Genomic DNA, 144179 nt, shown 5'->3' with positions numbered 1-144179 from the left:
TTTCGGTTAAAAAGTACATACTTTTTTTTGTTGTTGTTGAAAATGTGGCTGATGGTTCCTCTAGATCAGACTCTATTCCTCATCTGGGATCAGAGCCTCTGAAACTGCATTGATTTGGATCTTCAACCGTTGGTTCCCATTGAAGTCCATTATGTGCAGAAAAATCCTGGAATGTTTTCCTCAAAAAACTTAATTTCTGTTTGACTGAAGAAAGACATAAACATCTTGGATGAGATGGGACGAGGAAATTATCAGGAAATGTTCATTTTGAAGTGAACTCATCCTCAGTTTGGGACACTGATTTACAGTAACTGATTAATTACGCACAATAGCTCATCTGATCGCATGTTCGAGAGACTTTAGTTGCGATGTCTTGTTCAGGGTTTATACAACGAGTCTCTCTCTTCTCTCTGACTGTGTTTCTGCTCTTCTAAAGGAAATCGCCAAACACTTTTCCCGTGAGGAGGACGGGTATGATGTGGTGATCGAGGCCATAGACACCATGACGGGAGTCGCCTGGTACATCAACGACATGAAGAGGAAACACGAGCATGCAGTGAGGCTTCAGGTGTGGACTAAAGATCATTATACAGGACAAACACCTTTCCCAAAAACATTCTTTTATTTCAGCTAGTTTGCCAATGCAACATTTCTCATTTTTATTTAGTTTAACTTGATGTATTAAAGAGGCTATATGCGTTTTTCTGAAATTTAAACTCGCGACTGACACCTGTGGCCAAAAAACAGAACTGCTCTTATTTTCTGCTCGCTCTCGCAGCGGTGGTGACGTCACATCCGCAGACAGCGCGGGAAAAAACGACCCGCCAGAAAATAGGAAAAATAGGATCCAGGCTTATAGGTGCACCCACTGTGAGCGGACAAGGTGTCAGTATGCTCATCAGGAGATGTTTGAGTCATAAATGGTAAAATACAAAGGCTATTGTTACGTTTATTTTGGGGAAAAAGTTGCATATAGCCCCTTTAAAATAACTTAGAAACTTAGTAAGATAAATAAATAAATATATATATATATATATATATATATATATATATATATATATATATATATATATATATATATATATATATATATATATATATATATATATATATATATATATATATATATATATATATATATATATATACATATATATATATATACATATACATATATATATATATACATATACATATATATATATATACATATTTAATATTAAAATTAAATATATTGATTTATTTTTCATTTAGTTTAACCTGATGTACTCAAATAACTATGTAGTAAGTGTTTTATTTTGATTATTAGATTTTTCTAAATTATTTATTTTAATTGTTTATTCATTTTAGTAAGTGTTTTATTTTGTATTTTATATATATATATATATATATATATATATATATATATATATATATATATATATATATATATATATATATATATATATAAAACTTAAAATAAAATGTATATTGATTTATTTTTCATTTAGTTTAACTTGATGTACTAAAATAACTAAAACTGAAATATAAATTTATAAAAACTTGTAGATGAATTGCAGGGATTACATTTTTAAGTAAGTGTTTTATTTTGATAACTTTATTTTTATATATATATATATATATATATATATATATATATATATATATATATATATATATAAATGTATTTATTTTTTGTTTAGTTTAACTTGGCTAAATAAAATAATTAAAACTGAAATAAAAATTAATAAAAAGTATTGTATATTAATTGCAGGTAATCAAAATGTAATTGATTTTTTTTTTTAAATGACTTTACATTTTTTATTTATTTTTAGTACGTTTTCTATGTTATATATTAGTTTAACCTGATGTACTCAAATAACTAAAACTAAAATAAAAATGTATAAAAACTATTAAAAAAAATATTTAAAAAGTGTCAAAAACACAACAAAATTACAAAAACTTGAACTAAAATTCAAATGAAAACAGAAAACATAAAAAACAAATTCAAAATATGAATAAACCTGTAGTAGTGTGTCAGTAGTATGAGCTGTCCCGTGTGTTTGTGCTCTTCTGCAGTATCAGTGGAGTCAGAGAGGAGTAATGTTACCTCAGTGGTATTTTATTATAAACTCTCGTGTCGCATTAACGGACGGAATATGACTCTATTCAGTGGACAATGTTAATGAGTGTCATGCAAACACATGATCATACTGTGATGAATTCTCAAATGAAGCCATGACTCATGAGGCTGATGAATGGATCTGGGTTGGAGATCACTGATGATGTGTGCTTTGATCAGGACACTCACCCTCAGCTCACTCCACAGAGCTCATAGTCAGGGGAAAACATTCAGCTGCACCCCATTGTGGTGATCGAAATTCTTCTATTCTACTCTATTCTGTTCTACTCTGCTCTATTCTACTGTACTGTACTCTACTTTATTCTATTATATTCTTCTCTGCTATATTTTACTCTACTTTATTCTATTGTCCTCTGCTATATTTTACTCTACTTTATTCCATTATGTTCTACTCTGCTCTATTCTGTTATACTGTACTCTATTCTACTCTACTTTACTCTATTATACTCTACTTTATTTTACTTTATTCTATTCTATTGTATTTTACTCTACTTTATTCTATTCTACTTTGCTATATTCTACTCTACTTTTTTCTATTCTACTCTGCTATATTTTACTCTACTTTATTCTGTTCTACTGTACTCTATTCTATTGTACTCTACTCTACTTTATTCTATTCTACTCTTCTTTATAATACTTTATTATTTTCTACTCTATTCTATTGTACTTTACTCTACTTCATTATATTCTATTCTGTTCTACTCTGCTCTATTCTGTTATTCTGTCGCTACTTTATTCTGTTCTGTTATACTCTATTCTATCTGTTCTACTCTATTGTACTCTGTTCTGTTCTACTCTACTTTACTCAACTCTACTGTTCTACTCTACTCTGTTTTACTCTACTCAACTCAACTCAGCTCTACTCTACTCTGTTCTACTCTACTGTTTTACTGTACTCAACTCTACTCTACTCTGTTCTACTCTACAGTTTTACTGTACAGTTTTACTGTACTCAACTCAACTCTACTCTGTTCTACTCTACAGTTTTACTGTACTCAACTCTACTCTACTCTGTTCTACTCTACAGTTTTACTGTACTGTTTTACTGTACTCAACTCTACTCTGCTCTACTCAACTCAGCTCTACTCTACTCTGTTCTACTCTACTGTTTTACTGTACTCAACTCTACTCTACTCTGTTCTACTCCTCTATGCTTTACTCTACTGTTTTACTGTACTCAACTCTACTCTGCTCTACTCAACTCAGCTCTACTCTACTTTGTTCTACTCTACTGTTTTACTGTACTCAACTCTACTCTGCTCTACTCAACTCAGCTCTACTCTACTCTGTTTTACTCTACTCAACTCAGCTCTACTCTACTCTGTTCTACTCTACTGTTTAACTGTACTCAACTCTACTCTGCTCTACTCAACTCAGCTCTACTCTACTCTGTTCTACTCTACTGTTTAACTGTACTCAACTCTACTCTGCTCTACTCAACTCAGCTCTACTCTACTCTGTTCTACTCTACTATGCTTTACTCTACTGTTTTACTGTACTCAACTCAACTCTACTCTGCTCTACTCAACTCAGCTCTACTCTACTTTGTTCTACTCTACTGTTTTACTGTACTCAACTCTACTCTGCTCTACTCAACTCAGCTCTACTCTACTCTGTTCTACTCTACTCTGTTCTACTCTACTGTTTAACTGTACTCAACTCTACTCTACTCTGTTCTACTCTACTCTGTTCTACTCTACTGTTTAACTGTACTCAACTCTACTCTACTCTGTTCTACTCTACTCTGTTCTACTCTACTGTTTTACTGTACTCAACTCTACTCTGCTCTACTCAACTCAGCTCTACTCTACTCTGTTCTACTCTACTGTTTTACTGTACTCAACTCTACTCTGCTCTACTCAACTCAGCTCTACTCTACTCTGTTCTACTCTACAGTTTTACTGTACTCAACTCTACTCTACTCTGTTCTACTCTACTATGCTTTACTCTACTGTTGTACTCTACTCAGCTCTACTCTACTCTGTTCTACTCTACAGTTTTACTGTACTCAACTCTACTCTACTCTGTTCTACTCTACTATGCTTTACTCTACTGTTTTACTGTACTCAACTCTACTCTGTTCTACTCAACTCAGCTCTACTCTACTCTGTTCTACTCTACAGTTTTACTGTACTCAACTCTACTCTACTCTGTTCTACTCTACAGTTTTACTGTACTCAGCTCTACTCTACTCTGTTCTACTCTACAGTTTTACTGTACTCAACTCTACTCTACTCTGTTATTCTCTACTCTACTCTGTTCTACTCTACTATGCTTTACTCTACTGTTTTACTGTACTCTACTCTACTCTGTTCTACTCTACTCTACTCTGTTCTACTCTACTGTTGTACTCTACTCAACTCTACTCTACTGTGTTGTGTGTGCAGGAGATCCAGTCTCTGCTCATCAACTGGAAGGGTCCGGATCTGACCACTTACGGTGAGCTGGTTCTGGAGGGGACGTTTCCTGTCCACCGTGCCAAGAATGAGAGAACCCTCTTCCTGTTTGACAAGATGCTGCTCATCACCAAGAAAAGAGGGGAACATTACGTCTACAAGACTCATATCTCGGTATATGACATTATACATTATCTAGACCAGGGATTATCTCTTCTTTTTGTCAGCTTGAACTCGTTTGACCTAAATATTTACTTTAAAAAAATCTAAACAAGACACTTACTAAAAAGATGACATTAATTATTTATTTTCATTTGTATTGTATTTTTATTTTGATTGTTTTAATTTTAAAATGATTTATTTTCATTATATTATGCATTCTAGTAAGTGTTTTATTTTGATTTAATTATTTTCATTTTGTATTATGTTAGTCTTTTTAGTGTTTTATTAAAAAAAAAAAATGTTTAGATTTGTATTGTCTTTTATTATTTATTTTCATTTTGTGCATTTTTATTGTTTTACTTTGTTTTTTTAAGTGCAAGTGTTTTATTTTCAAATGTATTTATGTATTTTAATTTTACATTTTTATTATTTTATTCATTTTTTCGTAAGTGGTTTATTTTTATTATAAAATTATTGATTTCTTTTGTTTTTACATTTGTATTGTTTTATTAATTTTGTGTTTTATTTTTTTATTTTTAAATTATTATTTATTTTCATTTTACATCATTACTTTATTTATTCTTGCTGTTTTATTTAAAATTAAAATTGATTTATTTCATTTTAAATTATTTTATGTATTTTTAGTAAGTGTTTTATTTTTATTGGGGTTTTTTTAATGATTGATTTCTTTTGTTTTTACATTTTTATTGTTTTATTAATTTTTTGTGTTTTATTTTTTATTTTTAAATGATTATTTTCATTTTACATCATTATTTTATTTATTCTTGCTGTTTTATTTAAAATTTAAATAGATTTATTTTCATTTTAAATTATTTTATTTATTTTTAGCAAGTGTTTTATTTTTATACATTGTTGTATTTTTACATTTTGAATTATTTCATAAACTTTTAGTAAGTGTTTATTTATTTATTTTTAGTTTGTTCTTTTATGATTTTAATGAATAGATGTTTATCCTCACACGGTTCCCATTGCATATTGGGTTTTATAAAAAAAATAAGCTTTGGTTGAGCTTTGAACAGAGCCATTAGAAAACCGCAGATTTTAGTAACTCTTCTTTTATCATATTGCTGCTGCTGTTTTATGTTAAATCTGTCTGATGTATTGAATATTTCATGTATAACGTTCTGAAGCTGAAAACCCTGTTTTGTTTGTGTTCAGTGTTCCACACTAATGCTGATAGAAAGTGCCAAAGATTCGCTTCGGTTCAGTGTGATGCATTACAAGCACCCGAAGCAGCCGCACACAGTTCAGGTGTGTATGAGCCCGCAAAACACACACACACACACACACGCCTGGTTGTGTTTGCTCTAATCATGTTGACGTTTTCACAGGCCAGAACCGCGGAAGAGAAGAAACTCTGGGCTCATCACATAAAGAGACTGATTCTGGAGAACCATCACGCGGTCATCCCGCAGAAAGTACGTCCCAACAGATCGTGGGGGTTTATCTGAATCAAGGTTATTTTCCTAAACGAAAACTGAAACTTTTGGTCAAAAAACATTTTCGTAAACTGAAATAAAATTTAAACATCATAATAAATGAAAAACGAAACGAAACTAACAACTCTTACTGAAAAACTAACTGAAATAAAGATCATAGTTTGACTCTTAAAGGTGAAGACCCAACTTTATGCATGTTTTGTAAGATTCCCTTCTTTTGTTGGACTGTCCTGGGTTAAAACAAGAATGCTCTTTTATCAAGTTATTTCACTTAAGGACTTATTTAGTAAGATTATGCATGAAAAGGTTTTAATTTAATTAATTAATTTTAAAAATCTTGTATAATATGACTTGTTGTGTTTGTTTGCTTGGTATTTATATGATATTTGTATTTTTGTAATTGAATTTTTGCCATGAATATAGCCTTAGATGCTGACATGGCATTAAATAAAACAATCTGTATTCCATTATTTTATTTTTATTATTAAGATGTCTGCACAAGAGTTAACTCTAATCTGTGCAAACATTAAACTTTGCTGAAATGATAAATCTTGATTTGGTCTTTACACTGCGTTCTGGTAACTCTGCTAAACTATAATTACTAAAACTGAAACGAAATATATAAGAACTAAATAGAAATGTGTTTACAAAATAAAAACTAAACTAAAACTAGCAAAACAATTTATAAAACTAAACTGAAATTTGTAGCAAAATTCAAAACGATAATAAAATAAAAACTAATTTAAAAATGCTTGATCTGAATCCGCTGTTGTATTAAACTCTTTGCGATTCCTTTCAGGCCAAAGACGCCATCCTGGACATGGACTCCACATGTAAGCGGACTTTCAAACACTTTGTTTTTGACATTTGATGCTCAAACTCAATGGGTTGAATCTTCTTCTCAGGTCGGGTGAAGTACCGTTACAGCCCAGACCGGCTGAAGAAAGCGGCGTCCTGTCAGACGGACGAGTTCTCCGCAGACTCACTGAAGGAACGGAGACGTTCTGGTGAGTCCGGCTTCATGTAGAAATGAAAGCTCAAACGCAGAACTAGGTTGTAATTGTTTAAAGTCAGCGTGAAATGGAAGTTACGCTGGTCTTTTCTGCCCTATTGTGCCGTATATCCGAGTGAAACGCTTCTCAAACAAGAGCAAATGTAGGGCGGGGCTTGATTTTGATTGATTGGATGGTTGTGGTTTGCTATTGGCTGATCTCATGTGAGTGACAGGTGGCCCCGCCCTCATCATCAGAGAAGAGATGAGGGGACGATATATAAAGATTATGAAGAAACGGATAAATCATTTATACTATAAACTCTGCAATATTCTATAAGAAAATAAGACTGGTCAGTTTTGATGGTGGCTCATCTTACCCTCTGTTATCTTTCACAGAACCGGCCAATCGAACCGCAGGAAGCACTAGAGGTAACGCTTTCTCTGTTGTTGTTGTGATGCACAAAAGTTTGAGACCTCATTGAAACTCTGGAAACCTTCATCTAGAAATAAGCTCAACGGTTTGCCATTTTTGACAAATGTAAAACAACACAATTATGACCAAACGAAATATGTCGTATAGTGCGATATTTCTTGAAAATTAATCAAATGTAAGTAGATGAGTGTCACTCGCTATGTTTTCATCTATAATTGTGGATTCAACTCAACATTGGAAGATATGGCATCAACCATTAGTGAATCTCAATCATCACTTCCTGAGGAACTGGCTCAACATATCAGTGATGATGTCAGTCACTGCCATCGGGCTCTTTCTCCCTCCATCATTAATGAGTTGTGTCTCAGAGCAGCAGCTTTCTATTCTACTCTATTCTAATGTAGTCTACTGTACTTTATTCTTTTCTACTGTACTCTATTCTATTCTACTCTACTGTACTCTATTCTACTCTACTGTACTCTATGACACTCTACTGTACTCTATGACACTCTACTGTACTCTATGACACTCTACTGTACTCTACTCTACTCTACTGTACTCTATTCTACTCTACTTTACTTTATTCTACTCTATTCTAATGTAGTCTACTGTACTTTATTCTTTTCTACTGTACTCTATTCTAATTTAGTCAACTGTACTTTTTTCTTTTCTACTGTACTCTATTCTAATTTAGTCAACTGTACTGTACTCTATTCTACTCTACTGTACTCTATTCTACTCTACTGTACTTTATTCTACTCTATTCTAATGTAGTCTACTGTACTTTTTTCTTTTCTACTGTACTCTATTCTAAATTAGTCAACTGTACTGTACTTTATTCTACTCTACTGTTCTGTATTCTATTCTATTCTACTGTATTCTATTCTACTGCACTCTACTGTTCTTTATTCTATTATACTCTACTGTACTTTATTCTACTCTACTGTACTTTATTTTATTCTACTCTACTGTACTTTATTCTACTCTACTGTACTTTATTCTACTCTACTGTACTTTATTCTACTCTACTGTACTTTATTCTACTATTCTACTCTACTGTACTTTATTCTACTCTACTGTACTTTATGCTACTATTCTACTGCATTGTTCTTTATTCTACTCTACTGTACTTTATTCTTTTCTACTGTACTCTATTCTAATTTAGTCTAATGTACTGTACTTAATTCTATTCTACTGTACTTTATTCTACTCTATTCTATTCTACTGTTCTCTATTCTACTATACTCTATTCTACTCTTCTGTACTCTATTCTATTCTCCTGCACTCTACTGTACTTTATTCTATTCTACTCTACTGTACTTTATTCTACTATTCTACTGTACTGTTCTTTATTCTACTCTACTGTACTTTATTGTATTCTACTGTACTCTATTGTGCTCTATTCTATTCTACTTCTTTATTGTATTCTACTGTACTCTATTGTGCTCTATTCTACTATTCTACTGTACTATACTTTATTCTACTCTACTGTACTCTATTCTGCTCTATTCTATTCTACTGTACTTTATTCTAATCTACTGTACTTTATTCCTCTACTGTACTTTATTCTAATCTACTGTACTTTATTCCTCTACTCTACTGTACTTTATTCCTCTACTCTATTCTATTCTACTTTACTCTATTCTACTGTACTATACTTTATTCTACTCTACTGTACTTTATTCTACTCTATTCTACTCTACTATACTTTATTCTACTCTACTATACTTTATTCTACTCTACTGTACTTTATTCTAATCTACTGTACTTTATTCCTCTACTCTACTGCACTATTTTATTCTACTGTACTCTACTGTACTTTATTCTATTCTACTCTATTTTACACTACTCTACTCTATTCTACTCTACTTTATTCTATTTTGTTCTACTGTACTCTATTCTACTCTACTGTACTTTATTCTTTTCTACTGTACTCTATTCTAATTTAGTCTAATGTACTGTACTTAATTCTATTCTACTGTACTTTATTCTACTCTATTCTATTCTACTGTTCTCTATTCTACTATACTGTATTCTACTTTATTCTATTCTACATTTCCATCCAGCATTTTTAATGCAATCCCCCAACATGTGCATATAAATCAGTGGAAGGAAACAGATATGAATCATGTGACAGTCAGATGTTCTTCCATAGAAGCTAAAGATGCTCAAATCATCCTGGAGAACATGATCATCATTATTATACTCAAATTAATTTCAATACAAATTGTGATGCTGATAAAATGGTAACACTTTACAATAAGTCGTCGTTTGTGTATATCAGTTAATGTGTGACCTAACATGAACTAACACATGCAGTGGTTACTGATTTTGGTTAATGTTAGTTAATAAAAATACAGCCGTTCATTTGTTTCTTCATGAACGTTCACAGGGCAATAACTGTAAATGTTGATATTAACATGCACTGAGATTAAAGGATTAGTTCACTTTTAAATAAACTTTTGCTGATAATTTACTCACCCTCATGTCATCCAAGATGTCCATGTCTTTCTTTCTGCAGTCGAAAAGAAATTAAGGTTTTTGGATGAAAACATTCCAGGATTTTTCTCCTTATAATGGACTTCAATGGGCCCCAAACGGTTCAAGGTCCAAATGACAGTTTCAGTGCAGCTTTAAACGACACCAGACGATGAATAAGGGTCTTATCTAGCCAAACCATCAGTTTCTGCGAGAAACCGAGTAGAATTTATGTCAGACAAACGTGATCATCTCTGAGCTCCACCATAACTTCCGCTAAGTGAGGTCAAAATACGAGCCTGGTCATAGATATATCTATCGTAGATTCCTAATTCTATTGATCCGTACAAGCACTAATGAGGCATCTGTGTATACATCTATGACCAGGCTCGTATTTTGACCTCACTTAGCGGAAGTTATGGTGGAGCTCAGAGATGATCACGTTTGTCTGACATAAATTCTACTCGGTTTCTCGCAGAAACTGATGGTTTGGCTAGATAAGACCCTTATTCATCGTCTGGTGTCGTTTAAAGCTGCACTGAAACTGTCATTTGGACCTTGAACCGTTTGGGGCCCATTGAAGTCCATTATAAGGAGAAAAATCCTGGAATGTTTTCATCCAAAAACCTTAATTTATTTTCGACTGCAGAAAGAAAGACATGGACATCTTGGATGACATGAGGGTGAGTCAATTATCAGCAAAAGTTTATTTAAAAGTGAACTAATCCTTTAATAAATGCTGTTCATTCTTAGTTCATGTAAAGAGCATTAAGAACGACTGCTAAACTATGTTTTGAATGCTTGTTCTTGTTGATGCAAACAAAACGTGATTCTGTCTTCATGTCTGATTAAAGAAGCACTGCTGTACAAAAGATCAGAGATCGGCTGGTAAACAAAGAAAGTTTCTAATCATATCCCGTCATGAGGGACTCGCGGCAGGTGCAGGCGTTTGTTTCCGCTCATGTGGGCCGTATCCGCCCGCTCCAGCATCAAAGGCACAGCAGACTCGAGCCGGCCCTCCTGCGGCAGATCAAAGGCCGCGGCCCCGGCCCTCCACCCGCTCACATAATGATGTTAATTATGGAGCCCATCAGCCGAGGCTTTGTCGTGCGCCAGCTCCTTTCAGTCCACAAACCTGTGTTTGGCTCGCCGTCAGCGCTAGTCCATTATGCTTTCTAATTGGCAGAAAAGCCAAGCAGCTCCATCTTACTCACACACACTCATTCACACCTTCCAAATTAAGTTGTCATTTTCAACTTTTCCTGTCTTGGAAATCTTAACCCCTTTACTGTCAGCCCCCTTTTTGAGAATACACATGTAAATGCACTATCCAAACTTAAAGAGCTGTAATTCCAGAATGCTTTGGAGTATAGACCTAAGGTCTTGTTTTAAAGCAGACAATCGGTAGATTATTACTGAAGTGAAAGCAATTCAAAATATGAAAGTATAAAAAAAAGTCTTAATTTACTGTAAATAAACAATTCTGTACTCAATATTTTATATAATATATATATTTTACAAAAAAAATGTATCTAAAATTACGATATATGTTTAACCAAGTTGTGTTCCAAATTTGAAGTTGATATCACAAAAATTAAAGTCCCCATGAGATTTTGTTTAGGGCGCTGTACCAAAAATAGCCACCGGGTGTCATTGAAATTCCCATTTTTAATGCATTTTCCTGTAAATTTCTGTCCAAATGTCACCTCCATCACATAACAGTCATCAAATATACAACCTTGAGACTCAGACCTTTCCGACAATGTGTTTTGTCAAGATTAGATAAGATTTTGATTATGAAGTAGTTAAAATAAATGTCGTAATATGAAACATGACACGGCCCACTAGGGGGAGGAGCCTGCTAGAAGAATATAAAGTACAATTTCCATGGTAACGCAACGTCCAATTTCAAACCGGTTTTCACAGGATGAATTATGAGTTTGTAAGCTTTCGAATGATACTGAATTTATGATAATTACTAAAATATATGATACGAAAAAAAGGCGATCGAAAAAAGAGCGGCAGGTGTCCCGCCAGCGGGACGGTGACCGTTAAGAGGATCCGTGTAGCAGTTGATTTAATTATCTCTGAAAAAAACACGCATGCCATGTGCAACCAGCATATACAAATCACTGTATTTATCTCAAGATCTTCTTAAATGCTATAATAATAACATTTTGTTTCTCTTTCTCTCTCCTGATTATCCCCGGACGTCGCTCAGGCACGCTTAAGGTAAGGTTTGTCTATATGAGCCTGGTGTACGGGGTTTTATTATGGCACTCATAAATGTACAGTGTTTTTGAAAGAAGTCTCTTATGGTGCATTCACACCGGACGCGAATGAAGCATTTCGCGCAAGTGATTTACATGTTAAGTCAATGTAAAGACGCGAATAGACATTCTGCGCCGCGATTCACGCGAATGACACGAGTTGAAAAATCTGAACTTTGGCGGATATTTGCGCCGCGTTAACCAATCAGGAGCTTGCTCTAGTAGTGACAACAATGAGGGGAAAATCTGGTTTATATTAATCATATTAATCAATATCTGGTTCAGACAAGTGTGCATATGATTATCACTGTGATAACATTAAATGACATGAAACACAACCCAGTCTCTTTTTGTTAAATGCAAGTTTATGTTTGATCAATAATACAAAAGTATAAGTAAAAGGTATAAGAAGCTATACATGAAATAAAGCAAACAATTCAGTCAAACATTCAAAGTCAGCGCTAGTCGGCTACAACACTAACGTAAAGTTAAATAGCCTAAAAATAAAGTAATGAAACTTCTCTTTGCCCTCAGCCTAAACGATTCGCCAAGGAACAAATTATAGATCCATGAGACCAAAGATCGGCCGTTACATCTACACAAGACGAACTATAGCTCACATGTTCAGAGAGCTCTCTTTATAAATAAACCACAGATTTGAGCTTTAAACAACTACATTATCGCCTGAAAAGTCTTAAAACTAAGTTTTGTCACACATTAACAGTAGTATTTTTATAAAAAAAGACGTGTAAACACAGCCCATGTCAGTCATTTCTCAATGAGACGAGCCACTGGCAGAAGCCCCGCCCATGAGGCGAATTCACGTCTGTTGTGAAGTGAATGTCCCGCGCGAATGAAGTGAGTAAACTCAAAATGTTCAAGCGTCCAACTTCGCACGAATAGCGATTTATTCACGTCATTCGCGTCCGGTGTGAACGCATCGTTATGCTTATCAAGGCTGCATTTATTTGATCAAAAATGCAGTATAAGTCTGTAGTATTTTCTTAATATTATTACAATAACGTGATCTCTCAGAAATCGCTGATTATTAACAATGTTGAAACCCGATTTTGCTGCGTAATTTTTATGTGGAGCAACTCTTCACACACCTTGGCAATAGAATCGCCATTGGCCAATAATTTTTTTAGTTTACTCACCACACCGATCAGGCATAACATAACCTAATGTTGTGTTGGTCCCCCTTTTTGCTGACCCATTGAGGCATGGACTCCTCTAGACCCCTGAAGCTGTGCTGTGGTGTCTGGCACCAAGATATTAGCAGCAGATCCTTTAAGTCCTGTAAGTTGCGAGGTGGGGCCTCCATGGATCGGGCTTGTTTGTTCGGCACATCCCACAGATGCTCGATTGGATTGAGATCTGGGGAATTTGGAGGCCGAGTCAACACCTCAAACCATTCCTGAAGCATTTGTGCTTTGTGGCGGCGCATTATCTGCTGAAAGAGCCACAGACACCAGGGAATACCGTCTCCATGAGAGGCTGGACATGGTCTCAACAATGCTTAGGTAGGTGGGACGTGTCAAAGTCACATCCACATGGATGGAGGACCCAAGGTTTCCCAGCAGAACATTGCCCAAAGCATCACTGCCTCCGCCGCCACGCCTTCTTCCCATAGTGCACCTGGTGCCATGTGTTCCCCAGGTAAGCCACGCACACACACCCGGCCATCCACGAGATGTAGAAGAACGTGATCATCAGACCAGGCCTCCTTCTTCCATTGCTCCGTGGTCCAGTTCTGATGCTCACGTGCCACTGTTGGTGCTTTGGGCGGGGTCAGGGGTCAGGGGTCAGCATGGGCACTGGTCAGCGGCTGTGCGCCACGTTTTTAGAACAGCATGAGCGTAACGAGGCGCTGAGCGTTTTTTTACTGGTCGCCGAGAGTTGAAGAATGTTCAACTTTGAGTAAAACGCAGCGCTCATCACTGTCACTTTTCACCCAGTCGTCCAATCACAGTGGAGGAGAGGCGGGACAAATACAACACTAACCAACCGCCAAGTTCATTCAGCTTGTACAACATCAACAGATGAAAACAAGCAGCATAACAGAACAAAATCATTTAAAACAAGAGCCAGAGCAAATACTTTACATTGTATCAGCATTTTCATATAGAATCAATACAGAAACAAACTACTCAACTGAAAAAAACGCTTTCAAGCGCTCACAGCTAGACGTTTTCAGCTGGATAAGAACGCTTTGGTGGACACACTGCCTAACTTCTTGAGCAGTTTGAGCTCCAGTAGCTCGTCTGTTTGATCGGACCACACGGGCATCAATGAGCCTCGGCCGCCCATGACCCTGTGGCCGGTTCTCCACTGGTCCTTCATGACCCTGTGGCCGGTTCTCCACTGGTCCTCCATGACCCTGTGGCCGGTTCTCCACTGGTCCTTCATGACCCTGTGGCCGGTTCTCCACTGGTCCTCCATGACCCTGTGGCCGGTTCTCCACTGGTCCTTCATGACCCTGTGGCCGGTTCTCCACTGGTCCTTCATGACCCTGTGGCCGGTTCTCCACTGGTCCTCCATGACCCTGTGGCCGGTTCTCCACTGGTCCTTCATGACCCTGTGGCCGGTTCTCCACTGGTCCTTCATGACCCTTTGGCCGGTTCTCCACTGGTCCTCCATGACCCTGTGGCCGGTTCTCCACTGGTCCTTCATGACCCTTTGGCCGGTTCTCCACTGGTCCTTCATGACCCTGTGGCCGGTTCTCCACTGGTCCTTCATGACCCTGTGGCCGGTTCTCCACTGGTCCTTCATGACCCTTTGGCCGGTTCTCCACTGGTCCTCCATGACCCTGTGGCCGGTTCTCCACTGGTCCTTCATGACCCTTTGGCCGGTTCTCCACTGGTCCTTCATGACCCTGTGGCCGGTTCTCCACTGGTCCTTCATGACCCTGTGGCCGGTTCTCCACTGGTCCTTCATGACCCTGTGGCCGGTTCTCCACTGGTCCTTCATGACCCTGTGGCCGGTTCTCCACTGGTCCTTCATGACCCTGTGGCCGGTTCTCCACTGGTCCTTCATGACCCTGTGGCCGGTTCTCCACTGGTCCACTGCAGACCGGGAACACCCACAAGAGCTGCAGTTTTGGAGATGCTCTGACCCAGTCGTCTAGCCGTCACAATCTGGCCCAAACTCGCTCAAATCCTTACGCTTGCCCATTTTTCCTGCTTCTAACACATCAACTCTGAGGACAAAATGTTCACTTGCTGCCTAATATATCCCACCCACTAACAGGAGATCATCAGTGTTATTCACTTCACCTGTATGTTATGTTATGTCTGATCGGTTATACATATATTATCTTGTGTATCACGCGTTTCCACAAAAATATTAACTGTTTTCAACACTGATAATAATCGTAAATGTTTGTTGAGCATCAAATCATCATATGAGAATGTTTAGTGAAGGGTCATGTGACACTGAAGACTGGAGTAATGATGATAAATTCAGCTTTGATCACAGGAATAAATGACACTTTACTGTTATTTTACATTTGTAACCGTATTATTGTATTTTTGAACAAATAAATGCAGCCAAATCACATTAATGGGAAACAATATGTTGTCCGACTTAACAGCAACATTAGTTCAGACAAATGGAAGTTCACTTTTTAATGAGCGCCCATTGACATCCCATAACTTTTCTGTGACGCCCAGCATGCGGACAGCGAAGGTACTCTATTAGTGGATAAAGGCCGTCTTTCCATACTGCCCTCTACCAACGTCACAGCATTGAGCTCAAATCCAGAGCTGAAGGCTGCAGTTCCTGGAGTGGTTCAGAACGGACAAGATCTTGAATCTTGCACAGGCTCGCTGGATGACGTCAAGGAGAGGAGACTTCTTCTCGAAGAGGAGGAAGACAAAGCAAAGACTGCAGAGGACCGAATAGGAGGAGACATCGGAGAAGAGGAGGTTCTGATGGGGGTTGAGCAGGTAGCTGACTTTGCCAGTTCAGTGTTGGCCGCCATCTCCTGCTGGCGTTATAGGGCCAAGGCTTTGCTTTTTGATCAGATCACAACGGTGAGGCTCTCTGTCTCCTATTGCTTCCTATTCCCTGTTCATAACCTGGCCACCATCACATTCCCATCTGCTGGTTTCTGCTTGTGCACCCACAGTTCTGTTGCATGAATCATTGCATGGACATAACAGCATGCATGGCATAAGTGTGTGTTTCTTGTGTAAGACTTGACCACTTGACCTACAAATTGAATGCCATCTTCAAAATGTGATTTTCAAAACATTTCATTGACAGCTGACAGCTAGCATTGTGTCCCATGTCTCAAGAATCAGTGTTATATTTCATAGCAGATGTGTCAGAATTCACTTGCATTGTTTACATATGATGGGGAAGTTAGTGTGTTATGGTTATTAAGATCCAATGCATAATAATACGGGACGTCGGGTGTCTCAAAGTGTTTTTGCACTTGGAGCAACAATGAGATTTTTTTTGATTGAAGTTCGACTTCAAAGGGAAATTTAACTGTCAAATTTCGGGGGTGGAGGTCGGATGGCTTGCCTTCTGTAATTAAATTAGACAAAGGTTCCTGTTTTATTGTGTTTTGTTTGATGGCACACAAAAGCAATTTCAGAAGGTCAGTTGTCTGTGGTAAAACATTGAAATGCATGGATGCTTTTAAATGAATTGCAAATGTTTATAAAAAGGTTGAAATGTCGCTAAAGTACACCCAGAATAAACCGTCATTCAGTAGAGCTTTTTCATCTGTTAAATTGCTGTCATTTTGTGTACAAACAGGACAGAGAAGGTTGTTGGGAGAACTGGCCAATGAACAAAAGCAGCCAGACACCTTGTGAAGAAAAGCCTGATGATGGGAATACAAGTTTGACTCTCTTTGGACAGGTAATGTCATGTATTATGAACATAATAGCCCACTTTTGATAATTGGCTAAACGTAAACAAAGGGAAGAGGGGGTTTACAAAAGCCAGCTGTCTCTGAAAGCTAGATAAATTGCACTTGCTCTTTCAGACTGGCCACATGGGAAATTGACGACTGAATTAAGTTATCTGCATACCCTTATCTTCTTCATAGCTTCCTGTAGCAATAACTCTATTCACTCTGTCCAATTTCTAGAGCGCAACTGGGGAACACAGTTCACAGAACACAGTTCCTCTCAGTGAGTCAGAGGAGACGAGGATGGACCAATCAGATGATTATCCCGAAATGCGTGGGATAATAATGGCAGGATGCCACACTGATCCAGAGATAGTAGACCTCAATAATGGAGGACGAGGAATTGGAGATAATACGAAGGACAGTGTGGATTTCTCATCCACGGAGGAAGGGACAACTCCATCCAGAAGTAATATACAGGTTGATGTTGGACTCTTGTCTTCATCCATGCTGGACAAGGCAAGTGAAGGCAGCATCTCTCGAAGAAGTAGTCTAGCAGTCGACGGGTCGTTTGACTTCGACTCTTTGGAAGGTAGAAGAGACAGTTCGCTCAGCGGCGGTACTGAACCCCACGAGAAAGACAAATCCCAGGAATTTAGGCGGTCCACTTCAGAATCATTAACGGAGATTGTTCCTGAGATCCTGTTTATTCCAGACCAGAGGCCTCAAATGAAACAAGACACCCTTTCCAAAAAGGACCAATTGCTCATACATAAGATTAGACACTACTACGAACATGCCGAGCACCAGGATGCAAGCTTTGCCGTTAAACGAAGAGAGAGCCTTTCATACATCCCTGCGGGTCTAGTCCGTAATCTCCGTCAACAACTCAATGACCTTGCAGACGAAGATGAGCCATTACACAGGAGGGGGTCTTCTGTAACCAGGCCAACTTCATGGTCTGTCTTTAATCTACCAGGCTTGGACGATGACAAGAAAGCAAAGGACATCTCTGACTTGGTGGTTCCTGCAAATGGCAAAGAGTCCGTGCTTAGTCCTCAAAATGGGGATGAGCAATTCCAGTCCGCATCTGACATGGTGAAGGTGTGGCAAGACATGGAAGTGGAGATGATTGGGTCTTCTGAAGAGCATCAGGACTTGGAGAGTTCCCAAATGACTTCACCTGTACAAGAAACAAAAGCAGAAACTAGTAAGATGAGCTTTGATAGTGGACTTGGGGAACCTCTTCAAATATTGGAGGAATCCGATGAAAGTTCAACCTCATCCCCAATCAGCAACATCTTAGAAAAGGACGAGATGCAAGAGTTTCGGAACCATCCAAACGAGGATCACACATTCCAAGAGCGCCACAAGGTCAATCACCCTCCTCTACCAAGGGTCATCTCTTTAAGGTCCGCCAATGAGGATGAACTCATCCTTCAAGATATGGAGAAGATGAAAAACAAAGTCTTCCAGTTGGCCAGGCAATACAGTCAACGTATCAAAAACAGCAGGCCAGTAGTACGGCAGAGGCCCAAGATCTCAGAGAACCGTTTCACGTCCAAGAACCTGTCTTCGGTCATGGAGGAGAGACCTCTGGGAAAGGAGAAAGGTGGGTGTAGTGTCTGAGTAGACACTTTCTTTTCCAAACTGACTCACTTTTACTTGAGGGACAATCCCCCAAATTGCAGTTAAGTTTCTTGCCTGATGGCGATAGCTTAGTGGTGATTGTTTACTACTTATTGGTTTCCAATCCAGACCATTGGTATCCACATAATTTGAGGCTTGAGATGATTAGCCTACTATATAGAGATGGCTCTGATGGAGCATTTGATGGATAGAAATGTGTAAGATCCATTTTGAGGTTGTGTAAAGAGGTGTGTCAAGATTGAAATCAAGTTATAATAAAGTGGGTGCTTCTCAATACTCAAATTGATGCTTCCTCGTTTCCTTGCTCCTCCGTCCTCCAGCCCGTGACCCGGAAACCGATCGAACTCAGCCATCTTGAAGAACATCTCAATTCTCTAATTGCACCCCAAGGAATGAGGAGCGAGGAAGCTTCCTGAGGAGCCATGAGCGAGGATATGTATCCTTCCCTCGCATCCTAACGGGGTGGAGCTAAGACGTGAGGAAAGGAAACGTGGATGCACAAATTAGAAATGAGGAGCACCCAGTGAATTGGATTTTCAAAAGCACAAGTGCACTTTCCATTGGTCAATGGATTTCTACAGAGTTTGGTTTGCATGATTGAGCAAACCCTTGTGTAATTCTTGCGGCGCACCATTCCCTTTAGAAATCAATGGATTCCCTGCATTAGGGTAAACTCTTTCAAACTTGTCCAAGCAGACTTTTAACCACTGCTTTTTTGTGCATAGGGATGCCTGACAGGACACTGTCGATGACCTTGAATGAGCAGGACATTATCCCGGACTCTAGTAAGACTACTAGTCCACCTTCCAGCCTCTGTTCTCCTGGAAGTCCTCAATTGCCGTACTTTTCCAGATTATTTGAGAGACCACAAAGTCCAGTACAAACGGAGAGCTTCCACTGGCCAGATGTCAAGGAGTTGCGCTCCAAATATAACACCCATGGCCGAGAGGACATATCCGCCTCCTCTCGTCCGTTCCCATTGAGTCGTAGTAACTCTTTTCCAGAGAGAGTTCTGGACAACAGAGAGACATCGGAGAAGTCCGGAGCATCACATTCCTTGTCTTGCGCCTCCCCTTCCTGCAGTGTCACAATGCAGAGATGTACATCCATGGATTCTACGTGTTCCAGCAAGACTCTTGAAGCTGAAGGTTTGCCTTCACTGTGTAGAGTTAATACTTTAGATTTTGATGTGGGGACACCACATGAACTTGAGCAACCGGACAGCTGTTGTGACACTGGCCAAGATACCCTGATTGTAGTCGAAAGGGCGGCAGGAGGTGAGGACAGTCGTGAGAATCAACTAAAATGGGATGCACAATCTGAACTTGCAATGGTGAACAGTAAAGAGCAAAACTTAAGTGCATGGGTGGATGGAGGTCACCCACCGTGCTCATTCGAAAACGCGGAGAACAGTCAACATAGTTTGGTTAAAAACCTCTGTGAGAAATTTCAGAACCTGAGTTCTTATACGTGAGTCTTATAAAGCAATATTTTTACTTGAAACACTCGAAACCTTAAAATATCTTAAAGCTAACATTCTTTTTCGCCAAAATATGTCATTTGGCCATTGTTTGAGAGGCATAGTGCACATTTTTTTTACACAGGTTTGGCGTTCTGCATTTGCGGAGCATGAATCTTAACCTCCAGTTGTGTGTGAGCAAATGTTGTCCAAACCAACTGGAAGAGGAATGCCTGAGGACCTCGGAGAATATATTTATAACATTTGCATTTGTAAATACATGTATATTAGAATTGTTCTGCATTATTGTGTGCCTATTTCAATGAGATGTAAACATTTGTTAAAGGAGCTGGCTGTGGTACTGTCATGTTTTTGGTAACGTTTAGTTAAGTGGTTAAATACACTATTTTCCTCTCGGCCATTTTGAATTAGAAAGCAATAAGGAAGAATATTCAATAGCTCAGTGCATGCTATGTTACAAATGCACCTATGCTTGGTACACACACATTTGTCATGTTATCAGAAAAGTTAAAGCACTGCGATGCAATCTGTTCTCAATCTGCACTGCCTGATGTCTTTTCACTGTTTGTGTTCGAGCACTGACCAGAGGAAAGAGGGTAATCTCATAAAGACGTCAGTCCCCACTAATGAGGAGAAAACTGGAAATTATAATCCGATTAAGCCAGATGAATTATAAAGACTGATGACTTTCTCAAAATGAATGGATAAGTAATTTGAGCAACATTAATGCACAGTCACAGAAAGCGTCTTCCTCACTGTATTTGGGTAAATAGTCTTGTTTAATGGGAGTTTATAAGCTGGTTTTGGTTGTATTTTTCTGCTTATTGGAGGGTTTGATGTCACTGTTATCTTGTATAGTTAATCCTTTTATTTATTTGAATTGGTGTACATATTATGCACAATGCCTTTGTCAGCTCAGCAGTGATATTTGTAAAAATGATCAGTTCATATTCTATTTTTCTGTCATACTACATTAAAAGAAGCTTTCCACAATATAATCATTACTCATTACTACTGTTGTCCTGTTCAAAATGTTTCTGCATTAGTTTTTTGTTTCTGTATCAACATTATTCTGCAAGAGTGTATTGCAGTTTAACTTGTTTATGCACTTTTTAATCAGTCTATAGGACATACAGGTGGAATATGACATGGATATGATTAATGACTTCCATGGTAAAAGCCGCCTTAATCTCAGCCTGGGTTACAGATAACCCATTGAATGGATGGAGTAAAGGCAAGTACATTATTGTAAGCAAGTAATGATTTAGCAGATGCTTTTATCTACTTACAGGACATTTAATACATGGACTGTCTCTCTGGAGCTGAGGTTAAAGGGTTAGTTCAAACGTGCTGCGCAACACAAAAATGAACCTCATTGGTTCTCACTGAAGCTCAAATGTGCTGCGTAACACAAGAATGAACCTCATTGGTTCTCACTGAAGCTCAAACGTGATGCGTAACACGAGAATGAACCTCATTGGTTCTCACTGAAGCTCAAACGTGATGCGTAACACGAGAATGAACCTCATTGGTTCTCACTGAAGCTCAAACGTGATGCGTAACACGAGAATGAACCTCATTGGTTCTCGCTGAAGCTGAAACGTGATGCGTAACACAAGAATGAACCTCATTGGTTTTGAAGCTCAAACGTTCTGCGTAACACAAGAATGAACCTCATTGGTTCTCACTGAAGCTCAAACGTGCTGCGCAACACAAAAATGAACCTCATTGGTTCTCACTGAAGCTCAAATGTGCTGCGTAACACAAGAATGAACCTCATTGGTTCTCACTGAAGCTCAAATGTTCTGTGTAACACAAGAATGAACCTCATTGGTTCTCACTGAAGCTCAAACATGCTGCGTAACACAAGAATGAACCTCATTGGTTCTCGCTGAAGCTCAAAAGTGATGCGTAACACAAGAATGAACCTCATTGGTTTTGAAGCTCAAATGTGCTGCGTAACACAAGAATGAACCTCATTGGTTCTCGCTGAAGCTCAAACGTGCTGCGTAACACAAGAATGAACCTCATTGGTTCTCGCTGAAGCTCAAACGTGCTGCGTAACACAAGAATGAACCTCATTGGTTCTCGCTGAAGCTCAAATGTTCTGTGTAACACAAGAATGAACCTCATTGGTTCTCACTGAAGCTCAAACGTGCTGCGTAACACGAGAATGAACCTCATTGGTTCTCACTGAAGCTCAAACGTGATGCGTAACACGAGAATGAACCTCATTGGTTCTCGCTGAAGCTCAAACGTGATGCGTAACACGAGAATGAACCTCATTGGTTCTCGCTGAAGCTCAAACGTGATGCGTAACACGAGAATGAACCTCATTGGTTCTCACTGAAGCTCAAACGTGATGCGTAACACGAGAATGAACCTCATTGGTTCTCGCTGAAGCTCGAACGTGATGCGTAACACGAGAATGAACCTCATTGGTTCTCGCTGAAGCTCAAAAGTGATGCGTAACACAAGAATGAACCTCATTGGTTCTCGCTGAAGCTCAAATGTGCTGCGTAACACAAGAATGAACCTCATTGGTTTTGAAGCTCAAATGTTCTGTGTAACACAAGAATGAACCTCATTGGTTCTCACTGAAGCTCAAATGTTCTGTGTAACACAAGAATGAACCTCATTTGGTTCTCACTGAAGCTCAAACATGCTGCGTAACACAAGAATGAACCTCATTGGTTCTCGCTGAAGCTCAAATGTGCTGCGTAACTCGAGAATGAACCTCATTGGTTCTCACTGAAGCTCAAACGTGCTGCGTAACACGAGAATGAACCTCATTGGTTCTCACTGAAGCTCAAACGTGATGCGTAACACGAGAATGAACCTCATTGGTTCTCGCTGAAGCTCAAACGTGATGCGTAACACGAGAATGAACCTCATTGGTTCTCGCTGAAGCTCAAACGTGATGCGTAACACGAGAATGAACCTCATTGGTTCTCGCTGAAGCTCAAACGTGATGCGTAACACGAGAATGAACCTCATTGGTTCTCACTGAAGCTCAAACGTGATGCGTAACACGAGAATGAACCTCATTGGTTCTCGCTGAAGCTCGAACGTGATGCGTAACACGAGAATGAACCTCATTGGTTCTCGCTGAAGCTCAAAAGTGATGCGTAACACAAGAATGAACCTCATTGGTTCTCACTGAAGCTCAAACATGCTGTGTAACACGAGAATGAACCTCATTGGTTCTCGCTGAAGCTCAAATGTACTGCGTAACTCGAGAATGAACCTCATTGGTTCTCGCTGAAGCTCAAATGTGCTGCATAACACGAGAATGAACCTCATTGGTTCTCACTGAAGCTCAAACGTGATGCGTAACACGAGAATGAACCTCATTGGTTCTCGCTGAAGCTCAAAAGTGATGCGTAACACAAGAATGAACCTCATTGGTTCTCGCTGAAGCTCAAACGTGATGCGTAACACGAGAATGAACCTCATTGGTTCTCACTGAAGCTCAAAAGTGATGCGTAACGCAAGAATGAACCTCATTGGTTCTCGCTGAAGCTCAAACGTGATGCGTAACACGAGAATGAACCTCATTGGTTCTCACTGAAGCTCAAACGTGATTCGTAACACAAGAATGAACCTCATTGGTTCTCACTGAAGCTCAAACGTGATGCGTAACACGAGAATGAACCTCATTGGTTCACGCTGAAGCTCAAAAGTGATGCGTAACACAAGAATGAACCTCATTGGTTCTCACTGAAGCTCAAACGTGCTGCGTAACACAAGAATGAACCTCATTGGTTCTCACTGAAGCTCAAACGTGATGCGTAACACGAGAATGAACCTCATTGGTTCACGCTGAAGCTCAAAAGTGATGCGTAACACAAGAATGAACCTCATTGGTTCTCACTGAAGCTCAAACGTGATGCGTAACACGAGAATGAACCTCATTGGTTCTCACTGAAGCTCAAAAGTGATGCGTAACAGAAGAATGAACCTCATTGGTTCTCACTGAAGCTCAAACATGCTGCGTAACACAAGAATGAACCTAATTGGTTCTCGCTGAAGCTCAAATGTTCTGTGTAACACGAGAATGAACCTCATTGGTTCTCGCTGAAGCTCAAACGTGATGCGTAACACGAGAATGAACCTCATTGGTTCTCGCTGAAGCTCAAATGTGCTACGTAACACAAGAAAGAACCTCATTGGTTCTCGCTGAAGCTCAAATGTGCTGCGTAACACGAGAATGAACCTCATTGGTTCTCACTGAAGCTCAAACGTGCTGAGTAACACGAGAATGAACCTCATTGGTTCTCACTGAAGCTCAAACGTGCTGAGTAACACAAGAATGAACCTCATTGGTTCTCACTGAAGCTCAAACGTGATGCGTAACACAAGAATGAACCTCATTGGTTCTCACTTAAGCTCAAACGTGCTGAGTAACACGAGAATGAACCTCATTGGTTCTCGCTGAAGCTCAAACGTGATGCGTAACACGAGAATGAACCTCATTGGTTCTCGCTGAAGCTCAAACGTGCTGCGTAACACGAGAATGAACCTCATTGGTTCTCCCTGAAGCTCAAACGTGATGCGTAACACGAGAATGAACCTCATTGGTTCTCGCTGAAGCTCAAACGTGCTGAGTAACACGAGAATGAACCTCATTGGTTCTCCCTGAAGCTCAAACGTGCTGCGTAACACGAGAATGAACCTCATTGGTTCTCGCTGAAGCTCAAAAATGCTGCGTAACACGAGAATGAACCTCATTGGTTCTCGCTGAAGCTCAAACATGCTGCGTAACACAAGAATGAACCTCATTGGTTCTCACTGAAGCTCAAACGTGCTGAGTAACATGAGAATGAACCTCATTGGTTCTCGCTGAAGCTCAAACGTGCTGAGTAACACGAGAATGAACCTCATTGGTTCTCCCTGAAGCTCAAACGTGCTGAGTAACACGAGAATGAACCTCATTGGTTCTCCCTGAAGCTCAAACGTGCTGCGTAACACGAGAATGAACCTCATTGGTTCTCGCTGAAGCTCAAAAGTGCTGCGTAACACGAGAATGAACCTCATTGGTTCTCGCTGAAGCTCAAACATGCTGCGTAACACAAGAATGAACCTCATTGGTTCTCACTGAAGCTCAAACGTGCTGAGTAACATGAGAATGAACCTCATTGGTTCTCGCTGAAGCTCAAACGTGCTGCGTAACACGAGAATGAACCTCATTGGTTCTCCCTGAAGCTCAAACGTGATGCGTAACACGAGAATGAACCTCATTGGTTCTCGCTGAAGCTCAAACGTGCTGAGTAACACGAGAATGAACCTCATTGGTTCTCCCTGAAGCTCAAACGTGCTGCGTAACGCAAGAATGAACCTCATTGGTTCTCGCTGAAGCTCAAACGTGATGCGTAACACGAGAATGAACCTCATTGGTTCTCACTGAAGCTCAAACGTGATTCGTAACACAAGAATGAACCTCATTGGTTCTCACTGAAGCTCAAACGTGATGCGTAACACGAGAATGAACCTCATTGGTTCACGCTGAAGCTCAAAAGTGATGCGTAACACAAGAATGAACCTCATTGGTTCTCACTGAAGCTCAAACGTGATGCGTAACACAAGAATGAACCTCATTGGTTCTCACTGAAGCTCAAACGTGATGCGTAACACGAGAATGAACCTCATTGGTTCACGCTGAAGCTCAAAAGTGATGCGTAACACAAGAATGAACCTCATTGGTTCTCACTGAAGCTCAAACGTGATGCGTAACACGAGAATGAACCTCATTGGTTCTCACTGAAGCTCAAAAGTGATGCTTAACAGAAGAATGAACCTCATTGGTTCTCACTGAAGCTCAAACATGCTGCGTAACACAAGAATGAACCTAATTGGTTCTCGCTGAAGCTCAAATGTTCTGTGTAACACGAGAATGAACCTCATTGGTTCTCGCTGAAGCTCAAACGTGATGCGTAACACGAGAATGAACCTCATTGGTTCTCGCTGAAGCTCAAATGTGCTACGTAACACAAGAAAGAACCTCATTGGTTCTCGCTGAAGCTCAAATGTGCTGCGTAACACGAGAATGAACCTCATTGGTTCTCACTGAAGCTCAAACGTGCTGAGTAACACGAGAATGAACCTCATTGGTTCTCACTGAAGCTCAAACGTGCTGAGTAACACAAGAATGAACCTCATTGGTTCTCACTGAAGCTCAAACGTGATGCGTAACACAAGAATGAACCTCATTGGTTCTCACTTAAGCTCAAACGTGCTGAGTAACACGAGAATGAACCTCATTGGTTCTCGCTGAAGCTCAAACGTGATGCGTAACACGAGAATGAACCTCATTGGTTCTCGCTGAAGCTCAAACGTGCTGCGTAACACGAGAATGAACCTCATTGGTTCTCCCTGAAGCTCAAACGTGATGCGTAACACGAGAATGAACCTCATTGGTTCTCGCTGAAGCTCAAACGTGCTGAGTAACACGAGAATGAACCTCATTGGTTCTCGCTGAAGCTCAAAAATGCTGCGTAACACGAGAATGAACCTCATTGGTTCTCGCTGAAGCTCAAACATGCTGCGTAACACAAGAATGAACCTCATTGGTTCTCACTGAAGCTCAAACGTGCTGAGTAACATGAGAATGAACCTCATTGGTTCTCGCTGAAGCTCAAACGTGCTGAGTAACACGAGAATGAACCTCATTGGTTCTCCCTGAAGCTCAAACGTGCTGAGTAACACGAGAATGAACCTCATTGGTTCTCCCTGAAGCTCAAACGTGCTGCGTAACACGAGAATGAACCTCATTGGTTCTCGCTGAAGCTCAAAAGTGCTGCGTAACACGAGAATGAACCTCATTGGTTCTCGCTGAAGCTCAAACATGCTGCGTAACACAAGAATGAACCTCATTGGTTCTCACTGAAGCTCAAACGTGCTGAGTAACATGAGAATGAACCTCATTGGTTCTCGCTGAAGCTCAAACGTGCTGCGTAACACGAGAATGAACCTCATTGGTTCTCCCTGAAGCTCAAACGTGATGCGTAACACGAGAATGAACCTCATTGGTTCTCGCTGAAGCTCAAACGTGCTGAGTAACACGAGAATGAACCTCATTGGTTCTCCCTGAAGCTCAAACGTGCTGCGTAACACGAGAATGAACCTCATTGGTTCTCGCTGAAGCTCAAAAGTGCTGCGTAACACGAGAATGAACCTCATTGGTTCTCGCTGAAGCTCAAACATGCTGCGTAACACAAGAATGAACCTCATTGGTTCTCACTGAAGCTCAAACGTGCTGAGTAACACGAGAATGAACCTCATTGGTTCTCGCTGAAGCTCAAACGTGATGCGTAACACGAGAATGAACCTCATTGGTTCTCCCTGAAGCTCAAACGTGCTGCGTAACACGAGAATGAACCTCATTGGTACTCGCTGAAGCTCAAAAGTGATGCGTAACACGAGAATGAACCTCATTGGTTCTCCCTGAAGCTCAAACGTGCTGCGTAACACGAGAATGAACCTCATTGGTTCTCGCTGAAGCTCAAAAGTGCTGCGTAACACGAGAATGAACCTCATTGGTTCTCGCTGAAGCTCAAACATGCTGCGTAACACAAGAATGAACCTCATTGGTTCTCACTTAAGCTCAAACGTGCTGAGTAACACGAGAATGAACCTCATTGGTTCTCGCTGAAGCTCAAACGTGATGCGTAACACGAGAATGAACCTCATTGGTTCTCCCTGAAGCTCAAACGTGCTGCGTAACACGAGAATGAACCTCATTGGTACTCGCTGAAGCTCAAAAGTGATGCGTAACACGAGAATGAACCTCATTGGTTCTCACTGAAGCTCAAACGTGCTGCGTAACACGAGAATGAACCTCATTGGTTCTCGCTGAAGCTCAAACGTGCTGAGTAACACGAGAATGAACCTCATTGGTTCTCGCTGAAGCTCAAACGTGATGCGTAACACGAGAATGAACCTCATTGGTTCTCGCTGAAGCTCAAACGTGCTGAGTAACACGAGAATGAACCTCATTGGTTCTCGCTGAAGCTCAAACGTGATGCGTAACACAAGAATGAACCTCATTGGTTCTCGCTGAAGCTCAAACGTGATGCGTAACACGAGAATGAACCTCATTGGTTCTCGCTGAAGCTCAAACGTGCTGAGTAACACGAGAATGAACCTCATTGGTTCTCGCTGAAGCTCAAACGTGATGCGTAACACAAGAATGAACCTCATTGGTTCTCGCTGAAGCTCAAACGTGCTGAGTAACACGAGAATGAACCTCATTGGTTCTCGCTGAAGCTCAAACGTGATGCATAACACGAGAATGAACCTCATTGGTTCTCGCTGAAGCTCAAACGTGCTGCGTAACACGAGAATGAACCTCATTGGTACTCGCTGAAGCTCAAAAGTGCTGCGTAACACGAGAATGAACCTCATTGGTTCTCGCTGAAGCTCAAACGTGCTGCGTAACACGAGAATGAACCTCATTGGTTCTCGCTGAAGCTCAAACGTGCTGAGTAACACGAGAATGAACCTCATTGGTTCTCGCTGAAGCTCAAACGTGATGCGTAACACGAGAATGAACCTCATTGGTTCTCGCTGAAGCTCAAACGTGATGCGTAACACGAGAATGAACCTCATTGGTTCTCGCTGAAGCTCAAACGTGCTGCGTAACACGAGAATGAACCTCATTGGTACTCGCTGAAGCTCAAAAGTGCTGCGTAACACGAGAATGAACCTCATTGGTTCTCGCTGAAGCTCAAACGTGCTGCGTAACACGAGAATGAACCTCATTGGTTCTCCCTGAAGCTCAAACGTGCTGCGTAACACGAGAAAGAACCTCATTGGTTCTCGCTGAAGCTCAAACGTGCTGAGTAACACGAGAATGAACCTCATTGGTTCTCGCTGAAGCTCAAACGTGATGCGTAACACGAGAATGAACCTCATTGGTTCTCGCTGAAGCTCAAACGTGCAGAGTAACATGAGAATGAACCTCATTGGTTCTCGCTGAAGCTCAAACGTGATGCGTAACACAAGAATGAACCTCATTGGTTCTCGCTGAAGCTCAAACGTGCTGAGTAACACGAGAATGAACCTCATTGGTTCTCGCTGAAGCTCAAACGTGATGCGTAACACGAGAATGAACCTCATTGGTTCTCGCTGAAGCTCAAACGTGCTGCGTAACACAAGAATGAACCTCATTGGTTCTCGCTGAAGCTCAAACATGCTGCGTAACACAAGAATGAACCTCATTGGTACTCGCTGAAGCTCAAAAGTGCTGCGTAACACAAGAATGAACCTCATTGGTTCTCCCTGAAGCTCAAACGTGCTGCGTAACACGAGAATGAACCTCATTGGTACTCGCTGAAGCTCAAAAGTGCTGCGTAACACGAGAATGAACCTCATTGGTTCTCGCTGAAGCTCAAACGTGCTGCGTAACACAAGAATGAACCTCATTGGTTCTCACTGAAGCTCAAACGTGATGCGTAACACAAGAATGAACCTCATTGGTTCTCACTTAAGCTCAGACGTGCTGAGTAACACGAGAATTAACCTCATTGGTTCTCGCTGAAGCTCAAACGTGATGCGTAACACGAGAATGAACCTCATTGGTTCTCCCTGAAGCTCAAACGTGCTGCGTAACACGAGAATGAACCTCATTGGTTCTCGCTGAAGCTCAAACATGCTGCGTAACACAAGAATGAACCTCATTGGTTCTCACTGAAGCTCAAACACAATGCGTAACACAAGAATGAACCTCATTGGTACTCGCTGAAGCTCAAAAGTGATGCGTAACACGAGAATGAACCTCATTGGTTCTCGCTGAAGCTCAAACGTGCTGCGTAACACGAGAATGAACCTCATTGGTTCTCGCTGAAGCTCAAACGTGCTGAGTAACACGAGAATGAACCTCATTGGTTCTCGCTGAAGCTCAAACGTGCTGCGTAACACGAGAATGAACCTCATTGGTTCTCGCTGAAGCTCAAACTTGCTGAGTAACACGAGAATGAACCTCATTGGTTCTCGCTGAAGCTCAAACTTGCTGAGTAACACGAGAATGAACCTCATTGGTTCTCGCTGAAGCTCAAACGTGCTGCGTAACACGAGAATGAACCTCATTGGTTCTCGCTGAAGCTCAAACGTGCTGCGTAACACGAGAATGAACCTCATTGGTTCTCGCTGAAGCTCAAACGTGCTGCGTAACACGAGAATGAACCTCATTGGTTCTCGCTGAAGCTCAAACGTGCTGCGTAACACGAGAATGAACCTCATTGGTTCTCGCTGAAGCTCAAACGTGCTGCGTAACACGAGAATAAACCTCATTGGTTCTCCCTGAAGCTCAAACGTGCTGCGTAACACGAGAATGAACCTCATTGGTTTTCGCTGAAGCTCAAACGTGCTGCGTAACACGAGAATTAACCTCATTGGTTCTCGCTGAAGCTCAAAAGTGCTGCGTAACACGAGAATGAACCTCATTGGTTCTCGCTGAAGCTCAAAAGTGCTGCGTAACACGAGAATGAACCTCATTGGTTCTCGCTGAAGCTCAAACATGCTGCGTAACACAAGAATGAACCTCATTGGTTCTCGCTGAAGCTCAAACGTGATGCGTAACACGAGAATGAACCTCATTGGTTCTCACTTAAGCTCAAACGTGATGCGTAACACGAGAATGAACCTCATTGGTTCTCGCTGAAGCTCAAACGTGATGCATAACACAATAATGAACATCAGTGGTTATCTGATTTTGTGCTGCCATGTTTCTACGGTAGCCCTGAAAGGACAAACTTCTCTACAGAGCACTAGCCACTCTCTGCTGTCTCAGACGACATCTTTGCCCTGTGTCGGCCACCGTAGCTTCTCTGTGATCCGAGAAGAAGGGGTGAACGGTCGGCAGTTGCAATTCACAACCTCACCACTAGATGCCGCTAAAATTTACACACTGAACCTTTATTTATAATATCTATTTAGCTGTGCTTTAACTCTTTTCCAGCCAGTGTTTTTTTTTTAAAAAACTATCCCCTAGGGTAGACGAAGTGTGGAGAAGCACCTCCCTACCCCCTACCTCTTCACGGGTCGACATTTTATATGGTAAAGTTTGATTTATATGCTATTTAATATTTGATAATTGCAGTACTACTATTGCTTGTCTATGCTGCTTCTTCGCCTGTGTTTTAAAAAACGAGATTCTGTATTCTTTCAGAAGATGCTAATAGTGCCCCCTACTGTAATGAAAACATGGATTGTTTGCAAATTCCGTCAGGAAGCATTGTCATAAATTACGGAAAATTCTGTCGAAAGATTAGCTGTGGCAGACTTATTTCTGATCCAGCTATGAAATGAAAATATCTGAATGATCACTGTTTTGTAAGTGTTTGAGGATCTCTCTCATGTTGTGATGATGATGATGATGATGATGATGATGATGAACTCCTCCCCTCCCGGTGAGCAGGTGTCAGGTTCAGAGTCTCTCACTGAAGGTCTACTCTAGACAGACATGGAGAAGCAGAGCGACACCGACCGCTAGAGACACGCGGCTAACCAGCAGACTGAACCCTGACCAGCGGCGGTTTACCTGAGGAAGTTCGGCTCGTGTCAGGATGGGCTGCGCGATATCAGGATCCGGATTGACAGCGGGAACACAAGAGAGCAGAAACACTGAGGACGCGGAAGGTCCGGCGTGTCTCACCCCGCGTCACATACACCTGATCAAAGAGTCCTGGAAAGTCATCCAGGAGGACATCGCCAAAGTGGGAATAATCATGTTCGTCAGGTGAGAGAGTTAAAGCAGCTTTACAGAAAATGCACGCGGTTGAATTCGTGATGTCCGTTCCCAAATATCAACAAGAAAACAATGTTCCACCACGTTAAATATGAATTAGAGATAATTATTATATGTTTAGACCTGTTGATGCTTCACATCAGCTTAATGACTAATATTTAACTGCATATTGATGTATTACGTGATGCCTCGCGGTCCAAACCGATGAAAACTAGGGTTTTTGTCACACTTTTTTTTTTTACTCCAGTGAATCATTCTATCTAAAAAAAAATGCTGGGTTGTTTCAACACATGTTTGGGTCAAATATGGTCAAGCAACCGTTGATTAAAATTTTAATTCAAAAACTTAAACCAACGGTTACAAATTTAAACCATCTATCTATCTATCTATCTATCTATCTATCTATCTATCTATCTACACTCTAAAAAAAAGGCTCGTAATCATAGGGGAACCTTTTTTAGTGCTATATAGCACCAATTTTGGTGCTTCAGTGGTTCTTCAGCGGTTCTTCAGAGGTGCTATATAGCACCTTAGTCAAAGAACCGGTGAAGAACCTCTGAAGAACCACTGAAGCACCAAAATTGGTGCTATATAGCACTAAAAAAGGTTCCCCTATGATAACGAGCCAAGAACCATTTTTGGTGCAATATAGAACCTTTTTTTTTTTAGAGTCTGTCTATCTATCTATCTATCTATCTATCTATCTATCTATCTATCTATCTATCTATCTATCTATCTATCTATCTATCTATCTATCTATCAAATACTGGGGTGTTTAAACCATTGTTTGGGTCAAATATGGACATTGGGATTTAAATTTAAAATCCTAAACCAACAGTTAAAAATGTAAACCAACGGTTGGATTTGTCCGTATTTGATCCAAACATGGGTTGAAACACCCCAGTTTTTTCCATCCATATCTTAACTAGTTAGAGTAGCCTTTTGACAAACTATTGAACATTTCCACAATACACAAACAGAATATACTGTTGACCACGTTGATCAGCGGGGCAAGTTGTCTCAATAGAAATCTGGTGTAGCCTATTGTAATGTATTACAGCCTATTTAATGTTTAGATTTAAATCAGCAATATTATAAACCCAAGAACCACATTTTCTTTTTAAGAATAAATAATATTGCATCTGTAAGTCACACAGGTGTCAATCAGGTGTCAAACATTTTCTACCACTTTTTACCATCCAATCAATTCACCACAAATTAAATCAAGTCCCGCATGTTGCAAATCCTTTGGAAATGTCACATTACGAAAGCAAAATGGCGTTTCACATTGACATTCGTCCGCCATTGTGTGTGAGTGTTAACGGTTTGCACTATAGACGAATATAATGCGTTTTTCCTCTTAGTTGCGTTTTAAATGCGTCTCTGGCATCATGAAAAAGTACAATGTGCGACAAAGTAGAATACTGAGAAAAGTGCAAACGTAAAAGCTGAATCGGGTTAAAATAATGATTGTGAAGCAACTTTCACAGAGTCTCTCGAGAGATGATGCTCGTATTAACATCAGGTGGACCACAGTCGCACTTTCTTTTCAAATCTTGATAAATGATAGATTTTTTTATATAATGGCATGTTCTCGCTATATAAGAGCATCTTCAGAAAGAGTTCATTAATGTGACTTTAATGCACCAAATGTCCAGGTGATGCCCAGTGGATAAAGAGTTAAGCGCTCATCATGTGATCTTTTATTGATTGAAATGTTAAACCGTTATTAGCAGTGCTCATTATTGTGTTCTCTGTGTTCTGTTATTGTTCGCTAATGTATTGATTTGAAATCTGACAGCTGCGTCGTGACAGAAACATTAGCTGAGAGAACAAGCGTCTCTTTCAGTATTTTGTCAGTATTATGGACTGAAGTCGTTATTTTTGCAGTATCAATGTTAAAAGCATTGATGCATCCATCAAACAAACACACTGCACAAGTAATAAATCTTTCCCAACACATTAGGACACATTCATTTGTCAGCGGAATGAACATTTGCTGCTAATGTAACGGATTTGTTTGAGGACGCTGCAGTTTTTGTGTGTGAAACAGCTGTTATTATGAAGATAAGACTGCAAATGAAGAGAAACTAGAGTTTCACATCACAACGATGATGAAAGGACAGACCTGAGGAGTGTCTGAATGAGATTCATCGGGTCCTTTCTCTTCACTAATGTCACTGTTCGTCATGTTTGAAGTCTCAGTGTCTTTGAATCAGCTGGGGATCAGAAGTCACACTTGACCCTTGAATTATGGTCAAATTCTGGCTACGATCTCTACGGTGCAGGTCGAATTGACCCTAGTTGGATTCAATATAATTCACCAAAAATCACACTTGGGGAAAAACTTTTGCAATGCTTTAAACATTAATAGTTCTCACACATTACAAAAGAAATGAAACCGATTGTAAAAACATGTATTTACCATTTTTTCCCCCACAAACTAAATTTAATAAACAGTTTTGTATGAAAGCTTGTTTCCAGCACGGAGGAAAAGGTAAAAAAAGAAAAGGTACTTGCGTCTTTTTAGGTATGAACGCAAAATTGCATAAAATAAAGTCTGAATTGTGTTAGAAAAGGTCGCACATTTTTATACTTTTGCATTCTGTGGTGGGAACAAGCTTGCGTAGTATCGTAATTTTAAACAGACGAAGTGTGGAAATCATTTTCTCTGTTTGCTTTCCTGAAGCTCAAACTGTAGTAATACGGCGCTTGCAATGCCAAAATCATGGGTTCGAGTCCCAGTAAATTGTACGGCAAAAATGTACAGCGTCGATTCAGTGCAATTTCCTTTTCAGATCAAAACATCTGCCAAATGCATACGTTTAAGTGCTCTCCCATCGAACTAATTATATTCTAATGCTGCGTTCACACCAAATGCGAATAGAGCGTCAGGCGCGAGTGATTTCAACGTTAAGTCAATGGAAAGGTGCGTTGACGTGCGTCTGGAGGTCTCGCGGCGCGGAAGGCGTGTTTCGCGCGGCGCGAAGGACGCGAATCCGCCTCATTCACGCGTCCAGTTCGCGCGATTTGAGCGTCTTGCGCGACACGCGCGTAACACATGAATGGTGCTTTTGTGCATTCACGCGTTTGAAGCGAATTCGCGTCTGACGCCCGAGTTGAAAAATTTGAACTTTGACGTCAATTCGCGCCGCGTTAACCAATCAGGAGCCTGCTTGCTGCTGTCACGTGGTAAAGTGACGTGTATGAGAAACCCTGCATAAATTGAAAATAGTACTATTGTGTCACAAAATGTAGTTTTAAGACTTTTTCAGTTGTTTTCAATGAAGTTGTTTAAAGCTCAAATCTGTGGTTTATTTACAAAGAGAGCGCCTATTTAAAAAAAAAATCTTGTGTTTTTGGAGTTGTGAGATCCAGGCGATCACCGGGCAATCACTGCTCATAACCCCAGCGAAGGCAGCCTTTCCTCGGCCAGTCCTTCTGGCGTCTGCCGCTGGCTCTGATGTGCTGTAGTGGTTCGTTTTGTGTAGATCTAACGGCTGAGCTTTGCTCTCATGAATCTATAATTTGTTGTCTGCCAAATCGTTTTGACTGAGGGCAAAGAGAAGTTTCATAACTTTATATTTTAAGGATATTTAAACATACATGCAGTGAAGCCTGGACCACATTTGTGTGGCTATTAATGCTTAATATATATTTTTAATGAAAATTAAAAGAGGCAGAGTGGTGTTTTATGACATATTTCTCCTGGAGTGCCTTGAACGCGCGTCAATTTAGTTTCAAACGCTCGATTTCTACGCGCGTCCAACTCGCTGCGGACGCGCGAATGCATTCAAAATGTTCGCGCGTGAAACTAGACGCGGTAGACGCGATTTTGACGCTCAATTCGCGTTTGGTGTGAACGCAGCATAAGAACGTTTTGCTAACATTCCATTACGTTTTTTTAATGTTCTCATAATGTTCAAAACATCCACTTTTTCAATGTTTTAAAACATGCTGTTTTTGTGCATGTGTCTTTAAATGCAAATGAGTGTCTGCTCCGCCCCCTTTCCAGAAGAGGGCGGAGCCTTACAGTTCGTGCCTCGGATACTCTGCTAAACTACAACATCTGTCTGGTTTTGATGATTATCTCTATCGCGCTCACGTCACACTGCAGTTCTTCATCATCATCAGAGTTTATGATCTATAAACCATATCAGTCTAAACTTCTGAGATATGGTTTTCTGAGTGCACACACACCTGAAGCACGCGCACAGAAAGCTGTGTGTCAGACGGAGCGTCCAGTGAGTATTAAACTCAGTTCTCTTTCACGTCTTATTGCGCTCAAACTGTCAAAAACACACACAGTTCACATAAACACAGGTTGTTGTAATGGCATGTGTGTGTTAGATCTGTGTGTTAAAGTGACAGCAGCGTCATATACAGAACCTCCAGCTATATCTGCTGTTAATATGAATCAAACAGAAAATCACTCACTGCTCTCGACTGAAAAACTTTAGCAGCTTTAATAAGAACACATTTCTGACTTTAATGCTCTGACGAGGAGATAAACATGAAGGACTGTGTGCAGTTCACTGAGGGCGGAGTCTTTGCCAAAAGGGCGGAGTCTGTCAGTAGTTGTGAGTGTGGCCTTTGCTAATAGGGCGGAGTCTGTCAGCAGTCATGGGCGTGGCCTGTGCTAATAGGGCGGAGTCTGTCAGCAGTCATGGGCGTGGCCTGTGCTAATAGGGCGGAGTCTGCCAGCAGTCATGGGCGGGGCCTGTGCTAATAGGGCGGAGTCTGTCAGAAGTTGTGAGTGGGGCCTGTGCTAATAGGGCGGAGTCTGACAGCAGTCATGGGCGGGGCCTGTGCTAATAGGGCGCAGTCTGTCAGAAGTTGTGAGTGGGACCTGTGCTAATAGGGCGGAGTCTGTCAGCAGTCATGGGCGGGGCCTGTGCTAATAGGGCGGAGTCTGTCAGCTGTCGTGGAAGGGGTCTATGCTAATAGGGCGGAGTCTGTCAGCAGTCATGGGCGGGGCCTGTGCTAATAGGGTGGAGTCTGTCAGCAGTCATGGGCAGGGCCTGTGCTAATAGGGCGGAGTCTGTCAGCAGTCATGGGTGGAGCCTGTGCTAATAGGGCGGAGTCTGTCAGCAGTCATGGGCGGGTTCTGTGCTAATAGGGCGGAGTCTGTCAGCTGTCGTGGAAGGGGTCTATGCTAATAGGGCGGAGTCTGTCAGCAGTCATGGGCGGGGCCTGTGCTAATAGGGCGGAGTCTGTCAGCAGTCATGGGCGGGGCCTGTGCTAATAGGGCGGAGTCTGTCAGCAGTCATTAGGCTTGTTCGACTTCACCCAGCGATGCGCAGACTGATCGGCGACTGACTTGAAGCAGTGCATGCCGGTTAGAAATTTTGTCCGACTTGAGGCAGCGCCGACGCCACGTGACAGTGACGTATGTCAACAAAGTGCCGCGAGAGCGATTCGAGAGCAGCCGCTAATACAGCCGGTGCAGTTTCTCCAGAGCGGCTGCTCGAGGCTGCACGGGCTCTGATGACGACACAGCTGTTCTACGATTGGCCAGATTCACCGCATGACAGCGATCACGTGTGTTTCTTATTTATTCTAAAACCTTCAGCTCCACTAATGCGCACAAATCTGTTTTTTATAACAGTAAAACCTCCTTTCATGTAGTCGCGATGTTATATTGTCATGTTTTTCAAAATAGAACTGATTAAAAACATAGACCCCACTTCATTGATAGGCTTATATGTTGAACTTTATTCTTGTACAAACACACGCTGTATTAAGCAGTACATGAAGTATTACATGACAATAATGTCTCTGAAATCTGTGTAATGCCAAATATTGCATTTATTTCACTTCAGCTGATAAAGTGTGCAAACACAGCGCGAGCGTCACCGCGGGAAGCAGAAAGTGTCCGACTTCACGTCTGTGTTTGCAGCTCCTCCTCGCCTGCACGCGGCTACTCTCGCCGATCAGTTGCATCCAGCCGCAGCCGATGTCGAACACACCTATTGAAGGGGTCTATGCTAATAGGGTGGAGTGTGTCAGCAGTCGTGGGCGTGGCCTGTGCTAATAGGATGGAGTCTGTCGGGGGCTATGCCTGCTTTAATAGGGCGGAGTCTGTCAGCAGTCATGGGTGGAGCCTGTGCTTATAGGGCGGAGTCTGTCAGCAGTCATGGGTGGGGCCTGTGCTAATAGGGCGGAGTCTGTCAGCAGTCATGGGTGGGGCCTGTGCTAATAGGGCGGAGTCTGTCAGCAGTCATGGGTGGAGCCTGTGCTTATAGGGCGGAGTCTGTCAGCAGTCATGGGTGGGGCCTGTGCTAATAGGGCGGAGTCTGACAGCAGTCATGGGTGGGGCCTGTGCTAATAGGGCGGAGTCTGACAGCAGTCATGGGTGGGGCCTGTGCTAATAGGGCGGAGTAGGCTTGCTACGATAGTCGGTGTTGCCGGTGTCCAGACTCAACACCGGTTATCACTTGCCCACCGTGGCACCGCCCACCGTCTTTTTGATTTTTTTATAGTAATAAAATAATTTAGTTCAGTTAGAGAACAGACAATACAAATAAAAACTGAACGTATCTGCTTAATAAAGCAGGATCTGACCGTGAGTCTCGGCAGCGGCAGGAGTCATTCATCAGATTTAAGAGTGAGGAGCTGACTGAGATGATCGCGGAAGATTTGGTTTCAAAGCGAAACGTAAAAGCGCCTATTTAAGGGAGTTTGTCATTTGTTTTGTTGTGTTTTTCATTAAAAATAATAGGCTAATGAACCCACAATTCAAGCAACCCGCAGCCGAATTGCCGCTAACTCAAAACCGAAAGTAAAATGTGTACGGCCGCACAGAGCGCGCATTGTTTACTTTCGCCTGGCTCCGCAGTGCGAGCCTCCGCTACGCTGACTGCGCGCATTTATTTTTGCCGCGCGCACCCTCGCGCTCGTGCGGGCGCGTCGAGTAGGCTATAAAGGCTTTACGGACGAACTGTTATTCATTCATGGCGTGCATCTCAATCATAGACTGATCAATGCTTGATCAGTGCCCTGACTACTGAACTAGGGAACTGATTGAGACGCACCCATGGTCTCACAGAGCGCGCATTTACAGACGAGCTGTCATTCACGGTGTGTGCGCACTGGCACGTTTTCAGTTCAGAGCGGTCGTGTGCATGTTACTTTCGATTAGATAGAATTAGTGATTTAAAAGCCTCCGCCGGTGATACCGGTATTACCGGTGTTGTCACACATCAATTAACCGGTGGGAAAATTTCCTCACCGTCACATCCCTAGGGCGGAGTCTGTCAGCAGTCATGGGTGGAGCCTGTGCTAATAGGGCGGAGTCTGTCAGCAGTCATGGGTGGGGCCTGCTTTAATAGGGCGGAGTCTGTCAGCAGTCATGGGTGGGGCCTGCTTTAATAGGGCGGAGTCTGTCAGCAGTCATGGGTGGAGCCTGTGCTAATAGGGCGGAGTCTGTCAGCAGTCATGGGTGGGGCCTGTGCTAATAGGGCGGAGTCTGTCAGCAGTCATGGGTGGGGCCTGTGCTAATAGGGCGGAGTCTGTCAGCAGTCATGGGTGGGGCCTGCTTTAATAGGGCGGAGTCTGTCAGCAGTCATGGGTGGGGCCTGCTTTAATAGGGCGGAGTCTGTCAGCAGTCATGGGTGGAGCCTGTGCTAATAGGGCGGAGTCTGTCAGCAGTCATGGGTGGGGCCTGTGCTAATAGGGCGGAGTCTGTCAGCAGTCATGGGTGGGGCCTGTGCTAATAGGGCGGAGTCTGTCAGCAGTCATGGGTGGGGCCTGTGCTAATAGGGCGGAGTCTGTCAGCTGTCGGGGCGGGGCCTAAGCATGTGTTACGTCCCATTGCATAGCAACTGCAAACGGCTTATTCAGAGACACTGGTTTTGATTTATGGGGGTTCAAAAAATACGAGTGGGTGTATTTTTTTATCATTATAGGGTGATTGTGTACACACACACTGCCCACACACATCCATGTTCAAACATGTAAAAGTGAATTTTGCATAATAGCTCCTCTTTAAACAAACATTTTCTCATTTTGTAAATATTGACATTATTTTTGAATGTTGAAAAAAGTTTCTGAAAAAAGCAGTGACGTTTAAAAACGTTTCTTGAATGATGTGTAAATAAAAATTGTTTACACATTTGTGCTAATGTTTTGATAACGTTATCTAAGACCAGATAACATTGAATGAACATTTGTTCGTAACCTTGAGAGAATCTTGCCAGAACGTTCTGAAAAACTGACATACATTGGGTTTCTGTGCAGCTGCCATTTAAGCTAAATATCATATGCTAACTCAATTTCTGGAGTGTTACAACAAGAACCGTACAGAACCGAAAACCGTGATACGAACCGTGGGTTTTGTGAAACGTGCCACCCCTAATAAGCACCTAAAACACAATCATCCGTTGCAGTTTTCATCCATTTTATTTAGTGTTTTTGGTATTTATTCAAGTTCAGTTTTTGTTAACAGACAGAGAGTCCATTGCTTTTATTGTTTTTGGTTGTTTTGTTCATTTATTGTGGATATTTAAAATATTTTCAATTTTCAGTGTTAAATAGTCTTTAGAAATAAAAGTTTATTGATCTTTGAAAAGGTGTACCTGCATTATTATGCCATTATCATTATTTTAGATAAAAATGGTCTCAGAACGACAATATTATCGTTTATCGCAATAATTTCTTGGCCAATTTATCATCCAGCAAAATTTGTTATCGTGACAGGCCTACTCGTAACGTGATTTAACCACTTCAGCTCTGCACCCCCTCACCGACCAATCCGTGGGTCCAATATTGCATCATCATAATCATTTGAAAAAATCTATAAGTTGTACAGCACAAAACTAGACAAATATGGTATTGTTTGAAAGATTAGAACCTCAGCTTTCTTGATAACCCAATCACTTTTGCATTTATGTTACATAGAAAAAGATAATAAGGTCTGAATTTGACCCCCCCAAAATGACCCCCCCCCCTTGAGAAAATCATAAATATCACATTTCATATTTATATCACACAATCTCACCAAAAATAGACAAGTCATATATCAAATGAAAGCTCTCACCCTCAAGAATATCATTTTTCACAGATCCAACACTTTACAGTAACGTTATTATCAAAAGAATCACGAAGATGGAAATGACTCCTTTGAACACGCAAACACATGAGTCATATTCCTGTTCAATAACATGTTGTGGAGCTAATAGCCTCTTTATCAGCTCGTTCCTTAGGTTGTTTTCTTCAAAATGAGACCATTTTCACATGTGTGTGAGCAAGCATGGCCAAACCACACTGTGATATATCACCGAAGTCCAGATCAAAACAAATACTCTTATTATCCTTAGTTTTGATCGTCTTTGTTAGCCGCAATTTTTGATGACGTCATCACGTATTGCGTCATGCGTCAAAAAAGCTGAGTATCTCAGCTTTCTATAGACATGTCGATCATGCTTCTTGACCAATCAGAGCCCGAGATCTCCCTTTACAAATTTGAGGAGGCGGAGCCTTCTTTTTTCAGCGGCTATGGAAAATCAATGGAGATGAGTAGGAGTTATTAGATAGTTTGCACAGATTAATCTCAATAACTTTTTTTTTGGAAGGAGATATCAAGAAAATTATTTTTCCCCGTTTACTGACACCTAGTGGAATCCACAGAACCTTTCTGAAGGGAAGAAGACCAATTAGATTAAAAATTATAGATTTTCAAATAACAAATTAATTAAAAAATAAATCAAAATGACTTTTTTTATATATGTTTATTATAAAATTGTGAATAAATACAATATAATATATGCAATATTCCACCACTGTGTTCAAATTTAGAGTGTTTTGTGTAAAATGAGACAATTCTTTTATCAATTTACTCCAATGTATGTGGATAGGACACTCTTAAATTCAGATATGCCTTATTCTCTAAAAAAAAATCAAAATATGCTGCAGAGCTGAAGTGGTTTTTAATAGTCATTTCTTAATCTCATTGCATGTGATCAAATATCAAGTTTCATTTACTGCAACAAAAGATGCACAAAAATGCTTTGCACCTGAAAACGGTGAATAAAAGAGAACTTTATAGAAGAAAAGAGATCCAGCAGACACTCGATCTGATGAAGGACATTCAGTGCTTTGGGTTCTCCATCTCAAATGTGTAAATGAGAGAAAACGCCTCCACTCGCAGTGCTTTATGAGGCATCATCATCATCATCAGAACAGCAATACAAAAAGAGTTTCACAAATTAATCTGAGTTTGACGCAAATGTTCTCGCTTCTGACAAACGAATGTGTGTTAATGTGCAGCTATAAACATCTGTCCAGACTTCTCAAACTGATGTTCTCCAGTCAGTTTCTAGGATGCATGTACTGTGAAAAAAGGGATTTTTTTTAATGAAGTTGTAAATATAACAGATAATTGGAGTCCGTTTGACAAGCAAATACTATTTCAGTCAAAATTTCAATGCAATTGATTTCTGAGTGAAAATGGTAAATCTTGCACCGTGTGTATAGGTCACTCAGTCGTTTCGAGTGTGTGTAAAAAGCATGAGAGTTTCCTAGACAACCAAACCCTTCAGTGATTAGACCGTAACAGTCGGATGGTTTGATCACACACCGTAACATCTGGAAAATCAGGAGCATCCTTCACTGAAACTCTCCGGATATGAAGGAAAGCCAGACAGCGAGGACAGAAGTCTTGGCTGATCATTATAAACAGGGCTTCTTTTTGAAATTCACAATTGCATATTATACACCACAGCTAAAACCGCTCGTGTAAATTTAAACAATATTAAAGACAAGTAAACAGTAAAAAAAGAACAAATAATCAAGCACAAATACAATATAACAAATATACCAATGAAATAATAATCAGTGTTTTTCAGGTACAGAAATGGAATAAAGTAAGCAAATGTGAAATAACAGCATAGTCTTCTTCACTGTATGAATTCAGGGTTTCCGCTGGGTCCTTCTTTCTTTGTAAGAGCGACCCCTTTCTTTGTTGTAGTTCTTTCTTTCTCTAGTTCAAATATAATTCGCTGTATTACGACTACAAATGAGACCAATATGTAACTTGTATTGCAGCTAATCAGCTTTCATGTTATTGCCACAAGTCTCTACCACAGACACTTAAAATGGATTTTATTCTTCTCATTTCCGTGATTACTAAATACAATGAAAAATCAACAATGCATTTTTGAGATCCTGCATAATTTGTAATTTCACTGCAAAAATAATGGCAAGATACCAAAATAAACAAGTTTTATGCATTTGGTTTGTTCTATTGTCATGTGTGACGATTGTGCATCTAATATAATACATAATATAGTAAATGTGGTATCCTAATTATGCAAATTTCTGGAAATTACCACCACAAATTCAGTCATTTTGATCTCAAAAATCACAAAAAGATACAGCGAAATCCTGGTGGGATTAAGCTATGGGGAAGTGCAAGTTTATCGATACAAGTTTATCGATTTGTTCAATTTTAATAAATTAATTTACTTTGCAAGTAATTTCGTGACTGCATTTCCTTTTAAATAGGTCTTAAATTGAATTCATACTGGTCTTTTAAAGTCTTACTGCAGTGAGTGATGTTTTATTTGTCATTTGTTGTTTGATTAACCCTCATCCCTCCCTCACACTTTGTAACAAATCCTTCCCTCACGGAAGGAAGCCCTAAAATTATACTTGATGTTCTCCAGGGCGGAGTCACGTAAATGACATCAAGACTCGTGGTCACGAAACCTTTTCATTTGCATGCGTTTGTAAGCATTGCGGTGTAAAAACAAGTCATTTTAAGCCTTTGAATCGCAGTCAGCAGCGAAAGATGACTCATTTCTCCATTTGCGCGAGAGACTGTTTCTGACCACAGTCAGAGATGCGCACACACACCCGACATGATTTTGTCACCTTTTTCACCCCTGATGAGATTGCACCCCTGCTTCAGAAATGCATTCAGATACACATGTAGACATTTATCAAATAATTTTTTGGTAGTTTTAGCATTTTTAGTGTGAATTTTGAGCATTTCTAGGTTTAAATTGACCCGCGAGGGTAGGATTTGTTACTTTTTTAAATTTCAACCACAAAAACTCCTCGAATCCTGTAAAACATTTTTTGTGCATTCATGGTTCAAGAGCGACAAAAGTCCTAAGGTCTTGGACCACTACGATAAACCCTGGGAAGGATGGGGGTTAACATTAAAAACACAGACAGCAGGAATATTAGGCTACTGTTCCTTTAACCCTCAAGCCACCCTCGCATAACAGCTCTTAATCCCGCCCTCGTGGACACATTTGTGCACGAAGGTCACAAGTGTGATTCCCAAAAAAATGTTTTAATAAATGTTATATCACCATCTTTGATAAAATGAATTCTATCAATTGATTGCCTTTTTTGTGATTTTTGGGGTATTAATGAATTTATTTACCTATAAAAGTACCATATTTTGTTATGAAAAATATGCTTATTTTTATTTTAAATTTAATATTTCTTTAACTTCAGTAAAAAAAATATATCAGCAAGTCCAGAGAGCCAAAACCTAAAAATGTGGTGACTTTGGTGACATTCAATTCAATTCAATTCAAATTTATTTGTATAGCGCTTTTCACGATACACATATCGTTTCAAAGCAGCTTCACAGAAAATGCATCTACATTACAATTTAAATTGATTTCTACATTCAATTCAATTCAAAATTGCACATATACAAAGCACACAGATTAGCTAACTATCTATTATTAATCAATATAATAACTATGGCACAGAAATAAGAACAAATTAATGAATAGGTATATACATCTGGTGACCTATGATGGTATTAATTTCTTTTTAAAGCTACAATATCAATAGCCACTAGATGGCAATAGAACTCAATGGCTGCACATGGGCTGAACTCTGTAAACCAATGGTTTAACAATTTTTTTAAAAACTTTTTTTATTTTTTAAAAATTGCCAAGTTATTGGCTCATTTAATTCTTTTGTTTGTGTATGTGAGAGTGACTTTTTTTATTTGACAAAAATAAAAAACTAAAACTCTGTTATAGGCTCATTCAATGTATTTCAATGCAATGCTTTTGTGGATGTGTGTGTTTGAGTGTGTGAGTGTTTGCCACATTGACAATGTTGTATAGGCTCACTCCTTCATTTGTGTGTATGTATGATCTGCATTGTGTTGGATTTATTGATTTTTATTGGACAAATAAAAAAAAAATATGCTTGGAATTACCGTTTTTCCAATTCATTCCTATGGGTGCCCATTTTTGTCCACGAAGGCGGGTTTAAGGACTTCTTTTTTTCAAGCACATAACATTGTCGAATCGAGTAAAAAATGTTGTGCGTGTTCAGGTGGCAAACTTATGAAAAGTAGCCAAGTCTTGTACCGCTCAGATTAAGGAAAGTATTTTTAAAAACAAAAACAAAATGATTTTGCATACATTTGTCCAGAAGACGGCTTTAGGGTTAAGAGCGAACGCACGGATCTAATACACTGATACTGACACACGTGTGTTTACTTTCTCAATTGGTTATGTTCATTGAAGACATACACAACTATGTTTACTAGCATACTCTGTATTTTTGGACATAATTTTGTGTGAATCTGTCAGTTCAAGTGATGGCTTTCTGTGTGCGTGCTTCGGATATTCGCGCAAGTTAAGAATTGAGCTCCCTTTAGCGTCTTCTTGCGCTTTAATATTTAAAATATCAAGGTTTAAACTCTCGTGACGATACAGCGCTGACCCATCAACTGTCCCAAGTGGCATTCACGTTTGTTCACATTCATGCATTGTTAGGATTCATAACGGTTTCATACTCACCAACGCTGATTTTTACTCGCATTTGGCGAATTTTAGCTTTAGGCCCCAATGTCACATGTCTTAAAAGTGTGAAGAGGAGGTTCACACAGTATGTCTGTGTCATTTCTTGTAGCGTCCTCTCAGTCTTCTGCATTACACATGATCACACGTGTGATCAAAATGGAGGTTTTCACAGTAATGCCATAGATAAAGGACCAGTTTTGTTTTTTTCAGTGATCAGTTCTTAAAAGAACCATTTTTTCTTAGTGTGAAGAACATTTTAATAACCTAAAGAAGCCACTATAAAGAACATTTGGTTACACTTTATTTTAAGGTGTCTTATTTACAGTGCGATTATACATTTAACCCAGCATTAAAATGTCCAAACCAGTACTCAGGCTCAGTAGGTTTACCTGCTCATAAAGGTGTTATGGTAAAACGGATGGAAGTATTTCATATGAGTTTGTGGTTGAAGAGCTCGTCTGAATGTCTGTTGTCTCGGGAACAGGTTGTTTGAGACCCATCCGGAGTGTAAAGACGTCTTCTTCCTGTTTCGAGACGTGCAGGATCTGGAGAGGTTACGCACCAGCCGGGAACTTCGAGCCCACGGCCTGCGGTCAGTATACACACTTCACCGTCACAGTCTGAAACACACACCCTACTGCCAGTGTGTGTGACCATCAGGAGAACTAGGGCAGATTACAATGGCCTTCCCAAACATATAAACATTTGCATTCATGCATTTGCCAGATGCTTTTATCCAAAGTGGGCAGTTCTTTAACAATATCAGACAACTAGGAAGAGAACTAGAGGAGATGAGGAGTGTTGTTTTAATAATATGAGTGTTATCTGGTCTGTAATGGGTCATTATTTCTGCTCCTAATGAATACGAGACATGTGTCGCCCTTCTAATGCCTTTATACATCAAAATGATGAGCGCCTGGATGGATTTCATGAAGCTGTCAGAGATGATTAGCAGTACAGCTCAAGCACTTACTAGAACAACTCCTGTTTGTTTATTTATTTATTTATAACCTCCTATGACCAAAAAGCTACTTTACAGTTTTCTTTTAAATAATTAAACACTGATGTCAAAGTTGATATGGTTATGTTTTGTTATATTATTAAAGTGTTACCAAAATCAAGTTCGAATAGTTACAAGGTTTTTGACCAGTGAATGTTGGACTTGTTTTGTCCGTCATTAGAACGGCAGTAATGCATCGTTTCTTTAACTTATAAGTTATTAAGTTTAGTGTCAATTAAAGTGTCAATCTGTGATTCACACTGAACTTTATCATGGCGCACATTCACCTCTGAAGTTATGCTTTCACCACATATAAACAAACAAATCATGCTTTGGTAAATATTAATTATGTCACAAGTCAAAATTAGAAGAAAAAAAAGTCAACATTATGACACGTCAAAGTCATAATTATTAGGACATTAAGGTCCATATTATGACATAAGTCAACTGATAAAGTGATAATTATGGCTCAAAATATGACATAAAAAAAAGTCATAACTGACAGTCAAAATTGTCAAAAAAGTCAATTATGACAGTCAAAATACTTAATTATTCATGACATTTAAAAGTCAGTAATAATTATGACATAAAAGTCCAAAATATTTCAAATCCAAATTGTCAACAAAATAAACATCAAAATTATGACATACTGAGTCATATTTGACAAAGTAAAAATTGACCCACCAAGTCATAATTGACAAAAAGTAAAAATTATGACAAAAGTAAAAATTGACATACCGAGTCATAATTGAAATACTGAGTCATAATTGACGAAAAATCAATCTCAAATAGTTGCGAGGTTTTTGACCAGTGAGTGTTGGACGTGTTTTGTTCATCATTAGAAATGCAGTAATACATCATTTCTTTAACTTATAAGTTATTAAGTTTGTTGTATTTTTATGTGGACGCTCAGTTTTCTGTCATCTGGCCAAAATCTTAAATGTTATTAAAGATGAAGTGCTTTGCACAGACTGTTTGGGACAAGCATCTGTCGGCGAATAACAGCAGACACTCTTCTCCGCTCCTCAAGTAAATAAAACATTAGCCTTTATATAAATACATACACGTTTTCCATCATTAGCGGAATTTTTTTTAGCACTGATGGAAAAATCTGAAAGCCGTCCATCATTTTGTCAGATTACACTGAGGGTGATCTAATGTAACTGTAATTCCCAGCCCTGTCCACATGGTGGCGAGTGCACTCTTTCTGACTATCAAGTTAAAGGTGCAGTGTGTAGTATTTTTGATTTTCTGAGGTTGAAACACGGATTGATCGATTACATGAGACATCAGGGCTTGACATTAACGCTTGTCAGGGACAAGTGGATTTTTTTGAAGGGGCAAGTGAAAGAGAATTTTACTTGTCCGACCGGACAAGTAGCCTGATAAAAACGTCATTAACAAAAAAATAACTAGGAATCACCAAAATTAAGGTTTTATCAGAATTAGAAGGTTCTATCTGCATTTGACCCATTCCATAAATCCCCATTTACAATTTTGAGAGGATTTTGATATTGTATATTTTAGGGTTGGGAACCGAGAACCGGTTCTTATGCAGAACCGAAACTGATTTTTGAAAAATACCAGAACCGCGCGAAATTCCTAAGTTTCGGTTCCGAAAACGGTTCTGGTGCAATGTGTGTGCGAAGCGCTGGAAGCGTATCCTTTCATAGCGAGTGACAGCCAGTGTTGCCAACTCCGTGATTTTCCCGCTTTCCCGTTTTCCACTGTTGCCGCGGGCTGTGTTTCATGTCCGCGGTTTGAAACGATTGTGCAATTGTGCGGGTTTTGTTGTGAAAACCTGGCAACCCTGGCTCACCTCATCATGAATATTAATTATGTTGCCTGCCGCTTCCAGGAGGGCAACGCAGTTCAGCACTGAAAGCCCTCGCGCTACACATTTACGGTTTTGCGTCAGATATTTTCTCGTTGACCACCAGCATGGCGAAGAGAAAGTCACAAGTATGGATTCATTTCCAAAGAATGAATGATAATGAAGCAAAATGTAACACGTGAAAAGTTAATAACATGCAAAGGAGGCTGCACTAGCAATTTGACAAAACATTTGCTACAGCACAGAGTGCCACAGGGCTTATACCAGATTTATAGTGAAAGGCCTATATATATAGCCTATATATATATATATATATATATATATATTTGTCAACCGTTGAGTCACCATGGTTTAGGTAAGCGTTTAGGCACAATTAGGCTACCTTTGTAATGCTGAATTGCAATTTATTATTTACAAGTTCACTGAATAACTGAATTACTATTAAATTAATATATAACTAATTAATAAATATAACTAATAAATATAATTTATAACTTGGTTTTATTCAGAGACAGAGAGATAAAATGTAATAAGACAATTTCAGAGGTGTTCATTTGAAAAAAAATGTGTTGCAAGAATGGCTTAATTAATACTGTAATATATGTACAGTACAGGACTTTTTTGACATTGCCAACCTGTAAATAAATTTTAGAGCAAGTAATAAACACAAAATGGATTGTTTGAGTTGCGTATTGTGCCTTTTTCCTTTACCACTATTTGTTTAATAATTTTAATGGAACCGGAATCGTTAGGCGGAACCGGAACCGGAACCGGAACCGGAAAATTTCTCACGATTCCCAACCCTAGTATATTTAGAATACATTTAGGGTCCCTGTTATTTTCATGTTTGAAAGAAACTTGTTCCCCATATACATTTTCCTATATGTAATGCAAAAACTTTGAAGCTCAATATCTCAAAACTGCTCAGAACGCAGATAGAACCTTATAATTCCAAGGTGACTATATATATATATATGTGTATATATATATGTGTATATATATGTATATATATGTATATGTATATATATATGTATATATATATATGTATATATATATATATGTGTATATATATATATATGTATATATATATATATATATGTATATATATATATATATGTATATATATGTATATATATATATATATGTATATGTATATATATATGTATGTATATATATATGTATATGTATATATATATGTATGTATATATATATATATATGTATATATATATATATGTATATGTATATATATATGTATATATATATGTATGTGTATATATATATGTATGTATATATGTATATCTATATATATATACATATATATACATATATATATATATATATATATATATATATATATATATATATATATAGTTATATATATATATATATATAGTTATATATATATATATATATATATATATATATATATATATATATATATATATATATATATATATATATATATATATATATATATATATATATATATATATATATATATATATATATATATATATTAGTTATATATATAGTTTGAGGAAATAAAACACTGTACTTATTCAAACACCCAGTTCTTTCTTTACCATTGCATTGCAAACAAGCAAAAATTTTCCAAACTGTGTGGCCCTTCATTCATGATAGAGCTGGGCGGAGCTATGAGGTTTGACTGACAGTTTGAGAAGCCAATGGAGTTACGAGCTTTAGTCACAAGCTCTTACAATACTTTTCTTTAATTAAATATTAGCAAAACCCACAGACTGACATAAAGAGTGACCAATAGTAATGATTTATGATTTAAAAAAAAATATTGAACATTTAACTACAGTCCCCCTGTGATGAAATGTTGTTTATATGTCTGCGTGGTGTTTTTAATATGCTTTCAGACAAACCATATTCATAAGTCAACACCATTGTTGAGTATTTTCTCTTTAAAACTGCAGTGAACCAAAGACAGTCTCAAAAACACGAAATCGTTGGTGTTTCTGACGTCACAAACCAATCACGTCACAAGGGAGGCGGAGCTTTAGCATATCTTTTAAGTCTTCGGAGTCTCAAGAGAAGCAGTTTATCCTGGGATATTTTAACATTAGCAACACATTATTAGCTGTTAGATAACATAGTCCACATAAAGGTAAACATATTAAAGGTCCCGTTTTTCCTGATTTTTTTTTTTAAAGCTTTGATTGTGTTTACAGTGTGCAATATAATGTGTTCATGTTTCGCGTGTAAAAAAAACAGTATTTTTCACACAATTTACTTATCTGCATACCGCTGTTTTCACTGTCCTTAAAACGGCCTGAGAATTTCCTTATTCTATGAAGTCCCTCCTTCAGAAATACGTAACGAGTTCTGATTGGGCCAGCGGTTCCCGTTTTGCGATTGGACAGCAGCTTAGCGCATGTTGCCCGGAAAGGTCACGCCCCTTACCATAACGGGGAGATGCACGCGCTCAAACTACAGCCCCTGAAGGCCAAACAAAGGTGATTTGACTCCGGGATGAAAATAACAGCGTCTCGACGACATGGCGACAAACGCACTACAAACGCAACACTTCCTCTTCTCCACTAGGGAGAGCAACAAGACCACGCCCCCTTTTTGCATATTCTTGTGGGCGGAGGTTAGTCAACAAACTGTTCTACTGACGTCATTAAAGCAGGAAGTACAGGGATTTAGTCCAAACCGGCCGTTAGCTGTAGGCTTTGAAAGGGAACTGTTAAATAAAATATCTCGCTTGGCATTTAACTTTGAGCTTTATCATTTGACAGGTATTATTTATGCTCTAACAGCAACATTACACACTAACTAAAGTTTGAAGAATGGGATCACGAAGAACAGGACCTTTAAGTACCGTTATGTGTCCGATGTTGTAGCGCCATTGTGCAACGTTTACCTCAGAATGGTGGCTGACTGTATTTCTGAGTGAGTGGAGGCGGGGCTAATTTGCATATTCATGAATCCACAAGAGTGGTAAGATTTGTTTCACAAGAAAAAAAACATTTAAAAATGTAATTTTGGCAACTTAAAAATGTGGAACATCACGTGTGTCACTTTGCAAACAATAGTCATAGTACTAGACAAAAACTAGACTAGAAAAGAAGCCAAAAAAGTATTTTTATTTATGTGTATATTAGTTCTAGTAAGTGCTTTGGTTTGAGTGTCTTCAGCTTTACTGCTAATTATCTCTGACGGCTTCATGAAATCAATTTATGAATTTTATAAATGATAAATATATGAATAAAGGCATTAGAAGGGGCGATGTGTGTCTCGTGTTCATTAGGGAGCAGAAATAATAACCCGATCAGGACCGGGATATAAAAGAGCACAGCAGGATGTTGAATCTCACAGCGACAGAGAGGAAAACAAAAGCCTGAGAGCCAGTAGAGCTTTATTATCCTGACACTTTCAATGACACACATCATGTAATCGAACACACACACACACACACACACACACAGGTGCACATCCACACACTGTACGCTTGACGAGATGAATATGGGAAAGGACGTGGTTTTTCTATGGTGTTTTTTTGTAAGGAATCCATATAGATGTTATTGTCATGATGAACCAATGAAATCAAAGCATGCACAAAATACCAGAGGAAAGATTGCATTTCTGTCTAAATCCGTCTGTTTTTACACTGTAGTAAATGCAATGCAACAATTATTGATTGTGTTTCATGAACAAAACTCTTTGTTCTGTAGGGTTGGGTACCGAACTCTGTACTTTTAAGGGCACCGGCCGAATTACGTTCACATTAAATCAATCGGTGCCAAATTTCGGTACCTGAGAATGCATCTGCACAAATAATCACATGATTGGGATGGGAGAGGGAAAAATTTCAGTGGGAGTGGTCAGAACCGGGAATCGTAATAACACTTTATATAAAGTCGTTTATATAAATTAACTATGTTTTTATTTTGGACTCGATTCTAGTTGCCCTGTCTCTTTATGCTCTCCTGTTTGCTTTGGTGTGGCTGGTTCAGTGAATGACCGCTACTCACCCATAACAGTTGGTGGCGGTAATGCAACAAGTTGGTATGCCAATTAGAGTTAAGATCGGGCCTGTGCACGTTGTGTCCGAGCCCGGCCCGACACATTAACTGTAATCATGAGCCCGAGCCCGATTTAAACCCGACATTTTTTAATACGTGGGCGAAGCGGAGCGGTGTGTATTTTGTTTGATATTTATGTTTAAATATTATAATGTCATTTTTAAATTTCATCTGATTATTTTATCTGAAATTATTTTGACCACTTCATTGAGTTTTGTTTTGTATAAAGCCTTTCTTTAAAGTGAAGTTTGTTTTGCAACCCCCTACGCCGGGGGTCTTAAACTTAATTTACCAGGGGGCCACTCTGGGACAGGCTGGGCCGCATCAAGTTTTACACATAAAAAGTGTTTCAAGTATTCAAAAAAAAAAGTAGCACAACTGATACAATCAATGCCAATCAAAACAATTTTTTTAAATAATAGACTAATTCAAAGCAAGGCCGTAACAGGTCAAACAGAACTGAACAAAATTCTAGGTCTAATTCAAGTTGGGACATAATCTTTTTGGGACTATTTGTAAACAATATTTGCATTAATTTGCGTCAAATATATTATTAGTTCCTAGATTCTTCGCATGAATCAATATATGCATAGATCCGCAATTAACTATTGAATTCCACAGTGGTCTGGTGTTTGTCAACCGTGTCAAAGGTTCCGGGTTCTAATCCGCCCTCATATAGTTTTTCTTCATTAAAATCAAAGATGTTCATCAATGATTGTATGATAAGACCATGGACACGTTTGTGTGCATTTTGTTTTGTGATTTCACCGGAAAGAATAGAGTCTCTCTCCGCAACGGCATTAAGCGATAGATTGACGCGCTCGTCTGTGTGTGAAGACTGTGCAGTGTGCATGAGCCAAAAGATAACGTAAACCCCGCCTACTTTAATTTGATTGGCCATCTCAATCATTTTGACATTGACGGGGGCTGTTAGACCACATTCGTTTCAACTGTGTGATCAGCTTCGTTCATCTGTTCCTGTCAATCACGCGGTGTCAACCAATTATACTGCATGAGGGAGGGGCGAGCCATCTCTCTCTCTCTCTCTCACACACACACACACAAAGAAGGCTGCACACGCAACGACTCAGCAAAAAGGTGCTTTTCATAGCAACGCGCGGGCCGCACTAACACTAAACTTTGATGTCAAGTAGGGGGCCACAAAATATCATCCCGCGGGCCGCGAGTTTGAGACCCCTGCTCTACGCACACCTTGACAATAGAATCGCTGGATTGCGTTGTCATTGTTCGCTCAAACTGATTTGCTGAAATCAAAACAGGGACAGGAAAAGATGAGCGCCAGCCAATGAGATTGCTGTTTGCGCATTAGTTCCGCCCACTTCCGGAAAAAAAACAGCATATCTTCTGCTTGTTCTTAAAAGCTAATTAATTCCAAATGTACTCCGTTATTTTGACAGGAAAATACACCAAAGAATATTGTCAACATGTAGCGCATCGATTTTGCGTGGTATGCAAGACTCTCGCGTGCGCGTGTGTGTGTGTGTGTGTGTGTGTGAGAAATGCGCTCAGCAAAGCGACAGAGTTCTTCACACTAGACGGTACGTCAGATGAGCTGATTTGAAATTGTATAGATCACTTGGCGAGAGCGAAACTCTCAAGCGCTCATTCAGAGTGTTCAGCTAGCTTTATGCTAGACTTATTCTTAGCATCTAACACACACACTGGCGAGTAAAATCTGAGAATTCATTAGCCAATGACTAATGATCGATATTATTTCATCGCCCAGAGTGACGTTTTTCTCGTATATGTAAGTGTTAGATTCAAATAGTTATAGATGGACATATGCAACAAACAGGGACAGTTTGTGTGCAGTGTGTGTGACTGTTGTTGTGTGTTTGTTAAGGTAGTTCTCTTCAGCTGAAGGCTATTGCTATTAATCATTTATTCATTTATCAATTTCCATGTGTTTTAAATATGATACACTACTGATATTAATGAACTGAATATATATTTTGTTTGTGGGTTGGGGGTTTCATAGAAATGTATGCAATTATTCAATATAAAACTTTAAAGGCCGTTTTCTCACACTCAGAGTCAGATTATCCACTTCAGGAGCACCTACAAGCACCAAGTCTTCCAGTCTTATCCTGAACTATATTCTGAAGGCTTTTCCAGAAGGATTTGTTGATATATCACTCCTATCCTAAGTTATAGGTCCTTTTTCTCCAAAAAAACATGGCGAAAATTGTTTTTAAAGGCTATTGTCAGTAGGGCTGGGCGATATGGCCAAAAAGTGATCTCTATAAAAAAAGTAATATCAGTCGATATCGATAATTATCACGATAAATGTCAAATATCTATTTCTTTCAAATTTAAAGGCAGATTTTTGCTCCAAAGTGAAAGTTGTAGAAACGTGGTTTTAAACTACTTTTTCATGTCAGAAAATGACAAACACTTCACGTTTTTTAATTCCTTGAACGTTTCCAGTCGTTTTCCCATAACAAAATAAATTTCTTGATAGACAAAAAATGTATGTCTTAGTTTCTGCATATGCTAATAAGTGATATTGTTTCTAGTCATGAAACAGGTTTGTGTTGTCTGACTTTGGCTTATCTTCGGCACAGTTTGCAGTGCACTATTAATAATATCACGTTTTGTCTCTTAGAAATGCACATTTGACAGTGAGTTGACAGTAGTAGTAGCTTGAGTTAGGAGGATGCAGATGTACATTTATGTTCATCAACAAAAACATGGACATCTGTAAAAATGTTATTTTTATATGGTAAAATATAAATATTATGACTGAGTTTTATTCAAATTAACCATTGGTCTCCCATAGTATCATAGATTTAGATTTAGATCATGATAACCACAGTTAAAAACATGCATATAGTTCTTCACTGCCTTGGTAAAATATATCTATATGGTTTCTATGGTATTTGTATGAAAACAGTAGCCTAGGCTAAAGACATTGTAAATTCTTTGGATGATGATTCAAGGTTAGTTTGACTTTTGATTTAACGTTCGTCGCCGCTACCTCTAATTTTTTCCTTCTCGTGTCGAGTTTCTTTGCCAGTAGAGGGTGTACTTTTGATGTGCACGTTAAAAGCTGCACGCTGACTGGCTGTTGTCGCGTTTATTTCTGCTCTGCGATTGGGTGTTACAGTAATCTATATCGAGTAAAAATGTCCAGAGCTTATCATCGTTATCGACATGAATTTTATCGCGATTCGATATGATATCGTTTATCGGCCCAGCCCTAATTGTCAGTATTCTCTAATTTACTAAAGCACACACAATCAGATACCCAGAATCCCCTCTGTAAAAGCCCTCTCATCTAATATGTCAACAAATACAACCAAGAATTTTAAACCTGGTCCTTTCCAATTTCCAGATTTTGTTTTTGGAAATGTGTGAAAATTAGCGTATATTTAATAGGGCTGTAATCTCCCAGTCGATACATTCTGGCTCGACCAAAATTCTAATTGGTCGATTTTTTTGCAGCGTTCATTTAATTAGTTTTGCCTCGCCACGTTCATTTCATGACAGTACAGATCCACTTTTGCGGCACGACTGAAGCATGGTGTTGTGACGCTTCCCCTCATGTGTATGTTGATGGGCGTTCCTCAAGTTTACTGCTAAGGCATGCGCAAGTCTCTCGCTGGTCCTTTTTTTCATTCCCCGCTGGCACGCCCATCAACATACACATGAGGGGAAGCGTCACAACTCCACGCTTCAGTCGTGCCACAAAAGTGGATTTGTACTGTCAGTTTTGCCGCATTCATTTCATCACTAATTGCTAATGGAGGTGTTTTCAGAGCACCCCTGTTTCACAGGTAACAGTCTGTCTTCAGAACACCCCTTGTTTCACTTCTTTTGGATTAGCCCAACCCACTGGAGAAGAGAGACCGATTGAAGTAGGCTAATTTGCTGTATTTATTTAACTGTGAGCGTTTTTTTCTGCTCTTGATCTGGCTTGTTTAATAAATATTCCTTTTTTATTAAAGTGGATGTGCATTTTGTGTTTAAGAGTAAAAGCTTTAAGTTAATAGTCTATTCGTGTCTCAGCCGCAAAGCTGAGCTGATGTTCGAGCTGCACAGAGCGGCTGAAATGATAGTGTCTGTCAGTTATTATAATACATAACAAAAACAATTGTCTAAATTATGTTGCATATTCCTCAAAAGTTCTTGTGATGATATCACTATTGATAACATAGTACTATATTTTCGGAAGTCATAGGCTGTGATATTGCGCAGGTGCACGTGATGCAACGCTATCAGAGCCGACAGACTCGTGATTTCAGTGCAAAATAATCAGGTCAAAAACGATTTAATATACTGCAAATAGCTTACTAGTTTTTTATGTTTATTTATAATTCATTTAGGCAGACAACAAGGCTACCAAGTACTGCGCACAGTGCGCAGCTAATTCATTTAACGTTTTTTTTCCTAACGTAATTTTTAGTCGATTTTTAGTCGAAATTTTCAGGACTTCAGTCAACCAAGATTTTCTTTGGTTGATTACAGCCCTAATATTTAAGTATACAGGTGCTGGTCATATAATTAGAAGATCATCAAAAAGTTGATTTATTTCACTAATTCCATTCAAAAAGTTAAACTTGTATATTATATTCATTCATTACACACAGACTGATACATTTAAAATGTTTATTACTTTTAATTTAATTGATTATAACTGACAACTTAAGAAAATCACAAATTCAGTATATCAGAAAATTTGAATATTGTGCAAACCAGCACCTGTATAAGGCCTCATTTGGATATATTAACATTAATTTACAAAAAACTTGAAATACATTTTTTTCTTATGTTTGTGCCAGTAATAAACCAGAGAGGTTTGTTATATCATTTAAAAAAATTCCCTATTCACCTGTAGTGTCTCTTAAGTAGCTAGTAAATATTACAGTAAACATACATCACATACGATGGCAGACCAATGTATAATGTCAGTAACACTTTTATAAATGACTTACAGTTTCTGCAGTTATTGAGGGAAACACCCCTTAAGTACCGGATGCAAGGACCCTATTGTTCAGCCATGCATTGACAAAACATCAGCAATATGATGAATAGTTTGATGCATTAATCATCATAATCTGATCATCCACTTGTACTAGTCGCGGTTTATAGTTGTCACGCAACCAAACAATGGTGCATTAATAGATATTATCTGCATAATGCCGAGTGAGTGTGTAATAAAGCATGTTTCCGATGTTGGTGATGGTAAGAGGCACTCCATGATGTTTGCTCTTATTATCCGGCAGCTCTCCACACCTCCAGCGTTCACAGATTCCCTGCGTTTGCTCTGGGTTTGAGTGTTTCTGCCACTCCGTTCCCCGGAGCACCAATTACTGGCGGAGTCTCACGCTGCGTTAGAGGCCGAGTGGCTGTTGAGCGGCGCTGGCGGACATCAGCCGCTGTGACCCTGCGGGACGCCATGGCGCTGTGACCGTCTGTGTTTGTAATGAGGCCGCGGGCTGCTCGCTCCTCACAGCGTGAAAACATTGACCGCAGCGCTCACACACACGCTCAGATTAGGCCCGCGCTGTCTGAACTGACATCCAATGAGCATTTGATTGACAGGTGTCAATCTGTGATTCACACTGAACTTTATCATGGTGCACGTTCACCACCGAAGTTTGTTCAGGGAGACACTTTACATTAGTGATGCTTTCACCCCATATGAACAAACAAATCATGCTTTGGTAAATATTAATTATGTCACAAGTTGAAATTTATGACAGAAATAGTCATAATCAGTTAGGTCAAAATTGACCAAAAAAGTCATAATAATATTATATTCAAAATTACGACAGTGAATACTATTGCATAAAAGTAGAATTTATTCAATCATTACATGAAGTCAAAATGAACAGAAATTCAAAATTACGACAGTGTATACTATTACATAAAAGTGAAAATTATTCAATCATTACATGAATTCAAAATGGACAAAAAAATCCAAATTACGACAGTGGATACTATTACATAAAAGTGGAAATGATTCAATTATTACATGAATTCAAAATGGACAAATTCTAAATTACGACAGTGTATACTATTACATAAAAGTGAAAATTATTCAATTACATGAAATCAGAATGGACAAAAATTCAAAATTACGACAGTGTATACTATTACATAAAAGTGGAATTTATTCAACTATTACATGAAGTCAAAATGGATAAAAATTCAAAATTACGACAGTGTATACTATTACATAAAAGTTAAAATGATTCAATTATTACATGAATTCAAAATGGAGAAAAATTCTAAATTACGACAGTGTATACTATTACATAAGTGAAAATGATTCATTCATTACATCAAGTCAAAATGGATAAAAATTCAAAATTTCGACAGTGTATACTATTACATTAGTGAAAATGATTCATTCATTACATCAAGTCAAAATGGATAAAAATTCACAATTACGACAGTATATACTATTACATAAAAGTGGAAAATATTCAATTATATCAAAAAGTCATTATTGATAAAAATTCACAATTACGACAGCGTATACTATGACATAAAAGTATGACATAAAAGTGGAAATTATTCAATTATTACAAAAAGTCATTATTGACAAAAATTCACAATTAAACAGTGTATACTATGACATAAAAGTGGAAATTATTCAATTACAAAAAGTCACTATTGACAAAAATTCACAATTACGACAGTGTATACTATGACATAAAAGTGGAATTGATTCAATTATAACATTAATTCAGAATGGACAAAAATTTAAAATTACGACAGTGTGTATACTATTACATAAAAAGGGAATTTATTCAACTATTACATGAAGTCAAAATGGATAAAAATTCAAAATTACGACAGTGTATACTATTACATAAAAGTTAAAATGATTCAATTATTACATGAATTCAAAATGGACAAAAATTCAAAATTACGACAGTGTATACTATTACATAAAAGTGGAATTTATTCAAGTATTACATGAAGTCAAAATGGATAAAAATTCAAAATTACGACAGTGTATACTATTACATAAAAGTGGAATTGATTCAATCATAACATGAATTCAAAATTTACAAAAATTCAAAATTACGTCAGTGTATACTATAACATAAAAGTGGAATTTATTCAATTATTACATGAATTCAAAATGGAGAAAAATTCTAAATTACGACAGTGTATACTATTACATTAGTGAAAATGATTCATTCATTACATCAAGTCAAAATGGATAAAAATTCACAATTACGACAGTATATACTATTACATAAAAGTGGAAAATATTCAATTATATCAAAAAGTCATTATTGATAAAAATTCACAATTACGACAGTGTATACTATGACATAAAAGTGGAAATTATTCAATTATTACAAAAAGTCATTATTGACAAAAATTCACAATTACGACAGTGTATACTATGACATAAAAGTGGAAATTATTCAATTATTACAAAAAGTCATTATTGACAAAAATTCACAATTACGACAGTGTATACTATTACATAAAAGTGAAAATGATTCATTCATTACATCAAGTCAAAATGGATAAAAATTAAAAATTTCGACAGTGTATACTATTACATTAATGAAAATGATTCATTCATTACATCAAGTCAAAATGGATAAAAATTCACAATTACGACAGTGTATACTATGACATAAAAGTGGAAATTATTCAATTACAAAAAGTCACTATTGACAAAAATTCACAATTACGACAGTGTATACTATAACATAAAAGTGGAAATTATTAAATTACAAAAAGTCATTATTGACAAAAATTCACAATTACGACAGTGTATTCTATTACATAAAAGTGAAAATGATTCACTGTCGTAATTTTGAATTTTTATCCATTTTGACTTCATGTAATAATTGAATAATTTCCACTTTTATGTCATAGTATACACTGTCGTAATTGTGAATTTTTGTCAATAATGACTTTTTGTAATTTAATAATTTAATAATTCGTAATTTTGAATTTTTATCCATTTTGACTTCATGTAGTAATTTAATAATTTCCAATATTATGTAATAGTATACACTGTCGTAATTTTGAGTTTTTGTCCATTTTGAATTCATGTAATTGAATTTTCTCTTTTATGTAATAGTATACAATTACATGAATTCAAAATGGACAAAAATTCAAAATTACGACAGTGTATACTATTACATAAAAGTGGAAATTATTCAATTATTGCAAAGTCATTATTGACAAAAATTCACAATTACGACAGTGTATACTATGGCATAAAAGTGGATATTTTATCAATTATTACAAAAAGTCATTATTGACAAAAATTCACAATTACGACAGTGTATACTATGACATAAAAGTGGAAAATATTCAATTATTATAAAAAGTCATTAATGACAAAAATTCACAATTACGACAGTGTATACTATGACATAAAAGTGGAAAATATTCAATTACAAAAAGTCATTAATGACAAAAATTCACAATTACGACAGTGTATACTATGACATAAAAGTGGAATTGATTCAATTATTACAAAGTCATTATTGACAAAAATTCACAATTACGACAGTGTATACTATGGCATAAAAGTGGATATTTTATCAATTATTTCAAAAAGTCTTTATTGACAAAAATTCACAATTACGACAGTGTATACTATGACATAAAAGTGGAATTTATTCAATAATTACATGAAGTCAAAATGGACAAAAATTCTAAATTACGACAGTGTATACTATTACATAAAAGTGGGATTTATTCAATTATTACAAAGTCAAAATATACAAAAATTCAAAATTACGACAGTGTATACTATTACATAAAATTGGAAGTTAATCAATTATTACATCAAGTCAAAATGGACAAAAATTCTAAATTACGACAGTGTATACTATTACATAAAAGTGGAATTTATTCATTTATTACATGAATTCAAAATGGACAAAAATTCTAAATTACGACAATGTATACTATTACATAAGTGAAAATGATTTATTCATTACATCAAGTCAAAATGGATAAATTCTAAATTACGACAGTGTATACTATGACATAAAAGTGGAAATTATTCAATTACAAAGTCATTATTGACAAAAATTCACAATTACGACAGTGTATACTATGACATAAAAGTGGAAATTATTCAATTATTACAAAAAGTCATTATTGACAAAAATTCACAATTACGACAGTGTATACTATGACATAAAAGTGGAAATTATTCAATTATTACAAAGTCATTATTGACAAACATTCACAATTTCGACAGTGTATACTATGGCATAAAAGTGGATATTTAATCAATTATTACAAAAAGTCATTATTGACAAAAATTCACAATTACGACAGTGTATACTATGACATAAAAGTGGAAAATATTCAATTACAAAAAGTCATTAATGACAAAAATTCACAATTACGACAGTGTATACTATGACATAAAAGTGGAAATTATTCAATTATTACAAAGTCATTATTGACAAACATTCACAATTTCGACAGTGTATACTATGGCATAAAAGTGGAAAATATTCAATTATTACAAAAAGTCATTAATGACAAAAATTCACAATTACGACAGTGTATACTATGACATAAAAGTGGAAAATATTCAATTACAAAAAGTCATTAATGACAAAAATTCACAATTACGACAGTGTATACTATGACATAAAAGTGGAATTGATTCAATTATTACAAAAAGTCATTATTGACAAAAATTCACAATTACGACAGTGTATACTATGACATAAAAGTGGAAATTATTCAATTATTACAAAAATTTATTATTGACAAAAATTCACAATTACGACAGTGTATACTATGACATAAAAGTGGATATTATTCAATTATTACAAAAAATCATTATTGACAAAAATTCACAATTACGACAGTGTATACTATGACATAAAAGTGGATATTATTCAATTATTACAAAAAATCATTATTGACAAAAATTCACAATTACGACAGTGTATACTATGACATAAGTGGAAATTATTCAATTATTACAAAAAGTCATTATTGACAAAAATTCACAATTACGACAGTGTATACTATGACATAAAAGTGGAAAATATTCAATTATTACAAAAAGTCATTAATGACAAAAATTCACAACTACGACAGTGTATACTATGACATAAAAGTGGAAAATATTCAATTACAAAAAGTCATTAATGACAAAAATTCACAATTACGACAGTGTATACTATGACATAAAAGTGGAATTGATTCAATTATTACAAAAAGTCATTATTGACAAAAATTCACAATTACGACAGTGTATACTATGGCATAAAAGTGGATATTTTATCAATTATTACAAAAAGTCATTATTGACAAAAATTCACAATTACGACAGTGTATACTATGACATAAAAGTGGAAATTATTCAATTATTACAAAAAGTCATTATTGACAAAAATTCACAATTACGACAGTGTATAATATGACATAAAAGTGGAAATTATTCAATTATTACAAAAATTTATTATTGACAAAAATTCACAATTACGACAGTGTATACTATGACATAAAAGTGGATATTATTCAATTATTACAAAAAATCATTATTGACAAAAATTCACAATTACGACAGTGTATACTATGACATAAAAGTGGAAATTATTAAATTTTTACAAAGTCATTGACAAAAATTCACAATTACGACAGTGTATACTATGACATAAAAGTGGAAATTATTCAGTTATTACAAAAATGTATTATTGACAAAAATTCACAATTACGACAGTGTATACTATGACATAAAAGTGGATATTATTCAATTATTACAAAAAATCATTATTGACAAAAATTCACAATTACGACAGTGTATACTATGACATAAAAGTGGAAATTATTCAATTTTTACAAAGTCATTGACAAAAATTCACAATTACGACAGTGTATACTATGACATAAAAGTGGAAATTATTCAATTATTACAAAAATGTATTATTGACAAAAATTCACAATTACGACAGTGTATACTATGACATAAAAGTGGATATTATTCAATTATTACAAAAAATCATTATTGACAAAAATTCACAATTACGACAGTGTATACTATGACATAAAAGTGGAAATTATTCAATTATTACAAAAAGTCATTAATGACAAAAATTCACAATTACGACAGTGTATACTATGACATAAAAGTGGATATTATTCAATTATTACAAAAAATCATTATTGACAAAAATTCACAATTACGACGGTGTATACTATGACATAAAAGTGGAAAATATTCAATTATTACAAAAAGTCATTAATGACAAAAATTCACAATTGCGACAGTGTATACTATGACATAAAAGTGGAAATTATTAAATTTTTACAAAGTCATTGACAAAAATTCACAATTACGACAGTGTATACTATGACATAAAAGTGGAAATTATTCAATTATTACAAAAAATCATTATTGACAAAAATTCACAATTACGACAGTGTATACTATGACATAAAAGTGGAAATTATTAAATTTTTACAAAGTCATTGACAAAAATTCACAATTACGACAGTGTATACTATGACATAAAAGTGGAAATTATTCAATTATTACAAAAATGTATTATTGACAAAAATTCACAATTACGACAGTGTATACTATGACATAAAAGTGGATATTATTCAATTATTACAAAAAATCATTATTGACAAAAATTCACAATTACGACAGTGTATACTATGACATAAAAGTGGAAATTATTCAATTTTTACAAAGTCATTGACAAAAATTCACAATTACGACAGTGTATACTATGACATAAAAGTGGAAATTATTCAATTATTACAAAAATGTATTATTGACAAAAATTCACAATTACGACAGTGTATACTATGACATAAAAGTGGATATTATTCAATTATTACAAAAAATCATTATTGACAAAAATTCACAATTACGACGGTGTATACTATGACATAAAAGTGGAAAATATTCAATTATTACAAAAAGTCATTAATGACAAAAATTCACAATTGCGACAGTGTATACTATGACATAAAAGTGGAAATTATTAAATTTTTACAAAGTCATTGACAAAAATTCACAATTACGACAGTGTATACTATGACATAAAAGTGGAAATTATTCAATTATTACAAAAATGTATTATTGACAAAAATTCACAATTACGACAGTGTATACTATGACATAAAAGTGGATATTATTCAATTATTACAAAAAATCATTATTGACAAAAATTCACAATTACGACAGTGTATACTATGACATAAAAGTGGATATTTTATCAATTATTACAAAAAGTCATTATTGACAAAAATTCACAATTACGACAGTGTATACTATGACATAAAAGTGGAAAATATTCAATTATTACAAAAAGTCATTAATGACAAAAATTCACAATTACGACAGTGTATACTATGACATAAAAGTGGAATTTATTCAATAATTACATGAAGTCAAAATGGACAAAAATTCTAAATTACGACAGTGTATACTATTACATAAAAGTGGGATTTATTCAATTATTACAAAGTCAAAATATACAAAAATTCAAAATTACGACAGTGTATACTATGACATAAAATTGGAAGTTAATCAATTATTACATCAAGTCAAAATGGACAAAAATTCTAAATTACGACAGTGTATACTATTACATAAGTGAAAATGATTTATTCATTACATCAAGTCAAAATGGATAAATTCAAAATTACGACAGTGTATACTATGACATAAAAGTGGAAATTATTCAATTATTACAAAAAGTCATTATTGACAAAAATTCACAATTACGACAGTGTATACTATGACATAAAAGTGGAAATTATTCAATTATTACAAAAAGTCATTATTGACAAAAATTCACAATTACGACAGTGTATACTATGACATAAAAGTGGAAATTATTCAATTATTACAAAGTCATTATTGACAAACATTCACAATTTCGACAGTGTATACTATGGCATAAAAGTGGATATTTTATCAATTATTACAAAAAGTCATTATTGACAAAAATTCACAATTACGACAGTGTATACTATGACATAAAAGTGGAAAATATTCAATTATTACAAAAAGTCATTAATGACAAAAATTCACAATTACGACAGTGTATACTATGACATAAAACTGGAAAATATTCAATTACAAAAAGTCATTAATGACAAAAATTCACAATTACGACAGTGTATACTATGACATAAAAGTGGAATTGATTCAATTATTACAAAAAGTCATTATTGACAAAAATTCACAATTACGACAGTGTATACTATGGCATAAAAGTGGATATTTTATCAATTATTACAAAAAGTCATTATTGACAAAAATTCACAATTACGACAGTGTATACTATGACATAAAAGTGGAAATTATTCAATTATTACAAAAAGTCATTATTGACAAAAATTCACAATTGCGACAGTGTATACTATGACATAAAAGTGGAAATTATTAAATTTTTACAAAGTCATTGACAAAAATTCACAATTACGACAGTGTATACTATGACATAAAAGTGGAAATTATTCAATTATTACAAAAATTTATTATTGACAAAAATTCACAATTACGACAGTGTATACTATGACATAAAAGTGGATATTATTCAATTATTACAAAAAATCATTATTGACAAAAATTCACAATTACGACAGTGTATACTATGACATAAAAGTGGCTATTATTCAATTATTACAAAAAATCATTATTGACAAAAATTCACAATTACGACAGTGTATACTATGACATAAAAGTGGAAATTATTCAATTATTACAAAAAGTCATTATTGACAAAAATTCACAATTACGGCGGTGTATACTATGACATAAAAGTGGAAAATATTCAATTATTACAAAAAGTCATTAATGACAAAAATTCACAATTACGACAGTGTATACTATGACATAAAAGTGGAATTGATTCAATTATAACAATAATTCAAAATGGACAAAAATTCAAAATTACGACAGTGTGTACTATTACATAAAAGTGGAATTTATTCAACTATTACATGAAGTCAAAATGGATAAAAATTCAAAATTACGACAGTGTATACTATTACATAAGTGAAAATAATTCATTCATTACATCAAGTCAAAATGGAGAAAAATTCAAAATTACGACAGTGTATACTATTGCATAAAAGTGGAATTTATTCAATTACATGAAGTCAAAATGGACAAAAAAATTCAAAATTACGACAGTGTATACTATTACATAAAAGTGGAAATTATTCAATTATTACAAAAAGTCATTATTGACAAAAATTCACAATTACGACAGTGTATACTATGACATAAAAGTGGAAATTATTCAATTATTACAAAAAGTCATTATTGACAAAAATTCACAATTACGACAGTGTATACTATGACATAAAAGTGGAAATTATTCAATTATTACAAAGTCATTATTGACAAAAATTCACAATTTCGACAGTGTATACTATGGCATAAAAGTGGATATTTTATCAATTATTACAAAAAGTCATTATTGACAAAAATTCACAATTACGACAGTGTATACTATGACATAAAAGTGGAAAATATTCAATTATTACAAAAAGTCATTAATGACAAAAATTCACAATTACGACAGTGTATACTATGACATAAAAGTGGATATTATTCAATTATTACAAAAAGTCATTATTGACAAAAATTCACAATTACGACAGTGTATACTATGACATAAAAGTGGAAATTATTCAATTATTACAAAAAGTCATTATTGACAAAAATTCACAATTACGACAGTGTATACTATGACATAAAAGTGGAAATTATTCAATTACATAGTCAAATGGATTAAAATTCAAAATTACGACAGTGTATTCTATTACATAAAAGTGAAAATGATTCAATTACAAAAAGTCATTATTGACAAAAAATTCACAATTACGACAGTGTATACTATGACATAAAAGTGGAAATTATTCAATTATTACAAAAAGTCATTATTGACAAAAATTCACAATTACGACAGTGTATACTATGACATAAAAGTGGAAATTATTCAATTATTACAAAAAGTCATTATTGACAAAAATTCACAATTACAACAGTGTATACTATGACATACAAGTGGGATTTATTCAATTATTACATGAAGTCAAAATGGATAAAAATTCAAAATTACGACAGTGTATACTATGACATAAAAGTGGGATTTATTCAATTATTACATGAAGTCAAAATGGATTAAAATTCAAAATTACGACAGTGTATTCTATTACATAAAAGTGAAATGATTCAATTACAAAAAGTCATTATTGACAAAAATTCAAAATTACGACAGTGTATACTATTACATAAAAGTGGAATTTATTAAATTATCACATGAATTCAAAATGGACAAAAATTCAAAATTACGACAGTGTATACTATGACATAAAAGTGGGATTTATTCAATTATTACAAAGTCAAAATATACAAAAATTCAAAATTACGACAGTGTATACTATTACATAAAAGTGAAAATGATTCATTTATTACATCAAGTCAAAATGGATAAAAATTCAAAATTACGACAGTGTATACTATTACATAAAAGTGGGATTTATTCAATTATTACAAAGTCAAAATATACAAAAATTCAAAATTACGACAGTGTATTCTATTACATAAAAGTGGAAGTTATTCATATATTACATGAATTCAAAATGGATAAAAATTCAAAATTACGACAGTGTATACTATTACATAAAAGTGGAATTTATTCAACTATTACATGAAGTCAAATTGGATAAAAATTCAAAATTATGACAGTTTATACTATGACATAAAAGTGGAAATTATTCAATTATTACAAAGTCATTATTGACAAAAATTCACAATTACGACAGTGTATACTATGACATAAAAGTGGAAATTATTCAATTATTACAAAAAGTCATTATTGACAAAAATTCACAATTACGACAGTGTATACTATGACATAAAAGTGGAAATTATTCAATTAATACAAAAAGTCATTATTGACAAAAATTCACAATTACGACAGTGTATACTATGACATAAAAGTGGAAATTATTCAATTATTACAAAAAGTCATTAATGACAAAAATTCACAATTACGACAGTGTATACTATGACATAAAAGTGGAAATTATTCAATTAATACAAAAAGTCATTATTGACAAAAATTCACAATTACGACAGTGTATACTATGACATAAAAGTGGAAATTATTCAATTATTACAAAGTCATTATTGACAAAAATTCACAATTTCGACAGTGTATACTATGACATACAAGTGGGATTTATTCAATTATTACATGAAGTCAAAATGGATAAAAATTCAAAATTACGACAGTGTATACTATGACATAAAAGTGGGATTTATTCAATTATTACATGAAGTCAAAATGGATTAAAATTCAAAATTACGACAGTGTATTCTATTACATAAAAGTGAAATGATTCAATTACAAAAAGTCATTATTGACAAAAATTCACAATTACGACAGTGTATACTATGACATAAAAGTGAAAATGATTAATTCATTACATCAAGTCAAAATGGACTAAAATTCAAAATTACGACAGTGTATACTATTACATAAAAGTGAAAATGATTCATTCATTACATCAAGTCAAAATAGATAAATTCAAAATTATGACAGTGTATACTATGACATAAAAGTGGAAATTATTCAATTATTACAAAAAGTCATAATTGACAAAAATTCACAATTACGACAGTGTATACTATGACATAAAAGTGGGATTTATTAAATTACATAAAGTCAAAATGGACAAAAATTCAAAATTACGACAGTGTATACTATTACATAAAAGTGGAATTGATTCAATTATAACATGAAGTCAAAATGGACAAAAATTCAAAATTACGACAGTGTATACTATGACATAAAGTGGAAATTATTCAATTAAAGTCAAAATGGACAACAATTCAAAATTACGACAGTGTAATAATTGAATAAATCCCACTTTTATGTCATAGTATACACTCTCGCAATTGTGAATTCTTGTCAATAATGACTTTCAAATCAAATCAAAATCAAATCAAATCAAATCACTTTATTGTCACACAGCCATGTACACAAGTGCAACAGCAGGTGAAATTCTTGGTGCAGTTCCGAGCAACATAGTAGTCACGACATGACATGTACAACATTTAGAGCAGCATCAGATTACACTGATGCGCCCACAATTACTCACAGCACAGTAAACTCTACAATAAACAATAAATAATTTACACAATGTGAGTGTGGTTCTCACAGCTTTAACCAATATACACATACTTACAATATACATATACTTTAAACAATATACTTTAAACAATATACACACTAAAACATACATTAAACAATATACATTACGCTATAATAATAATAATAATAATAATATACAATGTACAGTATACATTATTATTCACAGTAGAGATCCAATGTGCAATAGGTGCTATATGATAAATAATAAATTATAATAAATGTGTATATAATGTGTGTGTATCTACAGTGGGTTGTGCTGAGTGATATTCTGTCCAGTGTGTGTTATGATCCTGATGGATCAAGAGTTCAGGAGTCTAATTGCTTGTGGGAAGAAGCTGTTCTGGAGTCGGCTGGTGCGTGTTCTGATGCTGCGGTACCGCCTGCCTGATGGCAGCAGTGAGAGCAGCCCATGGCTCGGGTGGCTAGAGTCTCTGATGATCCTCTGAGCTCTCTTCACACATCGCCTGGCGTAAATGTCCTGGAGGGAGGGAAGCTCACCTCCGATGATGCAGCTGGCCGTGCGCACTACCCTTTGCAGGTCTTTGCGGCTGCGGGCGGTACTGTTGCCGTACCAGGTGGTGATGCAGCCAGTCAGCAGGCTCTCTGTAGTGCTGGTGTAGAACCGTGTGAGGATGTGGCGGTTCATTCCAAACCTCCTCAGCCGTCGCAGGAAGAAAAGGCGCTGATGAGCCTTCTTCACGACGGCCTCGGTGTGGACGGACCATGAGAGTTCCTCTGTGATGTGGACACCGAGGAACTTGAAGCTGCTGACTCTCTCCACCGGTGCTCCATCGATGGTGATGGGGCGGTGTTCTCTCTCATTCCTCCTGAAGTCGACCACCAGCTCCTTGGTCTTGCTGACGTTGAGGGAGAGGTTGTGCTCCTGACACCACCGTGTCAGAGTGTGCACCTCCTCTCTGTAGGCCGTTTCATCATTGTCAGTGATGAGACCTACCACCGTCGTATCGTCAGCAAACTTGATGATGGTGTTGGAGCTGTGGGTTGCCACACAGTCATGTGTGTACAAAGAGTACAGGAGTGGGCTGAGAACACAGCCCTGAGGGGCTCCAGTGTTGAGAGTCAGTGGTGAGGAGATGTTACTGCCCATTCTGACCACCTGGCGTCTGTTTGACAGGAAGTCCAGGATCCAGCTGCATAGCAAGCTGTTTAAGCCGAGAGCCCGGAGTTTAATGTCAAGTATGGAGGGCACAATGGTGTTGAATGCTGAGCTGTAGTCTACAAACAGCATTCTCACATATGTGTTCCTCTTTTCCTGGTGGGAGAGAGCAGTGTGAATAGTGGATGAAATGGCATCATCAGTGGAGCGGTTTTTGCGGTATGCAAACTGCAGTGGGTCCAGTGAGGGGGGGAGAACAGAGCAGATGTGGTTTCTGACTAGTCTCTCAAAGCATTTGCTGATGATGGGGGTCAGAGCAACAGGACGCCAGTCGTTTAAGCAGGTGGTTTTAGCTTGCTTCGGTACAGGAACAATGGTGGACGTTTTGAAGCATGTGGGGACCACAGACAGGGAGAGGGACATGTTAAAGATGTCCGTGAAAACTCCAGCCAGTTGGCGCGTGCACGCTCTGATGACGCGGCCCGGAATGCCGTCTGGACCCGCGGCTTTACGGACGTTCACCCGCCGGAAGGATCGGGTAACATCCGCTACAGATACGGAGAGTGCACTAACCTCTGTATCTTCAGCCACGAGCTCTCTCTCCGCGAGGGCGGTGTTAGTTCCCTCAAAGCGAGCATAGAAGGTGTTTAGCTCGTCCGGGAGAGAGGCAGCGGTGTTCACGGTGGAGTTTGTGTTCCCTTTGTAGTCCGTGATGGTGTTAATTCCCCTCCACATGCTTCTGGAGTCGGTGGTGTTGAACTGTCCTTCAATCTTGTCCCTGTACTGGCGTTTTGCTGCTCTGATGGTTTTCCGGAGGGCATAACTTGCTTGTTTATGCTCCTCCGCATTACCGGAGTTAAAGGCGAAGGTCCGCGCATTGAGTGCCGCGCGAACATCCACATTTAGCCACGGCTTCTGATTTGGGTACAGCCGTATTGTTTTGGTCGGAACAACGTCTTCTACGCACTTCCTGATGAAACACGTTACGCTATCGGCGTAGACCTCGATGTCGTCATCAGAGGCCGACCGGAACATCTCCCAGTCCGCGTGATCAAAACAGTCTTGTAGCATAGAGTCCGATTGGTCCGACCAGCACTGGATGGTTCTGAGGGCGGGTGCTTCCTGTTTCAGTCTCTGCCTGTAAGCGGGCAGAAGGATGATGGAAGCGTGATCCGATTTGCCAAATGGTGGGCGCGGGAGTGATTTGTAACCATCCTTGAAGGGAGAGTAACAATGATCCAGAACTCGGTTCCCTCGTGTGTTGAAGCTAACATGTTGGTGGTATTTGGGTGCGATGCGCTTGAAGTTGGCTTTGTTAAAGTCCCCGGTCACAATAAACGCAGCCTCAGGATGCGCGGTTTCCTGCTCACTCACTGTCCTATACAGTTCTTTCAGTGCCCGGTCTGTGTCGGCTTGTGGGGGAATATACACCGCTGTGATGATGACCGCTGTGAATTCCCTCGGTAGCCAGAATGGTCGACACATAACCGTGAGAAATTCCAGATCAGGAGAACAGAAAGACTTGATAGAATGTACGTTCCTCTGATCACACCAGGATCGGTTGATTATAAAACATACACCCCCGCCTTTGCTTTTCCCGGAGAGATCTTTTTCTCTGTCCATCCGATGCACGGAGAACCCCGTGGTTTCGATGGCCGAATCTGGAATCTCGGCGGACATCCAAGTTTCTGTAAGGCAGATAATGCAGCAGTCCCTCGTCTCTCGTTGGAAAGAGATCCGTGCTCTCAGCTCGCAGAGTTTATTGTCCAGAGACTGAACATTTGCCAGTAAAATACTGGGAAGCGGGGGTCGGTTTGCGCGGCGTCTTACTCTGATGAGCACGCCGGCTCTGCTTCCCATTCTCCGGCGGCGTTTCCGTGGTCGGGCCGCCCAAACAAAAGGATCCGCTGCTGTGTTTGTAAGCAGCGGTTCGTCACTGGAGAATTTAAAGTCCGGTTTTCGGTCTGCGATTGCCGAACCAATGTCCAAAAGTGTCTGTCTGTCGTACGTAGTGAGGCAGACAACATCCAAGACAAAAAACACAAAAACTATAAACAGAACAAACAAAAAACTACAATGTTTCAGCAGAGCTTGCGACGTTGCGGCCATCCTCTGCGCCATCTCGACTCTTTAATTGAATAATTTCCACTTTTATGTCATAGTATACACTGTCGTAATTGTGAATTTTTGTCAATAATGACTTTTTGTAATAATTGAATAATTTCCACTTTTATGTCAAAGTCATTATTGACAAAAATTCACAATTGCGACAGTGTATACTATGACATAAAAGTGGAAAATATTCAATTATTACAAAAAGTCATTAATGACAAAAATTCACAATTACGACAGTGTATACTATGACATAAAAGTGGAATTGATTCAATTATAACATTAATTCAAAATGGACAAAAATTCAAAATTACGACAGTGTATACTATTACATAAAAGTGGAATTTATTCAACTATTACATGAAGTCAAAATGGATAAAAATTCAAAATTATGACAGTGTATACTATTACATAAAAGTGGAATTGATTCAATAACATTAGTTCAAAATTTACAAAAATTCAAAATTACGACAGTGTATACTATTACATAAAAGTGAAATTCATTCAACTATTACATGAAGTCAAAATGGATAAAAATTCAAAATTACGACAGTGTATACTATTACATAACAGTGGAATTTATTAAATTATCACATGAATTCAAAATGGACAAAAATTCAAAATTACGACAGTGTATACTATTACATAAAAGTGGGATTTATTCAATTATTACAAAGTCAAAATATACAAAAATTCAAAATTACGACAGTGTATACTATTACATAAAAGTGAAAATGATTCATTTATTACATCAAGTCAAAATGGATAAAAATTCAAAATTACGACAGTGTATACTATTACATAAAAGTGGGATTTATTCAATTATTACAAAGTCAAAATATACAAAAATTCAAAATTACGACAGTGTATTCTATTACATAAAAGTGGAAGTTATTCATATATTACATGAATTCAAAATGGATAAAAATTCAAAATTACGACAGTGTATACTATTACATAAAAGTGGAATTTATTCAACTATTACATGAAGTCAAATTGGATAAAAATTCAAAATTATGACAGTTTATACTATGACATAAAAGTGGAAATTATTCAATTATTACAAAGTCATTATTGACAAAAATTCACAATTACGACAGTGTATACTATGACATAAAAGTGGAAATTATTCAATTATTACAAAAAGTCATTATTGACAAAAATTCACAATTACGACAGTGTATACTATGACATAAAAGTGGAAATTATTCAATTATTACAAAGTCATTATTGACAAAAATTCACAATTTCGACAGTGTATACTATGGCATAAAAGTGAATATTTTATCAATTATTACAAAAAGTCATTATTGACAAAAATTCACAATTACGACAGTGTATACTATGACATAAAAGTGGAAATTATTCAATTATTACAAAGTCATTATTGACAAAAATTCACAATTTCGACAGTGTATACTATGGCATAAAAGTGAATATTTTATCAATTATTACAAAAAGTCATTATTGACAAAAATTCACAATTACGACAGTGTATACTATGTAATAATTGAATAATTTCCACTTTTATGTCATAGTATACACTGTCGTAATTGTGAATTTTTGTCAATAATGACTTTTTGTAATAATTGAATCATTTCCACTTTTATGTCATAGTATACACTGTCGTAATTGTGAATTTTTGCCAATAATGACTTTTTGTAATAATTGAATAATTTCCACTTTTATGTCAAAGTCATTATTGACAAAAAATTCACAATTTCGACAGTGTATACTATGGCATAAAAGTGGATATTTTATCAATTATTACAAAAAGTCATTATTGACAAAAATTCACAATTGCGACAGTGTATACTATGACATAAAAGTGGAAATTATTAAATTATTACAAAGTCATTATTGACAAAAATTCACAATTTCGACAGTGTATACTATGGCATAAAAGTGGATATTTTATCAATTATTTCAAAAAGTCATTATTGACAAAAATTCACAATTACGACTGTATACTATGACATAAAAGTGGAAATTATTCAATTATTACAAAGTCATTATTGACAAAAATTCACAATTTCGACAGTGTATACTATGGCATAAAAGTGGATATTTGATCAATTATTACAAAAAGTCATTATTGACAAAAATTCACAATTACGACAGTGTATACTATGACATAAAAGTGGAAAATATTCAATTATTACAAAAAGTCATTAATGACAAAAATTCACAATTACTACAGTGTATACTATGACATAAAAGTGGATATTATTCAATTATTACAAAAAGTCATTATTGACAAAAATTCACAATTACGACAGTGTATACTATGACATAAAAGTGGAAATTATTCAATTATTACAAAAAGTCATTATTGACAAAAATTCACAATTACGACAGTGTATACTATGACATAAAAGTGGAAATTATTCAATTATTACAAAGTCATTATTGACAAAATTTCACAATTTTGACAGTGTATACTATGGCATAAAAGTGGATATTTTATCAATTATTTCAAAAATTCATTATTGACAAAAATTCACAATTACAACAGTGTATACTATGACATAAAAGTGGAAATTATTAATTTTTTACAAAAAGTCATTATTGACAAAAATTCACAATTACGACAGTGTATACTATGACATAAAAGTGGAAATGATTCAATTATTACAAAAAGTCATTATTGACAAAAATTCACAATAACGACAGTGTATACTATGACATAAAAGTGGAAAATATTAAATTATTACAAAAAGTCATTAATGACAAAAATTCACAATTACGACAGTGTATACTATGACATAAAAGTGGAATTGATTCAATTATAACATTAATTCAAAATGGACAAAAATTAAAAATTACGACAGTGTATACTATTACTTCAAAGTGGAATTTATTCAACTATTACATGAAGTCAAAATGGATAAAAATTCAAAATTACGACAGTGTATACTATTACATAAGTGAAAATAATTCATTCATTACATCAAGTCAAAATGGAGAAAAATTCAAAATTACGACAGTGTATACTATTGCATAAAAGTGGAATTTATTCAATTACATGAAGTCAAAATGGACAAAAATTCAAAATTACGACAGTGTATACTATTACATAAAAGTGGAATTGATTCAATAACATTAATTCAAAATTTACAAAAATTCAAAATTACGACAGTGTATACTATTACATAAAAGTGAAATTCATTCAACTATTACATGAAGTCAAAATGGATAAAAATTCAAAATTACGACAGTGTATACTATTACATAAAAGTGGAATTTATTAAATTATCACATGAATTCAAAATGGACAAAAATTCAAAATTACGACAGTGTATACTATTACATAAAAGTGGGATTTATTCAATTATTACAAAGTCAAAATATACAAAAATTCAAAATTACGACAGTGTATACTATTACATAAAAGTGAAAATGATTCATTTATTACATCAAGTCAAAATGGATAAAAATTCAAAATTACGACAGTGTATACTATTACATAAAAGTGGGATTTATTCAATTATTACAAAGTCAAAATATACAAAAATTCAAAATTACGACAGTGTATTCTATTACATAAAAGTGGAAGTTATTCATATATTACATGAATTCAAAATGGATAAAAATTCAAAATTACGACAGTGTATACTATTACATAAAAGTGGAATTTATTCAACTATTACATGAAGTCAAATTGGATAAAAATTCAAAATTATGACAATTTATACTATGACATAAAAGTGGAAATTATTCAATTATTACAAAAAGTCATTATTGACAAAAATTCACAATTACGACAGTGTATACTATGACATAAAAGTGGAAATTATTCAATTATTACAAAAAGTCATTATTGACAAAAATTCACAATTACGACAGTGTATACTATGACATAAAAGTGGAAATTATTCAATTATTACAAAGTCATTATTGACAAAAATTCACAATTTCGACAGTGTATACTATGACATAAAAGTGGATATTTTATCAATTATTACAAAAAGTCATTATTGACAAAAATTCAAAATTACGACAGTGTATACTATGACATAAAAGTGGAAATTATTAATTTTTTACAAAAAGTCATTATTGACAAAAATTCACAATTACGACAGTGTATACTATGACATAAAAGTGGAAATGATTCAATTATTACAAAAAGTCATTATTGACAAAAATTCACAATTACGACAGTGTATACTATGACATAAAAGTGGAAAATATTAAATTATTACAAAAAGTCATTAATGACAAAAATTCACAATTACGACAGTGTATACTATGACATAAAAGTGGAATTGATTCAATTATAACATTAATTCAAAATGGACAAAAATTCAAAATTACGACAGTGTATACTATTACATAAAAGTGGAATTTATTCAACTATTACATGAAGTCAAAATGGATAAAAATTCAAAATTACGACAGTGTATACTATTACATAAGTGAAAATAATTAATTCATTACATCAAGTCAAAATGGAGAAAAATTCAAAATTACGACAGTGTATACTATTGCATAAAAGTGGAATTTATTCAATTACATGAAGTCAAAATGGACAAAAATTCAAAATTACGACAGTGTATACTATTACATAAAAGTGGAAATTATTCAATTATTGACAAAAAGTCATTATTGACAAAAATTCACAATTACGACAGTGTATACTATGACATAAAAGTGGATATTATTCAATTATTACAAAAAGTCATTATTGACAAAAATTCACAATTACGACAGTGTATACTATGACATAAAAGTGGAAATTATTCAATTATTACAAAAAGTCATTATTGACAAAAATTCACAATTACGACAGTGTATACTATGACATAAAAGTGGAAATTATTAAATTTTTACAAAGTCATTGACAAAAATTCACAATTACTACAGTGTATACTATGACATAAAAGTGGAAATTATTCAATTATTACAAAAAGTCATTATTGACAAAAATTCACAATTACGACAGTGTAATAATTGAATAATTTCCACTTTTATGTCATAGTATACACTGTCGTAATTGTGAATTTTTGTCAATAATGACTTTTTGTAATAATTGATAAAATATCCACTTTTATGCCATAGTATACACTGTCGAAATTGTGAATTTTTGTCAATAATGACTTTGTAATAATTGAATAATTTCCACTTTTATGTCATAGTATACAAAGTCATTATTGACAAAAATTCACAATTTCGACAGTGTATACTATGGCATAAAAGTGGATATTTTATCAATTATTACAAAAAGTCATTATTGACAAAAATTCACAATTACGACAGTGTATACTATGACATAAAAGTGGAAAATATTCAATTATTACAAAAAGTCATTAATGACAAAAATTCACAATTACGACAGTGTATACTATGACATAAAAGTGGATATTATTCAATTATTACAAAAAGTCATTATTGACAAAAATTCACAATTACGACAGTGTATACTATGACATAAAAGTGGAAATTATTCAATTATTACAAAAAGTCATTATTGACAAAAATTCACAATTACGACAGTGTATACTATGACATAAAAGTGGAAAATATTCAATTATTACAAAAAGTCATTAATGACAAAAATTCACAATTACGACAGTGTATACTATGACATAAAAGTGGATATTATTCAATTATTACAAAAAGTAATTATTGACAAAAATTCACAATTACGACAGTGTATACTATGACATAAAAGTGGAAATTATTCAATTATTACAAAAAGTCATTATTGACAAAAATTCACAATTACGACAGTGTATACTATGACATAAAAGTGGAAATTATTCAATTATTACAAAAAGTCATTATTGACAAAAATTCACAATTGCGACAGTGTATACTATGACATAAAAGTGGAAAATATTCAATTATTACAAAAAGTCATTAATGACAAAAATTCACAATTACGACAGTGTATACTATTACATAAAAGTGGAATTTATTCAACTATTACATGAAGTCAAAATGGATAAAAATTCAAAATTATGACAGTGTATACTATTACATAAAAGTGGAATTGATTCAATAACATTAATTCAAAATTTACAAAAATTCAAAATTACGACAGTGTATACTATTACATAAAAGTGAAATTCATTCAACTATTACATGAAGTCAAAATGGATAAAAATTCAAAATTACGACAGTGTATACTATTACATAACAGTGGAATTTATTAAATTATCACATGAATTCAAAATGGACAAAAATTCAAAATTACGACAGTGTATACTATTACATAAAAGTGGGATTTATTCAATTATTACAAAGTCAAAATATACAAAAATTCAAAATTACGACAGTGTATACTATTACATAAAAGTGAAAATGATTCATTTATTACATCAAGTCAAAATGGATAAAAATTCAAAATTACGACAGTGTATACTATTACATAAAAGTGGGATTTATTCAATTATTACAAAGTCAAAATATACAAAAATTCAAAATTACGACAGTGTATTCTATTACATAAAAGTGGAAGTTATTCATATATTACATGAATTCAAAATGGATAAAAATTCAAAATTACGACAGTGTATACTATTACATAAAAGTGGAATTTATTCAACTATTACATGAAGTCAAATTGGATAAAAATTCAAAATTATGACAGTTTATACTATGACATAAAAGTGGAAATTATTCAATTATTACAAAGTCATTATTGACAAAAATTCACAATTACGACAGTGTATACTATGACATAAAAGTGGAAATTATTCAATTATTACAAAAAGTCATTATTGACAAAAATTCACAATTACGACAGTGTATACTATGACATAAAAGTGGAAATTATTCAATTATTACAAAGTCATTATTGACAAAAATTCACAATTTCGACAGTGTATACTATGACATAAAAGTGGAAATTATTCAATTATTACAAAGTCATTATTGACAAAAATTCACAATTTCGACAGTGTATACTATGGCATAAAAGTGAATATTTTATCAATTATTACAAAAAGTCATTATTGACAAAAATTCACAATTACGACAGTGTATACTATGTAATAATTGAATAATTTCCACTTTTATGTCATAGTATACACTGTCGTAATTGTGAATTTTTGTCAATAATGACTTTTTGTAATAATTGAATCATTTCCACTTTTATGTCATAGTATACACTGTCGTAATTGTGAATTTTTGCCAATAATGACTTTTTGTAATAATTGAATAATTTCCACTTTTATGTCAAAGTCATTATTGACAAAAAATTCACAATTTCGACAGTGTATACTATGGCATAAAAGTGGATATTTTATCAATTATTACAAAAAGTCATTATTGACAAAAATTCACAATTGCGACAGTGTATACTATGACATAAAAGTGGAAATTATTAAATTATTACAAAGTCATTATTGACAAAAATTCACAATTTCGACAGTGTATACTATGGCATAAAAGTGGATATTTTATCAATTATTTCAAAAAGTCATTATTGACAAAAATTCACAATTACGACTGTATACTATGACATAAAAGTGGAAATTATTCAATTATTACAAAAAGTCATTATTGACAAAAATTCACAATTACGACAGTGTATACTATGACATAAAAGTGGAAATTATTCAATTATTACAAAGTCATTATTGACAAAAATTCACAATTTCGACAGTGTATACTATGACATAAAAGTGGATATTTTATCAATTATTACAAAAAGTCATTATTGACAAAAATTCAAAATTACGACAGTGTATACTATGACATAAAAGTGGAAATTATTAATTTTTTACAAAAAGTCATTATTGACAAAAATTCACAATTACGACAGTGTATACTATGACATAAAAGTGGAAATGATTCAATTATTACAAAAAGTCATTATTGACAAAAATTCACAATTACGACAGTGTATACTATGACATAAAAGTGGATATTTTATCAATTATTTCAAAAAGTCATTATTGACAAAAATTCACAATTACGACTGTATACTATGACATAAAAGTGGAAATTATTCAATTATTACAAAGTCATTATTGACAAAAATTCACAATTTCGACAGTGTATACTATGGCATAAAAGTGGATATTTGATCAATTATTACAAAAAGTCATTATTGACAAAAATTCACAATTACGACAGTGTATACTATGACATAAAAGTGGAAAATATTCAATTATTACAAAAAGTCATTAATGACAAAAATTCACAATTACTACAGTGTATACTATGACATAAAAGTGGATATTATTCAATTATTACAAAAAGTCATTATTGACAAAAATTCACAATTACGACAGTGTATACTATGACATAAAAGTGGAAATTATTCAATTATTACAAAAAGTCATTATTGACAAAAATTCACAATTACGACAGTGTATACTATGACATAAAAGTGGAAATTATTCAATTATTACAAAGTCATTATTGACAAAATTTCACAATTTTGACAGTGTATACTATGGCATAAAAGTGGATATTTTATCAATTATTTCAAAAATTCATTATTGACAAAAATTCACAATTACAACAGTGTATACTATGACATAAAAGTGGAAATTATTAATTTTTTACAAAAAGTCATTATTGACAAAAATTCACAATTACGACAGTGTATACTATGACATAAAAGTGGAAATGATTCAATTATTACAAAAAGTCATTATTGACAAAAATTCACAATAACGACAGTGTATACTATGACATAAAAGTGGAAAATATTAAATTATTACAAAAAGTCATTAATGACAAAAATTCACAATTACGACAGTGTATACTATGACATAAAAGTGGAATTGATTCAATTATAACATTAATTCAAAATGGACAAAAATTAAAAATTACGACAGTGTATACTATTACTTCAAAGTGGAATTTATTCAACTATTACATGAAGTCAAAATGGATAAAAATTCAAAATTACGACAGTGTATACTATTACATAAGTGAAAATAATTCATTCATTACATCAAGTCAAAATGGAGAAAAATTCAAAATTACGACAGTGTATACTATTGCATAAAAGTGGAATTTATTCAATTACATGAAGTCAAAATGGACAAAAATTCAAAATTACGACAGTGTATACTATTACATAAAAGTGGAATTGATTCAATAACATTAATTCAAAATTTACAAAAATTCAAAATTACGACAGTGTATACTATTACATAAAAGTGAAATTCATTCAACTATTACATGAAGTCAAAATGGATAAAAATTCAAAATTACGACAGTGTATACTATTACATAAAAGTGGAATTTATTAAATTATCACATGAATTCAAAATGGACAAAAATTCAAAATTACGACAGTGTATACTATTACATAAAAGTGGGATTTATTCAATTATTACAAAGTCAAAATATACAAAAATTCAAAATTACGACAGTGTATACTATTACATAAAAGTGAAAATGATTCATTTATTACATCAAGTCAAAATGGATAAAAATTCAAAATTACGACAGTGTATACTATTACATAAAAGTGGGATTTATTCAATTATTACAAAGTCAAAATATACAAAAATTCAAAATTACGACAGTGTATTCTATTACATAAAAGTGGAAGTTATTCATATATTACATGAATTCAAAATGGATAAAAATTCAAAATTACGACAGTGTATACTATTACATAAAAGTGGAATTTATTCAACTATTACATGAAGTCAAATTGGATAAAAATTCAAAATTATGACAATTTATACTATGACATAAAAGTGGAAATTATTCAATTATTACAAAAAGTCATTATTGACAAAAATTCACAATTACGACAGTGTATACTATGACATAAAAGTGGAAATTATTCAATTATTACAAAAAGTCATTATTGACAAAAATTCACAATTACGACAGTGTATACTATGACATAAAAGTGGAAATTATTCAATTATTACAAAGTCATTATTGACAAAAATTCACAATTTCGACAGTGTATACTATGACATAAAAGTGGATATTTTATCAATTATTACAAAAAGTCATTATTGACAAAAATTCAAAATTACGACAGTGTATACTATGACATAAAAGTGGAAATTATTAATTTTTTACAAAAAGTCATTATTGACAAAAATTCACAATTACGACAGTGTATACTATGACATAAAAGTGGAAATGATTCAATTATTACAAAAAGTCATTATTGACAAAAATTCACAATTACGACAGTGTATACTATGACATAAAAGTGGAAAATATTAAATTATTACAAAAAGTCATTAATGACAAAAATTCACAATTACGACAGTGTATACTATGACATAAAAGTGGAATTGATTCAATTATAACATTAATTCAAAATGGACAAAAATTCAAAATTACGACAGTGTATACTATTACATAAAAGTGGAATTTATTCAACTATTACATGAAGTCAAAATGGATAAAAATTCAAAATTACGACAGTGTATACTATTACATAAGTGAAAATAATTAATTCATTACATCAAGTCAAAATGGAGAAAAATTCAAAATTACGACAGTGTATACTATTGCATAAAAGTGGAATTTATTCAATTACATGAAGTCAAAATGGACAAAAATTCAAAATTACGACAGTGTATACTATTACATAAAAGTGGAAATTATTCAATTATTGACAAAAAGTCATTATTGACAAAAATTCACAATTACGACAGTGTATACTATGACATAAAAGTGGATATTATTCAATTATTACAAAAAGTCATTATTGACAAAAATTCACAATTACGACAGTGTATACTATGACATAAAAGTGGAAATTATTCAATTATTACAAAAAGTCATTATTGACAAAAATTCACAATTACGACAGTGTATACTATGACATAAAAGTGGAAATTATTAAATTTTTACAAAGTCATTGACAAAAATTCACAATTACTACAGTGTATACTATGACATAAAAGTGGAAATTATTCAATTATTACAAAAAGTCATTATTGACAAAAATTCACAATTACGACAGTGTAATAATTGAATAATTTCCACTTTTATGTCATAGTATACACTGTCGTAATTGTGAATTTTTGTCAATAATGACTTTTTGTAATAATTGATAAAATATCCACTTTTATGCCATAGTATACACTGTCGAAATTGTGAATTTTTGTCAATAATGACTTTGTAATAATTGAATAATTTCCACTTTTATGTCATAGTATACAAAGTCATTATTGACAAAAATTCACAATTTCGACAGTGTATACTATGGCATAAAAGTGGATATTTTATCAATTATTACAAAAAGTCATTATTGACAAAAATTCACAATTACGACAGTGTATACTATGACATAAAAGTGGAAAATATTCAATTATTACAAAAAGTCATTAATGACAAAAATTCACAATTACGACAGTGTATACTATGACATAAAAGTGGATATTATTCAATTATTACAAAAAGTCATTATTGACAAAAATTCACAATTACGACAGTGTATACTATGACATAAAAGTGGAAATTATTCAATTATTACAAAAAGTCATTATTGACAAAAATTCACAATTACGACAGTGTATACTATGACATAAAAGTGGAAAATATTCAATTATTACAAAAAGTCATTAATGACAAAAATTCACAATTACGACAGTGTATACTATGACATAAAAGTGGATATTATTCAATTATTACAAAAAGTAATTATTGACAAAAATTCACAATTACGACAGTGTATACTATGACATAAAAGTGGAAATTATTCAATTATTACAAAAAGTCATTATTGACAAAAATTCACAATTACGACAGTGTATACTATGACATAAAAGTGGAAATTATTCAATTATTACAAAAAGTCATTATTGACAAAAATTCACAATTGCGACAGTGTATACTATGACATAAAAGTGGAAAATATTCAATTATTACAAAAAGTCATTAATGACAAAAATTCACAATTACGACAGTGTATACTATTACATAAAAGTGGAATTTATTCAACTATTACATGAAGTCAAAATGGATAAAAATTCAAAATTATGACAGTGTATACTATTACATAAAAGTGGAATTGATTCAATAACATTAATTCAAAATTTACAAAAATTCAAAATTACGACAGTGTATACTATTACATAAAAGTGAAATTCATTCAACTATTACATGAAGTCAAAATGGATAAAAATTCAAAATTACGACAGTGTATACTATTACATAACAGTGGAATTTATTAAATTATCACATGAATTCAAAATGGACAAAAATTCAAAATTACGACAGTGTATACTATTACATAAAAGTGGGATTTATTCAATTATTACAAAGTCAAAATATACAAAAATTCAAAATTACGACAGTGTATACTATTACATAAAAGTGAAAATGATTCATTTATTACATCAAGTCAAAATGGATAAAAATTCAAAATTACGACAGTGTATACTATTACATAAAAGTGGGATTTATTCAATTATTACAAAGTCAAAATATACAAAAATTCAAAATTACGACAGTGTATTCTATTACATAAAAGTGGAAGTTATTCATATATTACATGAATTCAAAATGGATAAAAATTCAAAATTACGACAGTGTATACTATTACATAAAAGTGGAATTTATTCAACTATTACATGAAGTCAAATTGGATAAAAATTCAAAATTATGACAGTTTATACTATGACATAAAAGTGGAAATTATTCAATTATTACAAAGTCATTATTGACAAAAATTCACAATTACGACAGTGTATACTATGACATAAAAGTGGAAATTATTCAATTATTACAAAAAGTCATTATTGACAAAAATTCACAATTACGACAGTGTATACTATGACATAAAAGTGGAAATTATTCAATTATTACAAAGTCATTATTGACAAAAATTCACAATTTCGACAGTGTATACTATGACATAAAAGTGGAAATTATTCAATTATTACAAAGTCATTATTGACAAAAATTCACAATTTCGACAGTGTATACTATGGCATAAAAGTGAATATTTGATCAATTATTACAAAAAGTCATTATTGACAAAAATTCACAATTACGACAGTGTATACTATGTAATAATTGAATAATTTCCACTTTTATGTCATAGTATACACTGTCGTAATTGTGAATTTTTGTCAATAATGACTTTTTGTAATAATTGAATCATTTCCACTTTTATGTCATAGTATACACTGTCGTAATTGTGAATTTTTGCCAATAATGACTTTTTGTAATAATTGAATAATTTCCACTTTTATGTCAAAGTCATTATTGACAAAAAATTCACAATTTCGACAGTGTATACTATGGCATAAAAGTGGATATTTTATCAATTATTACAAAAAGTCATTATTGACAAAAATTCACAATTGCGACAGTGTATACTATGACATAAAAGTGGAAATTATTAAATTATTACAAAGTCATTATTGACAAAAATTCACAATTTCGACAGTGTATACTATGGCATAAAAGTGGATATTTTATCAATTATTTCAAAAAGTCATTATTGACAAAAATTCACAATTACGACTGTATACTATGACATAAAAGTGGAAATTATTCAATTATTACAAAAAGTCATTATTGACAAAAATTCACAATTACGACAGTGTATACTATGACATAAAAGTGGAAATTATTCAATTATTACAAAGTCATTATTGACAAAAATTCACAATTTCGACAGTGTATACTATGACATAAAAGTGGATATTTTATCAATTATTACAAAAAGTCATTATTGACAAAAATTCAAAATTACGACAGTGTATACTATGACATAAAAGTGGAAATTATTAATTTTTTACAAAAAGTCATTATTGACAAAAATTCACAATTACGACAGTGTATACTATGACATAAAAGTGGAAATGATTCAATTATTACAAAAAGTCATTATTGACAAAAATTCACAATTACGACAGTGTATACTATGACATAAAAGTGGAAAATATTAAATTATTACAAAAAGTCATTAATGACAAAAATTCACAATTACGACAGTGTATACTATGACATAAAAGTGGAATTGATTCAATTATAACATTAATTCAAAATGGACAAAAATTCAAAATTACGACAGTGTATACTATTACATAAAAGTGGAATTTATTCAACTATTACATGAAGTCAAAATGGATAAAAATTCAAAATTACGACAGTGTATACTATTACATAAGTGAAAATAATTAATTCATTACATCAAGTCAAAATGGAGAAAAATTCAAAATTACGACAGTGTATACTATTGCATAAAAGTGGAATTTATTCAATTACATGAAGTCAAAATGGACAAAAATTCAAAATTACGACAGTGTATACTATTACATAAAAGTGGAAATTATTCAATTATTGACAAAAAGTCATTATTGACAAAAATTCACAATTACGACAGTGTATACTATGACATAAAAGTGGATATTATTCAATTATTACAAAAAGTCATTATTGACAAAAATTCACAATTACGACAGTGTATACTATGACATAAAAGTGGAAATTATTCAATTATTACAAAAAGTCATTATTGACAAAAATTCACAATTACGACAGTGTATACTATGACATAAAAGTGGAAATTATTAAATTTTTACAAAGTCATTGACAAAAATTCACAATTACTACAGTGTATACTATGACATAAAAGTGGAAATTATTCAATTATTACAAAAAGTCATTATTGACAAAAATTCACAATTACGACAGTGTAATAATTGAATAATTTCCACTTTTATGTCATAGTATACACTGTCGTAATTGTGAATTTTTGTCAATAATGACTTTTTGTAATAATTGATAAAATATCCACTTTTATGCCATAGTATACACTGTCGAAATTGTGAATTTTTGTCAATAATGACTTTGTAATAATTGAATAATTTCCACTTTTATGTCATAGTATACAAAGTCATTATTGACAAAAATTCACAATTTCGACAGTGTATACTATGGCATAAAAGTGGATATTTTATCAATTATTACAAAAAGTCATTATTGACAAAAATTCACAATTACGACAGTGTATACTATGACATAAAAGTGGAAAATATTCAATTATTACAAAAAGTCATTAATGACAAAAATTCACAATTACGACAGTGTATACTATGACATAAAAGTGGATATTATTCAATTATTACAAAAAGTCATTATTGACAAAAATTCACAATTACGACAGTGTATACTATGACATAAAAGTGGAAATTATTCAATTATTACAAAAAGTCATTATTGACAAAAATTCACAATTACGACAGTGTATACTATGACATAAAAGTGGAAAATATTCAATTATTACAAAAAGTCATTAATGACAAAAATTCACAATTACGACAGTGTATACTATGACATAAAAGTGGATATTATTCAATTATTACAAAAAGTAATTATTGACAAAAATTCACAATTACGACAGTGTATACTATGACATAAAAGTGGAAATTATTCAATTATTACAAAAAGTCATTATTGACAAAAATTCACAATTACGACAGTGTATACTATGACATAAAAGTGGAAATTATTCAATTATTACAAAAAGTCATTATTGACAAAAATTCACAATTGCGACAGTGTATACTATGACATAAAAGTGGAAAATATTCAATTATTACAAAAAGTCATTAATGACAAAAATTCACAATTACGACAGTGTATACTATTACATAAAAGTGGAATTTATTCAACTATTACATGAAGTCAAAATGGATAAAAATTCAAAATTATGACAGTGTATACTATTACATAAAAGTGGAATTGATTCAATAACATTAATTCAAAATTTACAAAAATTCAAAATTACGACAGTGTATACTATTACATAACAGTGGAATTTATTAAATTATCACATGAATTCAAAATGGACAAAAATTCAAAATTACGACAGTGTATACTATTACATAAAAGTGGGATTTATTCAATTATTACAAAGTCAAAATATACAAAAATTCAAAATTACGACAGTGTATACTATTACATAAAAGTGAAAATGATTCATTTATTACATCAAGTCAAAATGGATAAAAATTCAAAATTACGACAGTGTATACTATTACATAAAAGTGGGATTTATTCAATTATTACAAAGTCAAAATATACAAAAATTCAAAATTACGACAGTGTATTCTATTACATAAAAGTGGAAGTTATTCATATATTACATGAATTCAAAATGGATAAAAATTCAAAATTACGACAGTATACTATTACATAAAAGTGGAATTTATTCAACTATTACATGAAGTCAAATTGGATAAAAATTCAAAATTATGACAGTTTATACTATGACATAAAAGTGGAAATTATTCAATTATTACAAAGTCATTATTGACAAAAATTCACAATTACGACAGTGTATACTATGACATAAAAGTGGAAATTATTCAATTATTACAAAAAGTCATTATTGACAAAAATTCACAATTACGACAGTGTATACTATGACATAAAAGTGGAAATTATTCAATTATTACAAAGTCATTATTGACAAAAATTCACAATTTCGACAGTGTATACTATGACATAAAAGTGGAAATTATTCAATTATTACAAAGTCATTATTGACAAAAATTCACAATTTCGACAGTGTATACTATGGCATAAAAGTGAATATTTTATCAATTATTACAAAAAGTCATTATTGACAAAAATTCACAATTACGACAGTGTATACTATGTAATAATTGAATAATTTCCACTTTTATGTCATAGTATACACTGTCGTAATTGTGAATTTTTGTCAATAATGACTTTTTGTAATAATTGAATCATTTCCACTTTTATGTCATAGTATACACTGTCGTAATTGTGAATTTTTGCCAATAATGACTTTTTGTAATAATTGAATAATTTCCACTTTTATGTCAAAGTCATTATTGACAAAAAATTCACAATTTTCGACAGTGTATACTATGGCATAAAAGTGGATATTTTATCAATTATTACAAAAAGTCATTATTGACAAAAATTCACAATTGCGACAGTGTATACTATGACATAAAAGTGGAAATTATTAAATTATTACAAAGTCATTATTGACAAAAATTCACAATTTCGACAGTGTATACTATGGCATAAAAGTGGATATTTTATCAATTATTTCAAAAAGTCATTATTGACAAAAATTCACAATTACGACTGTATACTATGACATAAAAGTGGAAATTATTAAATTATTACAAAAAGTAATTATTGACAAAAATTCACAATTACGACAGTGTATACTATGACATAAAAGTGGAAATTATTCAATTATTACAAAGTCATTATTGACAAAAATTCACAATTTCGACAGTGTATACTATGGCATAAAAGTGGATATTTGATCAATTATTACAAAAAGTCATTATTGACAAAAATTCACAATTACGACAGTGTATACTATGACATAAAAGTGGAAAATATTCAATTATTACAAAAAGTCATTAATGACAAAAATTCACAATTACTACAGTGTATACTATGACATAAAAGTGGATATTATTCAATTATTACAAAAAGTCATTATTGACAAAAATTCACAATTACGACAGTGTATACTATGACATAAAAGTGGAAATTATTCAATTATTACAAAAAGTCATTATTGACAAAAATTCACAATTACGACAGTGTATACTATGACATAAAAGTGGAAATTATTCAATTATTACAAAGTCATTATTGACAAAATTTCACAATTTTGACAGTGTATACTATGGCATAAAAGTGGATATTTTATCAATTATTTCAAAAATTCATTATTGACAAAAATTCACAATTACAACAGTGTATACTATGACATAAAAGTGGAAATTATTAATTTTTTACAAAAAGTCATTATTGACAAAAATTCACAATTACGACAGTGTATACTATGACATAAAAGTGGAAATGATTCAATTATTACAAAAAGTCATTATTGACAAAAATTCACAATTACGACAGTGTATACTATGACATAAAAGTGGAATTGATTCAATTATAACATTAATTCAAAATGGACAAAAATTAAAAATTACGACAGTGTATACTATTACTTAAAAGTGGAATTTATTCAACTATTACATGAAGTCAAAATGGATAAAAATTCAAAATTACGACAGTGTATACTATTACATAAGTGAAAATAATTCATTCATTACATCAAGTCAAAATGGAGAAAAATTCAAAATTACGACAGTGTATACTATTGCATAAAAGTGGAATTTATTCAATTACATGAAGTCAAAATGGACAAAAATTCAAAATTACGACAGTGTATACTATTACATAAAAGTGGAATTGATTCAATAACATTAATTCAAAATTTACAAAAATTCAAAATTACGACAGTGTATACTATTACATAAAAGTGAAATTCATTCAACTATTACATGAAGTCAAAATGGATAAAAATTCAAAATTACGACAGTGTATACTATTACATAAAAGTGGAATTTATTAAATTATCACATGAATTCAAAATGGACAAAAATTCAAAATTACGACAGTGTATACTATTACATAAAAGTGGGATTTATTCAATTATTACAAAGTCAAAATATACAAAAATTCAAAATTACGACAGTGTATACTATTACATAAAAGTGAAAATGATTCATTTATTACATCAAGTCAAAATGGATAAAAATTCAAAATTACGACAGTGTATACTATTACATAAAAGTGGGATTTATTCAATTATTACAAAGTCAAAATATACAAAAATTCAAAATTACGACAGTGTATTCTATTACATAAAAGTGGAAGTTATTCATATATTACATGAATTCAAAATGGATAAAAATTCAAAATTACGACAGTGTATACTATTACATAAAAGTGGAATTTATTCAACTATTACATGAAGTCAAATTGGATAAAAATTCAAAATTATGACAATTTATACTATGACATAAAAGTGGAAATTATTCAATTATTACAAAAAGTCATTATTGACAAAAATTCACAATTACGACAGTGTATACTATGACATAAAAGTGGAAATTATTCAATTATTACAAAAAGTCATTATTGACAAAAATTCACAATTACGACAGTGTATACTATGACATAAAAGTGGAAATTATTCAATTATTACAAAGTCATTATTGACAAAAATTCACAATTACGACAGTGTATACTATGACATAAAAGTGGATATTTTATCAATTATTACAAAAAGTCATTATTGACAAAAATTCAAAATTACGACAGTGTATACTATGACATAAAAGTGGAAATTATTAATTTTTTACAAAAAGTCATTATTGACAAAAATTCACAATTACGACAGTGTATACTATGACATAAAAGTGGAAATGATTCAATTATTACAAAAAGTCATTATTGACAAAAATTCACAATTACGACAGTGTATACTATGACATAAAAGTGGAAAATATTAAATTATTACAAAAAGTCATTAATGACAAAAATTCACAATTACGACAGTGTATACTATGACATAAAAGTGGAATTGATTCAATTATAACATTAATTCAAAATGGACAAAAATTCAAAATTACGACAGTGTATACTATTACATAAAAGTGGAATTTATTCAACTATTACATGAAGTCAAAATGGATAAAAATTCAAAATTACGACAGTGTATACTATTACATAAGTGAAAATAATTAATTCATTACATCAAGTCAAAATGGAGAAAAATTCAAAATTACGACAGTGTATACTATTGCATAAAAGTGGAATTTATTCAATTACATGAAGTCAAAATGGACAAAAATTCAAAATTACGACAGTGTATACTATTACATAAAAGTGGAAATTATTCAATTATTGACAAAAAGTCATTATTGACAAAAATTCACAATTACGACAGTGTATACTATGACATAAAAGTGGAAATTATTCAATTATTACAAAAAGTCATTATTGACAAAAATTCACAATTACGACAGTGTATACTATGGCATAAAAGTGGAAAATATTCAATTATTACAAAAAGTCATTAATGACAAAAATTCACAATTACGACAGTGTATACTATGACATAAAAGTGGATATTATTCAATTATTACAAAAAGTAATTATTGACAAAAATTCACAATTACGACAGTGTATACTATGACATAAAAGTGGAAATTATTCAATTATTACAAAAAGTCATTATTGACAAAAATTCACAATTACGACAGTGTATACTATGACATAAAAGTGGAAATTATTCAATTATTACAAAGTCATTATTGACAAAAATTCACAATTTCGACAGTGTATACTATGGCATAAAAGTGGATATTTTATCAATTATTTCAAAAAGTAATTATTGACAAAAATTCACAATTACGACAGTGTATACTATGACATAAAAGTGGAAATTATTCAATTATTACAAAGTCATTATTGACAAAAATTCACAATTTCGACAGTGTATACTATGGCATAAAAGTGGATATTTTATCAATTATTTCAAAAAGTCATTATTGACAAAAATTCACAATTACGACAGTGTATACTATGACATAAAAGTGGAAATTATTAATTTTTTACAAAAAGTCATTATTGACAAAATTTCACAATTTTGACAGTGTATACTATGGCATAAAAGTGGATATTTTATCAATTATTTCAAAAATTCATTATTGACAAAAATTCACAATTACGACAGTGTATACTATGACATAAAAGTGGAAATTATTAATTTTTTACAAAAAGTCATTATTGACAAAAATTCACAATTACGACAGTGTATACTATGACATAAAAGTGGAAATGATTCAATTATTACAAAAAGTCATTATTGACAAAAATTCACAATTACGACAGTGTATACTATGACATAAAAGTGGAAATTATTCAATTATTACAAAAAGTCATTAATGACAAAAATTCACAATTACGACAGTGTATACTATGACATAAAAGTGGAATTGATTCAATTATAACATTAATTCAAAATGGACAAAAATTAAAAATATGTATATGTGTATATGTAATATGTGTATACTATTACTTAAAAGTGGAATTTATTCAACTATTACATGAAGTCAAAATGGAATTCATGTATTCATGAATTGATTCATTTATAACATTAATTCAAAATGGACAAAAATTCAAAATTACGACAGTGTATACTATTACATAAAAGTGGAATTTATTCAACTATTACATGAAGTCAAAATGGATAAAAATTCAAAATTACGACAGTGTATACTATTACATAAAAGTGAAATTCATTCAACGATTACATGAAGTCAAAATGGATAAAAATTCAAAATTACGACAGTGTATACTATTACATAAAAGTGTAATGTGCTTGGACACCAGTGATGCGCGGGTCAATGTATAAACAACCCGCACCCGACCGACGTTTTCAACTAACCCGCCCGCAACTCGGACCGCAAAAAAAAAAGAAGAAAATATTGTACCCGACCCGCTTCCTGACCCGCATTTTTTAAAAGTAGTAAATGCTCATCGTAGCTCATTGGGCCATTGAGAAAATGTTTCAGGCCCTGACGTGGTGCGCTCAGAGGTGCAGCAGCGAGAGCAGGAAGTTCTTGAGGCGGCCCATCATTTTCCATTTCAGCTCCAGATGCATATTATTGATGAACGCGATGTTTATGTTTCGACCCGGCTTGAATAATTCATCAGCCCACATTTGGAAAAGTGTGAAAGCCCTTAGGAGCGCAAACTGTTATTTTTCTGAATGCTGTATGATATAGCCTAGTGTTATGTAAAACAGGCTTGATTTATTCATTTATTTCGTTTAATTTTCTTAACAATTAAGATGCTGCATGTGTTTATCCAGTCTAATCGAAGTGTGCGTCTCTCCCCCGACTTTCCCAACAAAAATCCCGCCCCCTCTCAGAAAATACATAAAACTGACTTTAAATGCGTTTAAAAGTAGCCTATTAAAATGGTACAATGGCATTGCTCAGTTCAACGTTTTGGGAAATCGGGCATTTTGTCCCGCGTCAGCATTTATTCAAAAGTTAATAACGCTCAACATTCAAAAGGTAAATAAGGATTTATTGACGATCCGACCGACCGTGACCCGAATATCATTAAAAATATTTTTGGATGACTCGTAACCGCGGGTAACCGCGGGTGGCCGCGGGCACCCGCTCATTTTGGATCAACCCGCGCATCACTGGTGTATACTATTACATAAAAGTGGAATTTATTAAATTATCACATGAATTCAAAATGGACAAAAATTCAAAATTACGACAGTGTATACTATTACATAAAAGTGGGATATATTCAATTATTACAAAGTCAAAATATACAAAAATTCAAAATTACGACAGTGTATACTATTACATAAAAGTGAAAATGATTCATTTATTACATCAAGTCAAAATGGATAAAAATTCAAAATTACGACAGTGTATACTATTACATAAAAGTGGGATTTATTCAATTATTACAAAGTCAAAATATACAAAAATTCAAAATTACGACAGTGTATACTATAACATAAAAGTGGAAATTATTCAATTATTACAAAAAGTCATTAATTACAAAAATTCACAATTACGACAGTGTATACTATAACATAAAAGTGGATATTATTCAAATATTACAAAAAGTCATTATTGACAAAAATTCACAATTACGACAGTGTATACTATGACATAAAAGTGGAAATTATTCAATTATTACAAAAAGTCATTATTGACAAAAATTCACAATTACGACAGTGTATACTATGGCATAAAAGTGGAAAATATTCAATTATTACAAAAAGTCATTAATGACAAAAATTCACAATTACGACAGTGTATACTATGACATAAAAGTGGATATTATTCAATTATTACAAAAAGTAATTATTGACAAAAATTCACAATTACGACAGTGTATACTATGACATAAAAGTGGAAATTATTCAATTATTACAAAAAGTCATTATTGACAAAAATTCACAATTACGACAGTGTATACTATGACATAAAAGTGGAAATTATTCAATTATTACAAAGTCATTATTGACAAAAATTCACAATTTCGACAGTGTATACTATGGCATAAAAGTGGATATTTTATCAATTATTTCAAAAAGTAATTATTGACAAAAATTCACAATTACGACAGTGTATACTATGACATAAAAGTGGAAATTATTCAATTATTACAAAGTCATTATTGACAAAAATTCACAATTTCGACAGTGTATACTATGGCATAAAAGTGGATATTTTATCAATTATTTCAAAAAGTCATTATTGACAAAAATTCACAATTACGACAGTGTATACTATGACATAAAAGTGGAAATTATTAATTTTTTACAAAAAGTCATTATTGACAAAATTTCACAATTTTGACAGTGTATACTATGGCATAAAAGTGGATATTTTATCAATTATTTCAAAAATTCATTATTGACAAAAATTCACAATTACGACAGTGTATACTATGACATAAAAGTGGAAATTATTAATTTTTTACAAAAAGTCATTATTGACAAAAATTCACAATTACGACAGTGTATACTATGACATAAAAGTGGAAATGATTCAATTATTACAAAAAGTCATTATTGACAAAAATTCACAATTACGACAGTGTATACTATGACATAAAAGTGGAAATTATTCAATTATTACAAAAAGTCATTAATGACAAAAATTCACAATTACGACAGTGTATACTATGACATAAAAGTGGAATTGATTCAATTATAACATTAATTCAAAATGGACAAAAATTAAAAATATGTATATGTGTATATGTAATATGTGTATACTATTACTTAAAAGTGGAATTTATTCAACTATTACATGAAGTCAAAATGGAATTCATGTATTCATGAATTGATTCATTTATAACATTAATTCAAAATGGACAAAAATTCAAAATTACGACAGTGTATACTATTACATAAAAGTGGAATTTATTCAACTATTACATGAAGTCAAAATGGATAAAAATTCAAAATTACGACAGTGTATACTATTACATAAAAGTGAAATTCATTCAACGATTACATGAAGTCAAAATGGATAAAAATTCAAAATTACGACAGTGTATACTATTACATAAAAGTGTAATGTGCTTGGACACCAGTGATGCGCGGGTCAATGTATAAACAACCCGCACCCGACCGACGTTTTCAACTAACCCGCCCGCAACTCGGACCGCAAAAAAAAAAGAAGAAAATATTGTACCCGACCCGCTTCCTGACCCGCATTTTTTAAAAGTAGTAAATGCTCATCGTAGCTCATTGGGCCATTGAGAAAATGTTTCAGGCCCTGACGTGGTGCGCTCAGAGGTGCAGCAGCGAGAGCAGGAAGTTCTTGAGGCGGCCCATCATTTTCCATTTCAGCTCCAGATGCATATTATTGATGAACGCGATGTTTATGTTTCGACCCGGCTTGAATAATTCATCAGCCCACATTTGGAAAAGTGTGAAAGCCCTTAGGAGCGCAAACTGTTATTTTTCTGAATGCTGTATGATATAGCCTAGTGTTATGTAAAACAGGCTTGATTTATTCATTTATTTCGTTTAATTTTCTTAACAATTAAGATGCTGCATGTGTTTATCCAGTCTAATCGAAGTGTGCGTCTCTCCCCCGACTTTCCCAACAAAAATCCCGCCCCCTCTCAGAAAATACATAAAACTGACTTTAAATGCGTTTAAAAGTAGCCTATTAAAATGGTACAATGGCATTGCTCAGTTCAACGTTTTGGGAAATCGGGCATTTTGTCCCGCGTCAGCATTTATTCAAAAGTTAATAACGCTCAACATTCAAAAGGTAAATAAGGATTTATTGACGATCCGACCGACCGTGACCCGAATATCATTAAAAATATTTTTGGATGACTCGTAACCGCGGGTAACCGCGGGTGGCCGCGGGCACCCGCTCATTTTGGATCAACCCGCGCATCACTGGTGTATACTATTACATAAAAGTGGAATTTATTAAATTATCACATGAATTCAAAATGGACAAAAATTCAAAATTACGACAGTGTATACTATTACATAAAAGTGGGATATATTCAATTATTACAAAGTCAAAATATACAAAAATTCAAAATTACGACAGTGTATACTATTACATAAAAGTGAAAATGATTCATTTATTACATCAAGTCAAAATGGATAAAAATTCAAAATTACGACAGTGTATACTATTACATAAAAGTGGGATTTATTCAATTATTACAAAGTCAAAATATACAAAAATTCAAAATTACGACAGTGTATACTATAACATAAAAGTGGAAATTATTCAATTATTACAAAAAGTCATTAATTACAAAAATTCACAATTACGACAGTGTATACTATAACATAAAAGTGGATATTATTCAAATATTACAAAAAGTCATTATTGACAAAAATTCACAATTACGACAGTGTATACTATGACATAAAAGTGGAAATTATTCAATTATTACAAAAAGTCATTATTGACAAAAATTCACAATTACGACAGTGTATACTATGGCATAAAAGTGGAAAATATTCAATTATTACAAAAAGTCATTAATGACAAAAATTCACAATTACGACAGTGTATACTATGACATAAAAGTGGATATTATTCAATTATTACAAAAAGTAATTATTGACAAAAATTCACAATTACGACAGTGTATACTATGACATAAAAGTGGAAATTATTCAATTATTACAAAAAGTCATTATTGACAAAAATTCACAATTACGACAGTGTATACTATGACATAAAAGTGGAAATTATTCAATTATTACAAAGTCATTATTGACAAAAATTCACAATTTCGACAGTGTATACTATGGCATAAAAGTGGATATTTTATCAATTATTTCAAAAAGTAATTATTGACAAAAATTCACAATTACGACAGTGTATACTATGACATAAAAGTGGAAATTATTCAATTATTACAAAGTCATTATTGACAAAAATTCACAATTTCGACAGTGTATACTATGGCATAAAAGTGGATATTTTATCAATTATTTCAAAAAGTCATTATTGACAAAAATTCACAATTACGACAGTGTATACTATGACATAAAAGTGGAAATTATTAATTTTTTACAAAAAGTCATTATTGACAAAATTTCACAATTTTGACAGTGTATACTATGGCATAAAAGTGGATATTTTATCAATTATTTCAAAAATTCATTATTGACAAAAATTCACAATTACGACAGTGTATACTATGACATAAAAGTGGAAATTATTAATTTTTTACAAAAAGTCATTATTGACAAAAATTCACAATTACGACAGTGTATACTATGACATAAAAGTGGAAATGATTCAATTATTACAAAAAGTCATTATTGACAAAAATTCACAATTACGACAGTGTATACTATGACATAAAAGTGGAAATTATTCAATTATTACAAAAAGTCATTAATGACAAAAATTCACAATTACGACAGTGTATACTATGACATAAAAGTGGAATTGATTCAATTATAACATTAATTCAAAATGGACAAAAATTAAAAATATGTATATGTGTATATGTAATATGTGTATACTATTACTTAAAAGTGGAATTTATTCAACTATTACATGAAGTCAAAATGGAATTCATGTATTCATGAATTGATTCATTTATAACATTAATTCAAAATGGACAAAAATTCAAAATTACGACAGTGTATACTATTACATAAAAGTGGAATTTATTCAACTATTACATGAAGTCAAAATGGATAAAAATTCAAAATTACGACAGTGTATACTATTACATAAAAGTGAAATTCATTCAACGATTACATGAAGTCAAAATGGATAAAAATTCAAAATTACGACAGTGTATACTATTACATAAAAGTGTAATGTGCTTGGACACCAGTGATGCGCGGGTCAATGTATAAACAACCCGCACCCGACCGACGTTTTCAACTAACCCGCCCGCAACTCGGACCGCAAAAAAAAAAGAAGAAAATATTGTACCCGACCCGCTTCCTGACCCGCATTTTTTAAAAGTAGTAAATGCTCATCGTAGCTCATTGGGCCATTGAGAAAATGTTTCAGGCCCTGACGTGGTGCGCTCAGAGGTGCAGCAGCGAGAGCAGGAAGTTCTTGAGGCGGCCCATCATTTTCCATTTCAGCTCCAGATGCATATTATTGATGAACGCGATGTTTATGTTTCGACCCGGCTTGAATAATTCATCAGCCCACATTTGGAAAAGTGTGAAAGCCCTTAGGAGCGCAAACTGTTATTTTTCTGAATGCTGTATGATATAGCCTAGTGTTATGTAAAACAGGCTTGATTTATTCATTTATTTCGTTTAATTTTCTTAACAATTAAGATGCTGCATGTGTTTATCCAGTCTAATCGAAGTGTGCGTCTCTCCCCCGACTTTCCCAACAAAAATCCCGCCCCCTCTCAGAAAATACATAAAACTGACTTTAAATGCGTTTAAAAGTAGCCTATTAAAATGGTACAATGGCATTGCTCAGTTCAACGTTTTGGGAAATCGGGCATTTTGTCCCGCGTCAGCATTTATTCAAAAGTTAATAACGCTCAACATTCAAAAGGTAAATAAGGATTTATTGACGATCCGACCGACCGTGACCCGAATATCATTAAAAATATTTTTGGATGACTCGTAACCGCGGGTAACCGCGGGTGGCCGCGGGCACCCGCTCATTTTGGATCAACCCGCGCATCACTGGTGTATACTATTACATAAAAGTGGAATTTATTAAATTATCACATGAATTCAAAATGGACAAAAATTCAAAATTACGACAGTGTATACTATTACATAAAAGTGGGATATATTCAATTATTACAAAGTCAAAATATACAAAAATTCAAAATTACGACAGTGTATACTATTACATAAAAGTGAAAATGATTCATTTATTACATCAAGTCAAAATGGATAAAAATTCAAAATTACGACAGTGTATACTATTACATAAAAGTGGGATTTATTCAATTATTACAAAGTCAAAATATACAAAAATTCAAAATTACGACAGTGTATACTATAACATAAAAGTGGAAATTATTCAATTATTACAAAAGTCATTAATTACAAAAATTCACAATTACGACAGTGTATACTATAACATAAAAGTGGATATTATTCAAATATTACAAAAAGTCATTATTGACAAAAATTCACAATTACGACAGTGTATACTATGACATAAAAGTGGAATTATTCAATTATTACAAAAAGTCATTATTGACAAAAATTCACAATTACGACAGTGTATACTATGACAAAAGTGAAAATGATTCATTCATTATATCAAGTCAAAATAGATAAATTCAAAATTATGACAGTGTATATACTATGACATAAAAGTGGGATTTATTCAATTACATAAAGTCAAAATGGACAAAAATTCAAAATTACGACAGTGTATACTATTACATAAAGTGGAAATTATTCAATTAAAGTCAAAATGGACAACAATTTAAAATTACGACAGTGTAATAATTGAATAAATCCCACTTTTATGTCATAGTATACACTCTCGCAATTGTGAATTTTTGTCAATAATGACTTTTTGTAATAATTGAATAATTTCAACTTTTATGTCATAGTATACACTGTCGTAATTGTGATTTTTTTGTCAATAATGACTTTTTGTAAAAATTGAATAATTTCCACTTTTATGTCATAGTATACACTGTTATAATTGTGAATTTTTGTCAATGACTTTTTGTAATAATTTAATAATTTCCACTTTTATGTAATAGTATACACTGTCGTAATTTTGAATTCATGTAATAATTGAATAAATCCCACTTTTATGTAATAGTATACAAAGTTAAAATATACAAAAATTCTAAATTACGACAGTGTATACTATTACATAAAAGTGAAAATGATTCATTTATTACATCAAGTCAAAATGGATAAAAATTCAAAATTACGACAGTGTATACTATTACATAAAAGTGGGATTTATTCAATTATTACAAAGTCAAAATATACAAAAATTCAAAATTACGACAGTGTATTCTATTACATAAAAGTGGAAGTTATTCATATATTACATGAATTCAAAATGGATAAAAATTCAAAATTACGACAGTGTATACTATTACATAAAAGTGGAATTTATTCAACTATTACATGAAGTCAAATTGGATAAAAATTCAAAATTATGACAGTTTATACTATGACATAAAAGTGGAAATTATTCAATTAATACAAAAAGTCATTATTGACAAAAATTCACAATTACGACAGTGTATACTATGACATAAAAGTGGAAATTATTCAATTATTACAAAGTCATTATTGACAAAAATTCACAATTTCGACAGTGTATACTATGACATACAAGTGGGATTTATTCAATTATTACATGAAGTCAAAATGGATAAAAATTCAAAATTACGACAGTGTATACTATGACATAAAAGTGGGATTTATTCAATTATTACATGAAGTCAAAATGGATTAAAATTCAAAATTACGACAGTGTATTCTATTACATAAAAGTGAAATGATTCAATTACAAAAAGTCATTATTGACAAAAATTCACAATTACGACAGTGTATACTATGACATAAAAGTGGGATTTATTCAATTACATAAAGTCAAAATGGACTAAAATTCAAAATTACGACAGTGTATACTATTACATAAAAGTGAAAATGATTCATTCATTACATCAAGTCAAAATAGATAAATTCAAAATTATGACAGTGTATACTATGACATAAAAGTGGAAATTATTCAATTAATACAAAAGTCATTATTGACAAAAATTCACAATTACGACAGTGTATACTATGACATAAAAGTGGAAATTATTCAATTATTACAAAGTCATTATTGACAAAAATTCACAATTTCGACAGTGTATACTATGACATACAAGTGGGATTTATTCAATTATTACATGAAGTCAAAATGGATAAAAATTCAAAATTACGACAGTGTATACTATGACATAAAAGTGGGATTTATTCAATTATTACATGAAGTCAAAATGGATTAAAATTCAAAATTACGACAGTGTATTCTATTACATAAAAGTGAAATGATTCAATTACAAAAAGTCATTATTGACAAAAATTCACAATTACGACAGTGTATACTATGACATAAAAGTGGGATTTATTCAATTACATAAAGTCAAAATGGACTAAAATTCAAAATTACGACAGTGTATACTATTACATAAAAGTGAAAATGATTCATTCATTACATCAAGTCAAAATAGATAAATTCAAAATTACGACAGTGTATACTATGACATAAAAGTGGGATTTATTAAATTACATAAAGTCAAAATGGACTAAAATTCAAAATTACGACAGTGTATACTATTACATAAAAGTGAAAATGATTCATTCATTACATCAAGTCAAAATAGATAAATTCAAAATTACGACAGTGTATACTATGACATAAAAGTGGAAATTATTCAATTATTACAAAAAGTCATACTTGACAAAAATTCACAATTACGACAGTGTATACTATGACATAAAAGTGGGATTTATTCAATTACATAAAGTCAAAATGGACAAAAATTCAAAATTACGACAGTGTATACTATTACATAAAAGTGGAATTGATTCAATTATAACATGAAGTCAAAATGGACAAAAATTCAAAATTACGACAGTGTATACTATGACATAAAGTGGAAATTATTCAATTAAAGTCAAAATGGACAACAATTCAAAATTACGACAGTGTAATAATTGAATAAATCCCACTTTTATGTCATAGTATACACTCTCGCAATTGTGAATTCTTGTCAATAATGACTTTCAAATCAAATCAAAATCAAATCAAATCAAATCACTTTATTGTCACACAGCCATGTACACAAGTGCAACAGCAGGTGAAATTCTTGGTGCAGTTCCAAGCAACATAGTAGTCACAACATGACATGTACAACATTTAGAGCAGCATCAGATTACACTGATGCGCCCACAATTACTCACAGCACAGTAAACTCTACAATAAACAATAAATAATTTACACAATGTGAGTGTGGTTCTCACAGCTTTAACCAATATACACATACTTACAATATACATATACTTTAAACAATATACTTTAAACAATATACACACTAAAACATACATTAAACAATATACATTACGCTATAATAATAATAATAATAATATACAATGTACAGTATACATTATTATTCACAGTAGAGATCCAATGTGCAATAGGTGCTATATGATAAATAATAAATTATAATAAATGTGTATATAATGTGTGTGTATCTACAGTGGGTTGTGCTGAGTGATATTCTGTCCAGTGTGTGTTATGATCCTGATGGATCAAGAGTTCAGGAGTCTAATTGCTTGTGGGAAGAAGCTGTTCTGGAGTCGGCTGGTGCGTGTTCTGATGCTGCGGTACCGCCTGCCTGATGGCAGCAGTGAGAGCAGCCCATGGCTCGGGTGGCTAGAGTCTCTGATGATCCTCTGAGCTCTCTTCACACATCGCCTGGCGTAAATGTCCTGGAGGGAGGGAAGCTCACCTCCGATGATGCAGCTGGCCGTGCGCACTACCCTTTGCAGGGCTTTGCGGCTGCGGGCGGTACTGTTGCCGTACCAGGTGGTGATGCAGCCAGTCAGCAGGCTCTCTGTAGTGCTGGTGTAGAACCGTGTGAGGATGTGGCGGTTCATTCCAAACCTCCTCAGCCGTCGCAGGAAGAAAAGGCGCTGATGAGCCTTCTTCACGACGGCCTCGGTGTGGACGGACCATGAGAGTTCCTCTGTGATGTGGACACCGAGGAACTTGAAGCTGCTGACTCTCTCCACCGGTGCTCCATCGATGGTGATGGGGCGGTGTTCTCTCTCATTCCTCCTGAAGTCGACCACCAGCTCCTTGGTCTTGCTGACGTTGAGGGAGAGGTTGTGCTCCTGACACCACCGTGTCAGAGTGTGCACCTCCTCTCTGTAGGCCGTTTCATCATTGTCAGTGATGAGACCTACCACCGTCGTATCGTCAGCAAACTTGATGATGGTGTTGGAGCTGTGGGTTGCCACACAGTCATGTGTGTACAAAGAGTACAGGAGTGGGCTGAGAACACAGCCCTGAGGGGCTCCAGTGTTGAGAGTCAGTGGTGAGGAGATGTTACTGCCCATTCTGACCACCTGGCGTCTGTTTGACAGGAAGTCCAGGATCCAGCTGCATAGCAAGCTGTTTAAGCCGAGAGCCCGGAGTTTAATGTCAAGTATGGAGGGCACAATGGTGTTGAATGCTGAGCTGTAGTCTACAAACAGCATTCTCACATATGTGTTCCTCTTTTCCTGGTGGGAGAGAGCAGTGTGAATAGTGGATGAAATGGCATCATCAGTGGAGCGGTTTTTGCGGTATGCAAACTGCAGTGGGTCCAGTGAGGGGGGGAGAACAGAGCAGATGTGGTTTCTGACTAGTCTCTCAAAGCATTTGCTGATGATGGGGGTCAGAGCAACAGGACGCCAGTCGTTTAAGCAGGTGGTTTTAGCTTGCTTCGGTACAGGAACAATGGTGGACGTTTTGAAGCATGTGGGGACCACAGACAGGGAGAGGGACATGTTAAAGATGTCCGTGAAAACTCCAGCCAGTTGGCGCGCGCACGCTCTGATGACGCGGCCCGGAATGCCGTCTGGACCCGCGGCTTTACGGACGTTCACCCGCCGGAAGGATCGGGTAACATCCGCTACAGATACGGAGAGTGCACTAACCTCTGTATCTTCAGCCACGAGCTCTCTCTCTGCGAGGGCGGTGTTAGTTCCCTCAAAGCGAGCATAGAAGGTGTTTAGCTCGTCCGGGAGAGAGGCAGCGGTGTTCACGGTGGAGTTTGTGTTCCCTTTGTAGTCCGTGATGGTGTTAATTCCCCTCCACATGCTTCTGGAGTCGGTGGTGTTGAACTGTCCTTCAATCTTGTCCCTGTACTGGCGTTTTGCTGCTCTGATGGTTTTCCGGAGGGCATAACTTGCTTGTTTATGCTCCTCCGCATTACCGGAGTTAAAGGCGAAGGTCCGCGCATTGAGTGCCGCGCGAACATCCACATTTAGCCACGGCTTCTGATTTGGGTACAGCCGTATTGTTTTGGTCGGAACAACGTCTTCTACGCACTTCCTGATGAAACACGTTACGCTATCGGCGTAGACCTCGATGTCGTCATCAGAGGCCGACCGGAACATCTCCCAGTCCGCGTGATCAAAACAGTCTTGTAGCATAGAGTCCGATTGGTCCGACCAGCACTGGATGGTTCTGAGGGCGGGTGCTTCCTGTTTCAGTCTCTGCCTGTAAGCGGGCAGAAGGATGATGGAAGCGTGATCCGATTTGCCAAATGGTGGGCGCGGGAGTGATTTGTAACCATCCTTGAAGGGAGAGTAACAATGATCCAGAACTCGGTTCCCTCGTGTGTTGAAGCTAACATGTTGGTGGTATTTGGGTGCGATGCGCTTGAAGTTGGCTTTGTTAAAGTCCCCGGTCACAATAAACGCAGCCTCAGGATGCGCGGTTTCCTGCTCACTCACTGTCCTATACAGTTCTTTCAGTGCCCGGTCTGTGTCGGCTTGTGGGGGAATATACACCGCTGTGATGATGACCGCTGTGAATTCCCTCGGTAGCCAGAATGGTCGACACATAACCGTGAGAAATTCCAGATCAGGAGAACAGAAAGACTTGATAGAATGTACGTTCCTCTGATCACACCAGGATCGGTTGATTATAAAACATACACCCCCGCCTTTGCTTTTCCCGGAGAGATCTTTTTCTCTGTCCATCCGATGCACGGAGAACCCCGTGGTTTCGATGGCCGAATCTGGAATCTCGGCGGACATCCAAGTTTCTGTAAGGCAGATAATGCAGCAGTCCCTCGTCTCTCGTTGGAAAGAGATCCGTGCTCTCAGCTCGCAGAGTTTATTGTCCAGAGACTGAACATTTGCCAGTAAAATACTGGGAAGCGGGGGTCGGTTTGCGCGGCGTCTTACTCTGATGAGCACGCCGGCTCTGCTTCCCATTCTCCGGCGGCGTTTCCGTGGTCGGGCCGCCCAAACAAAAGGATCCGCTGCTGTGTTTGTAAGCAGCGGTTCATCACTGGAGAATTTAAAGTCCGGTTTTCGGTCTGCGATTGCCGAACCAATGTCCAAAAGTGTCTGTCTGTCGTACGTAGTGAGGCAGACAACATCCAAGACAAAAAACACAAAAACTATAAACAGAACAAACAAAAAACTACAATGTTTCAGCAGAGCTTGCGACGTTGCGGCCATCCTCTGCGCCATCTCGACTCTTTAATTGAATAATTTCCACTTTTATGTCATAGTATACACTGTCGTAATTGTGAATTTTTGTCAATAATGACTTTTTGTAATAATTGAATAATTTCCACTTTTATGTCAAAGTCATTATTGACAAAAATTCACAATTGCGACAGTGTATACTATGACATAAAAGTGGAAAATATTCAATTATTACAAAAAGTCATTAATGACAAAAATTCACAATTACGACAGTGTATACTATGACATAAAAGTGGAATTGATTCAATTATAACATTAATTCAAAATGGACAAAAATTCAAAATTACGACAGTGTATACTATTACATAAAAGTGGAATTTATTCAACTATTACATGAAGTCAAAATGGATAAAAAGTCAAAATTATGACAGTGTATACTATTACATAAAAGTGGAATTGATTCAATAACATTAATTCAAAATTTACAAAAATTCAAAATTACGACAGTGTATACTATTACATAAAAGTGAAATTCATTCAACTATTACATGAAGTCAAAATGGATAAAAATTCAAAATTATGACAATTTATACTATGACATAAAAGTGGAAATTATTCAATTATTACAAAAAGTCATTATTGACAAAAATTCACAATTACGACAGTGTATACTATGACATAAAAGTGGAAATTATTCAATTATTACAAAAAGTCATTATTGACAAAAATTCACAATTACGACAGTGTATACTATGACATAAAAGTGGAAATTATTCAATTATTACAAAGTCATTATTGACAAAAATTCACAATTTCGACAGTGTATACTATGACATAAAAGTGGATATTTTATCAATTATTACAAAAAGTCATTATTGACAAAAATTCAAAATTACGACAGTGTATACTATGACATAAAAGTGGAAATTATTAATTTTTTACAAAAAGTCATTATTGACAAAAATTCACAATTACGACAGTGTATACTATGACATAAAAGTGGAAATTATTCAATTATTACAAAAAGTCATTATTGACAAAAATTCACAATTACGACAGTGTATACTATGACATAAAAGTGGAAATTATTAAATTTTTACAAAGTCATTGACAAAAATTCACAATTACTACAGTGTATACTATGACATAAAAGTGGAAATTATTCAATTATTACAAAAAGTCATTATTGACAAAAATTCACAATTACGACAGTGTAATAATTGAATAATTTCCACTTTTATGTCATAGTATACACTGTCGTAATTGTGAATTTTTGTCAATAATGACTTTTTGTAATAATTGATAAAATATCCACTTTTATGCCATAGTATACACTGTCGAAATTGTGAATTTTTGTCAATAATGACTTTGTATACTATGACATAAAAGTGGAAATTATTCAATTATTACAAAGTCATTATTGACAAAAATTCACAATTTCGACAGTGTATACTATGGCATAAAAGTGGATATTTTATCAATTATTACAAAAAGTCATTATTGACAAAAATTCACAATTACGACAGTGTATACTATGACATAAAAGTGGAAAATATTCAATTATTACAAAAAGTCATTAATGACAAAAATTCACAATTACGACAGTGTATACTATGACATAAAAGTGGATATTATTCAATTATTACAAAAAGTCATTATTGACAAAAATTCACAATTACGACAGTGTATACTATGACATAAAAGTGGAAATTATTCAATTATTACAAAAAGTCATTATTGACAAAAATTCACAATTACGACAGTGTATACTATGACATAAAAGTGGAAATTATTCAATTATTACAAAAAGTCATTATTGACAAAAATTCACAATTACGACAGTGTATACTATGACATAAAAGTGGAAATTATTCAATTATTACAAAGTCATTATTGACAAAAATTCACAATTTCGACAGTGTATACTATGGCATAAAAGTGGATATTTTATCAATTATTTCAAAAAGTCATTATTGACAAAAATTCACAATTACGACAGTGTATACTATGACATAAAAGTGGAAATTATTCAATTATTACAAAAAGTCATTATTGACAAAAATTCACAATTACGACAGTGTATACTATGACATAAAAGTGGAAATTATTCAATTATTACAAAGTCATTATTGACAAAAATTCACAATTTCGACAGTGTATACTATGGCATAAAAGTGGATATTTTATCAATTATTTCAAAAAGTAATTATTGACAAAAATTCACAATTACGACAGTGTATACTATGACATAAAAGTGGAAATTATTCAATTATTACAAAAAGTCATTATTGACAAAAATTCACAATTACGACAGTGTATACTATGACATAAAAGTGGAAATTATTCAATTATTACAAAGTCATTATTGACAAAAATTCACAATTTCGACAGTGTATACTATGGCATAAAAGTGGATATTTTATCAATTATTTCAAAAAGTCATTATTGACAAAAATTCACAATTACGACAGTGTATACTATGACATAAAAGTGGAAATTATTCAATTATTACAAAAAGTCATTATTGACAAAAATTCACAATTACGACAGTGTATACTATGACATAAAAGTGGAAATTATTCAATTATTACAAAGTCATTATTGACAAAAATTCACAATTTCGACAGTGTATACTATGGCATAAAAGTGGATATTTTATCAATTATTTCAAAAAGTAATTATTGACAAAAATTCACAATTACGACAGTGTATACTATGACATAAAAGTGGAAATTATTCAATTATTACAAAGTCATTATTGACAAAAATTCACAATTTCGACAGTGTATACTATGGCATAAAAGTGGATATTTTATCAATTATTTCAAAAAGTCATTATTGACAAAAATTCACAATTACGACAGTGTATACTATGACATAAAAGTGGAAATTATTAATTTTTTACAAAAAGTCATTATTGACAAAAATTCACAATTACGACAGTGTATACTATGACAAAAGTGAAAATGATTCATTCATTATATCAAGTCAAAATAGATAAATTCAAAATTATGACAGTGTATATACTATGACATAAAAGTGGGATTTATTCAATTACATAAAGTCAAAATGGACAAAAATTCAAAATTACGACAGTGTATACTATTACATAAAGTGGAAATTATTCAATTAAAGTCAAAATGGACAACAATTTAAAATTACGACAGTGTAATAATTGAATAAATCCCACTTTTATGTCATAGTATACACTCTCGCAATTGTGAATTTTTGTCAATAATGACTTTTTGTAATAATTGAATAATTTCAACTTTTATGTCATAGTATACACTGTCGTAATTGTGATTTTTTTGTCAATAATGACTTTTTGTAAAAATTGAATAATTTCCACTTTTATGTCATAGTATACACTGTTATAATTGTGAATTTTTGTCAATGACTTTTTGTAATAATTTAATAATTTCCACTTTTATGTAATAGTATACACTGTCGTAATTTTGAATTCATGTAATAATTGAATAAATCCCACTTTTATGTAATAGTATACAAAGTTAAAATATACAAAAATTCTAAATTACGACAGTGTATACTATGACATAAAAGTGGAAATTATTCACTTATTACATGAAGTCAAAATGGACATAATTATGACGTACAGGTCAGTTACGTCATGATGTACAGAATCCTGATGTTTGTTCTGGTGTGGCAGGAGTGTCGCTCCCAGTGATGAGTAAACCCTGCTGACGTGTGTTTCCTCTTTAGGGTGATGTCCTTCATTGAGAAGAGCGTGGCCAGACTGGATCAGCTGGAGCGGCTGCAGACGCTGGCACTGGAGCTGGGCAAGAGCCACTACCGCTACAACGCTCCACCCAAGTACTACGGGGTACAAATCATCCCAAACACCTATTTGAAGTAACTCAAATGTTTGTCATCAGCACTTACCCTATATATGTGTGTGTGTGTGTGTTTCAGTATGTGGGAGCCGAGTTCATCTGTGCCGTACAGCCCATCCTGAAGGACCGCTGGACGGCTGAACTGGAGCAGGCCTGGAAGGTAAACCCCCGACTTCATTTCCTGCCGAGTGGGATGTAGCTGGTGTTTCTTACCATGTCTGGACACTTGCTCGCATCTCAACACAAGAGCTGAAACTAAATTTTTGGTTTGTTGGTTCTCTCTGAGATTAAAGGGATAGTTCACCTAAAAATGTAATTTGTCATGCCCGTCAGAGCTTCGTTCATCTTCAGACACAAATGAAGATATTTCTGATGAAATCCCAGAGCTCTCTGAACCCTTCATAGACAGCAGTTTAATGAACACTTTCAAGGGCCAGAAAGGAAGTAAAGACATGGTTAAAATAGTCCATGTGACTCCAGTGGGTGAGCCTTAATGTTATGAAGCGATGAGAATGCTTTAGTGCGCTAAATTAACGACTTTATTCAACAAAATTTTCTCGAATTTTTTTCTTGAGTACCTGTAGAGTAGTGTTGATCCTTCATATCTCCAGAGAGTCTTTAGTTTATCAGATCTATAAAAGATAGAAAAAAACAGATTCTTTCTGAAAACAGCCGAGTCCGTGGAGGCGTGCAGTGGGCGGAGCTAAAGATGCACACACAAAACAATGGCATTATCTCTGGATAGCTCTTGATTCACTATACTTTGACGTTGTTGACATTATATGCAATTACGCGTCAATTTCCACTCATGACCGGGGACAAACACACACTTGCAGAACTCCGGAGCTAAACACGGTGATCACTCTCTCTCACACACACACACGCGCACGTACACACTTCTAGAAGTCCCAAACGAAATGAGATATTTTCACTAAATTTCACAACGTTATGTATGGGGGCACTCTGAGGACTCTGAACAACTCAATAGATTTATGGGTTTTCAACCTTTTAGCTCCAAATGTGTCATTTTACTCATTGTTGCAGTTGGTCTGCTGCTAGATTCCTTGTTTGTTTCTGTTGTGCTCGGCCCTGATTGTTCCTGCTTACAGATATATCTCCATCTGTTGCCACTAGAGGCGCAGAAATTACGCACTTCAAAGGATACTTCACCCAAAAATGAAAATCGAACGAAATGAACGTTGTATTTTCTTCCCCACTATGGTAGTCAATGGCTGCCGAGAAAGAGTCTTCTGAAAGAGTACAGATTATTATTTTTTCAGCTTTGATTTATATGCTTGCTTATACTTTTGATCAGGAGATTCTGTTCTCATTTCAGAAGATGTGTAATAGCGCCCCCTATTAGGGATAAAATAAAATTATTATTAAAATAAATAGATATTTTTTTTATCCAAATAGAAAAACGTAGAAAATACAGCCCTATTAAGTACCATGATATGCATAGTGTTATGCAGAAACCCCATTTTAAAGGCATATTAAAATGGTCACGGTATAATTAATAATTAGTACCCTGTTAAAACAGTTACATTACAATACATAATTACAATTAACAAAAATATAATAAAGGCAACATCTATCGTTTTTTTTTTTATCTGAAAAAAAGGTTAACAGTGATCAGAGAGCTTACAAATCAGCGAAGACAAGAAATCTGTACTCGGTATCGGCAGCAAAAATCCTGAACAGAGCATCCCTACCCCCCCATTATATAACTTTCTGTCAATGGCGAGGAAAGGGTTAAAAAAATGCCTTTTATAATCAATAATGAGTGTTGAATACCTTGAGTGTTTTTATGGTATGTTGCCGGCGGTTGAAAACGAGAAATGTCGTTATCAGAAATGTCCTACTTCCCACTTCAGAAGTCGTGATTACGATCGTGCGTTCAAGTGCTTTGTTGTCGGAATGAACAGGAATTGTGGAGAACACCAGGTTTATTCTTGCCTATTTATTGGGAAAATTGTATTTAAACCAAAATTATATGTAGTGTCACATGCACTGACAACCATTTACACATTTACGATGCAATCCAGATCCGCTTTCTGTCAATTCTGTATAATCTCAGTCAAATGCAGCCGATTTTGGCTGTGTATAAAACATACAATATGCTTCAAATGATTGCTCGTATATGTAATTATGCACTACATTAATGACAAGGTGATCTAGCTGTTTTGGGGAAAACTAATACGTCTTACACCTGACACAGCAGTGGTTCTATATTTAAAGTTTATGGCACGCCCATCTCGGGAATTAGGGAATCAAAATTATTTCCGAACTTCCCAGTGATACTAAACACGACATCAGAGGGCGTTCATGTGCATTTTTTCATAAGAAACTGGTATTTAGCATGTGAAGGCAGCATTAAAGCTTAATTCTGAAAGTAATACATCAGGGCCCGTATTCATAAAGAGTCCTCTCAGAAAACTCCTAATTTAGCTTAAACTTTTACGTAGGAGTCTTAGCTTAAGAGCTATTCAGGACCAATCTGAGAGGGGGGGAAGGAGTGCTTTTAAGTATAGGGTCTTTTCTAAGCCTTCACTTTGAAATTACAAGCGCAAATTGTCCTATTTTACCACACACACAATTTCCCATGCTGTTAATTTCCTATAAGGTATTTGATTGGCTTAGAATTATAAACATTGTTCCACCCTTTCCAATTACACTGATTGCTGGCATGTCTATTTAATTGGTGGTTTGAAAGTTGGGTTTAATGCAACAAACATGATCCCTGCACGATCTGGTCTATAGCGTCTTAAGTCACTGTCATCCATCGTCTGCAACACATTTCTTCTCCCTCTTCGTCTTGCTGCCATTTTCTCCGCTGCTAAAGAAACTCTTAAGCCTCTTAAAAGTAAAAGTAGATGGTTCTCTGGGATGCGTTTTCATGAAAATCGAATGTAAAGAGTTATCTCTAAAAACAGATTAGCTTATAACGCCCAATGGGGCACAGAATACGTCAAATTAAATCGCTAGTTAATACCACTAACAAGGCTCAAAATAGCCTCACACTAACACGGTAGCATAATGAGGGTCCCTACATGCAAACCGAAGCATTGAGAACTTTGTAAGTGTACAAACAGTTTAATAAGAAGATACTTTATAAAGACAGAACATTACGCGTATACAGACAGGAGCCATCTTGGAAAACAGTTCTGACGAATCGAGCCACGAACGCCGTGTTAGTGTGAGGCTATTTTGAGCCTTGTTAGTGGTTTTAACTAGCGATTTAATTTGACTTATTCTGTGCCCCATTGGGCGTTATAAGCTAATCTATTTTTAGAGATAAAACTCTTTGCATTCGATTTTCATGAAAACGCATTCCAGAGAACGATCTACTCGCTAACCATGTGTTAATTACCCCTAGGTTCATTTTTCACCAGAATTGTCCTTTAAGATGCTTTCTGAATTCGTTTTTTCTTTACGATTTTAGTTAATTTTAAGAGTAAACGCCCACATTTCTAAGAATTTTGTCACTAGGAGCTACTCTTTGCATTAAGATTCTTTACGAATACGGGTCCCGATGTTTAATCTCCAATAACTCCAGTTATTTGTTTCCAGACTCTGTTCCAGTACGTCACTGGGATCATGAAGGACGGCTATCTGGAGGAAGAGCGAACCAAGCGCAACCTCGCCTCGCTGACGGCCACCAAAGAGAGGCCAGACAAGAGGAACAACATGATTTAAGCAGCACTCATTTCATAGACGCTCAGTGATGTGGCTTAGTTGTGTACATAGTGTATTTATTTCATTTTTGTACAGTACATAATGTTCATGTCGTTGTTGAAGGTGCGGATCTGATTCTGGAGTCTTTGGGATTTTGTCATGTCAAAATAAAACTATTTATTTGCAAATCTGCACGGGTGGTTTCGTTCATGTCAAATGAGGATATATAACCTCCACTGTGTCAAAACAAGTGACTTTCAATAAAGGGGACCGTTTAAAAAGCAAATTAACAGACAGTGGAAAACTTCTTAGATCAGAAGTTACTGACCGTAATGTCCACTCGCTCGCCGTTTAAATCAAAATAACGAAATATAAACTGAGATTCTAGAGCTAAATAATCTGGCCCTAACGGTCATTAGTAAACGAAAGCTTCGCATCAGTCCAGATCTGGTGTCAAACATTGGCAGGATGTTCCTGATGATGTCACTGCTGAGAAGAGCCACACAACATCAGAACGGCTGTTTCACACTGAAGGCGGCGCTGCTGCAGGGGCTGATGGGAAGGGGGCGTGGCACTGGCGAGTGTTGAATGAATCGTACACACTTGGTCTTCCCCTCCAATACTGTCCGTCACTATGTGGCTTTAGTTTTCTTGCTTTTACTCTTTTTGTCCTTCTTCTTCAAGCCGTCCATGTGCGCTCGCAACAAGTTTGAATACGCCTGGAAAAACAAACGAGCCACGTCAGTTTTACTGCCACTCATTTCAGAAAAGAGATGGGAAATATTCATCAGCAGACACGTTACGCTAGAAACTTGTTTCTGACACAGAATAAAACATTATCTCTCGCAATTCTGACTTTCTCACAATTCCGACTTTCTCGCAATTCTGACTTTCTCACAATTCCGACTTTAATTGCGAGAGATAAAGAAGTCGGAATTGCGAGAAAGTCAGAATTGTGAGAAAGTCAGAACTGCGAGAGAAAGTCAGAACTGCGAAAGAAAGTCAGAACTGCGAGAGAAAGTCAGAACTGCGAAAGAAAGTCAGAACTGCGAGAGAAAGTCAGAACTGCGAGAGAAAGAAAGTCAGAACTGAGAGAAAGAAAGTCAGAACTGAGAGAAAGAAAGTCAGAACTGAGAGAAAGTCAGAATTGCGAGAGAGAAAGTAGGAAACGGAGAGAGAAAGTCAGAACTGAGAGAGAAAGTCAGAACTGAGAGAGAAAGTCAGAACTGAGAAAGAAAGTCAGAACTGAGAGAGAAAGTCAGAACTGAGAGAAAGAAAGTCAGAACTGCGAAAGAAAGTCAGAACTGAGAGAGAAAGTCAGAACTGAGAGAGAAAGTCAGAATTGAGAGAGAAAGTCAGAATTGCGAGAGAAAGTCAGAACTGAGAGAGAAAGTCAGAACTGAGAAAGAAAGTCAGAACTGAGAGAGAAAGTCAGAACTGAGAGAGAAAGTCAGAACTGAGAGAGAAAGTCAGAACTGAGAGAGAAAGTCAGAACTGAGAGAGAAAGTCAGAACTGAGAAAGAAAGTCAGAACTGAGAGAGAAAGTCAGAACTGAGAGAGAAAGTCAGAACTGAGAGAAAGAAAGTCAGAACTGAGAGAAAGAAAGTCAGAACTGAGAGAAAGAAAGTCAGAACTGAGAGAAAGAAAGTCAGAACTGAGAGAAAGAAAGTCAGAACTGAGAGAAAGAAAGTCAGAACTGAGAGAAAGAAAGTCAGAACTGAGAGAGAGTCAGAACTGAGAGAAAGAAAGTCAGAACTGAGAGAGAGAAAGTCAGAACTGAGAGAGAAAGTCAGAACTGAGAGAAAGAAAGTCAGAACTGAGAGAAAGAAAGTCAGAACTGAGAGAAAGAAAGTCAGAACTGAGAGAAAGTCAGAACTGAGAGAAAGTCAGAACTGAGAGAAAGAAAGTCAGAACTGAGAAAGAAAGTCAGAACTGCGAGAGAAAGAAAGTCAGAACTGCGAGAGAAAGAAAGTCAGAACTGAGAGAAAGAAAGTCAGAACTGAGAGAAAAAGTCAGAACTGAGAGAAAGAAAGTCAGAACTGAGAGAAAGTCAGAACTGAGAGAAAGTCAGAACTGAGAGAAAGAAAGTCAGAACTGAGAGAAAGAAAGTCAGAACTGAGAGAAAGAAAGTCAGAACTGAGAGAGAAAGTCAGAACTGAGAGAAAGAAAGTCAGAACTGAGAAAGAAAGTCAGAACTGCGAGAGAAAGAAAGTCAGAACTGAGAGAAAGAAAGTCAGAACTGAGAGAAAGAAAGTCAGAACTGAGAGAAAGAAAGTCAGAACTGAGAGAGAAAGTCAGAACTGAGAGAAAGAAAGTCAGAACTGAGAGAAAGAAAGTCAGAACTGAGAAAAAGAAAGTCAGAACTGAGAAAGAAAGTCAGAACTGAGAGAAAGAAAGTCAGAACTGAGAGAAAGAAAGTCAGAACTGAGAGAAAGAAAGTCAGAACTGAGAGAGAAAGTCAGAACTGAGAGAAAGAAAGTCAGAACTGAGAGAGAAAGTCAGAACTGAGAGAAAGAAAGTCAGAACTGAGAGAAAGAAAGTCAGAACTGAGAGAAAGAAAGTCAGAACTGAGAAAGAAAGTCAGAACTGAGAGAAAGAAAGTCAGAACTGAGAGAAAGAAAGTCAGAACTGAGAGAAAGAAAGTCAGAACTGAGAGAGAAAGTCAGAACTGAGAGAAAGAAAGTCAGAACTGAGAGAAAGAAAGTCAGAACTGAGAGAAAGAAAGTCAGAACTGAGAAAGAAAGTCAGAACTGCGAGAGAAAGTCAGAACTGAGAGAAAGTCAGAACTGAGAGAGAAAGTCAGAACTGAGAGAGAAAGTCAGAACTGAGAGAGAAAGTCAGAACTGAGAAAGAAAGTCAGAACTGAGAGAAAGAAAGTCAGAACTGAGAGAAAGAAAGTCAGAACTGAGAGAAAGAAAGTCAGAACTGAGAGAAAGAAAGTCAGAACTGAGAGAAAGAAAGTCAGAACTGCGAGAAAGAAAGTCAGAACTGAGAGAAAGAAAGTCAGAACTGAGAGAAAGAAAGTCAGAACTGAGAGAAAGAAAGTCAGAACTGAGAGAAAGAAAGTCAGAACTGAGAGAGAGAAAGTCAGAACTGAGAGAGAAAGTCAGAACTGAGAGAGAAAGTCAGAACTGAGAGAGAAAGTCAGAACTGAGAGAAAGAAAGTCAGAACTGAGAGAAAGAAAGTCAGAACTGAGAGAGAAAGTCAGAACTGAGAGAAAGTCAGAACTGAGAGAAAGTCAGAACTGAGAGAGAAAGTCAGAACTGAGAGAGAAAGTCAGAACTGAGAGAGAAAGTCAGAACTGAGAGAGAAAGTCAGAATTGAGAGAGAAAGTCAGAATTGAGAGAGTCGCAATTACATTTACATCTAATTATAGTCACACAATAAATTAATCTGCGGTGGAAACAAGCTTCCATGTCACTGACAAAGTGATATGAGGGAAAATATTGTAAACACATTTAAACACTGATTATTGTAAACAAGTCAATATTAATCTGATTGAACATATAGATGATGCAAGCACCAGAAAATGATATGAATAAAGCTGTGAATGCAGAATAACACACACCATTTGAAATTTGATGACTTCTTTGGAGCTGACCTGAAAGACATTAAAACATGTTCAAGATTAAACATCACTTTATGAGTGACAACAGTGTTAAACATTATATATGCCCAGACATTTATGAGTCAGACTCAACCAACGGCAGAATAAAGACATAAATAAACAATTGTTGAAATATGGAAATAAATAAATGAACAATAAAATACAAAAATAATTAATAAATGGGGAAAAGTTACAAAAATGAATTCAGAACTAAATTAAATTCAATTAATTGTGTTTATTATAGTCACATATGGCTGTATTTTTTTATGATCAGATTTTTTTATTTATTTCATTCTTTCTTTATTTCCTGGAAACATTTTTGGGAATGTCTGGAATTAAGAACGAACACACTTCAGCTTTAGAATAGTAACAGGGTCATTATTTGACTATGAATCAATCAATGAGCTTGATAACACACACACTCTTGTACATCTATCTTTGTGAGGACATTCAGCCCTTTACCCTAACCTGACCCCTGACCCTAAACCTGCCCAACGTCTGCCTGAAATCAATAATTGTATCCCTTTGATCACCAAATATACATTTAAACATTTTTCCTGTTAACAACTTTCTTAATGCTTTAAAATAGCTTGAATGTAACTCGACACCCTCGCCTCATTTAGTATACGCGGAATCATGAATATGCAAATTAGCCCCGCCTCCACACACAGCTCAGAGACAATGGTATCGCTCTCATACTATACATCATTTACATAATTCAGCCGCTATATTACTAAATCTACCTGATCTTTCATATCAACTGAAAAATATCCCGGGATAACCTGCTTCTCTTCATCCATTGCTTCAGAGGATAGTTAATGATATGCTAAGGCCCCGCCCCCCTCGTGACGTAATTGGTTATGACGATTTCAAACTGTTTTTGAGAGTTCACTGCAGTTTTAAAGAGAAAATAACTAACAATGGTGTTGACTGATGAATATGGTTTGTCTTAAAGTATAATAAAAACACCACAGACAAAAACTTAACTATAGCCTGATCCCTAAAACCAAGTCTTGACTCTGAAACAGGCCTTTAAAGGCTCTCAGAACGTGAGGACCGGATAAAACGTCCTCACTCCGCCTGTCTAAAACTCAAACCAGTCCTCACAAAGATAGTTGTACACGTACACAAATAAAGAGTCACTGTTTGGATTTAAATAGGCAAACGCGTAAGAGTCTGTGATTGGATCATTTGGCCGCAGTTCTTCTAACCCTAACTGATGGATCCCCATTTTGGCAAGAGGAGCATAAATTACGTACTTGACAGGATATCTGCAGGTTTCACTAAGTCAAATTTAAGACTTTTTAAGACCTTTATGAATTAAATTTAAGACCTATATCAAGCAATTTAAAAAAAAACGTACAAAAGGAAATGCAAAATCACAAAATTACTTGCAAAGCAAATTAATTTATTCAAATTGAACAAAGTATTAGTAAACTTGCACTTCGTCCTAGCTCAATCCCACCAGGATTAATATACAAACACACAACCGGTCAAAAGTTGGAGAACGGTAAGACTTTTTAATGTTTTTACAGAAGTCTCTTCTGCTCACCAAGGCTGCATTTATGTTATTAAAAATACAAAAGCTGTAATATTGTGACAGTTCTGTTGTGACTGTTCTCATGTGAATATATAGTAAAGTGTAATTTATTCCTGTGATCAAATCATCATTACTCCACCAGTCTTCAGTCACATGACCCTTCACAAATCATTCTCATATGAGGATTTGATGCTCAACAAACATTTATGATTATTATCAGTGTTGAACACAGTTGTGTAAAAAAAAAAGGTTCTTTTAGGATTTTTTGATGGATAGAAAGTTCTAAAGAACAGCATTTATCTGAAAAAATGATTATGTGACTCTAAAGTCTGGAGTAATGATGCTGAAAACTCAGCTTTGAATCACAGAAATAAATTGCATTTTAAAATATATTGAAATATAAAATAGTTCTTTAAAATTGTAATAAATAAAAAAATAAAAGCAGCCTTGGTGAGCAGAAGAGACTTCTTTAAAAACATTTTAAAAATCTTACCGTTGTCAAACGGTAGTGTGTCTATGTCTATAATTTTTGGTGAAACCAAAATTACTGATTTTGTGGTGGTCATTTTCAGAAATCTGCATGTTTTTTTTTTTCATAATCAGGATGCCACATTACATATTATATTAGATGCACAATAGTCACACATGGCAATAAAACAAACAAAATGCATGAATCTTGTTTGACAATAGGACAAACAAATACTACTTAAATATACAGATACAAACTGCTTTAAGTTTAGGTAGGAGACGGAAAATGAGCCTATTTTCAAATAAAGTTGCATGTTCCTTTAAAGCTACACTGTGTGATATTTTCCCCCATCTAGTGGTGAACTTGTATATGACCATCCAGTGAATATTAGTTTCTGTTCCTCTCAATTCCGATTTCGTTTTAACTCCTACGGTGGCTGATTTAGACCAAGATTAACATCGGACAACATCCACATTCGACACGGTGCCATCGAGTGTTAAAACGCCAAATGCGAAGCTTGAATTTACGGGTATGTCCCTCTTTGGCTAATGTACTTTCAAGATGGAGGGGCAACATGGCGACCGGCATTCGAACCCCTCACCCGTATGTATTTACAATGGCATATTATAAACTTACGAGAATACTTTATTACTTGAAAGAAGTAAATGAGCACATGTATTTTTGAAAGAACTAAGTGTTTTTAGCTAAGAATAAACTAAAAAAGTTACACAGTGTAGCTTTAATGTAGTAACGTCTCAGGGTTCAACCTTTTGAGAGTGAAATTCAAGCACTTTTGAAAGGGCTTCACACTTTTTTCAGCACAAATCTCTAAATATTATCCAGTATAAATATATAACCAGTAGATGGCAGCAGAGGGGCATTTATGATTTCCACTCTTAAAGGGATCCTCTGGTGTTAAGACTTGTATGGCTTAATATAACATAAACAATGTCTCTTACTGAAATGTATAGTAGAAAATGCATGAAAGATCCACGTTATTTAAAAAAATCCATTATATATTTGGACAGTGGGCGGTGCCATTTTGTTTGCGTTCTAGGTCGATGGCGTAAAATGGTTGCACTCGGCAATCAACTGGCTCTACTCGTACCTATTCTTACCACAACACAACTCGAAAAATGTTTCAGAGTTAAACAAAACCAATCAATTGCTTTGTAATTGCATTTAAAACACACAGTTATATTAACTTCTTAACCCGCATCGGATCGTGGGCGGGGGGGTTGACGGAAGTGGGGGGGGTGTGTACTTTTATTTACTTTTGTTTTATACAAAATATTCAATCAACTATCACAAACTATGCATCATTTGAAAGCTAAAACACTCAAGATTCATGTTCTGAACTTGTTTTTGCAATAAATACACCAGAGAGGAAAGGGTTAAATGAAACGCTAAAGGATCGTCCATGTAAACATTAGCATAATATCAGCGTTACTCATCTTTCATCTCCTGTCGTTCAGATCAGATCGGACGAATCCAATAAACACCCGCATACATCTCTGTGTAAGAGTCCATTCTTCAAAATGCATCCCACTTTTTAATCCAAAACAACGAAAAAATAGGGAAAAAACTAAAAATCCTCCGTTGTTTGCAAGAGAGTTTTGAGTTAGCGTAATCAATCATGTCCATTTTCAATGAAATATCGATTCTAATCCGTGTCTGGCAAACTCCCCCTGCTAGAATAGTTTCTCCCACGTGAAATGGTTCAACCCTCGTCTCTCTCCTTCAATCAGAGACTCTTCTGGGATGCATCATATAGAGGAAGTGCCTTACAGGCTTGGTGAGCTGTCAATCATTGCGCCCATGGTATCGTTGGATAAAGGCACTCGGTGCCCAGCCAATGCTTTCCAACAAAGGTTTGATTGATGGACTTAGTAACCAATCAAAAGGCATTATCTTGCGCAGTTTGCGTAAGTAGGCTTTGGTGAATACTGTTTGTGCGCTGGCTGCGCGTTCTCCATGGCGCAACTGCAGTGGAGCGCGCAGACTCTTACTGACACTTATTATCAGCTAAATTAGCTTTTTACACTTTGTAATCTCTGTAAATAGTTGCTTTAGTTTTTCAGTAACTGTTTATCCATTATAATTAGTAGTTTATTGCAGTTTATTGCAGATTTATTTGAATGAAAAACTACTCTTTACAATAGCAAATGTTCTGAAATAAATGGCCTTTTTGAAATGACGCCTAGACTTTTCTTGACATAAAAGCTCACAGAAGCTACATTACTGAGAGAATCATCCTCATATTTGAATCATGACATGATTAGACATTCAGTTTTATATTTAAGTTATTTTCAGGCTCTTAACATTAAATTATAATATTTTTTTCCCTAAGTGAAAAAAAAAAAAAAAAACGTGAGTCACTTACATGAATATTTACATGTATATTACTCTGTTCCCATATTACTTTGAGTTATTATGACTCTTGGGTAGCAATATTTCAAGTGTCTAGTTTAAAATAAGACCAGGTTTATGAATATAGACCATAGGGTTTAAGAGCTGCAGACATTTTCATTTGGGTATATCGTTTTCAAAGAATTCTCAAAAATGGGGCGCTTGTTAAGAGGTTAAGCCATACAAGTCTTAACACCAGGCGATCTCTCTAATACATGGAAAAAAGTAGGAAGTCACAGCGCAACCATCTGAAGATCCAGTGCCAATGCTCTCAAATGTTAGTCTGGAGCCCTGTGTGTGTGTGTGTGTGTGTGTGTGTGTGTGTGCATCATGTTCTCACCACTGTGCTGATTTTCCTCTTGCCCTCTGAAGCTCTGATGAGGCATTTGTTGTCGGCCGGGTCAAATGTCTCTGGATGCCCTTTCCTCGGGACCGGCTTCGTTCTGCCATCATCTGCACACACAGATCATGATTTAACATCAACAACACAGCGAAGAGCTCAAGATGGCAAAGCATTATCACCATGGGTTGCTGTTATAATTAACAAAAAACATTTTTTGTTCATTCAAATAAAAGTTCAAATGAAAGAGAATATAAATATTATACAAAAAGGCTAATCTGAGAGGACGTACACTTCTTTAAAGTGATGACGACGCTGCCGCTGGTCCTGCACTTCTGGAACAGGCGTGTGAGTTCAGTGAGGAACTGAGGAGAAACACAATCACACACACATCAATACTGTTCATGCTGGGAAATACGCTAATATTTCACATGTTAATAATGTTAAAGGGTTAGTTCACCCAAAAATGAAAATTCTGTCATTATTTACTTCCCCTCATGTCGTTGGACACCCGTCAGACCTCCGTTCATTTTCAGACACAAATGAAGATATTTTAGTTGAAAGCTCTGAAAGGCCTCCATTGGCACAATGCACTTTACACTCTCAAGACCCTTAAAAGGCACTAAAGACGTCGTTACAAAGTCCATCTCACTACAGTGGTTCTACAATAACTTTATGAATCGGCGAAAATAGTTTGTGTGCGCAAAAAAACCCTAAATAACGACTTATATAGTGATGACGATTTCAAAACACGGCATCATGAAGCTTCGAAGTGTTATGAATCACTGAGTCGATTCAGCAGTTTGACACGCGATCCAAATCATGAATCGACTCACTGATTCGTAACGCTTCGAAGCTTCATGATGCCGTGTTTTGAAATCGTCATCACTATACAAGTCGTTATTTAGGGTTTTTTTGCGCACAAAAACTATTCTCGCCGATTCATAAAGTTACTTTAGAGCCGCTGTAGTGAGATGGACTTTGTAACGACGTCTTTAGTGTCTTTTAAGGGTCTTGAGAGTGTAAAGTGCATTGAGCCAATGGAGGCCTTTCAGAGCATCAGATTTACACTAAAATATCTTCATTTGTGTCTGAAAATGAACGGAGGTCTGACGGGTGTCGAACCACATGAGGGTGAGTAATTAATGACAGAATTTACATTTTTGGGTGAACTAACCCTTTAACAGCTGCTCCACAATGTATGTCCTTCATTAGTCTTCTCACAGAAACACTGCAATGCATATCATCAAATGTATATTTATAACAAATATGCACTTGGGTTTTTTGGGAGGCTTTTTGGGAGGCTCAAATCGATTCGATTTTCGATTCAACTCAATGAATATAGATTTAATTCAAATAGCCTACTATATTTATAAAAAAGAACAGTGAACAAGTTTACAAGTGGGTAATTAAAAAGAAATTAAGAGCCACAAATCATATTAAATTCTTTATTTAAGGTACACTTGGGTAGGCCTACATTAAAACAGAACCCATCTCTATATTTCAAATGCATACAATTATGTTAAATACAATACAATTTTGTTTTTATGGATATTTTGATACACTTATTCTAAAACATAAAAAGGATATTGGATGATTTTCAGTAAAGGACAAGCATTTCTTGCGATTTAGCCGACCGTCATTCAGACTCTGTCCGTTTTTATGGAGGCTTTTTTCCTCCAGGGGCGTCTGAGCTTTGATTCATGCCCCGGATGATGCATTATATTTAGTCACTATCTCTGTTATTTGGTTATTAAAATATATATATTTATTCCTTAGATGCGATTGCCATTCGATTTGATCTTAACGACAAGCATATATGCGATACCGGGCAGGATCGACTGAAAAAAAAAATCGATTCTTAACCTTGAGAATCGATTTTGAATCGACCACATTTAAAAAAATGATTAATCGAAAACTCGATTTTTTTTGCCCAGCCCTACTCATAACCCAACTGAATATGCTAAATATGAATATAACCAATGGCATTATAAAAATTAAAAATAAACAATTGTTGAAAGGAAAGAAAGAAATGTGGCTATTATGGAAATTAACATACAAATAAATATATCTGCAAGCAGCATTATCAGGGCCAAGCGCAAATAAGAAGACAAGACATGCCAAAATGTCTGGGAGTGTCAGATCAACGGCAGCAATTAAACACATTTTAAGAGGATTTTAGGCAAAAATGCATTGTAGTCAATGGGAATTTCATGTTTTGTTCTATTATAGCGCCACCAAGAGGCACAGTCCTCGGAGTGAGCCCATACATGTGTGTGTCAATTTGGTGAAAATATCTCATTTCGTTTTGGAGTTATAGACATTTATATGAGAAAACACGTAAAAATGACTGACACCTGACTTTGATTGGATTTTACTGCCCCCTTACTATCAATATTTAGACATTTGGGTATTATAGGGGTGTAACGGTACACAAAACTGACGGTTCGGTAGGTACCTCGGTTTTGAAGTCACGGTTCGGTACGGATTCGGTACAGCAGTTTTACAAAATTGCTTTTTATTCATTTTTATTCAACAGTGGTTTACTGAAAAAAAAATTGTGTCTGTCCTTAAATTAATTCAGTTATAACTAAAAGTTTCTTAATGCTGTAAACTATATAGGGAGCCCTTACATATTGCTATTAAAGATTAAAAACAGAGCCCAAACTATTAGCCTAAATTCAGTTGCTATTTATTTTTAGATATAATAATCAACACTCATAAGCTTCACATAAGGCAGTTTTTGCATTAACTTCTAAATCTAAGTATTATTATTTTTTCTCCAATTTGTTGTTGAAATAATAATTTAGTGGCTGTAATTTTCATGACAGGTTTATTTAACCCATTAACTGTCAGCCCCCTTTTTGAGAATACACATGAAAATGCACTATCCAAACTTAAAGGGCTGTAATTCAAGAATGCTTTGGAATATAGACCAAAGTTTGGTCTCGTTTTAAAGACGACATTCTGCAGATTATTGCTGAAGTGAAAGCAATTCAAAATATGAAAGTATGAAATAGTTATGGAAGTTTAAATTTACTGTAAATGAAAAATACTGTACTAAATATTTTTTTTCATATAAAATATATATTTTACAAAAAATAATTTACTCTAAAATTACTATAAAATCAAAGCCATATGTCTAACCAATTTGTGTTCCAAATTTGAAGTTGATATCACAAAAATTGAAGTCCCCATGAGATTTTGTTTAGGGTGCTGTACCAAAAATAGCCACCGGGTGTCATTCAAATTCCATTTATTGTTGTTTTGATGCATTTTCCTGTAAATTTCTGACCAAATATTACTTCCATCACAAAACAGTCACCAAATATGGACCCTTGAGACTCAGACCTTTCCGACAATATGCGTTTTGTCAAGATTGGAAAAGATTTTGAATATAAAGTAGTTAAAATAATTGTTGTAATATGAAACATGACAGCGCCCACTAGGGGAGGAGCCCACTAGAATAATTTAGAGTAACGTTTCCATGGCAACACAATGTCCGATTTCAAAACGGTTTTCACAGGATGAATTTTGAGTTTGTAAGCTTTCAAATGATACCTAATTTGTGATAATTACTTAAATATATGATATGAAAAAAGGCGATCAAAAAAAGAGCACCAGGCGTCCCACCTGTGGGACGGTGACAGTTAAGAGGTTAAACATACATTAAATAAACAAGACATCACTAACAGGCTAAGTGGTATATAATGAATATATATAGGCTAATATAATGAATATATAGGCTAATATAGTGCATGTATTCAGTGAAAGAATTAATCTCTAGTGAACTCACAGCTGAGGACACTGAATGACTTCTGAGGTAAACGTGATTCTACACGACATTGTTTACAAGCTTTTTTATTGTCTTTCCGCGGTTGAAACACAAATGGAGCGATTACACAACATATGATACGTTTCAGTAAGTTGTAATGTATCCTCAACATACCTTAAGATATTAATTTATGCTTATTCTTTAGAAGAGATGATCGCGTTCACTCGCGCGCCGCCGCTTGAAGTTGAACTGATACGCGTCTATCAGTCACGTCACATTATAGAGCGATAAAACAGCATTTATCGTTTGAATTTCGTGATAAAATGGACTGAATACTCAATATGTTCGTGTGGGAACTCGGATTGAAGTGTGTTCCGCGCTTTAAACAAGCCGACTGTGAACTGTTAAAGATTGCATTCATAACCGTTCGGTACACGCGCGCATCGAACCGAAAGCCCTGTACTGAAACGGTTCAATACAAATACGTGTACCGTTACTCCCCTAGGGTATTAGTATAGAGTTATCGACCTATGTTTCTGAACTACTGACGCTGGTTTCGTCTCGATCGGACTAGCGGTTTCGAAGATATCAGCTAACGTTTTATAAGCGCTAAATTGCAACGCTGCACAAACCATACACCGAAACCTGGCAAATCTGGTATCATTGGACTCGGCAAGATGATCTGGTTCAATTTTTGTGAAAATCAGCGCTACGGCCTAGGAGGAGTTCGAAAAAGTAGGTTTTTCTGAAAATTCAAAATGGTGGGAAAATTTTCATGACGGAAAACGACATCATAGAAATCAAATCATCTTGAGCTCAGGAATTTGAGGAAAAACGAGAATTTTGTTTCTAGCCCTTATGGTTCAAAAGTTATTAACATAAACATGTTGAGTGAAACTTTGGACAGGTGGTGGCGCTAGAGGGATTGAGTTAGAGACTCAATTTTGATGTGAATTTGGTGCGGTTACTATTGGTACTGGGGCCCGTTCTTCGTACCTCGCTTAATACATCTGAGATGATTTGACAGATCCCAGATCTTTTAATCGTGATAACTGATCTCTGGCTAATTTGGTTCTTCAAACGAATTTGCGGATTGGATTAAAATATCTGGATTAAATGATCTAAGATCACAGCGCGTTCTTGTTTTCCCTGAAGAGGGCAGAAGCATCGATACTCGAAACCACGATCAGCAATGCAGCGATTGGCTGGCGTCAAGACAGCAACGTAATGACATCATATAATTAAAAAAGCCACCTGGCAAAAAACTTGACAAATTATACAATAAAACCCCCCCGAATTTCTGGGCCTTTATAAGGAAACCGCCAAACCACCAAACCAAAATAAAAGTTATAATAGATAAATGTTTTTTTAACATGATTACCAATTATTTATATTCACGATTTTATACAGTATTTGTACACCCTTTACATTTTTATTGCAATGTTGTAATTTTAATTTTAATTCAATTTGGAGCAGATTTGTAACGTGACAGTATTAAAGTTTCTTAAGGGTCAAGATCAAATTATCTGCATCGCTTGCGCTGCATCAAGCCATCCCATAATATCTGTGATCACTTAAATTAATGCACGGCTCAGAGTAACTGTACAACATGTGTGTAAACCTCCAATACAATTATAAAGTAATTATTCCATCACAAATAAATCGCTCAATCAAGTGGCTGTGTCTATATTATTATATACAACATTATAATATTATATACATTCTCATATACATATACAATATAACATTTTATATTCGGTTCTATGGGCTGCCATTGACTCTAATGGCAGAATAATAATAAGAAATCTAACGGTTTCAATAGATGCCTCCACACCTTCAGTGCTTGGCCCCTAATAAATGCTTAAATATAAATAAATCAAATATAATTTAATTTAACGAATACATTTTTTTTTAAACTAAATATAAGAAAATAGTAATATAAAAAAAATGACAATTTATTATCAACTCATATATGCCTTTATTTTGCCATTATGACATCTACTTATTTAAACATTGTGTGCGTGTGTGTAAAGTATATATAAATATTATAAAAACAAATATGTATTTACATATGGGTCAATGACAAATAAGGTTTTTAAGATAATAATTAAGCAGAACAATTTTAAAATGCATTTTTATGTCGAAAAAAATGTATGGTGTTGATTCATATTGGTTTTACAGCTTTTAAGACGGCATTAATTCATTATCAAACAAGATTTATGATTTTACCACCTAGAAAATATCAGGTGGAGCGATCATATATTCATTTAAAATAATATATAAAATACATTTATGATATATGAATCATTGTAGTGTCTAAAATGCTTATCACATGGTCACCCTTTCCATGTCTTTATGTGTTGCCCTTTTAGGCCAATTCATATAAACGGACACTTTTCTGTGTTCAAACGCTCAATTATCCATAAGGAGTTTTTATGTTTTATTTTTAACTGTAAAAATAATTTGTCTACATTACATAACGGTTTACAGTTTTATTTCTTACTTCATTTTGCAATTGCAGTGGGAATTGATACTTTTAAATGTAAATTTGCTGGTCGCACCACCTGACATTTCAAACTCAAATCTAATCTAACAGGCATTAACTTGGACACCTATATAAATATTTGACCATAAGCGAATACATTTTTTAAATCAAATACATATTTTATAATAACACATTTTTTTTTAAATTTCCAGGGATCATCACACCACCTGACATGATAAGTTGAATCAACCTCATCATTACTCAAAAATGTCACATTATCTAATATTATGGGATGGTGACTAACATCGTTACTGCATCACAGGGGTCCTCTGTGTGATGTCATATCCTGTCACATGGTTTTCTTAAAGTAACAGTGCATAAAATGGCATTTTTATGTTGGTCGCCCTCCCTGACATTTGGAGAAGTACATTTTTCGGACAAACGTTTTTTTAAGTAATAGAATAGTTTTGAAAAAGGACTGATACACTATTTTTGCTCATTCATTAGGAATGTAATGTAAAATTTTACAGAGAAAATGAACCGTTTTATTGCAGCTTTTAACATTTGGACAGTCGCAACACCTGACATTTTTGGTCTTTTAAACACCACTACTCAAAAAGTCAATTGAATTTCAAAAAAACGGCTAGGGTTTCTTATAAAGGAAATATTGTACATCAATTTGATAAATGACATGTATTTATTCAAATTTTGGACACAAAAAATACATGTCATTGACCCATATATATTTATTATTTTATATATATATATATATATATATATATATATATATATATATATATATATATATATATATATATATATATATATATATATATATATATATATATATATACACACACACACATACACACTTTTTAAATTATACATATATACATACATACAGTCACACACATATATAGTTTTAATGGTCATCATATATTATTATATTTATAAATTATATTTATTTTTATATATATATATATATATATATATATATATATATATATATATATATATATATATATATATATATATATATATATATATAAATTAATAAAGTATTTATGTATGTTTTATTATAATTATATATACATATTATATATATACACATACACACATATATATACATATATAAATATATGTGTGTGACTGTGTGTATATATAAATATATATGTGTATAATGTGTTTTTAATGGTAATCATATTTTATATTTATAAATGTTATATATTTATAAATGTTATATATATATATATATATATATATATATATATATATATATATATATATATATATATATATAGATACACTTTTTTAATTATACATATACACACACATACATACATACATATATATATATATATATATATATAAACATTAAAAAAGTATTTATGTATGTTTTATTATAATTATATATACATATTATATATATACACATACACACATATATATACATATATAAATATATGTGTGTGACTGTGTGTATATATAAATATATATGTGTATAATGTGTTTTTAATGGTAATCATATTTTATATTTATAAATGTTATATATTTATAAATGTTATATATATATATATATATATATATATATATATATATATATATATATATATATATATATATATATATATATATATAGATATAGATATATAGAGATACACTTTTTTAATTATACATATACACACACATACATATATATATATATATATATATATATACATACACACATGGTCATCATATATATAAAGAAAAACTCTGACCATATGTGAACATACTGTAATAATGCATGTAACGTGTATGTTTAGCTCTTATACAGCTGTAGTTCAAACTTACAAGTTACTGATTAATTATAATATATAACACACTTTTTAAGGTTATTAATGACATTTATACTTTATTATGATCATAAAAAGAACGAATTACTTTGCTTTCCCCAACTAAACAGAAGCAGAAATGTCTATGAAGGGTCTAGAAGGCATTCGTTGGCCATCTGAACATTATTTATAACAAATAAACATAGCATGAACACTTTAAAACGCAAAATGAGCTTGGCATTACTGGAAGAGACAGCAGTGTGTGTTTGTGTGCTTTAGCTTGCTAACCCGTTTGAGCTCGACGCCGTCCGATTAACCAGCGAAACTGTGGCTCTCTTGAACAGTACGTGTGTGTTATCATCTGATAAGCGCGGAATATGAGATATAAAATGATCTTACCGCGTCGTTTTCTAATAACACCATGTCTTCGGTGATGAATGAACTGCTAACACACAGTTTGATTAGAACACGTCGCTCAGCTGCACTGAAGCCCCGCCCCTCTCTCTCACGCGCTACTTCTTCTTCCTCCTGCGCGCGAAACACACTCACGTGACGTCACTACCGCCCTCTAGCGGCGCCAGATCCGCGTTGCTTCCGGGAGATTTACTTTGGTTTTACTGGTTTTACTGTAGTAAACTCTGGTGTGGATGCTAAATGTGACACTGGACCACAAAACCAGTCACAAGGATACATTTTTTTTATCTGAAATTGAGATTTATACATCATCTGAAAGCTAATATTTGTCCGAGATACAACTATTTGAAAATCTGGAATCTGAGGGTGCAAAAAAATCTAAATATTAAGAAAATCGCTTTTAAAGTTGTCCAAATGAAATCCTTAGCAATGTATATTACTACTAATAATACATTTTAGATATATATCGGACATTTACGAAATATCTTCAGGGATCTTGATCTTTTAATATCCTAATGATTTTTGGCATAGAATATGCCATAACGGTTTTAACGGTCATCAGCGTCGTAAATCCAGCAACGTTTTTTTATATTTTCCTTTTTTTTTTAACATATTATGTGCATTTATAACACTATACTTTGTATAATATTACCTTTGCCTATTTATATGGGAAGCCATTAACACCGAAACATGGACGAGACGGCGCGGTGTTACCATAGATATCCATAATAAAGGCTAGATGTCTCGTCCGCGCTTCTGGTCAATGGAGCTCGACGTCCGCACCTGGCGGCCATCTTGTCACAGGCAGCTCGCTCACTCGTAACATTGTGTTTTAATGGGGCATGTACTTTTAAAATAACCATAACTTGCTCAATTTTCTACCGATTTTCAAACTGTTTGGTGTGTTATAAACGTCAGATATGTAGTTATGACACTGCATACTTATGAATAATTGTTCATAATTTGTTCAAACATCCAGAATTATAGCCACGTTAATAACGTTTGTAAGAAACCAAACCATTTGTAAATCCGTCAAGATTTCAGCGAGATAAGAGTATTTGTGTTCAGATCACTCAGGCACCACAGAGCCCGCCAGAAAGCTTGCCTGTGACAAAATGGCCGCCAGTGATGACGTTAGAGACTCCCCCCTAAGACATCTGGGCTGCGTCTGAATTCGCGTACTTCCATACTATATATAATGCGAAAAACAGTACGTGAGCAGAGTAGTATGTCCGAATTCATAGCCTTTATTATATATATCTATGGGTGTTACAGTATGGAAAGCCAGCAGGTTCAAAAACACGTGAATTATAACCCGTCACGTAAAATACGAGCGCATTTCATTCATAAACATACTTGACTTTATTGTTGGAAATGTTGATGGAAATTGTATTTTACAGTAGAAAGTTTTCTCTTTCAGGCATTATTGTTAACTCCAAAGATAAACAGACTTGCACTTATTTTATAATTTTTTTTATTTTAATGGCCAAATTTCATATCCATACATTTTCAGGTAAAAAAAAAAAACATGTTTTATAGCATTTAAAAATGAAGTTAAATAATATATTGAATCTATAATACCCTTGAATAAACAAGAAGCTATTAGAATTCCTAAGAATAATGTATTCCTATAATTGTGTTTATATCCCCCCTAGCATTTCACATTTCTGTATTGTTATTGTAACTGTTTGGGGTGTGTTTATTTGTTATTGTGTTTCTCTGTTCAATAAAACAAAAGACAGGCATGAACATATTTTAGATACATTTAATTCAGATTTTACATAACTGGTATACAAAAATAACATAAAAAGTGGACTTGCTTCAAAAAGACTGTGTTAAAATCGTTAAATCATTCAAATGTTCTGCTTTGAACAGCTCTTTCTGTTGCGGCATATACGTGCAATTCTTCAGAGTAGCCTATCAAACACTAATAATGTAAGGATGAGTTCACTTGAAAATAAACATTTCCTGATATTTTACTCTCGCCATCTCATCCCAGATGTTCACGTCTTTCTTTCTTCAGTGGAACACAAATGAAGTTTTTTGAGGAAAACATTCCAGGATTTTTCTCCTCATAATGGACTTCAATGGGAACCAACGGCTGAAGATCCAAATCGGTGCAGTTTCAGAGGCTCTGATCCCAGATGAGGAATAGAGTCTGATCTAGAGGAACCATTCAAACACATTTACAACACAAATAAACATTTATATACTTTTAACCTCAAATGTGTGACTTCAGTGTTGTGCTTCTTTATGGCGCATGACATCATCACATCGGAAATGTCACATGATGTAGGAGGAAGTGCCGACCCAGTGTTAAAACCAACGTGCAAAGACTAAATTAAAACGCCCTTTACACAAATAAAGGCAAAACAATGATTTCGGACAAATGTAAAGTGAAGAGAAAATGAGATTTCTTGACATGATGTCGAGCATTTGTGGTTAAAAAGTATATAAATGTTTATTTGTGTTGTAAATGTGTTTGAATGGTTCCTCTAGATCAGACTCTATTCCTGGTCTGAAGCTCTTCCTCTGAAGCTGCACTGATTTGGATCTTCAGCCGTTGGTTCCCATTGAAGTCCATTATGAGGAGAAAAATCCTGGAATGTTTTCCTCAAAAAACTTCATTTCTGTTTGACTGAAGAAAGAAAGACGTCTCAGATGAGATGGGGACAGTAAAATATCAGGAAATGTTCATTTTGAACTAATCCTTTAAGTAATGTGTAATTAAAGTAATTTGAATTGGTCAGATTACGGTGAGATTAGTTTGTGCCGCGCTGTTAGTTCACCGTCTCGTCCCTCTTTCGGTGTGGATGGCTTCCCATACATTTACCTTTGCCTAAATGATATACACACATATACTGTATCCAGGCCCGGTTCTACAGGGGTGCACCCTCAGTTGATACTGTAATAATATTGGAGAAACAGATTTGCAAATTTGTGTTTGAGCTCTGGAGAGCGTCAAATGCATTATTTACAGCGTGTTTTTGCAGCGGTGAGTAATGTAGCCAATCACAGATATAGTCGTTGATCTCGAACGCTGCGTCCCAATTTGCATACTATCCGTACTAAATAGTATTTGAAAAAAGAATTAGTATGTCCCAAATCTTAGTGTGTCGAAAAGAGTATTCCAGAGATTCCCGGATGGTTTACTATTTCCGGTCAGAATCCGAAGTGCAGATCGACGCGCACTCTAACGGCTGATATTGCCCACAACCCATTGCGAGATGGACGAGGATTTGATTGGAACTACAAACGCGGATAAAAAGTGTTAAAAAACTACAAACATGGCGGATATGCGAGTCTGACGGTTAAGTAGAGAGGGTTAGATAAAGGGGTTTGAGTGAGCAATTATCAGTATTTAACCTGACGAGAATATATTTATTCAATATTATCCGCATTATATTTCATCTGCAGCAGCTTTGAGAACTTTGGTAATGATACGTTTGGCCATTAAGTTTTAAAAGCATTATTATATTTAAACTGCAAACACATAAGAGGAGTCTCTGCATTAAAGACCCACAGATGGCAGATCAACGAGCGTCTACACTTCCCTCCGATACGGTAGGAGTTTTTTTTTTTATAAAATGTTTATTTTGTAGTGCCTGTAATGTAGCTTCTCAAAGTGCTTTAAAAAATTGAAATTTGAATATTATATTATTATTACATTTATATTTTAATATATAAATGACGTAATTACTTGAGGAGAAAATGCTGATAAAAAGTAAGAAAATATGTTTATTTTTTGTGTGTACATTAAACAATATACAGTATATACATTAACAATGATATATATAGAAAGTTGAAACACAGAAAATCAAAAACACTGAAATGTTATTGCATTCTATCTAGGTCAATTTATAATAGTTACTTAATTTTATTGTATTAGGAAATCATTTTTTAAATGAAATGCTTATTTAGAAATAATACATACGTATAATGACACAAATATTACAGTTGTTTAAAACACACGTGAGATATATGACATTTATATTTCAAGTTTCATGCTTAAAAGAATATAAAGCTGTTAAAGTGCGTTTGAAACGTGTGGATCTATGGGGTGTGTTTGGAGAAAGCACAGTCGTGGTTCTGCTGGAGCTCGGCGAGAGGAACGGAGAACCGCGAGGTCCAGTCTCTGTCGAAAACCGCTCTCAGCTGCTCCTGGAATGTGTTTCCCGGCAACGCAGAAGGCAAAGCATCCTGGGAAACCACTAAGCCCACTCCGGCAGTGGTGTTGAAGTAGTCAGCTGACCAATTAGACGTGCCTGAACACAAAAACAACAGCAGCAGGGATGCAAAAGCCTCTCTATTCCTCACTTTCAGTTCAGCTTCCGTGTCAGTTGTTCATATGAAATGTGTGTTTATAACTATCAGGGGTGCAAACTCATCAAGGGTGACAAAAACACGAGACCCCACCACCCACTCACACACCCACACACACACACACACACAAAATAAAAAATTAATAAAACGCATTTGATTTGACAGGATGGTGTTCATTTCAAACCAGAATACCTTGTGTGTAGAAAAAGTACACAAAAAAGCAAAACAAACAGACGAGTGAGGCAGTTCTTTATGAATGAATCACTGAATCTTTGAGTCAACCGATTCATTCAAACAGCCGATTCATTCAAGAGTGAGGCAGTTCTTTATGAATGAATCACTGAATCTTTGAGTCAACCGATTCATTCAAACAGCCGATTCATTCAAGAGTGAGGCAGTTGTTTATGAATGAGTCATTGAATCTTTGACTCAACAGATTAGTTCAAACAGCCGATTCATTCAAGAGTGAGGCAGTTGTTTATGAATGAGTCATTGAATCGTTGATTCAAACGATTTGTTCAAGAGTGAGGCAGCTGTTTATGAATGAGTCATTGAATCTTTGACTCAACAGATTCGTTCAAACAGCCAATTAATTCAAGAGTGAGGCAGTTGTTTATGAATGAGTCATTGAATCTTTGACTCAACAGATTCGTTCAAACAGCCGATTCATTCAAGAGTGAGGCAGTTGTTTATGAATGAGTCATTGAATCTTTTCCTCAACTGATTCATTTAAACAGCCGATTCATTCAAGAGTGAGGCAGTTGTTTATGAATGAGTCATTGAATCTTTGACTCAACTGATTCATTTAAACAGCCGATTCATTCAAGAGTGAGGCAGTTGTTTATGAATGAGTCATTGAATCGTTGATTCAAATGATTTGTTCAAGAGTGAGGCAGTTGTTTACGAATGAGTCATTGAATCTTTGACTCAACCGATTTGTTCAAACAGCCGATTCATTCAAGAGTGAGGCAGTTGTTTATGAATGAGTCATTGAATCTTTCACTCAACCAATTCGTTCAAACAGCCGATTCATTCAAGAGTGAGGCAGTTGTTTATGAATGAGTCATTGAATCTTTGACTCAACAGATTAGTTCAAACAGCCGATTCATTCAAGAGTGAGGCAGTTGTTTATGAATGAGTCATTGAATCGTTGATTCAAACGATTTGTTCAAGAGTGAGGCAGCTGTTTATGAATGAGTCATTGAATCTTTGACTCAACAGATTCGTTCAAACAGCCAATTAATTCAAGAGTGAGGCAGTTGTTTATGAATGAGTCATTGAATCTTTGACTCAACAGATTCGTTCAAACAGCCGATTCATTCAAGAGTGAGGCAGTTGTTTATGAATGAGTCATTGAATCTTTTCCTCAACTGATTCATTTAAACAGCCGATTCATTCAAGAGTGAGGCAGTTGTTTATGAATCAGTCATTGAATCTTTGACTCAACTGATTCATTTAAATAGCCGATTCATTCAAGAGTGAGGCAGTTGTTTATGAATGAGTCATTGAATCGTTGATTCAAATGATTTGTTCAAGAGTGAGGCAGTTGTTTACGAATGAGTCATTGAATCTTTGACTCAACCGATTTGTTCAAACAGCCGATTCATTCAAGAGTGAGGCAGTTGTTTATGAATGAGTCATTGAATCTTTCACTCAACCAATTCGTTCAAACAGCCGATTCATTCAAGAGTGAGGCAGTTGTTTATGAATGAGTCATTGAATCGTTGATTCAAACGATTTGTTCAAGAGTGAGGCAGCTGTTTATGAATGAGTCATTGAATCTTTGACTCAACAGATTCGTTCAAACAGCCAATTAATTCAAGAGTGAGGCAGCTGTTTATGAATGAGTCATTGAATCTTTGACTCAACAGATTCGTTCAAACAGCCGATTCATTCAAGAGTGAGGCAGTTGTTTATGAATGAGTCATTGAATCTTTTCCTCAACTGATTCATTTAAACAGCCGATTCATTCAAGAGTGAGGCAGTTGTTTATGAATGAGTCATTGAATCTTTGACTCAACTGATTCATTTAAATAGCCGATTCATTCAAGAGTGAGGCAGTTGTTTATGAATGAGTCATTGAATCGTTGATTCAAACGATTTGTTCAAGAGTGAGGCAGCTGTTTATGAATGAGTCATTGAATCTTTGACTCAACAGATTCGTTCAAACAGCCAATTAATTCAAGAGTGAGGCAGTTGTTTATGAATGAGTCATTGAATCTTTGACTCAACAGATTCGTTCAAACAGCCGATTCATTCAAGAGTGAGGCAGTTGTTTATGAATGAGTCATTGAATCTTTTCCTCAACTGATTCATTTAAACAGCCGATTCATTCAAGAGTGAGGCAGTTGTTTATGAATGAGTCATTGAATCTTTGACTCAACTGATTCATTTAAATAGCCGATTCATTCAAGAGTGAGGCAGTTGTTTATGAATGAGTCATTGAATCGTTGATTCAAACGATTTGTTCAAGAGTGAGGCAGCTGTTTATGAATGAGTCATTGAATCTTTGACTCAACAGATTCGTTCAAACAGCCAATTAATTCAAGAGTGAGGCAGTTGTTTATGAATGAGTCATTGAATCTTTGACTCAACAGATTCGTTCAAACAGCCGATTCATTCAAGAGTGAGGCAGTTGTTTATGAATGAGTCATTGAATCTTTTCCTCAACTGATTCATTTAAACAGCCGATTCATTCAAGAGTGAGGCAGTTGTTTATGAATGAGTCATTGAATCTTTGACTCAACTGATTCATTTAAATAGCCGATTCATTCAAGAGTGAGGCAGTTGTTTATGAATGAGTCATTGAATCGTTGATTCAAATGATTTGTTCAAGAGTGAGGCAGTTGTTTACGAATGAGTCATTGAATCTTTGACTCAACCGATTTGTTCAAACAGCCGATTCATTCAAGAGTGAGGCAGTTGTTTATGAATGAGTCATTGAATCTTTCACTCAACCAATTCGTTCAAACAGCCGATTCATTCAAGAGTGAGGCAGTTGTTTATGAATGAGTCATTGAATCTTTGACTCAACCGATTAATTTAAACAGCCGATTCATTCAAGAGTGAGGCAGTTGTTTATGAATGATAAAACGCTTTTTATCCAAAGCGTTTGGCAGACGCTTTGGATAAAAGCGTCTGCCAAAATGCATAAATGTAAATGAATGAGTCATTGAATCTTTGACTCAACCGATTAATTTAAACAGCCGATTCATTCAAGAGTGAGGCAGTTGTTTATGAATGAGTCATTGAATCTTTGACTCAACCGATTAATTTAAACAGCCGATTCATTCAAGAGTGAGGCAGTTGTTTATGAATGAGTCATTGAATCTTTGACTCAACCGATTAATTTAAACAGCCGATTCATTCAAGAGTGAGGCAGTTGTTTATGAATGAGTCATTGAATCTTTGACTCAACCGATTAATTTAAACAGCCGATTCATTCAAGAGTGAGGCAGTTGTTTACGAATGAGTCATTGAATCTTTGACTCAACCGATTCATTTAAACAGCCGATTCATTCAAGAGTGAGGCAGTTGTTTACGAATGAGTCATTGAATCTTTGACTCAACCGATTAATTTAAACAGCCGATTCATTCAAGAGTGAGGCAGTTGTTTATGAATGAGTCATTGAATCTTTCACTCAAACAATTCGTTCAAACAGCCGATTCATTCAAGAGTGAGGCAGTTGTTTATGAATGAGTCATTGAATCTTTGACTCAACCGATTAATTTAAACAGCCGATTCATTCAAGAGTGAGGCAGTTGTTTATGAATGAGTCATTGAATCTTTGACTCAACAGATTAATTCAAACAGCCGATTCATTCAAGAGTGAGGCAGTTCTTTACGAATGAGTCGTTGAATCTTTGACTCAACCGATTCGTTCAAATAAGTTTGTTCACTTGTGTCCATTTCCTCATGTTAATGTCAAGCCCTGATATATATTATAAAAGCAGAGCCGCAGTGAATAACTCACCTACATACGCCACTCTATCGGTCACCATGTATTTATTGTGGTTGACTCTGGTATAGGGGATGTGCGACTGGTTTCCCACTGGAATAATAAACAGCCTCTGTGCAATGACAAAGATAAACAGCATTTAAAGCAGATTTCTACAGGTGATGTCCTTCCATGACTGCGTGTGTTTGTGGACTCACCACTGCGATGTTAATGTTGTCAGACGGGGAACGAAGAGCATCTAGTGAGCGGAGGAAGGGCCATACGGACGGGTCAGTTTCTCGGCCACAGCTGACCAACAGACACACGGACACGTTCCTCTCGAAGGCTGCGCGCTTCAGAGCGTCTTCAATGACCGGCCAGTATCTGCTCACCAAACATACAACAAGGAAACAATGCATTAGAGCTGGACACATTGAGATAAAGACATCACGATTATTTCACAACTAAACCAAATAATGTAATTTACTAGAGGTTCTGACTAAATGTTAAGTGTTACAGTCACTCATGAAGACTTCACTTGTTTCATTACTGGATGAATCAGCGTTTTTGAACAAATCTCTTAAATTAATGATTCAATGACTCACTCATGAAGACTCCACTTGTTTCATTACTGGATGAATCAGCGTTTTTGAACAAATCTCTTGAATGAATGATTCAATGACTCACTCATAAAGGCTTCACTTGTTTCATTACTGGATGAATCAGTGTTTTTGAACAAATCTCTTGAATGAATGATTCAATGACTCACTCATAAAGGCTTCACTTGTTTCATTACTGGATGAATCAGTGTTTTTGAACAAATCTCTTGAATGAATGATTCAATGACTCACTCATGAAGACTTCACTTGTTTCATTACTGGATGAATCAGTGTTTTTGAACAAATCTCTTGAATGAATGATTCAATGACTCACTCTTAAAGACTTCACTTGCTTTATGACTGGATGAATCAGTGTTTTTGAACAAATCTCTTGAATGAATGATTCAATGACTCACTCATAAAGGCTTCACTTGTTTCATTACTGGATGAATCAGCGTTTTTGAATGAATCTCTTAAATGAATGATTCAATGACTCACTCATGAAGACTTCACTTGTTTCATTACTGGATGAATCAGCATTTTTGAATGAATCTCTTGAGTGAATGATTCAATGACTCACTCATGAAGACTTCACTTGTTTCATTACTGGATGAATCAGCATTTTTGAATGAATCTCTTGAGTGAATGATTCAATGACTCACTCATGAAGACTTCACTAGGTTCATTACTGGATGAATCAGCATTTTTGAATGAATCTCTTGAGGGAATGATTCAATGACTCACTCATGAAGACTTCACTTGTTTCATTACTGGATGAATCAGCATTTTTGAATGAATCTCTTGAGTGAATGATTCAATGACTCACTCATAAAGACTTCACTTGTTACATTACTGGATGAACCAGTGTTTTTGAACAAATCTCTTGAATGAATGATTCAATGATTCACTCATAGAGACTTCACTTGTTTCATTATTGGATGAATCAAGTGTTTTTAAACAAATCTCTTGAATAAATGATTCAATGACTCACTCATAAAGACTTCACTTGCTTCATTACTGAATTAATCTCTTGAATGAATGATTCAATGACTCAATCATTAAGACTTCACTTGTTTAATTACTGGATGAATCAGTGTTTTTGAACACATCTCTTGAATTAATGATTCAATGACTCACTCATAAAGGCTTCACTTGTTTCATTACTGGATGAATCAGTGTTTTTGAACAAATCTCTTGAATGAATGAATCAATGACTCACTCATAAAGACTTCACTTGCTTCATTACTGAATGAATCTCTTGAATAAATGATTCAATGACTCACTCATAAAGACTTCACTTGTCTCTTGAATGAATCTCTTGAATGAATGATTCAATGATAAACACATTTGTAACAGTGACTACTGGCGTAAGGGTGTGTTGTATAAAGTGCTGTAGAAATAAAGCGGACTTGTCTAGTGACTCGAGCAAGAGAAACTCACCCGTGATGATGAAAGTATTTAGAAGCGGGATAAAACTCCATGACCGCCACATGTATGAAGTCTTGAGCTCCTCTGATGGCCGACAGGATGGCGTCAAGATCCCGGGTGCGAGAGTCCGGACAGAAGGCCGGCGGAGAGGCCTGAGGAAGAGGAGAGATGAAGTCTGCTCACTACAGATGTGTTTATTTCATCAAAAATACAGTAAAAACAGTGAAATATTATTAAAATGTAAATCAGCTGTTCTCTATGTGAATATACAGTAAAGTGTAATTTATTCCTGTGATCAAAACTGCATTTATCATCATTACTCCAGTCTTCAGTGTCACATGATCCTTCAGAAATCATTCTAAACATTTATGATTATTATGAGTGTTGAAAACAGTCATATTTGAGGAAACTGATAGATTTTGTTTTTCTGGATTCTTTGATGAATAGTAAGTCCTAAAAGAACAGAATTTATTTGAAATAGAATCTTTTGTAATATAAATGTCTTTACTGTCATTGATCAATTTGTAGGTTAATATTGTTTTAAATGGGCACTTCAGCGCTGGGAAGATGAATGTGTATTTAAACTGGGTCATTTATCTATCCATCTGTCTATCTGTCCATCTATCTATCTGTCCATCTATCTATCCATCTGTCTATCCATCTGTCTATCCATCTGTCTATCTGTCCATCTATCTGTCCATCTATCTATCCATCTGTCTATCCATCTGTCTATCCATCTGTCTATCCATCTGTCTATCTGTCCATCTATCTATCTGTCCATCTGTCTATCTGTCCATCTATCTATCCATCTGTCTATCTATCCATCTGTCTATCTATCCATCTGTCTATCTGTCCATCTATCTATCCATCTGTCTATCCATCTGTCTATCTATCCATCTATCTATCCATCTGTCTATCTGTCCATCTATCTATCCATCTGTCTATCCATCTGTCTATCCATCTGTCTATCCATCTGTCTATCTGTCCATCTATCTATCCATCTGTCTATCTATCCATCTGTCTATCTATCCATCTGTCTATCTGTCCATCTATCTATCCATCTGTCTATCCATCTGTCTATCTATCCATCTATCTATCCATCTGTCTATCTGTCCATCTATCTATCCATCTGTCTATCCATCTGTCTATCCATCTGTCTATCCATCTGTCTATCTGTCCATCTATCTATCCATCTGTCTATCCATCTGTCTATCCATCTGTCTATCCATCTGTCTATCCATCTGTCTATCTGTCCATCTATCTATCCATCTGTCTATCCATCTGTCTATCCATCTGTCTATCCATCTATCTATCCATCTGTCTATCCATCTGTCTATCCATCTGTCTATCCATCTGTCTATCTGTCCATCTATCTATCCATCTGTCTATCCATCTGTCTATCTGTCCATCTATCTATCCATCTGTCTATCCATCTGTCTATCTGTCCATCTGTCTATCTATCTATCCATCTGTCTATCCATCTGTCTATCCATCTGTCTATCTGTCCATCTATCTGTCCATCTATCTATCCATCTGTCTATCCATCTGTCTATCCATCTGTCTATCTGTCCATCTATCTGTCCATCTATCTATCCATCTGTCTATCCATCTATCTATCTGTCCATCTGTCTATCTGTCCATCTATCTATCCATCTGTCTATCCATCTGTCTATCTGTCCATCTATCTGTCCATCTATCTATCCATCTGTCTATCCATCTGTCTATCTGTCCATCTATCTGTCCATCTATCTATCCATCTGTCTATCCATCTATCTATCTATCTATCTGTCCATCTGTCTATCTGTCCATCTATCTATCCATCTGTCTATCCATCTGTCTATCCATCTGTCTATCTGTCCATCTATCTATCCATCTGTCTACCCATCTGTCTATCTGTCCATCTATCTATCCATCTGTCTATCCATCTGTCTATCTGTCCATCTATCTATCCATCTGTCTATCTGTCCATCTATCTATCCATCTGTCTATCCATCTGTCTATCTGTCCATCTATCTATCCATCTGTCTATCCATCTGTCTATCCATCTGTCTATCTGTCCATCTATCTATCCATCTGTCTATCTGTCCATATATCTATCCATCTGTCTATCCATCTGTCTATCTGTCCATCTATCTATCCATCTGTCTATCTGTCCATCTATCTATCCATCTGTCTATCCATCTGTCTATCCATCCGTCTATCTGTCCATCTATCTATCCATCTGTCTATCCATCTGTCTATCTGTCCATCTATCTATCTGTCCATCTGTCTATCTGTCCATCTATCTATCCATCTGTCTATCTATCCATCTGTCTATCTATCCATCTGTCTATCTGTCCATCTATCTATCCATCTGTCTATCCATCTGTCTATCTATCCATCTATCTATCCATCTGTCTATCTGTCCATCTATCTATCCATCTGTCTATCCATCTG

At 34.7% G+C, this 144179-nt stretch overlaps 4 protein-coding genes across 7 annotated transcripts in view; 2 read left to right on the top strand and 2 right to left on the bottom strand.

The window, feature by feature from the left end:
• Nucleotides 1-21319, top strand: part of LOC307136292 (pleckstrin homology domain-containing family G member 3-like) — an 85330-nt gene extending 64011 nt beyond the window's left edge. For 2 of the 4 annotated variants that reach the window (XM_079833182.1, XM_079833183.1), the window contains exons 8-18: nt 437-568; nt 4510-4692; nt 5860-5952; nt 6033-6119; nt 6940-6973; nt 7046-7147; nt 7531-7577; nt 15987-16262; nt 17083-17187; nt 17420-18791; nt 19555-21319. In XM_079833182.1, coding sequence (XP_079689308.1) covers nt 437-568; nt 4510-4692; nt 5860-5952; nt 6033-6119; nt 6940-6973; nt 7046-7147; nt 7531-7577; nt 15987-16262; nt 17083-17187; nt 17420-18791; nt 19555-20303 — 3180 coding nt within the window. In that variant the 3' untranslated portion in view covers nt 20304-21319. Of the gene's footprint in view, nt 1-436; nt 569-4509; nt 4693-5859; nt 5953-6032; nt 6120-6939; nt 6974-7045; nt 7148-7530; nt 7578-15986; nt 16350-17082; nt 17188-17419; nt 18792-19554 lie in introns of all 4 variants that reach the window. The other 2 variants (XM_079833181.1, XM_079833180.1) reach the window with 1 other exon arrangement.
• Nucleotides 21320-31736: 10417 nt separating this feature from the next.
• xgb (x globin) lies at nt 31737-114622 on the top strand (the record flags this gene model as incomplete). The annotated part of the gene is made up of 5 exons (XM_079833703.1): nt 31737-32046; nt 46321-46428; nt 110796-110916; nt 111006-111086; nt 114497-114622. Exons 1-5 carry the CDS (start codon nt 31874-31876, stop codon nt 114620-114622), a joined length of 609 nt encoding a protein of 202 aa, XP_079689829.1. The 5' UTR covers nt 31737-31873.
• srp14 (signal recognition particle 14) lies at nt 112974-131571 on the bottom strand. Its single transcript, XM_079833704.1, has 5 exons — nt 131441-131571; nt 123260-123332; nt 122968-123080; nt 118171-118203; nt 112974-115320 (listed from the first exon to the last, which is right to left on the bottom strand). The coding sequence occupies exons 1-5, from the start codon at nt 131462-131464 to the stop codon at nt 115234-115236; spliced, it is 330 nt and encodes a 109-aa protein (XP_079689830.1). The 5' UTR covers nt 131465-131571; the 3' UTR covers nt 112974-115233.
• A 3603-nt stretch (nt 131572-135174) lies between these two features.
• pld4 (phospholipase D family member 4) overlaps nt 135175-144179 on the bottom strand; it is a 39114-nt gene continuing 30109 nt past the window's right edge. Inside the window, exons 10-13 of the mRNA XM_079833969.1 lie at nt 141756-141895; nt 139935-140100; nt 139753-139849; nt 135175-135720 (exon numbers count right to left, since the gene is read on the bottom strand). Coding sequence (XP_079690095.1) covers nt 135509-135720; nt 139753-139849; nt 139935-140100; nt 141756-141895 — 615 coding nt within the window. The 3' untranslated portion in view covers nt 135175-135508. The remainder of the gene's footprint in view (nt 135721-139752; nt 139850-139934; nt 140101-141755; nt 141896-144179) is intronic.

This window comes from Gobio gobio, assembly GCF_949357685.1.
Source record: "Gobio gobio genome assembly, chromosome: 13".
Classification (NCBI taxonomy): Eukaryota; Metazoa; Chordata; class Actinopteri; order Cypriniformes; family Gobionidae; genus Gobio; species Gobio gobio.
This window is presented reverse-complemented; position numbering and strand designations above follow the sequence as displayed.

Bases quoted from the DNA above. Each gene is read 5' to 3' on its own strand.
- srp14 (XM_079833704.1), bottom strand. From the start codon at position 131,464: ATGGTGTTATTAGAAAACGACGCG. The intron at 123,333-131,440 runs GTAAGATCATTT...GTTTCTCCTCAG, and splicing joins TGTTATTAGAAAACGACGCG to TTCCTCACTGAACTCACACG. The intron at 115,321-118,170 runs GTGTGTGTTATT...TTGTTTTTCCAG, and splicing joins AAGTCATCAAATTTCAAATG to GCGTATTCAAACTTGTTGCG.